Genomic DNA, 119,318 nt, shown 5'->3' with positions numbered 1-119,318 from the left:
AAGGAAGGAAGGAAGGAAGGAAGGAAGGAAGGAAGGAAGGAAGGAAGAATTTTGTTGACCATTCTAGAAGCTGAAAATGATCCCAGAATTCCCTTTATGAGTGATGGATTTATTGCAAGAATGTGGCAAAATTAGAGTCTTTGATTGTTTTCAAATTTCCAGGGAACAGCTTCCATTGGTCATCTTTATTAGAGTTTAGATCTGTTCTGATTAGCTATATGCTTGTCCTAGGGAATTTACTTATTCATTTGTGATCTGAACTTAGGGTTATCCCAGGGACAAAAGAAAACTAAGCTTCTGAAGGCACATCTAAAATATCTAGTTCCCTTTAGAACTTGAAGTGTATGTATGTAGTAGGTGGTGGTCATGTAGACTTAGTTTTTTTTTAATTGAGAAATACTGTTCTATAAGGTCTTCAAATAGTTGAGAATATTTTATTTATTTATTTATTATTAAAGATTTATTTATTCACTTTTAGAGAGACAGAGAATGTGTGAGTCGGGGGGAGGGCCAAAGGGAGAGGGAGAGAATCTCAAGCAGACTCCCCGGTGAATGCAGAGGCCTGTGCGGGGCTGGATCCTACCACCAGAGGCCCTGACCTGAGCCGAAATTGAGTCAGAAGCCTAAGGACTAAGACACCCAGGCATCCCTTTATTTTTATTTTTAATTGAACTATAGTTGATATACAATATTAATATTAGTTTCAGGTATATAACATAGTGATTTGACCATTATATACATTATGAAATGGCCATAGCAATAAATGTAGTTACCATCTGTCACCATACAAAGTTATTACAATATTACTGACTATAATACATTATGCTGTACTTTTCGTCCCTGTGACTGGTTTATTTTGTAACTGGAAGTTCGTAAGTGAAATAAACCAATCACAAAAGAGACAAATATTGTATGATTCTACTTATGTCAGGTACCTAGAGTAGTCAAAATCATAGAGACAGAAAGTAGATTGGTGGTTGCCAGGGGCTGGGGGAAGAGAGAATGGAGAATTTGTGTTTAGTGGGAATAGAGTTTCAGTTTGAGAAGGTGAAAAAGTTGGGCCCACAGATGGTGGTGGTGGTTGCAGGACATTGTGAATGTACTTAATACCACAGAACTCTACAATTAAAAAAGGTTAAATTATAAATTTTATGTTATGTATATTTTACCACAATAAAAACATTAAAAATGATATTGTGTAAAGATGAGCAGAATTAAGAAAACAGTGATTTCTTTACTACATCTGTCACATTGTATATTTTCTAGGTAGACAACTTAGATCTTAATCATATGATTTACTTTTTATTTGTAAAGATTGTTTGCTTCTCATTTAGTTTCAAGAAAGATTACATTTAGGATAATTTCAGGGGAAAATGTCCATGTATATGTACATATGCATGTATGCCAAACAGATTAAAGCTGAATTCTCATTTGACAGGTCCCATTTCCACATGCTAGTAACATTTCTAGCAAAAAAGGTGTACAGTGGAGAGAGACTTGACTGCATTGTTGTTCTCTGAGCTAGGATTGCCTCACACAGGGGTGTTGGAGAGGCACCACAGGTCCTCTTTTCCTTTCTACCAGCCACTCAGATATGCTTGCTTAGGGTGCCCCCTGGTAGTCAGGGATGGAATTACTTTTGGGGTCTGAATTGAATCTGCATAAATGTTTGTGCTTTGCACATCTTAATGAAAGTTCAACAAATATTTGTTGAATATTTATGTCCTTCCTAAAGGTGGCAGCCCAGAGTAACACAGTTATCTTGTCTGTGATCATGTGAGAGCAGAATTTAATAGTGCTTTTCTTTAAGCACCCAAGTTTAAGATGCATTAAAAAACCCCTGTAATTTGACTTTTTTCTTTTAGTTTAAAATTACTAAATTCATTACCTACTTATACAACTTGGCAATGCATAGTACTTTACTTACTTTGTGAAATATACATATCTTTTATAGTATTTTTATAAATTAATTCAACAATTATTTATTAAACTTCTGTTCATATGAGACCATAGGCTGGATGTTGAGGGAGATGAGAACTTTCTTCACCCAAAGATTTCATTGTCTCTGTGCCAGTCTCTGTCCCCTGGAGGAATTTACAATCTGTTTGAATTACAAAGTATTAATTCACAAATAAACACTTGAAACATATTTACTTCATATGAAGGCAATAGTAGTGAATAAAAAAGCATAATAATTTAAAGAGCTTCTGGCACAATTGTAAATGTTCTGTACACATTTCTTAAGAGTGTAATCAGACACATACATGGTGGAGGCAAGTTAAGTGTCCTTTGGGCAATTACGAGCAGGACTCATCTGTGTGGGTCTCTGCTGAATTTCTTAACAACAGAGTTTAATTCCTTGATTTTAGGGCACTTCTGTTTTTGAAAATGGCCCTGCCTTGATTAAGTCAAAAGTTTACAGCCAGTGGCACTTACTTAAATTCTCCCCCAGACCAGTATTTTCCCAAGGGCATTTAGGAGCCCACTGATTGCAGAAACATTACTGTCAATCACCTTGGAGCCCTCTCTCCACTGCTTCCCGAACACTGTGAAGTTACTTGGGAAGTTACAATGTCTGTATTTACTATATAGCATTATTGTTGGTATTTTAATATTTCTTGAGGATTTCTTAAGACAGAGCCAAAATCTTAGCAATTCACAATATATGGGATGAGTGTTTCGAATAAACTCTCATCTTAAGGTTTTCAAACCAGTGTGAAGAGTCATAGTGTTGATCTTTTTCTGCCTTTGGCCTCCACATCCCCCACCTCTCTGCTCTGCAGACCCCAGCTCAGCTGGCTGACTCAGTAACTTCTCGCTGCATGACTGAAGTTGGGGGTGTGGTGGGGGAGAGTCTAGAACTTGCTTTCCTGATAATGGTTTAGAAATCTAGAGTTCCCTTCCCTGGTGAGTACTGCCAGCATAGATTACACTGCAAAAAGGAAGGAGTTTCTGCTTCTGAATTTAGCACTAGACCTGTCTTGGGCCATGAAGTGTCATTCCTCATGATTCCCCTTCAAACCAGATGGCCCAACTTAATGATTCAATAACCTCATGCTCCTGTTTCACTAGGAGATAGTTCTTCAGGTTCCTAAGCATCTGTTTTCTCTTTTAATTCTTGCAAGAGTATGAGAATCTATGAGATAATTTCTTTTTTTTTAAGATTTTATTTATTTATTTGGGAGAGAGAGAGAGAGCACAAGTGGGGGACGGGCAGAGGGAAAGGGAGAAGCAGGTTCCCTGCTGAGCAAAGGGCCCAACACAGGGCTTGATCCCAGGACCCTGGGATAATGACCTGAGCCGAAGGCTTAACCGACTGAGCCACCCAGGAGCCCCAGCATAACACACATTTTAAAGAATCTTTTTCTATTTCCGGCAGAGAGTTAAATCTAATAATTTGAGATTCCATCTCCTGTGGGAGTTTGCTTTTTAACCATAGTGACAATAAGGCAAATAAACTGGACTTGACTACTAATCTTATTACTGAAGCATACAGTTTCATGAATACTTTAAGAATTACATTATTCTTACACAAATGATTATATCCAACTAATAGAAGCATGTAGAGTGTTTTAACTGAATCCTCTTTGGTGAAGTTTGTGTGGTATATGCAGAAATTTTAGATTAATCTGCTGCAAAGTTCATTTGTAGTTGTTCTTTCATTTCTTCTGGTGCATATTTTCTAACTATCTATAATCGCTTGCTTGGCTAGTCAGGATGCAGTAGGGCTGGGAAAACCATGCTGGAAAAAATGCCCAGAAAAGGCAAAAGGAATAACATGCAGTGGAGGAACAGTGGGTCTTGTGGGAGCTGTGCACAAATGTGCATGGAGGAAGAACTAGAAAAAGCAGAACTAAACCCAAAGCTAGTACAAAGAAGGAAATAAAGATTAGAGGAGAGATAAGTGAAATAGAAAATAGAAAAACAATAGAGAAAATCAATGAAACCAAAAATTGAGTGAAAAAATCAATAAAATGACAAACCTTTGTCTCCTTGACTAAGAAAAAAAAAGAGAAGACTAAAATTACTAAAATAAGAAATGAAAGTGGGGCATTACTACCAAATCAACAGAAATAAAAAGGATTTTGAGAGAGTACTATGAACAATGTATGCCAATAAATTGGATAACCTAGATGAGATGGACAAATTCCTAGAAACACAAAATCTACTAAAACGGAATCATGAAGAAAGAAAATCTGAATAAACCTATACATTAAGGAGATTGAAACAGTAATAAAAAATCTAACAAAGAAAAGCTCTGGGGGCGCCTGGGTGGCTCAGTTGTTAAGCGTCTGCCTTCGGCTCGGGTCATGATTCCGGGGTCCTGGGATTGAGCCCCGCATCGGACTCCCTGCTCAGCAGGAAGCCTGCTTCTCCCTCTCCCACTCCCCCTGCTTGTGTTCCCTTTCTCACTGTGTCTCTCTGTGTCAAATAAATAAATAAAATCTTTAAAAAAAAAAAAAAAAGCTCTGGGCCCAATGGTTTCACTGGTGAATTCTACCAAACATTTAAAGAAGAACTAGTACCAATCCTTCTCAAACTTTTCCAAAAAATTGAAGAGGAGAAAACACTTCCTAACTCATTATATAAGGCCAACATTACTCTGATACCAAAGCCAGACAAAGACACTACAAGAAAGGAAAACCATAGACCAATCAATATCTCTTAGGAACACTGATGCAAAAATCATCAACAAAATAGTAGCAAATAGAATTCAGCAGCATATTAAAAGGATTTTACAGCATTGACCAAGTGGGATTAATTCCAGGAATGCAAGGATGGTTCAACATATGCAAGTCAATCAGTGCAATGCACCACATCAAAGAATGAAGGGAAAAAAAAACACATGATCATCTCAATTGATGCAGAAAAATCGTTTCACAAATTCAACACCCTCTCATGATAAAAACATTCAACAAATTAGGAATACAAACTACCTCAACATACTAAAAGTCACATATGAAAAACCCACAGCAAACATCATACTCAATGTTGAAAGACTGAAAGCATTTCCTCTAAGATCAGGAACAAGACAAGGATACCCACTTTCACCACTTTTGCTCAATATAGTACTGAAAGTTCAGGCCAGAGCAATTAGGAAAGAAAAAGAAACAAAGGGTATTCAAATTGTAAAGGAAGAAGTAAAGTTATCTCTGTTTGCAGATGGTGTGGTCTTATGTGAGAAAAATCCTAAGAATTCCATACACTCACACATGCACACAAACTATTAGAACTAATAAATGAATTCAGCAAAATAGCAAGACACAAACTCAACACACAAAAAATAGTTGCTTTTCTATACACAAACAATGAACAATCTGAGAGGAAAATTACAAAAACAATTTAATTTACAGTAGCATCAAAAGAATAAAATACTTAGGAATTAACCAAGGAGGTAAAAGACTTGTACAATGAACACTAGGAAACATTGCTGAAGGATATTAAAGAAGACATAAAAAATATGTGAACACATCCCATGTTCAGAGATTGGAAGACAGTATTATTAAAATGTCCATGCTACCCAAAGCAATATGCAGGTTCACTGCAATCCCTATAAAAAACCCACTGACTTTTTTCAAAAATAGAAAACCACATCCTAAAATTCATATGGAATCTCAAGGCAATCTGAAGAGCCAAAAAGAAAAAAAAAAAAAAAAAACCTTGAAAACGAACAAGACTGGACAAACGCTTCCTAATTTCAACACTTACTACAAAGCCACAGTAATCAAAACAGTGTGGTAGTGGCATAAAGACAGACTTATAGAGCAATGGAATGGAATACAGAGCTCAGAAATAAACCCTCACAGGGGCGCCTGGGTGGCTCAGTCGTTCAGCGTCTGCCTTCGGCTCAGGTCATGGTTCCAGGGTCCTGGGATGGAGCCCGCCATTGGGCTCCCTGCTCAGCGGGGAGCCTGCTTCTCCCTCTCCCTCTCCCCCTGCTTGTGTTCCCTCTCTCGCTGTGTCTCTCTCTGTCAAATAAATAAATAAAATCTTTAAAAAAAAAAGAAAGAAAAAGAAATAAACCCTCACATATATGGTCAAATGATTTTCGATAAGGGTGCCACAACTATTCAATGGGGGAAAGGATAGTCTTAAACAAATGGTGCTGAGAAAACTGTAGATCCACATGCAAAAGAATGAAGTGATACATTTTCGTATAAAAAATAAACTCAAAATTCATGAAAGACCTGAATATAAGAGTTAAAACAATAAAACTCTTAGGAGAAAACATAGGACAGAAAGTACAAGACACTGGATCTGGCAATGATTTCCTGGATATGACACCAAAGGCAAAGGAACAGAAGAAAAATAGACAAATTGGACTTTATGAAAATTTAATAATTTTATGCATCAAAAGACACTATCCACAGAGTAAAAAGACAATCTATAGAATGGGAGAAAATATTTGCAAATTATATAACTGATAAGGGATTAATGTCTAGAATAAGTAGAGAAGACTAAAAATCAATAATTAAAAAACAACCTGATTCAAAAATAGGCAAAGGACTTGAACAGGCGTTTCTCCAATGAAGATATACAAATGGTCAATAAGCACATGAAAAGATGTTCAACATCACCCATCATCAGGGAAATGCAAATCAAAACTACAATGAGGTATCACCTTACACCCATTAGGATGACTACTAACATAAAAACAGGAAATAAAAGTATTGACAAGCATGTGGAGAAATTGGAACCCAGAAACTGGTGGGAATGTGAAAGGGTATAGCCACTGTGGAAAAAAATTAAAAATGGAATTACCATATGATCCAGCAACTCCATTTCTGGGTACATACTCAAAAGAATCGAAAGCAGGGTCTCAAAGAGATATTTGTACCCCTATGTTCATATCAGCATTAGTCACAATAGCTGACACATGGAAGCAACCCAAAGTCCATTGACAGATGAATGGTTAAGCAAACTGTGGTATATTGTATGTATAATGAACTATGATTCAGCCTTAAAAAAGGAAGGAAATTCTGCAACATGCTACAACATGGATGAACTTTGAGGGAATAATGCTAAGGGAAATCAGCCAGTCATAGAAGGGCAAATACTGTATGATCCCACCTATATGAGGTACCTAGAATAGTCAAACTCATAGGGACAGAAAGTGGAATGGGGTGGCCAGGGGTTGGGAAGGGAGAATGGGGAGTTAGTGTTTAATGGAGACAGAGTTTCAGTTTTGCAAGATGAGAAGAATTCTACGGGTGAATAATGGTGATGATTGCACAACAATGTGAATGTGCTTAATGACCCTGAACTGTATATTTGGAAATGGTATTACAACAGTACATTTTATGTGATGTGTATTTTACCACAATTTTTAAAAAGTGAAAAAGACCCCCACACTTTCTCTATGACCCTAAAAACTGTGAATGGAGCGGTTACTGGGGGGGGGCTGTGACGACAGTGATTGAGTTTCATCTTGTCAGGTTGAAGGGAGTTAGCATGATTTCTAAAGCAAGTGGGAAAAAGGCTGATAAACTGTAGACATGCAACTGTTTAAGAGGTCTTGCCTGTTGGGTTCATCAGGTAGCCTTGGTGCTTGATGCACTTCAGAAATAAAGATGCTCGTGGTTGAGAATGGGCTTATCTCTGAAAATAAAAATATAACCATTTACACCTCCTTGTTGCTTGATTTTCCTTGAGCCTCACAACAAAAGTGTGAGAAAAGAAGAGTAGAGATCATTTCCCATTTTACAGAGGAAGAAATGGAGTTGTGGAGGTGAAATGTTTGCAAACATTTTCCACCACTGGTAAGTAGCTTACGAGCCCAAGTTTTTGGATCATAGATCTAGTACTTTTGTTTAACACTTGTGAGACTTCTGAGGTTGACTAGGAATGAACTTAGTCATTTATAAATTAGGAAGAGTCTTGGTAACATCTAGCACTGCATTAGTACTGTTAAGTTGCCAGGTTGTGGTTCTAGGATGATTTTTCCCTGTTTGAAGATTAGGGAAACCAAGACAGAGAAAGGATAAATCACTTTTTAAGAGGACAAAATTCTTCAGTGGAAAATGGATTACATGTTTCAGATCGAAGTCTTAAAGACAGAAGAAACAAGACAGCAATCTGTACAATGAAGGTGAAAACCTTGGAATTAGCCTCAGAAGAGATTTGTTTTTATGGAGTTATATTCTGTTTTGGTTCCTCTGCCCTTCCCGGTTATATCATAAGGGGTATTTCACGCAGTTTGCTCAGGCATGTGCTGCATTTGGTGTGTTTGCCGACATAGCCTCGTTACACATGAACTTGGATGGTTTCTGGCAAACGGGCTGCCCTAGTCAAGGTTCCCTCAGTACTGAGTTTAACATGAGAGGCTTTCAAGGTTGTAATTGGAATGTGGTCTGTCCCCTCCAAACTACTGGGAACCACTTCGGGTGTCATCAAAAGGCATTTCGAGCTAGCCAGTCACCTCTCTCCCCTGGCCACCTGGAAAATGGGATTCCCACCAGCTAAGGCTGCAGCTTTATAGCTGAGACCCCTTTGGAAAAGCCCAAGGGTCATTCACCTTCACCTGCACGTGGGGCTACACTTCCTCCCTGCTAGCATTTCCCCTTGCCCCACTGACCACACCTATATCAAGCCCCTTCCTGAGTGTTTCGTGACCCACTGTACACATGGCCTCCCTAGCTACTTGCCTCTATGAAACCCACTCTCCTGGAGCATAGCTTGCAGCTGAGTCAAGAGGGGGCAGCCACTCCTTTTCCCACGCTTGTGGGTCCCAAGGGTTGGAGCCTACATCAGCATTCCTGCCTGGTCACTTGTCTGAAATCTTTCACTCTATCCCAATTCCTGATGTCCTCTGAGGTGGCTCAGATTTCCTTCAATCTAGGATGATCATCAAAGCACAAAGAAAGATGGCTTTTAGGAGGTATAAGTGTAAGTTCCTCTTTTTTCCTCTTAAAAGATTTCACAGATAATGAATCAAGGCAAATAGCAGCACATGACCATTTGTGTTAATAGGATGGTATTGATGGAAAACGTCTTGTGCCGGCAGAGGTGGACTCACTAAAAGCCAGTATCCAGAAGGAGGAGGTGTGATCTTTCCACTCTCTGCTGTTTGGGCCATATTTCTTTCTTTCCTTTTTTTAAAGACTTTATTTATTTATATATTTATTTGACAGAGAGAGAGACAGCAAGAGAGGGAACACAAGCAGGGGGAGTGGGAGAGGGAGAAACAGGCTTCCCGCTGAGCAGGGAGCCCGAGGTTGGGCTTGATCCCAGGAGCCTGGGATCATGACCTGAGTCGAAGGCAGACGCTTAACGACTGAGCCACCCAGGGGCCCCTGGACCATATTTCAAGGAGTATAGTTAGTTTTGGATACAGTCCAATCAAAAGGTTGTTTAAATGGGACATTGCCCATTTAAAAGGTGGCTGGCCCATTTAAAAAGATGGGGCAGGGACTGAAAACCACAAAGTATGAGGAATAGTTGAAGGGACAAGGGATATTTTGCTAAGAGAAAAGACTCAGAGGAGATTCTTAGTCCATTTGATGAGTACTTGCTATGTGCCAGGCACTGGGCTAAGAAATTTACATATATTAGTTCATTTTTTTTTTTCTAAGAGAGAGAGAGTGCATGCCCAAGCAGGGACAGAGGGAGAGGCAGAGAGAGAATCTTAAGCAGGCTCCATGCTCAGCCCAACGTGGGGCTTGATCTCATGACCCTGAGATCATGACCTGAACCGAAATTAAGATTTGGAAGCTTAATCGACTGAGCCATCCAGATGCCCCTTATATTAGCCTATTTAATCCTCATAGCATGTCCATGGAATGGATGAATGGATAAAGAAAATGTGGCAGGTGCATACACACATAGAGGAATATTATTAAGCCATAAAAAGAATGAATTATCTTCCATTTATGACAATATGGATGGACCTTGAGGCATTGTGCTAAGTGAAATAAATCAGACAGAAAAAGTTAAGTACTACATGATCTCATTTATATGTGGAATCTAAAAAAAGAAAAGAGAAGAAAAGACACATAAAACACTCCCAGAACCCCACCACAGTTCATGCCTGAGGTGGAGGGTGGAGGGTGAGCAAAATGGGTGAAGGGGGTATCCAAAGATACAAATTTCTAGTTATAGAATGAATTAAGCCATGGGGAGATAATGTACAGCATGGTCACTATAGTTAATAATACTGTATTGCATATTTGAAATTAGCTAGGAGAATGGCTCCTGAAAGTTCTTATCACAACAGAAACAGTTTTGTAACTATGTATAGTGATGGATGTTAACTGGATTTATTGTGGTGATCATTTTGCAATATGTACAAATATTGAATCATTACACTGTATAACTGAAACTAATATAATGTAATTTCAATTATACCCCAAAAAAAGAAATCCTCACAGGAACCCAGTGAAGTTCATAGGCTCCCCAGTTTTCCAGTGAAGAAATGGAGGCTCAGAAAGGTTAATTAACTTGCCCAAGGTCACACAGCTAATAAGTGACAAAGCAAGGATATTAATATGAGTCTGCTGGCTCTCAAGCCCTTGCTCTTAAACAGTGGTGTGTATGTGTGTGTGTGTATCCCAGAAAGTTTAGGCTTGTTTTGTGTGTCCTCCAAAGGGACAACTGTGACCTAGGACAAGTTACTGGAGAATGGCTTTTGCTTCAATCCAATGCATATGCCCTGCTAGAGTTGTCAAGAAGCGGCTGACTTCAGGATGTGATGGTGGTAGAGGTAGCTGGAGTGTTTGAGGAGGGGCTATGCCTTTGAAAACCTGGTCAGGGAATGCATCTGTGCAGGGCTGGTGGAAGATAGCCTTCTGTAAGGAAGGGATGAGTTCAGATCTAATTAAGGCAATGTTAGCACACTGTGTCAAAGCATTAAATAAAACCCACTTGCTGACCCAGTTGATTTGGGAAATTTGTCAAAAGAACATCTGAGCAGTCTTGCGTAATGTGTGGGAGGAGGGGAATGGGTGTGTCTTTGAGTCACCCCCTGGGACGCCTGAGGTTCTTGAGACTTGACTCTGTCCAGCAGGTATTGAGTGAGACTGAGACGGAAGAGGGATGGGTGTGTCCTGAACTTCCTGATCCATCTCCTTAAAATAACCTTAGCTCTTAGAGGAAGGACAGACAGCGTGATAACACCATAAAACTTCTGGAACTGAAGGTTGGAGGCGCTGCTCCTCACGGTGTTGCTTAAACAGGTTTTGTTCACGGATGACCTTTTTGATTCCTTTTCTACTCTTCCTTCTTGGCCTCTACTGGCTACATTTTCTTCTCACTTGCCCTTTTGCAATCCTCTCATTTTAATTTTACTTTTGCCTAATGTGTAATTTCCTATTACACCTATTTCCTCATCACTGATTAGTCTCTCCCCACCCCGACTGTGAGGCCTTCTCCCCCACCCCTTGCCAACTGTGTCGGGAATGAGCAGAGATGGTGCTGGGCAAACCTCTCCAGTTAATCCCTGCTGACAAATTCCCTGCCATCAGCCGCAATACACAAGTATATTTTTCAGAATAACTAAGACAATGTCTGAGTTCAAATCACTGGTCTGCCCCTCATCAGCTCTCTAGCACTGGGCATGCTTCACGTGCCCAAATTGGTGCAAATTGGAGATTATCCACATAGGATTGTTTTGAAGATGATTCAAGGTGACCCACCATATGAAAGAGTTGAATACAGTGCTGGTAAATAGTTGCTGCTCAAAAAATGGCACTCATTATTATTACTTGGAAACTTTTGTAGCAATTTGTCATTGCTGTGACATTTGTATTGTAATCTACAAAAGTATCAGTCTTCAAGAGATTAGGAAAAACATAACCTTTCACTACAGATAGTTTGAGAAGCACTGGTCTAGATGTCATATTTCCTCTTCTTTGCAAAAGCTGCTTACTCTGAATAGAGGTGTTTACATAATTAGTGAATTCTTCAAGTGTTGAAAGAATCAACTGCAAAACATAGCCTCATATTTCACTCTGGGCAGAGAATAAACAGGTAGAAATGCAAAAGCCTTGCTTCCGTTAAGAGGATCTGTGTCCCCCTCTTTCTTCCTTTGCCCCTCTGTAAGTCGCATTTTGTTAGTAGGGCAGTTGTTGAAGAATCTGTCTGTGCTCATCTGGCCCAAACTCCACCTCTGTGTATTCAAACTTGAACCCAGACCAGGATTCAGTGACCCCTCACAAGAGGACAAAGGCAATTTTCTGCTTATCCAAGATTTGGTTTATTTGCTATGAATGGACATCGTGTTTATAAATAGTTAGCAGCTACCAAGAGTATAGAAGTGTGTGTCATTTTCTTAACGGATAATATCATTAACCCTCTTGAGAAAAAAAAAATGACATCACTTTTAAAAGATTGACTTGTAACGTCCCCAAGGAAAAGTGTGTTGCCATAAAGGCAAAATGAAAGGGTATGTGTGTGTAGAAATTTCAGAAACAGCGTTCCGTTTACTAAGGCCAGGTCAGGTGTTTGCCAAGGAAAAGAAAGCATAAGACATTTGGTTCTGCTGACAGGTCTTACCTTGCTTTTTCCTCTAAAAGAATGAGGTATGTTAATCTTTTTATTTCTGTCAGAGAGCACAGACCAATCAGGCACCAGATGCTCTCTTGTTTGAAAATTGTTCACTCAGCAAGTGCCCGAGTGCAGGTAGTGCTGTTCTCGGAGTTGTGGGACTTCGGGGAAGCACAATGTGTTTACCAGGTGCCTTGAAGGACTTACAATTCGTCAATTCACCAAACAGCTGGGTCAAAGAGACTGAGCAATGCCTAGAGGTGCCATGGTGAGTGGAGTTGACCACTGCTTTCTCGGAACTTTTTTTTTTTTTAAGATTTAATTATTTATTTTAGAGACAAAGAGAGAGTTAGGGGTAGAGAGAGATGGAGAGAGAGAATCTCAAGCAGACTCTCCGCTGAGCCCAGAGCTCAATGTGGGATCATGACCTGAGCCAAAATCAAGAGTTAAACGTTTAACTGACTGGGCCACCCAGGTGCCCCTTTCTTGGAACTTTTGCAGTCTAATGAGACAATCATTAAATGGGTAAGTATACAAGCAGACATATCCTGTGTTTCATCGAATTGAAAGTACCATTGATTATAAAACATACCATTACTTATGTTATACCAAAATAAAAGCTATGATTATGATGGTAAGATGTCATCAATTGAAAGACACAAACCTCTGTTTCAGAGATGTTAAAATGTGAAAGAACTGGGCGCCTGGGTGGCTCAGTCGGTTAAGCGAGTGCCTTCGGCTCAGGTCATGATCCCAGGGTCCTGGGATCGAGTCCCGCATCGGGCTCCCTGCTCTGCGGGGAGCCTGCTTCTCCCTCTCCCACTCCCCCTGCTTGTGTTCCCTCTCTCACTGTGTCTCTCTCTTTCAAATAAATAAAGTTAAAAAAAAAATGTGAAAGAACTGTTTGTCTTAAGATTTGCATGTATGAGAATTAACTTAGAAATTAATTAACTGCTAATCATGATGAGTGCTTTAGAACGCAAAAAGCACATGGTGTTACAAGAAAGACTAACAGAAAGGCCTACTTTAGATTGGATGACAGTTAAGTTGAGAATCAAGGGATAAGGGATTGTGAGAAGAGTCAGATGCTGTCTTGAGTGGTACAGGAAATGAGTAAAGTAGGAGCGCAGAGGAGAGAGAAATCAATTTGAGTGGGAATAGTCAGGTAGGAGTTGAGCTGGATTTTGAATGATTTGAATCATAGATGGAAAGGAAGGCTAAGACAAGGGACACAAAAGTAGCAAAGGCAAAGAGCAAAAGACATTAAGTAAAAAAAAAAAAAATCCATCCTAAAATTCATATGGAATCTCAAGGAGCTCCAAAAAAAAAAAAAAAAACCAAACAAATTTAAAAGGGAAGGACAAAGTTGGAGGACTCATACTTCCTGATTTCAACACTTACTGAAAAGCTACAGTAATCAAACAATGTGATATTGGCATAAAGACAGGTATGTACAGACCAATGGAATAGATTAGAGAGCCCAGAAATAAATTCTTGCAAATATGGCCAAATCATTTTTGATGCGTGTCAAGACAATTCAGTAAGGAAAGGACAGTTTCTTTAACAAATGGTGCTTGGAAAACTGGATACCTACATGAAAAGAATAAAGTTATATCCTTGCCTAACACCGTATACAAGAATTAACTCAAAAGGCATCAAAGATATAACACAAAACTGTTACTTTTAGAAGAAAACATAGGGCTAAAGCTTCATGACATTGGATTTGGCAGTGTTTCTTGGCTATGACAACAAAGGCACAGGAAACACAGGAAAAAAACAGACAAATTGGAGTTCATGATAATTAAAAACTACTGTGCATCAAAGAACATGACCAACAGAGTGAAAAGGAAACCTACAGAATGGGAGAAAAGATTTGCAAGTCATGTATCTGATAAGGGATTAAATCCAGAATATATAGAGAACTCTTAAAACTCAACAACAAAAAGTGAAACAAATTCGAAGGACTTGAACAGACATTTCTCCATGAAGACATACAAATGGCCAATAAACATATGGAAAGATATTCAACATCACCTGTCAGGGAAATTCAAAAGCAGAAATGAGATACTACCTCCCTCCCCTTAGGATGACTAACAACAACAACAACAACAACAAAAACAGGAAATAACAAGTGCTGGCAAGGATGTGGAGAAATTGGAACCCTAGTGCACTATTGGTGGGAATGTGAAAGGGTATAGCCATTGTGGAAAAAAATTAAAAATGGAATTGCCATATGATCCAGCAATTCCACTTCTGGGTACATACCCAAAAGAATTGAAAGCAGGGTCTCAAAGAGATATTTGCACCCCATGTTCATGTCAGCATTAGTCACAATAGCTGACACATGGAAGCAACTCAATTGTCTGTTGACAGATGAATGGTTAGGCAAACTATGGTATATGTACATACAATGAACTACAATGAATTAACCTTAAAAAGGAAGGAAATTCTGCAATATGCTACAACACGGACGAACTTTGAGAGCGTTATATTAAGTTATATTAAGAAATAAGCCAAAAACAACAACAACAACAACAAAAAAAACCAAAACAAAACAAAAAAGAAATAAGCCAACCACAAAAAGACAAATACTATATGATCCCACTTATATGAGGTATCTAGAATAATTAAATTCATAGAGACAGAAAATAGAATAGTGGTTGCTGGGGGCCGGGGGGGAGCAGATGGAGAGCTGTTTAATGGGGCTGTTTCAGTTTTGTAAGATGAAAAGAGTTCTGGAGATGGATGGTGGTGATTGCTGCACAGCAATATGAATGTACTCAATGTCATTGAACTGTACACTTAAAAATAGTACATGACATGTTGTGTGTATTTTAGCACAATTGATAAAAAAGATAACGGGGCATGTCCACAGGTCCAGGAAGAGATCATTTGGGCTGGTGTGAAGGACTTCACTAAGGAAGCAAGAAAAGATGAGTTTGGAAGCATAGACTGGCATCAGATGCAAAAGGCCCTTGGATGACAAAGCAGCGAGGCAGGACTTTATCTCTCAGGCAACAGGAAATCCGGAAATCCTGGGAGGATCCTCCCCCACTCCCCACCCATGCATGTGGACCCCGAAGTGAAGAGATGGGATTAATTCATCTTCCCAGAAAGAGCCAGGACCAAGAGACTGGTCATTTACGAGAGAGAGACCTGCCAGGAATGAGTAAAAGGACTGCTATACAAAACCAGGTTACACAGAGACTGGCAGTCCCAGGTTGGTCTGAAGGTGACAAGTGAAGTTGTACAATTTTCCCCAGCTGGAACAGGTGTGCAGAGAGAATGCATGGTGAGTCACTTCATTGCTGGGGATCACCATGCTGGGTGTGTCTGAAGGTCAGTGAGTCGAGAGGTTGTGGTCTTAGCGATGGGGTCTGGGTGGTGAGGTGTGAAGCTAGGAAGGGTGGTAGGCAGGGAGACTGGGAGGATCTTGAAGAGAAGATCTAAGTGAATGGCAGTGGTGGAAGCTGAGAGTACCAACTCTTGGACTTTCTTGGGCATCTGCCATGTGACAAAGTTGAACGTGATGGAGTGCTATTAGGAGAGGCTGAAATGGTATGGATTAGACCGTTCAATTCCCAGAGGATACTCTGTGTAAGTTATAACAAGGGAACAGAAGGGTTTGGAGTGTTCTTTCGGCTAATGCTTTACCTCCTGTGCTGAGAAGGGTTGCAGACCTCACACCTGGAATATCTTGGTCAGAGGGTGAAGAATGCTCACCTCTCCAAGCCCCACAGACATGGGGCATGGTAACTAAATGTCAGCACTGTCAGTGATTAGCTGGAGGAGGGGACACACAACTGACTGAATGGTTTCCGTAGCACTTGGCCTCCTGGGTGAGTTGAGGAAGAAATAGTGGGGGCCCTACAGTCCACTTGGCCCTTTAACATTGTTGACAGAGGGTGACACCTTGCCATCAGAGAGCTGAAAAGCCAGGAGGGTCATCTTCTCATTCCCCCTCCCCAACCCATGACAACCACCATTACATTTTCTGTCTCTGTAAATTTGCTATTCTAGGTGCCTCATGTGACTGTTCCTTTTTTTTTTTTAAAGGATTTTATTTATTCATTTATTGAAGGGGGGGATGGGGAGAAGGGCAGAGGAAGAGGGAGAGAATCTCAAGCAGACTCTGTGCTGAGTGTGGAGACTGACGTGGGGCTCATCTCACGACCCTGAGATCATGAACTGAACTGAAACCAAGAGTCCAACGCTTAACCGGTTGACTGAGCCACCCAGGTGAAGTTGGGTAAATAAAGGCAATGGGAAAAATCAAGAGGGTTTTTCAGTGGCCATAAGGGGCATCAGAAGAGAGTGGCTGTGGACTCCAGCTAGGGAACGCTGACCCTGATTCTGGGCAAGGGTATAGGAAGTGAGTGGGTCTCTCAGGGAACTCCTGTGGTTGGCATGTACTGGGCACACAGTTCTTCCTCACCCAGCATCCTTCCAGGCTCCATTCAAAGCACGCCACTGTCAAGCATCCCGAGGCATCCCAGGGAGAGAGTACCACTCCTTCCTTTGTTCTGTGGATATAGATTCAACAGACACTTGGCACTGAATGGAAGGGAAGGGTAGCCTTATGCTTTCCTGAAGTTTTGCTTACTCCTATGTCTATGTTAGGGTTTGGTGAGGGGAACCCCGTGAGCACCCCTCCCAAGTTCAGAACCAAGTAAGAAATAAGACACAGGATAGGCAGATGGAAATAAAAATGCCAGCTTTTTTTTTTTTTTTAAAGATTTTATTTATTTATTTGACAGAGAGAGACACAGCGAGAGAGGGAACATAAGCAGGGGGAGTGGGGGAGGGAGAAGCAGGCTTCCCGCCAAGCAGGGAGCCCGATGTGGGACTTGATCCCAGGATCCTGGGATCATGACCTGAGCCGAAGGCAGATGCTGAAAGACTGAGCCACCCAGGCGCCCAAAATGCCAGCTTTTTAAGGCAGGATAAGATGGCTTTTGATACTTCTTTCTTCTTTCCAAAATGGATAGAATTAGCTACCTGCTCATTGACTGCTGGACTCTTCTGCAGGGGCATAGCCCTCCGGGTCAGCTTACCCCCGGCACAGGGCAGGTGCAGAATGCACTCCTCGGCCTGCAGACAGACCAAATTGGAGTGGCCAGAGGGCACTGAGCTCCATCAGGCCCATTCCATCTTCCCGACTCCCCGGTGAGTTAAGTCTGTCCTCTTATGGAGAGGCATGGATGAGGGGCAGGAGAGGAGAGAGAGGGAGAGAGAGAAAGGGAGAGAACACGTGCAATGCTGTTCAGTCAGGAGCACCCTCATGGAGACAGGAGTGCTGGGATGGAGTCCCACTTGGAGCATGTCTTACACTGTGTGATAGTTGTCCTTCTGGCTTATTTTTTTCAGTTTCAGTGGAAGGCTTGCCAGCAGTACAGGCTGCCTTATTCACCTTTGCACTCCAGCGTTTAAGAGGAGAATCAACACATGTTCATGCTTGGTAGGTGTTGTTTGAGTGAGTGGGATGGGAGGGAGACAGGAACACCTCTTCCCAGAATTGAGGGTTGGGAACTCCTGGATCTCATATTCTCCAATTGCTTGGGCTCGGGCTGAAGCTCCTAAGGTGCCCTGCTGCATCCTGAGGCCACAGCAGTAGCATGGTTGACATGATTTGCTGATATCCCAGAGAATTCGCCCTGGCCTCCTTGTCGGGTCTATTGCTGACCAAGTTCTATGTGGCCTGGACCTTGGTTGTCTCGTTCGCCCCCTAGGCTCAGTGCCTGGTAGCTGGTCTACCTCGGCACGCATTGGCGAGGATTCGTGAATGCATGCCTGTCGTCTGCACAGGGCATAGGGCTTGTGGGCCTGGACACCATCACTGCAGCTTCCCCAGTCACTTCTACACGTAGTTAAAGGCACCAACCTGTTATTATTCCTTCCTCACTGAGGACTTTGCTGCTTCTTCGTTGGTTGTTGAAGATGAAGCCTTCCACCCTTTTAAAATACCCTTCCTAACCCAGTCTTGCCTATTATTGGGATTGACTCAGAAGTAAAAATGCTTGCTGAATCACCACCACTTCCTCTAACACCCTAGCATTTTCATTAATTAAGGCCTCCCTTCCACATGCTGAATCATTCCAGCCTGAGATCTGGAATTAGGGTGTGTCCCAGGTGCAAGGAACCATTTAATGAGCACAACTCGGTCTGCACTTTATTGGGGCTCCAGAGCACAGGGCCCTTCCTGCCGTCGTCCTTCTGCCAACGTGGCTGCCTCCTCCAGACAAGAGGAAGTGAGAGTGTATGGACTGGTACAAGATCAGTTTCCTTCTACTTGTCTTGACATAAATATTTCAGAATTCAAACACAGGTACTCTTGACCCTGTAATGGCGGGGTTTTTGAAAACCTTGTTTCCCTTCCAAACAAGCTTTAGTTAGTCACTGGTGCTACCCCACTTTAAAAACAGGGAATGTACTTATGTTGAGTGTCAGTTGTTGAAATATTAGGGAAGCTTAAAATACAGTTACATAAAAGCTTTCTTGGGCATATATTCAAATTGAATTATACTTTTGAAGGTTACAAAAGGCTAAGGTCTTTCCCACCCCAATGTGGCCCCTTGCTGGCTGTCTTACTTTGAAGCATAGTTTGCTCATCTGTAATGTGGGGGTCCCTCCTGTGTTAATAGCAGTGTAGAGGAAAAATGCGGGCAAGGAAAAGGAGCAACTAGCTCTGTGGAGACCTACTGTGTGCTGGCTACCCTGCCAAGAGCTTTCTTGTATTGATATTTTTTTAAATTAATCTGAATACTTAAAAAGTCAATGCAAATGTTGGTAATTATTAGAAGTTGTATAACCATGGGAGGAGTCTGTTAATCTCTCTGAACTTAATTTCTTTACCTGTGAATCCAGAATAATACCACCAAACTCAAAGGGTGTATAAGACTCAAATAAATTTATAGAAGTAAAGGTGTTAGGTAAAACTTATAAAGCAGCTTACATGTATTAGCTAGTATTACTGATGTTGATGATAAACCTTTAAAAAGCTGCTTGCAAATGACTTTGACAGTCTTCCTGAAGGGGGGTATCTTTCCAATCTGGGTGGTGGTGTAGTCAATGACAGTGTGGCAGAATAGCTATGTATCCTTTTATCCAGCCCAGACTTTAAATACACCCTCTAATTAGATCACACTATCAATTTTAAAAGGGGCTCAGAGCCCAAACCAACACTGCTGGTGGGCCCCTGGGGCTGCCATCCCAAATTTTGGAGGTGGAGCTCTCATTCTCTGCAAATAGGCATGAGGGTTTTTCATGGTTTTTGTGTTTTGTTTTTAGAACGACACATGCTTTGAGATCTTTTAACTTAGGAATCCTAATGGTCATGAAAGAAACTAAGGTAGCTGTTCTTGTACTATTCATTCTACAGTGAATCGTTTGTACCACATGAAGTCAGTTCAAGAAATTTTACATTCCTGCCTAGAGTGTACCAGAGTCTCTGCCCACTTGCTTATTTCTGACTTCTATTGCTCAGGCATGAAAGTTAGTCATGTTTGGGTCTTATTCTCTCTCTCACTCTCCAAATTAATCTGTTGGCAAGTCATGATTATTACTAATAGATTATTTAATATATATGTTTCTTTTTTATTTTTAAGATTTTATTTATTTGAGAGAGAGAGAGCACGAGCGAGGGGAGGGATAGAGGGAGAGGGAGAAGCAGACTCCCCACTGAGCATGGAGCCCGGTGCGGGGCTCGATCCCAGGGCCCCGGGACCATGACCTGAGCCGAAGGCAGACACTTAACTGACTGAGCCAGCCAGGGGCCGCTATTTAATATATATTTCTGTCTCTCTTTCACTAAATTAATTTGGCCACATATTACTATATGTGACTATTCTAGTAGCTTTCCAAACAATGTGCCTGTCTCCCTTCAATCTTTCTTCTACAACCATCTTGGAGTCAGTTATCTTTCTGGAGCCCTGCTTGGATTGCCTGCTTCTCTAGCTCTGCAATACTCAGTGGCTTCCCACTGCCTGGAGCACAAACTCCATTCTCTTTACCTTTCTGCTTACGGGCTCCACAGCCCAGCCCCAGGCCCCTTCCCGCCCTCCTCCAGGACCCTCTACTACACACCCAAGCTTCTCCTTTCCCCTTTGCACCTTTGCTCACATCTTTCCTCTGTGTGAAATGTGCTTCCCCCATTCCCATCTCATCCCACCTCGCAGGGAATGTGACCATTCCTTCTTCCTTTGCTCTCATCTTCCTCTGCAAGGTCTCAGAGCCCAGGACTGAGTTTTACAGGTCTTTAAAACTCCTGCAGAGCCTTGCTGTGACTGAGTTGATGAATCTAGAAGTATTTGGTGTTCTTTCAGTTAGTTCATCCTTGGAGTCAACTGAGTTTTCTCATGAGCCTTCTGGGCTTTCCTGTACTATTCTCTGCACACGCAGAGTGACTCATAAAATCAAATGTGCTGGACATCTGCCAATTCTAGTCTGTGCTCCTCCTTTTTGACAGAACCACATCTTAACTCTGCTCTGACTTTGTTAAATTAACACTTGTTAAATGGAGCACGCCCTGACAGATGGTGAGCTGCATTTCAACCACAGACCACAAGAAAAATTGAGAGAGAAGCTTATTACCCACAGGTCCTGAGGCATGTACACAGCACACCTCGAGGGGCCACACAAGGAAGTCAAGGCCGGGTACAGGCAGAGAGAGAGAGGCAGGACCTGGGGCACATGCCTTTATTAGAGTCCATGAGTAGAGTGTTTTGGGGATCCTGGGCTAAGGTTGGATTGGTCAGTTCAAACCAAAAAGAGCCGGGTTTTGGTAAGCCCCATGGGGGTCTTATGTAGGGCACACAAAATGGGGAGGCCCTGGGAGGCGGGGAGACTGTTGATCACAAGGCTGGGAAGGTCACGTCAGGAACTTACATTTACTTGTGACTCTGCGGCTGCCGTTGGGGGCTTGCGCTTGCATGAGGGGCTAGGGTCAGCTGAAGGCCCCCAAGGCCACTTGGCCAAGCAAAATAGACACTGAGGCAGCAGTACCCTGCAGGAGCTTAGCTAACCCTTGATAATCTCCCAGACCAATAAACAAAACATTCATTACAAAGCCGAAGGAGCCAAAAGGAAATCATTAAAAAAACCAGACAACAACAACAGGTGTTCATTCCCTGTTTTTCATAAAGACATTGACTTTGCTACTTCCTAGACCATTGGAGTATGTTTTTGGAAACCCAAAGGTAGTAAAAGACTCTTTTTTTTTTTTTTTTGAGAGAGGGAGTTGGGGGAGGGGCAGAGGGAGGGGTAGAGAGAGAATCTTAAGCAGGCTCCATGCCCAGTGCAGAGCCTGACTCCAGGCTTGATCTCACGACCCTGAAATCATGACCTGAGCTGAAATCAAGGCTTGGACACTTAACCGACTCTGCCACCCAGGCGCCCCTCAAAGATGGTAAAAGACTCTTAAGAATGAAAATCCTATGAAAAAAACTTCTATTTATGACTTTAAATTTGTTGTACCATTTATACAGCTGGGAGTTTGCTGGCTATTGGGAGCAAATTCTTCCAATCCCCCATATGCTCGTGGATATAAAGGATATGATTATTATTAAAACTTCTGCTTCTGTTTGGGATAGAAATGAAAACTAGACCAGATTACTATAATGAGTTCTAATTCATACCAGCTTCAGGAAATAAGTTGCCAGGGGAATTAACAACAGAGGAACTTAGAGAAATGTGAGCCTTTAAGAGCTGGCCATGGGATGTTCCCCTCACCCCCCACCATTTTTATCACTATTCCTGACAATAATTTTTATTCATAATATTTCACCTGGTATGGGCTACAGAGAGTACTATACATATTTTTGAGACTGGGAAAGGTCACTTCTAGCATGCCACTTGAATTTGAGGCAAAGTAATTTTCTGGTACTTCTTTCCTAAAGGGCTTGATCAAACTTGAACAAGACTGTTTTTTCATAGGGCAGGGAAAGACTCAGCTGTGTGTTCAGACTTGTCCTATTAATGTTTATGGTTAATATATATGGGCTTAGGAATTTATTCTGGTGCATTATAGCACTAATAAAATAGAATAAAGACAATAACAGTGGTTGATGTGTATCTGAGTTCAAAATATTTCTAAATACACTGTGATCACAATCGGTGTCTTTCAATGGATACCATCCATTGTCTCTTGTGTTGAGAAAAGAGATCTTTCTTTTTTCACTTTAAAAAGTTATGGCAAGATATATGTAGCATAAAATTTACCATATTAACCATTTTTAAGTGTACATTTTTAAGCACATTCACATTATCATGCAACCATCACCACTATCCATCTCCAGAACTTTTCATCATCCCAAACTGAACCTATTAAATAATTACTTCCCATTCCCCTCTGCCCCCAGTGCCTGGAAACCACCATACTACTGTTTGTCTCTATGGATATGACTGTTCTAGGTGTCTCATAAAAGTGGAATCATACAGAATTTGCTTTTTTGTGGCTTACTTCACTGAATTTAACGTCCTCAAGTTTCATCCACGTTGTAGCATGTGTCAGAATTTCCTTCCTTTTTAGGTCAAATAATATCTCATTGTATGTATGTGGCATCTTCTTTTTATTCTTCCATCTGCTAATGGACACTTGGGTTGCTCCCACCTATTGACTATTGTGAGTAATACTCCTATGAACATAGGTGTTCAAATATCTATTCAGATTGAGATCTCTTTCTTTTGGAAAAGGCAGGGCAAGTGGGAGAAAGTCATGCTTTCTTGAGTTACTGTGACTCAAAATTGCCCTAAACCCATTTTTTTCAGGTTTTGAAAAGTAGATATCGTGATGAATAAGGAACCTGAAAAATTAGAGTGGATACTTCCTTACAACATAAGGAAGTAAAACCAAATAACCCTGAATCTTTGAAGATTTGCTGCATTAATATTAGATGATGAATTAAAAAAAATTTTTTTAGATAAGAGATTCACCTATTCACATAGATGAGTGTTGAGTAAGAAATAATTTCACCATGGCATTTATGGTCCTAGATGGTAAGATTTCAAAATCCACGTGACAGAATACTTAGAGAAACCGAGGGAAAACCTAAATAAGAAACTTGTGAAAAGCCACTGACTATAACCATGAGATTATAGAAGTCTGCTAAAATTGCTTATTATACTATTTGGGAGAGGAAATAGTATATGTTTATGTGTGAATTTTTTATGGTTGCCCTAACAAAACAACAATGGCTGGATATCTACAAATTGGAAATAAAAACTCAGAGCAATGGAAGCAATGAGGTTTTTATGAAGGGGTAAATGTGGCTGTTTAGGTGTAGGGGATTTTTAAGAAAACTGAAGTTGGGCGGGCGCCCCCGGCCGCCCCCACCCCGCCATCACTGAGGGAAGCCACGCCCTGTAGTTACCCTGGTTGACAGCAGATGGCAGCAGAGAGAAGCTTTCCACATCTCGGGGGGTTCTAGTCTGGACTAAGAGCTTCTGAGAAACTTCGAGTGGTAGAAAAAGTCTTTGATAAGTTATTTAGCTTCTCAAAGAAATGGAAACAGCCAAACTAACCACTAGTCTCAGGTCTTTTCCTGGCAAAAGTCTGCCATCTTTCATGATTTAACTTTTTGTTTCTGTGGGTCCCCAAAAGAAACTTTTTCACACCCTGAACTCTTTCTGTGGTGCTTTGGTGTGCCTGTCACATCCAGCTGGTTCCATACTGTACTGTTTTGTAAAGTAAACACCTCATACACATCTGCCTTCTACACTGTGACCCTTTAAAATCATCTTTGCATTTGCCAGGGGCTTAGAACAATGCTCTGCACATAGGAGAAGCTAATAGATGCATTTTTAAAATGGATAATGAAATGGTAAATATTCTTAAGTATTTTTGTAAGATCCTTCACAAAGTTTGTCATAATATCCTTACTATTAAGATGAAAACTTGTGAATTAGATGCAGCTAAGTACATTTATCCTTAAAACTCCAAACTCAAGTCATGCCGATAAGATGAACTGACATTGAGCTGGAAGGAAATCTTGGGTGGTTGTTCCATATTCAACATTTTTATTGGCTTAAATAACTATAGAGAAAGCAGACTAATTAAACTGACAGATGACATAAAGTTGGAAGGAATTGCCAATGAACTGAATACAGGGCTCAGAAAGATCTGGATGGACTAGAGGGATGAGCCAAAATCAGCAAGATGAAATTTTGACAGGGAAAATGTAGAGGCTTGCATGTAGGTTGGAACGTCACATATACTACAAAGTTTGGTAGGAGGTGAGGGTGGGACAGTGGGAAGGAAAGGGGAAGGGGAGTAGTCTGAAAACTTGGAACCAGCGCGATTGTTCATGAACAAGGTGATGGTTCAACAATTTATGGCCCAGTCGATCTATGGAATAGTGTATTTCTGTTAAAAAGAACAAGTTAGTTCTACACATACTGACCCGGAAAGATTTCCAAGGCATAGTACTAGATGAGAAGCTATCACAGAAAAAAAATATGTAGGAAATGCAAAGTGGTTATGTATGTTGGTGTGTATATGTATATAAGTATCTGCAATGGCATAGAGAAAAGACTGGAAGGATATACATGGAGAGGTTAATACTTCTAAGCAGGATTGTGAAATGAGACGTTCACGTTTGACTTTATATACTTCTGTATTTAATTTTCAATGCAAATATATTTATATATTAATTCTGTAATTACATCAATCACCTTGGTGGTTTTGTAACTGAAGGTGAAGAAAGGTGATGAATGTTCAAAAAGCTCACTTGAGTCAGTGTGTCTAGAAGAGTCACCCCAGCGCTGCGCCATGCTGGAGTGCTGCATCGCCCTCCTGGAGGACCCTGACGTACTGAAGAGTATGCCCCCTGCCCTGAGGGGGAGTCTGCAAACTCCTGGCTCTGGAGTGCTAGCGCCTGACTGCCTGAGGTTAGAAATTGTGTTTTATTTATTTAAGAGAGAGAAAGTGAGAGACAGAGCATGAGTGGAGGGGAGAGGCAGAGGGAGAGAGAGAAGCAGACTCCCACTGAACAGGGAACCCGATGCGGGGCTCCATCCCAGGACACTGGGATCATGATCTGAGCCGAAGGCAGACGCTTAACTGACTGAGCCACCCAGGCGCCCCTGTTTTATTCTTTTTTATTTACTGGTACCTAGTAGGTTGGTACACAGTAGTTACTTAATATTGAATGAACGAATGAGTGACAACTGGGAAATGTGGAGCTGTGGAGCTGTAAAATAAAGTTGGGGTTGAGGTTGGATCTGTTCTCAGTTATTTAAGGTTATTAAGTGGAAAATAGACTTACTTTGGGTCCACCAGAGGGCAGAACAGATGTTATAAACAGGCAGATTTCAGCACAACAATAGGGAATTCTTCTGATGGCCTCCAGCCCCACGCGGTCTGTACTACCCGCCCCTTCTTTGGCCTCTTCCCATTCTCTCCCTGACTCTGGTGTCCGGGACTTTCTCTCTCCCTGGACGACTCTTCCCTGAGATATCCGTTTGGCTTGCTTCTCCATTTACTGTAGGCTCTTAGCAGAGAAGCCTTCCCTGACCACCCTACACTAAACAGCAATTCTCATTGCCCCTGGCCCTTCCTATTTCCGTTATGCACTTTTGTTTTTCGCCGTTGCACTTATCTGCAGCATATATAATCGACAGGGATTTGTTTGTAGTCCTCCTCCTTCAACATGAAGTCAGAGATTTTGTTTTGCTGGCAGTCTCTGTGCCCAGTAGTTCCTGGCACTCAGTTGCTACTCGGTAAATATTGGCTGAGTAAATAAATAAGTCAAGATGCACAGGAATGGAATGGAGTGTCTCAAGTCAGGACTGCTCCTTAACCCTATCAACACTGGGAAGATGGGGAGTCCCTATGGTGTTGGCTACTAGCTTCCGGAATTAAGGGCACTGGGGGGATTCTAGAAGTCCAACCCACCACACTCCTTTGTGTGATAGGACTGTCTGCTATTGGCCTTTGAGTATGATATGTTATCTCCCTGAGGGGCGCCTTCCCCGTCCGTTCAATAGGAAGAGTACTATCTGAAGGCCTATTCTTGCCAGGGCAGCTGTGAGGATTAAATGAGATCATATGCATAAAACACTTGGTCACAGAGACTCTAACTAGATGAATGGAAACTTTAAGGCCCTGTGGACTTTTCTTTCACTAGAGCAACATAGCTGTTATCACTCTTCTTGTGCTGGGACATTCGCACCCAGCCCCTCCTCTCCCATCCTATGTGGCTAGTCTCTCTTCCCTCTGTATTGTGCTTACTTCAGGCTTTGTGTAAATGTGCGTTTTTTCCAGCTTCCAGTTTATCAAGCTTTGCTGGAGTCATTTCTATCTAAAATACCACCGATCATCTTTCCAGCTTGGGATCTATCTAATGGAAAAGGGATGGCAGTATTTTACTTAGCATTTTATGACATAGAAAGCTTTTACGTGAATTACCGTATTTGGTTGCCAGTAAACTTGGGAAGTATTCAGTCAGCCCATTTTAGGATGAAAACACTGAGGTCCAGAGAAATAAGTGCGCTTCTGCCTACCCACCCTAAACCCGTCTCAGCATGTTGCCTGTTGCTCTCTAGTCGACCACTGAGGTCAGTGATAGCAGTGATGGGCAGCTCAGGCCAGACCACCCGGGAGAACACTACCTTTGTCCTCCTGAGTTGGCCCTGATTCACTCATACCAGTTGCAATCCACCTTTTGACGGTTGTATATTTACGGAAGAGTTGAGATCACGAGTGCCCGTTTACTAATAAACCTAGTACCAGGTAGAATTAGCAGCTGGGCTGCACCCACTGCTTCATAAGCTCGCAAGGTCACATACAGTGATGCTCTGTCAATGCTGAGGCCCTCCTGGAGGCTGGCCTGTGTGAGGCCAGAGAGGCTGTGGCCTTGATGCAGTCAACCAGACACAAGGTCCTTTGGCAGAATCGTTAAAAACCAAACAACCAACCAACCAACCAACCAGCAAAGCTTTTTCTTACCTGGCACAAAGGATAAACTTGAGGTATATATTGAGGTTTAAATTCACGTTCGGAGTTCAAGCTCTAATTTTCAGGCATGTGGCCAGACCGCTCTATAAGTTCTTAAAAGTGATCAGCAATAATCTGTAATTACTTTGACCCAGTCTTTTAAAATCTTGAGAGTAATAATATTCATAGCTTTTAAGACTGAACACATCTACTTAAAAAATCATGTGTTGTTTTAACAGGCTGCATGCAGAGCACAGTGGAAAATGGCCAGGGATTATTTCTTATCCCTTTTCTATTACTTGGATGAAAGTTGGCTGTTTTTTGTCTGCTTTTTTTTTTTAAGAGTTATTTATTTTGGGGGCGCCTGGGTGGCTCAGTTGGTTAAGCGACTGCCTTCGGCTCAGGTCATGATCCTGGAGTCCCGGGATCGAGTCCCACATCGGGCTCCCTGCTCGGCAGGGAGTCTGCTTCTCCCTCTGACCCTCCTCCCTCTCATGCTCTCTGTCTCTCATTCTCTCTGTCTCAAATAAATAAATAAAATCTTTAAAAAAAAAAAAAGAGTTATTTATTTTTGAGAGAGAGAGAGTGGAGGGAGGGGCAGAGGGAAAGGGAGAGAGAGAATCTCAAGCAGACCCGCCCTGAGCACAGAGCCTGAAGCGGGGCTCCAGCCCATGACCCTGAGACCATTACCTGAGCTGAAATCAAGAGTCGGGTGCCCAACTGACTGAGCCACCTAAGCACCCCTGTTCTTTTTGTCCTCTTAAATCCATTTTAAAAGTGTATGGTGTATGAGGCGCTTGGGTGGCTCAGTCGGTTAAGCGACTGCCTTCGGCTCAGGTCATGATCTCAGGGTCCTGGGATTGAGTCCCACATCGGGCTCCCCGCTCTGCGGGGAGTCTGCTTCTCCCTCTCCCACTCCCCCTGCTTGTGTTCCCTCTCTCACTGTGTCTCTCTCTGTCAAATAAATAAATGAAATCTTAAAAAAAAAAAGTGTATGGTGTATGGTTCTCAGTAAAAATATTCATAAGTATTAATATGTGTAAAATGCTTTGAGGTCCTTGGGCTGAAGGCTCATTCTACTGAAAGGACGGAAGCATTGTTGGCCGACCGGGGGAGACCACGTGAGGGCCAGGCCGGCCTTCCGGTGGCAGATACTCACACACACAGGGACAGGCTCACCTGTCGGTCTTATTTCCCATAGAAGTGGGCACTAAGGAAGAAAAAGCAGTTTCACAAGACCAGCTTTGATTACATACAAATATACAGAAAGAAAATCTCCTAGAAAAGACACCTTATAGAATTTTTCTAATGGCTCGGCCAAACTTCACCATGAATCACATTTTTAAGTGTCAGCTTCCATGATTCTTCTAGGAGCCAAAGTGGTTACATGAACCCAACTTGGCATTCTCCAGGTTACAAATCCAGTCCACACATCATACTTCACGTGTGTTTGTCAAAAACCAGTTCGAGGTGAGCATGTGGTTGGGCAAAAATAATCTCTCCTTCTCCCTCCCCTGCCAAGTTTTCTAGTAACAGTGACTTTTCTGTAAGTGGGCAGAAGAATCCCAGAATAGTGGACAGATACTCTGGTAACTTACCCATTTGGGGTTTTGAAATAGAAAATATTAACATACAAAACAGGCTATAGATGAAATTAAAATTTGCTCTTCTATTAAAAACTATAATAGATTTTAAATAGCTATTTTATGAATTAATTATATTTTAATATTTTAAATGACATTTGAGACATTACAAAATTATTTTAGTTACAAGCATGTAATTAAAGCTATTATTTATTATTACAAAATGTTTTTACAATGCTATTCTTGGCAACAGGAAAATGTTTACCCTCATTAAGTATGCTGAGTACCATTTTTTGGAAAACATGTCAAGCACAATGATGATATTAGGGTTCAATTTGTCCTACAGAACTGCTAAATATTTATCTAAACTCTAGTTTCTATTTAAAAACAAAGGTCTACCAATTCTATTTTCACTTAAGAAAACTGGATGCTGAAGAGGGAAGCAAACAAACTTTTGAAGTAGATGAAACTTTTTAATCATCAGAATTTAGAGTCTAGTCTTTCCATCTGTTCTTTAAAAATGGTAACTACCGCTCCCCTCATTTTGTTCTGCACCATTAAATTGTACTGTGGCAATAAAATATTCCCAAGCAATCTCTTTCAATCAGTGTTCCTACCATTTACCACAGTAATGGAAAAGGCAAACACTGTAAAGGAAAGAGGCTGTCTTGAGCCAGCCTGTAGTTGGTAGTGGTTGGTGGTCCATCCGGTCCATATTTCTCATGCAAAATTACACCTAAATTTTGGAAATGAGGCCCTTTGCTATTATAAGCCATCACTAAGTTCTTCTAGGTGGTTTCATGTGTGAGAGGCTGGAATGCTTTCATGTGCTACATACCACAATTAATACAGCAAACAGCTTCTCAGGCACTGCAAATTATTCAAAACCGAAGGCCGTATTTTAAATTCAGCGATAGTATCTAATTGCACACATATAATAATCTGAGCCTTTGAAATAGGAGGAACATCTAATGGTTTCAGAACATCTTGCAGATCAAAAGAACATATCCCATTTTAAAGTTTTCACTTAAAAAAAAGCGTGACAGAGTTTGAAGCATTAGATAACCCTGCCCATTGTTAGAGACTAAAACTTCCCAAGCGAATAAAAGAATCAAGAATCTCTATTTCCACCTTTAGTTCAGGGACTATGGCAAAGGGAGCCCTAAGGGGATCAACCCAAACTTCTCAGCGTCCTCTTTAGAACTCGGCATTTCTCTCCTTTCCTCAAAGAAAGAGAAACAAACGCTGATGTCCTTTATTTAAAAATTGAGAGTACCTACACCCATAACCCCTACCAGCACGGGGTTTTACTGGAACTAATTGTAGTAAAAATCAGTATAGGCATAGAATTATGCCTTTGTTTTCAAGCTTTAGGAGAGTAACGCTCTGTTGGAGGCATCTGGAGTTTCACTGAGATCTAGAGCAGTTTCAAATGGTTGCGTTTAAGATAAGAATCTTGATCTTGGGAAATGCTGGTGACCATGCCTTGACAGCAAAGCACCTGTGCCTCATCCTTTTCACCCTATCTTTTATCCACTCGCTGGGTAATGTGTTAAACTGGTTTTTTTGACTTTCCGGAACAATATCTAATTAGCAAATAACACAATTCAGTGACATTTAGCAGTATGCAAATTCCAGACACTGCAATCATGAAAACCGTAAAGACAGTCTTTTCCGTGGGCCTGGAAACAAAGCAGTCCACTGTATTGGGACAAGGCCACGCATTGCATTTCACCAAACGCTGCATGGAGAACCCGTCATACATGATATAGAAGACGTACATGAAGACCGCTTCAAAGATGACCCGGAAGAAGATGCTGCTGGTGTAGGTCCACCACAGTGACCCTTCGATGCGGATCTTCTGGCTTTTGATCTCTTCGATGTCTTTAAATTCACTCTTTATCTCTCCCTTAATGAACTTCCTTTTCTTCTCGTGTCTCCGGTAGGCAACATGCATGGCCACCAAGAGAGCTGGTGTGGACACAAAGATCAGCTGAAGAGCCCAGAGTCGGATGTGAGAGATAGGGAAATAGTGATCATAGCACACATTTTTGCACCCAGGCTGTAGAGTGTTGCAGACAAAATCGGCTTGCTCATCTCCCCACACTTCCTTTGCAGCTACCACAAGGATCATAATGCGAAAAATGAAGAGGACCGTGAGCCAGATTTTCCCGATACTGGTAGAGTGTTTATTGACACCCCCCAGAATAGTCTGTAGTGTGCTCCAATCCATCTTTTCCTCTTGGCGGTCTGGAAAAGACAAAGTGAACACAATACAGGAGTGACTAGTCAGCACAGAATTTGGGAAATTTCTCTGGGTCCCAGGTAAGTCAGCATTCTTAAATCTCTTCTTGAGCAAACACCAACTCTTACACAACCTCACCAAAAAAGGTGAAAACAAAACCAACCTAGTTTGCCGTAGGATTAGATGTATAGTTCCCAAACCACCTGGAACATGTTTGTATGTGTTCTCTAATAAAGAGCAGCTTATTCACCGGAATAATTCACCCAGTGTTTAGCACATAATAAAGGTTTGGGGGGTGGGGGAGGAGCACCACAAGCAAAAGTAGTCACTAACTTAAAGGCATTAATTAGTGCTGACCCAACTCTCTGCACTCTCTGCAGACTCTGCTTGAGTTACTCAGCACTGGATCAGCACTCAGCTGTTGCATCTGCCTGTTAGCCTCAAGTTTTGGATGATGCCAGTGGGACTGATACTAGCTGAGGCCAGCCTTGCCTTAAAGGCCAATGGGACATCTCCCTGCAGAGCCCCTTTCTTTCTTTCTTTCTTTCTTTCTTTCTTTCTTTCTTTTTTTAAGATTTTATTTACTTATCTGACAGAGAGAGAGAGTGCACACAAACAGGGGGAGCGGCAGGCAGAGGGAGAAGGAGGCTCCCCGCTGAGCAGGGAGCCCGATGCGGGGGTCGATCCCAGGACCCTGGATCATGACCTGAGCCGAAGGCAGATACTTAAACCCACTGAGCCACCCAGGTGCCCTTGAGCCACTTTCCTTAAAAATATTTCAGTTCACATTCATGGACTTGGGATGTAGGAGTAAAATGACTGGTACCAATGGTAAAGTTTATATTTAAGGCACTCCCAAGTTAAAATTTCACAAAAGCCTTCATTTCCTTTTTCTACATACAAAGGTGCAGGTTAGAATCAGTCTTTCCATGCAGCAAAGCCACTCTGCATGGATTTTGGCATACTTTTTGTATATGGATTAGTGGTCCTCACTGCCATGCTGGGACTGATTGCTCGGTTAGTACTGAGGGATATCTGTTTGGTAATTGTACTGGTACATTTTTATTTAGGGCTCTGGTTTTAATTTAGAAGCCTTTTAAAGAGGCACACTAAGAAAAATGACAGAAAATTTAACTCAGTGATTCCCCCCATCACTGGTCCTACAGGGTGAGTCACTGCATTGAAGTTTAGAACCAAAGCGTGCTGGGGTATTGTACAACTCATTGAAAAGGGATTTGGAGAAGCCTGTGGATCAATCTTTCATGAGACAGTGGCCTTCTCTTCATCCCAGGATATGAGGTGTCGTCATTTATTCATAGTTACACCCCGTCTGTCTCAATCAACCTCTTTTGTAAACAGGATTTCACCTCTCTAGGATTCTGGTGAGTGATCTGTTTTCCACCCCTTCTAAGCTGATAGTGAATCCTCCTTCTTATGTTAAATTCTCTCCTCATTTTGAGCAAGTTGGGTCCTGTTTCCTGATGGACTTCTTCTTTTTTTTTTTTTTAATTTATTATTTATTTTATTTTATTTTTTTTAAAGATTTTATTTATCTATTTGACAGAGAGATAGAGAGAAAGAGAACAAGTAGGCAGAGAGGCAGGCAGAGGAAGAGGGAGAAGCAGGCTTCCTGCGGAGCAGGGAGCCCGATGCGGGGCTCGATCCCAGGACCCCAGGATCATGACCTGAGCCAAAGGCAGCCGCTTAACCAACTGAGCCACCCAGGCGCCCCAACCCTGATGGACTTCTTAAACAGGCTTGGAACAAACACCTTTCATCACTGCGCCTCATCTTGGGCACTACTGTGGGGCACCAAGGTCTGGTTGAAGCCATCCAATGCCACCTTGGCCAGAGGAGCCAGGAGAGACGTGGAGAAGAGTCCCAGACAGAAAAACTGGGTAAGATTGAAATGTGCTTGGGAAACAGTTAGCCCTACTCAGCTTGACAAAGAGACACATCAACTGGAAGAAACCAGGGTTTAGTCCCGGTTCAGCCCTGACTCTTTCAGACACAGACTGTCTAGGAGGTTCCTAGGTGAGCCAAAAGTCATCTTTTAACCAAACAATTTTATGAAATTAGACAGTCCAGTTCCTCGTTGGCACTTACCAACTGGAAAGCAGAACACTCACTGAAATAAACTGTCCATGGTTTAATTCAATACATCTGGCTACAAATCAAGGGGTGGGGCTTATGCCTTTGCCTCTTCCAGGGTACCAAGGATCTCACGCTCTACCATCAACCAGTCCAATCATCAACAGTTGAGACAAATTCAGTTCAAAGTAAACCCTATATTGTTGTTGTTTTTTAAAGCTTTTGGTTGAGTTGCCACCAAAATGTTTTAAAGGATCTTTAAAACATCCTTCTACCCCGTCTTGAGACAGGGGTAATAGCTCAAGATGGACTAACCAAGCAGGCTGGCATTGTTCTCAATATTCAAATCATCCAGGGAGCTACTCTCCTGCCTTTCTTGACCTGGCAGATGGGTCATGGGCAAGCTCCTATCTGGCCCACACCACCCTGTAATTGTTTGGAGTTCCGCCAGCAGTGAGTTGAGGAGCTGGTTCTGTTCTTTAGGGAAGGCACTGGGTAAATCACCAGGTTGCTGAAAAGGCAAAAGGAATTCTTTACCCCTTAACTTCTTCTCAATCCTTACTTTTTGGACGGCTGACCTCTCCACAGAGCGCCCCCACCCCCTCAGAGGCATCTGTAATTGCGCCTCACTGAGCGCACTAGTTTTGAAAGAGACTCAAAGGGCTAATGAGGACATGGCTGTCACCAAACATCTCAAGACAGGGTCATACCAAGTAAATGGTCACGGTCAGACGGGTCAGGCTGTCAGAAAACTGAAAGACACACACCATTTAGGCTTATTTCCCCCCTCCACTGAGGGAACCTTGAAGGGCTAAAGCAACCGTCCTAAAGAACCCGTTTCTCAGCTGCACACTACCTCATTTGTAAACAAATGTCCTAAAGCTTTCCATCCAGCTGGAAAAGCCCACCTGGAGATAAACGTTCTTGACTGTTAAGGAAAAAGAGAAGCAACCAAAGTCTCAGCTCAGATTTAGGCTGCGGTTTGGGCTCTGGGCTCCCAGCGGGCAGGGAGTTCTAGTTAATCTCTGCCGGACCTCGACCTGAGTGATTTTCTTTGCAAAGGCAGTGCGAGGAGGTAAAGGTCAGTTTCCTCCTGTGAAGGCTTCCTGCTACCAAACGAAATGGATTTTTCTTCAGGAACTAAGCCTTCAGCCCATTAAAAACTTCTAGGGTCTGCAGTTAAAGCAAGCCGGCGGCTGTGCGAGAATTTCCCGGGAGGAATATTATCGACAATCAATCACGCCGAGGTCGAACTGTCTCCGGCTGGCTGGCTTCCCCTCCCCCGCCCTGCGCGCCGAACCCGATCACTGCCTCTGGGCTTCGGTTACCACGTCCCCTTCCCCGGCGCGCCGCTGCAAATCCGGCCTGAACAGCCCGATTCGAATTTCAGAACTTGGCCGAAGGAACTCACTCCCTTTTCCAGAAGTTCGCTCTCGCTCCTTGCCTTCCGCCCCAGGTCCGCTGTCGCCTCTGCCCGGGACAAGGACGGCGCAGTGGACTCAGTGCACGTCGGGTCCAGCTGGGGGGACCCGGGTTCCCCGGCCGCGGTCAGGTCCCCGAGGCCTAGCCGTCCCGGGGTCCCTCCCGGCGCGGGGTCCCCCAGCCCAGGCGGTCCCGGGGCGCTGAGGGTCGGGCGCCGGCGGCGTGGCCTCACCTGTGCGGGAGGGAGCGCTCGGCGAGGTCGCGGGTGGCGGCTGTGCGCTCCCCGGGGTCTGGGCGGGTGCTAGCCGGGGCGGCCTCGGCGCTCGCTGCGGGCTGCGGCGCCGCCGACTGGCTGCGAGTCCGGGAGAGCGGAGCGCGCCGGGCGCGTCGGGTCCTCAACACCTGCCTGCCCCTGCGACGCCTTTTAACCGCACCCCACACTCCGCCTCTTCCCTGAAGCTATTTAGAAGGTTACGGAGGGGGCGGCTCCTCGCTGCCCGGCCGCCCCCGATGCTGCGGGCGGGGCGGGCAGGGCCTCCCCGGTAGCCAGAGCTTCCCCGGGACCCGGATCCCTCGATCGCCCCGCGAGGTACCGGAGATCCTAGGCCCCGTGGTGCCCCCAAGCCCTGGATTCCCCTGGGTCCCCAAGCGCCCCGGGCCCCCCTCGCCACCCCAGCCCCCTCCGCTCCGGGTCAGAGCCAGGGGAGGCTGAGCCTTGTGACCTGAGGAGGATGCAAAGCCCCAGGCCTTGTCTCCCTGCGTTTTGGGGATGGGTGGGGTTAAAGGATAGTTGTTGTTGCTGTTATTATTATTTCTACTTGGACTAGTTCAACAGTACTATTGTATTTAAAGCTCTGCTTCTATATATATATATTTTAATTATTAGAAAAACAGACGTTCCCAACGATTTGAAGATTTAAGTTCAGGCCGTGGAGGTTCCAGTTCCTTGCGAGGCTCTCCGCTGCAGCGCGGTGGCACAGGGTCTGTTCCCTCCTTGGAATTTGGGTTCAGAGTGGGCGAGCAGGTGGGGCCACTAGGGCTGGCCAAGTTCCTGCTTCTTCCTTCCCCCAAAGGCCAACGCCAACTTGACTTCCCTTTCTTTCTTTTTTTTTTTTTAAGATTTTATTTATTTATTTGAGAGAGAGAGAATGAGAGAGAGAGAACACATGAGAGGGGATAGGGTCAGAGGACGGAGCAGACTCCCTGCCGAGCAGGGAGCCCGATGCGGGACTCGATGCGGGACTCGGTGCGGGACTCCAGGATCATGACCTGAGCCGAAGGCAATCGCTTAACCAACTGAGCCACCCGGGCGCCCCTTGACTTCCCTTTCTGATCGACCACTTTCAACAAAATGCCAAAGGTTAGGGTTGGAGGTGGTGGGGGAGACAAGTTTTGTTCTTGCCTAGGATGGCACAGGGCTTCTCCGAGGGCCCTGGATGTGGATGCCCAGCCATCTGCACCACGGCAGAGGGTACTCTACCTGGGCTCTGCCCGCTTCCTCCTCCCTTCACAAGGCAGTTACTCAAATGTGGGGTGGGGGAGACTCTGATTATTCAGAAAGAAAGAAAGAGTATGAATGAAGTCTATGGGCCCCCCTTCCCCTGCACACACACACACACCATGAAAGGGGAGCATGGATAGGCTTTTTGGAGAAGATCCTGGGCTGCTCAGTTCTTCTGGAAGCTTGATCTCGGATTATGAGATCTCATTGTCCACATTTGTTTGGGTATTTTGATGTCTCGAGATGCAGTGGATGGAGAATTAAAACTGCTAGAGCAGGCCAGGCCACGTTGGGGAAGGAGCATCAAGTCTCAGTGGCTGTTACCTGCTCAGGTAACTTGGTCATGATTCCTGCAAAGAACAGCCAATGTGGAAGTGCAGGCATGCTCACTCGCTCTCATGCTCACCTTTCCTTAGGTCAGTTTTATGTGAAGCAAAGATGGTGATTCACCCTGGCAGAGCAGATCTAGCCTCCGAAATGGATTTCCCGTGATTGCCAGCATTAGCGTGAAAGCATTGACTTTTCCTCGTAAAACTGGCGCGCCATTGCCATGGGCCAATTTAGCCCATTCTTGTATGGGCGAACGTGAATTTTTTCCTGCGGTTACTGCTCCACCTTCCCGCTCTAAGTCTTAGTATATGAGGGAGTGTCGTTCATGAAGAGACAAAGCCCCAAGAGCTGCCAAAAGCCTTTACATGGCCCATCTGAGAGACGTGCTGAATCGGCTTTTTAGAAATTACAAAGCAAAGCCGGGTGGAGTAGAGGAACCTCCTGGGTCTGAGCACACGTCAGAGTTGAGGTGGGAGGTGTCTCAGGATGGACGGTGGGGTGCCGGCCGGTAGGCCCCTCCTTTCAGCCCCCCCTCCACTCCTCCCGCTCGGGGCAGCAGGGGCAGCCTGTTTAGAACTCTGTCTGAGGTGGAATGAAGGAAGGCTCTAGAACCATTGTAGGAAGCTTGCTGGTAAAGATGGTTTGGAGATTGAAAGTCGACTCACTTTCCCCCATTGAAAAATTTCATCTTAGGTTTTAGTGTCTGTCTCCTGATTAATGGGTTGCTGTTCAACTTCCTTATCCGTGTTTTCCCAGACTTACTCTCCTGATTTGCATAATTAGTGTGTGGCTAATTGTATATCACAGCTGCTCCTATTTGGGGACTAGCTAGACTTCCTTCAGCTCTTAAGTCTTAACCTGAATTTGTTCTGTTTTGTGTGATTTGTGTTGTTTTTCTGTGTGTTGGTGTTTTCTTCCTTACCAGACTTGGTAAGGAAGAAAATCTTAAATATATGTTTTTGTGTCCTCCAGAGTAGAGAAGGAAGAGAAGAAGAGGTTAAGATGGAAAAGGGTCTTAAATTTGGATATTTGAAGTTATTTCCACATGAGCTTAGACATATATACAATCAGCAGATCATAGCACAAATTAATACTTTTGTAAATCCTGTAATCATTTTGTGAGTAGCATAATCATATTGCTGACTTTTTTCTTCTTGGCTAAAAGCATCATTTTGTTAAAGGTAAACATTGAAAATAAGCCTTAATTTTGTCGCCCTGTTTTCACATGTCTTCATCTTTGAACATACCAGCTCCTAGAGAAAGTTCTGCCCTCTTCCCAGGACCACAGAACATGCTAGGTGCTCAGGTTGAACCTGCTGCTTGATGGGCCTGCATTTGTCTTATTAATTTGTAGGCACTGAGCAATATAGGGACTATTTTTTGACTTGACTTTGTGGAAAAAACTCTGGCGTCTCCTGAATTGGTCTTGAATGAAGCAATTCCCAGGAAAAAATCAGTCTTGAATGAAGCAATTCCCAGGAAAAATTAGTCTTGAAGGAAGCAATTCCCAGGAGTAATTGGTCTTGAATGAAGTAATTCCCAGGAGTAATTCATCTCGAATGAAGCAATTCCCAGGAAAAATCAGGCACTTATCGAGTAGCTATTGATGATTAACTGAGGAGGACCTGTTATAGGCACACCTTGTCACTTCAGAGTGTCCAAGAGACGTATGACTAATATTTTTATGTATGTGCTTCGGAGCAAGCAGGCAAATCCCAGGTGTTTATAATTGAGTTGAACTTTTTTGCAGGTATTTAAAATGGTGCAGTTGTCAGGTTATAAGGTGAATTGCTAATATTTAAAGCTATTTGGTATTTTAATTTGACAGCTGTTTTATAAATAAACCAGAAAGAAAAAAGTTGCTCCTGTGTAAGAAAAATGGTATTTCTTAACATATTTTAATGGATGATTGCTCACCAGCTGCCTAATGGGGCAGCCCCTTGGATGCCCTCTGGGAAGGATGATCTGAATCTACATAAAAATGTCTCAGTTAAATTTCTGACTCACAAATCATATGTAGGAGATAGCAGAAAATATTTCAGGACAAGAAGAGTCTTGTGAGAGAATGGAGTCCCTGTCCTAATCCTTGGCAGTTTTAGAGCAAGTTAGAATCATTGAATGTCTTTTTGCTATTTGTTATTAGAGCCATTAGCTACTGGTCTACACCTATATTCTTGACTTTGCTGTTGAAATATTAATCATATTAATAATTGGCAAAAAATCCAGAAAGTTCAGCCTTCCTCAAAATTGCAGTTGGAAACTGAAGATGTAGTGAACCCTTGGCATATCTGGGTAATTAATAACAACTTACATATAATAATATAATTCAAAAGCAGGAGTGGTCCCAGTGTGAGCTTTTTAAATTTTTGTGAATAGTTATTATAGAACACCATTTCACTATGGTTTCTCTCTGCGTCATTGACTCACGTCCTCATTCATGTATCCTAAAAATTGTTAATGTCAAATCTCTTAGGGAAAAAAATCAGTGGTTACATCCAAAGAGTTAAAAAAAGAGAAAAGATCTCAGACTTCAATAATTTAATTTTTCTTCTCTTCACTTTCAAATTAAAGGCATCTCATAAAAGTTCTAGCTTTTGAGTTGTGACTAAAACTGTTATAAGTCTTTTCATTTTCCTCATTCTATTCTTATATTCACACATAAAATGTTTGGGGGGAAATTCATGTTGTTGGATGTGTCTTAGTGGCAAGGCAGTGGTTTTACTGGACAAGCATGCTCTTATTTGCAAAAACATCAGTGTAGCTCTTTTACGATTATTTAAGCAGACAGTGGAGCAATTACAAAGATACTTCCAAATGTATTTGTATCAAAAGTACATGTTGGTCAGAAATGAATTGAAAGCTAAAACTCCCTAGGCAAACTGGTAGAGAAAAGTTATGTCTAGTGAATATAAAAATTATATTCTGAAAGCTGTGGTGACTTGTCAAAATGAAAATTCTGCCTCATTCCAAAGGAACAAAAGAGATTTCTACATTTTAGTTTGTGTTACAAGAACATTGTGTTCTATATCATCTTAAAGAGCTTTTGGAATAAGTTCAGGTACAGTAAACATCATGAGTTGCTTAGGAAAAAAAAATTACAGGCATAGGTTTGACAAAGGGAATATAGAGAGATTCCCTGCTTATATTGTATTTGATAGGCCACAGCAGTTTTCTGTGAAATGTTAGTCTAGGATGTCCTGAATTTAAATTTGTCACTCTCTGGAAACCACTGATTACATGGTCGGTTTCCTCCTGAGGTGCCAATCAGGTGGATGTTCTCTGACTTGGAAAGCCCCTCTTCTGGAATTGGATATGAAGTCTTTGGTCCTAGAATTCAGAGCTGGGTTTGCATGTTAGCTATTAATCTAAACTTCTTAAACTGTTTCTACTTTGGGGGAAGAAGCACATATTGGTATGTAGAGTTCTCTGATTTAATCTCATGCTTAAAAAAATTTCTGTGCCAGGAAAAAAAAAAAGCACTTGCAATACCCAGAGGGTACAGTAGATGGCACTGGGAAGACTTGCCGGGAAGTTTTTGTAAAATGCACATACTTGGAAGATAGTGGGAGAAAAATGGATAATCTTTTCTTCTAGTCTAGTGTTGCTTTTCCTGGGAAAGAAATTTCTTTCCTCCTCCCCACCCCCCCCAAATTAAATGAAATAGAACAGAATAGAAAACATCAGAATGAATTGCTCTTAGGAAGGGTTAGGTAACATTCTATGAAATGTTTCATGAAATATTTCCTCTGTTTTCATACTCACATAGTCATGTGTGTACTGGACTCAATGTAAAATGTACTTCTTGCTGTAGATCCCTGTCACAACAAGTTGGAAAGTCGCCATTCTATTCCATTTCCAGGACAACAAACAAATCACTGTGGCCTAGGTGAAGTGGTGCTTGTACTGAGAGAAGCATTATCTAGGCCCTAAGAACAGCCTCCTAGCTCGGCTGTGCCTTATTTGAGCTCACAGCCCAGTGATCCCAGAAACTCCAAGCCGACGAGACTTACTGGCGGTTGGGTTGCTTAAGAACTTTAGTTCAGGCTGGTAAATGACCTCCTTCCATTAGACTTGTTTCTCCAGTGCTCTCTTTCCTATCTGAGTATGCTGTGTGAATGCCCCTCTCCAATCTGAGTATGTTGGGTTCATTGGATGGTTGAGAAGCAAGAGCAACATTTGCTTAGGTCCTTTACTAACTTAACAAAATTATTTGTCTAAAAAAAAAGTATATATAATGCTTTAATGTCTAGTATGCTCAAAAGTCATGGATCGGCCTTTGAAAAAAGATTTATTTATTTTAGAGAGAAAGAGACTGCATTAACTGAGGGGGGTGCGTGGAGGGCATGGGAAGGAGTAGAGGGAGAGAGAGAGGGGAACCAGACTCCCTGCTTAGTGGGGAGCCTCATCTCACCACCCTAAGATCATGACCTGAGCCGAAACCAAGAGTCAGATGCTTAACCAACTGAGCCACCAGGTGCCCCATGGATTAGTCTTTTTAATGGATTATGTGTTTAAAGAACCAGATGGAGACTTTTAATGTCAAAAGTACAGATTGAACTATTGTGCTCTGGGAAAGAGGAGGCAATAAATATTATGTCTTTTATGATTCCTTTACTATCTTTGAAATAAATCAGTGATGGTGAGGAATTTAGAGTACTAGGCTCTTCTCTTTAGTGACATGAGGGCTCCTGTGTGTACTGTGTACCATCAGAGGAGATGGTATTGGTCAGTCTGGAGGATCTTGGTATCATCCTCTCAATCACCATGTGATGGGAAACTTTCATTTTTTTTTTTTTATAGGCCATAGGATATTGCATGCTAGGTTATTAGGTGGATAGGCCTTGGAAAGACAGTCATGTATAATTCACCAAAGGAAAAAAATAGACTGTTGCAAATGTAACATATCTGAATGACTAATTTAGAGTGTGTAATTGACACACAAAAACATATAAACATAAATGAAAGAATCTCTGGAAATAATCCAATGCAAAGGTCATTGTGTTAATCATTTATCTAGAACTTGATATCCTGAAGTAAGCCAAATGTTTTGTTTATTTTATTGCATAACTCTTTGAGGAAAGTATTTTTAATCTTGTTCTACAGATGTGAAAACTGAGTCTTAAGAATCAAGACATTTAAAAAACAATGATGTAACCATTTTTACTCATTTCTTTTGTGTCTTTTCAGAATTTATATATATGAAGGTGATATGAATCTATATGTGACTTAAGTCTATATGAATTTAGATGACTTTTCTTCCCTCTTTTATACAAAAGGTAGAGCATTGTACACCCTATTTTATACTTTGCTTTTTTCACTTAATATACCATGGGATTATTATTATACAGATAAATAAAGAGTTTCCTCATTTTTTCACATAGCTTCATAGTATTCCTTATATGATTACATAATAATTTAATTAAAAATCATTTAATAATAGCCATTTGAATTGTTTCCAATATTTTGCTATTGTAAACAGCATTATGACTTCTGCTTCCATTTAAAATATAGAATGTACAATACCATTAATCCTATGGTAACAATAGCAAAAAACCTGCTGAAATGAAAGTCTATGGCAATTGTCAAACAACAGTGGGCAGATGAAACTTTGTTGAACTGACTTATAGGAAGTGATGGTGAGCAGAGAGCTGCAACTGCTTTCATATCTGGAGAAAACCTTCTGGTTTGTGGAGAAACAAGACTCTTATAGATGAAGAGACTTTATAGACTTGAGGAAAAACAGTCAAGACACTAATAACAGTGTGGGTTGTCAGATAGATTGGAATTTAGAAGTGCATCAAATGCAAAAATAAATGGCTTGGCTTAACAATCAACGTCCCCCATCCCCAGCCCCCACCCCTGCCCCCAGTGTTAGTGCAAAAGTGTCAGTGTAGGCAAGGCTGGAAAACAGAGAATTAAACAATTTCAGTGTCTGAATTTCAAAATAAGCCAAGACTATACGATGCCTGTGTCTCAACCTCCTCCTAGCTCAAACAATGACAAGATAGAAGAGACTAACACTCCACAGGGGCTAACTTTTCCACAGGAAACTGAGGCTGGGCTGAATGGCAAAGTGAAATGTCCTTGTTTCTGTCAAATATCAGAGGTACACTCAATTTAATTAACACTAAAGCTCAGTCCCAGATCAATTTGACTCTTGATGAAATCTGAATGGTCAAATCCTCATTCTAGCCACCTGTCAGAGAAAAAGACTTGCACTCACTGGAAAAACAAAAACAAAACACCCCTGGGAATTCTTTTATATGAAAAATCAGCATTGAGTAAAAAATTACAAGGCATGTGAAGAAACAGGGAAATGAGACCCATAATCAGGAGAAAAAGCAACAGTCAATAGAAGCAGACTCACAAGTAGGTTGAATGTTAAAGGTTTGGGAAAAATATATAAACTGCAAACCCAAATTGTAGGGAAGCTAGAGTGACTATACCATGCAATGTATACCTCAAAACAAGGAGATTACCAGAATTAAAGAGACAAATTAAAAAGAAAAATTAAATGGCAAAGGGGTCATTTCATCAAGAAGAAATCAATCCTAAATGTGTATGCACTAAAAAACAGAGCTTTAAAATACATAAGGCAAAATTGAAAGCACCAAAGAGAGAAATGATCAAATCCATATTAATAGAATAACTGAGCAATTGATAGAACATTGTACAAAAATCAGCAAGGATATGGAAGATCAAAACAATACAATCAACCAATTTGACCTCATTTACCTTTATAGAACACTATGTCTAGCAATTGCATAATCTACATTTTCTAAAAGTGCACATGAATGTTTGCTGAGAGAATATTCACTGAGAGAATGTTTGCTGAACTATGCAACATGTCTCAATAAATTTTGAAGAACAGAAATCACACAGAGTATATTTAATGACCTTTGCAGAATTAAATTAGTTATGTATCTGTCTGTCTATCATCTCTATATCTCTATATCTATCTACCTACCTACCTATCCATATTTGATATTTTCTATACCAAATATTTGGAAATTAAACAACACATAAATGGGTAAAAGAAGAAATCATAAGATACCTTTCAAATAAATTAAAAAAAAAGAAAATGAAAAACATCAAAATTCACAGGATGCACCTAAAGCAGTGCTAAGAGATTAATTTTTACTTTAAGTGTATATATTAGAAAAAGAAGAAAAGTTTAAAATTGATTATCTATATTTTTACTTTAAGAAGTTTGAAAAAAAGAAAAAAAGAAACAATGCAAGTAGAGGAAGGAAAAAATAACAAGAATGGATTAGAAAACAAATAATAGAGGGGCACCTTGGTGGCTCAGCTGGTTGGGCATCTGCCTTCAGCTCAGGTTGTGGTCTTGGGGTCCTGGGATGGAGCCCAGAGTCAAACTCTCTGCTTGGTGGGGAGTCTGCTTCTTTCTTTCCTTCTGTGTTCTCTCTCTCTCTCACTCTGTCTTAAGTAAATAAATAAAATCTTAAAAAAAGAAAACAAATAATAGAGTAAAGTCAAAGCTAAAGTTTAGTTTTTTGAAAATATTAATAAAATAGATAAACTCCTTATCTTCATTAGTTTGGGCTGCCATAACATAATACCATAGATTGAGTGGCTTAAAAAACAAAATTTTTTTCCTCACTGTTTTGAAACTATAGAGGCTGAAAGTCCAAGATCAGGGTGCCAGCATGGTTGGGTTTTGGGTTCATAAAAATTACATTAAACATGTTATGTGAAGTGCCTGATGGAGGATTTTTCTCATTGACCAATTCCTAAGACTTTTATTTTTAGAAAATGTGTTGTATCCTCTTTAATTCTTTGTCCTTTATTTTTTTCTTGTGAATTACTTGTTCAAAATTTAAATTAAGGTGTCACAGAGGAGTGGGTGTATGAAGTCAGGGGAAGGAAGTACATGGCGGGGGGAAGCTTCTTGAAACCTAGGTTAGAGTTCAGTACCAATCCCTTCCTCCAGATGTTTTCTAAAACCTTGTAACAAGTAGAAAAATTGGTAGTTTTGAGTTTTATTTCACTTACCATAGAAATATTAAGAAATAATAACATAGAAAAAAGGGAAGAGATAAGGATGTATTTGATAGTCATCTCTTCAGTATTTAGGGAAGACTTTTTAAGAAATTATGTATTTTGAATTAAAGAGATTTGGTAACTGAGGCAAAAGATTTTTCCAGGTGATTTGGACTTCTGGCAACATGTCAGTAGGACCTATTCTAGAAGTTTCCTCTTCCCCCTTCAGATGTAATAATTCTCAACAAAATGTTATTTAAAAAAACTGTGATAAGTAACTAAGTGAAAGAAATGAAGACATAGAGGTTCCAAGGTGCCAGAAATGGAGAGAAGGTTCAAGATCAGCACTGTGAGTAGTAAGTGAACCTGTGGTGGCTGATAGGAAGATAAATCTGAATGCAGAATTTAGAACCTCAGCCTGATGTTAATTCATCTGGAGAGCATTTATTTTTGCTTCTGGAAAGCAGTTATGGTAGGTGCAACCATCAATCCAATCAAAGACTGAACTGATTCAAACTTGGCTTTAGTCTTGGTGAGTTGTCTGATTTGAGGTTGCTCTTACTCTTATTAAGCCCTTTGGAGGTCCAGACTGAAAGGGTGGGATATTTACAAGAGCCTGTCCTCTGGTGGGCCCCCAAATTCAATTTTCATTCTCCCAGCCCCATGAGATTGCCAGAAATTCTGTTCAGCCTCTCAACTTTGATTTTGTTTTGTTTTTTGCAAATTGGCAAATGCCTTGTGGATAAAATGGTTCACTTCCCTGCTCATCTTTTCTGGTCAGGATCTTGGCCCTTCAAGTCTTTGCTACTCTGGTAGCACTCTGGGGTTTTCAAACATGTTTGTTCACATTGTTCAACTCCTCTATGTGTTCTCAGCAGTAAGGTTTGTCTTGGATAAACTAACCCACCATTACTTGAGCCAGAAATATCTTGCTTGATTATTTGAAACTATACAGTAGATAATGTTAAAAATTTTGGATCACACTTTTTTTTTTTTAAAGATTTTATTTTTATTATTTATTTGACAGAGAGACACAGCGAGAGAGGGAACACAAGCAGGCGGAGTGGGAGAGGGAGAAGCAGGCTTCCCGCTGAGCAGGGAGCCCGATGAGGGGCTCGATCCCAGGACCCTGGACCATGACCTGAGCCGAAGGCAGTCGCTTAACCGACTGAGCCACCCAGGCGCCCTGGATCACACTTTTAAAATGTTTTTTCACAAATATCATTTGATAAAATTTTAGAAATTTTTATTACTTCAAATGATCTGTTATGTGAAACCTATTTGTGATAGTCTTCTAAGTTTTTCCTCATTGAAGAGTGTAGGTTTTCTTTTATTGAATCGTGAGCTTTAATAGAAATAATTGCTATTTTGTTAAAATATGTTTGTATATTCTATTTTTAATGATAATGTCTTTTGAGCATTATTTTTGTCCAGTGGTTATATTACTAACAATAAAAAGCCATTGCTGTTGTTTATGTCAAGCCATGCATGTCACTTTCAGTTTTGCTATTGTGCACCTTCTTCCCACCAGGTCTTTGCACCAGGGTGTATAGTGTGTGAGGGCAGATAAGGAGACAGGGTCTTGGAAAATGTCTTCAAGAAGAACTGAGGTTTGGTGTCCACTCTGTCTTCATTTCTCCATCACTCCCAGCAGTGTGATGGGGGAATGGGTCATAGACTCAATTTTGAGTCTGCTTTTTCCTGTATCAACTTCATGGCCTGAGGTGAAATGCCTCAGTCCTCTGAGCCTGTTTCCTCTTCTGTAAGATGGAAGTTTACATCCTATCTTGTACAATGCCCAGCACAGTGCCTGGCTTGCAGTAGACACTTGAGAAATTAGGATCTCCAATTTAAAGAGATTCACTTTGCATCAAGGAGGAAGTAAGAATTGGAAGAAGAAACAACTGGAGCCAGAAGTCTACCTACCTCCATCATTAGAGGGAATATGTGATCTGAGCGACTACCTTCATTGAAATAATTGCACTCTGCCTCAGGTTTGCCTGGTATCTATAGCCAAGGCTGTCTGTAAATCCAGGAGGTACAGCCACTCTGACACAGAGCAAATTGGGACACTGGGCTCTCACCTTGTGATGGGCTTGGCTTCTGACCTTTTGTCTATATCAGAGAAGATAAGGGAGAGCATTTTGAAAGAGAGGAGAAATAAGATAGCCACAGGAAAACAAAGCAAAGGAGCCGGCAGAAAAAGAAGTGAGGCCTGTGGCACCAAAGGAAGCAGAAAGCTAAGTAGGATAAAGACAGAAAGTAGATCCTGAAAAGAATTTATCAGAAGTCTTTAATGTGGTTTTATTTGTGAGGAGAGTGACGGGTGACCACAGGGTGTTTGAGAGAGCTGCCTAGTAGCCTGGAGAACAGACTGACTGACCATGGGGGACACAGTCCACTGAAAGCTGAGGCTCGGAGCTGGGCAGAGCAAGGCAACCACTGACACAGGTGTGACTGTCTGAGCTTCCGCCTTCCCTGTGTGGAACAAGTTGCTGAACAGAGAAACTCATGTTTTGAGTCCATAGGGGCCACAAAGGGGCGAATCAATCTATAGTGTTTATACAATAGTTGTAATCATCCTGTGGCTGAACACAGCATACCTTTTACAGATGCATTTCCCAAGTGGAAATATTTCAAGGAGACACAGCTATTTTCAAAGAGCCTGCTTGAAATGCCATGTGTCTGTGTTTCTGAAGACCAGCATGAGGATAGCCAAAGAAATCTTAGAATGTCGATCCCCCTACTTCCCCAGGCTGACCAAATTAGACTCTGCGGACAAACATTCTAAACAACTTCAGGAAATTCTTAGGCCCACTGACATTTGAAAAGTTTGTCTGCTCCATGGGAACCTGGACTGAGGCTGGCTGTATAAAAAGCAACTCAGAAATTTGTTAGAAATACAGATTCCTGGGCTGTGGTTTGAGGACCCATGGTTTGTAGTCTATGTTAATTTGGTCCTTATGATTTTGTAACTGTACTTAGCACTATTTTGACAGATGTGCTTCAGGGGAAACTTAAGATCTTGACCCTATGAATGCTAGCTCCAACTGATGAGGGTTTATCCATCTTCTGTTTGTGTTAGAACAGTCATGTTTGGGGAGGAGGCACAATATAAAATTGTAAATTAGAGATTGTGGCACATTTTGAATGACGAGCATCTCTTTGATATTAGCACTATAGCTAAATATTAGTTCCTGATGAGTGTTGGGCATCCTCCTTCATGAGCACAATCTAGAAGACCACTCATAGGTCTCTTTTAGGGCTGAAGTTTAACCTGAAATGATTAATTCTTCTCTCAACTTATGCCTTTCATTTTCTGAACACTGAAGATTTAGATACTGATTACCAGTCAAAAGGGACTGTCTCAGTCTTGTATACACTGTCTTGTATCGATATGTTTTGAATAGGAAGCTAATCTCTCAGTTAATAAGAAATGAATAAGAGTAACATGATATACAAAGAAACAATTACTTATAGCTGAGTACTAATTATAATCTAAAATACTGGAGTGCCTGGGTGGCTCAGTCAGTTAAGCGTCTGCCTTCGGCTCAGGTCATTATCCTGGTGTCCTGGGATCCAGCCCCACATTGGGCTCCCCGCTCAGTGGAGTGTCTGCTTCTCCCTCTGCCTCTGCCCCTGCCCCTACTTGTGCCCTCACTCTCTTTCACTCTCAAATGAATAAATAAAAATCTTATAATCTAAAATACCACATTAACCCTGAATCCATAAATTGAAAAATTATGTTAGCAGAAAAGCTAAAAATAAATCATTTTAGTGTCTGTCTAATGAATCATACCTAGAAATAATTTAGGTTAACAAGTATCTTCACATTTCTAAGGTTGGTTAATGTTGGAGTCTCTGAGGTCTTATAGCATTATCTCATTATTTGGCTGTTTTTTCACAATTAATTTAACTTTTCATCTTGGTGAATTTTTTCTCACTGCACTCTGACATCTGAATGATTTCAAAGCATTCTGTTACTTCATCAAATTTTTTCCCTCTTAAAATGACCTGAAAAGGCCTTGGCCAGCCTCACTCCCCTCTTCAATCTGCATTCACCTAAGTACTCTTAGTGGGTGGGAGAAACCATAGCAACAGCAGTTCTGGCAGTTGGGGAAGTTGTTTGCTGGGCTTCAGAAAGCTGCTGTCGGGTCTCACTCAGGACAGCAAGCTAATGAGCCTTCTTTCCTTCTAAACAACTATGCCACAAAGCCCAGAGAAGAGGTATTAGTATTCAAGACCCCAATTAATTCAATACATTCAGTGGCACTCACTATTTGAAGGTACATGTTTTGGGGATAAAGTGAATTGGTTCTCCTCCATCCAGGAGCCCCCACCCAAGAGGGGAAGCAATGAGAACACAGGAGTGCAACACCCACAGGCTGACCCTGGGGGAGGAGGGTGAGGAGGGAGTGGTTCTGCCTGGGATGAGGCAGGGAGAATCTTGGGAATGAAGACTTTGAACTAGTTTAGAAAGAAAGGCTGGAGGAAGGGACAGGCAGGGAGGACATTCTAGGCAGGAGAATGTTGATGCAATGCCCAAAGGTGAGGATAATAAACAGGCCTCAGGAAACAGAGTGGGCACTTGGGCAGTCTGAGGACGGGGAGCACTGAGACATCAGCAAGAGAAACTTGGAAGAATATGCTGATGTCAGCGGATTTGGGATTTCACTTTGTGTTCAGTGGTAACCTTGCCCACTTTCAGGTTCAGGTGTCACTGTTTTCTCCCTGGCAGTTCAGGGGTTAAAAACACTAAATTGCTACTCCCTGCATAAGCTATGTTGCTTCCTACCTGCCTTTCAGAAATATCCATTTCTCCCCTTTCTCTTGCCTAACTTCTAATTATCCTTTAAGATTCACCTTCTTCAGGACATTGCCCAGATGGTTTGGCTGCCCCTCCACCAACAAATCCCAATGACTCCTGGTTTATCACCATCACTATTGTTGTACTGTCCCATTATTTGTTTGTAACTCCTCCACTAGACTGTAGAGAGTCATGATATCTCAGTCATCAGTCTGTCCCCTGACACTCAACACAGGACCTGACTCCTAGGAGCCTCTTGGTTAGTACAAGTGATAGTTTGAAAATATTAGTCAGAATAATCCATTTTGCAACCTGTAATAAATTAAAGGAGTTGGGCAGTGCCCATCAATGGTTGCTGACAGCACCATAAAGAGACAGCCAGACATTATGTGCCTCCTGGTGGGAATATACAACATCAACTATCAAACACTCTTGCAAAATAAAAAAAGTCTGCTAAAGCCTTTAAATCTAACTATCAGTTTATAGAAAATACAAAAGATAAAAGAACATACTAAATACCTCAACTATGCAATCATCAAAGTCCCTTATCATACCAAGAAGATCTCAGACTGACTGAAAAAAATCAATAGATGCAGAAGCCAAGATAACAGAAATGCCAAAATAGCTGATAAAAAATTTTAAAGCATTCATAAAAAAAATACTTCAACAGGCAATAACAAATATGTTTGAAACAAATGAAAAAATAGAAAGCCTCAGCAAGAAATAGAAAGTCTCAGCAAAAAAAAAAAAAAAAGAAAGACATAAAGAAGAACCAAATGGAAAATTTAGAACTAAAAAACACAATAACCAAAATAAAAAGCTTAGTGGGTGAGCTCAACAGCAGAGGGATGGAAAAGGGAAAAGAATCAGTGGGCCAAAATAATAAAAACCACTTGATTAGAACAAGAGAGAGAACAGAGAATGAAAAAAAAAAAAAAGAATGGAGTCTCAGGGACCTGTATCACTATAAGAAAAGCCCTGACATTTGTGTCATTGGAGTTCATAGGAGAGGAGAATGAGGGCAGGACTAAAAAAAAGTGCTCAAAGAAATAATGGCTGAAAACTTTCCAAATTTAGCAAGAGACATAAACCCACAGATTCAAGAAGTTAGCCCTAAACAGGATAAATCCAAAGAAGTCATGGCAGAACACATCATAATTAAACTTCTGAAAACTAAAGACAAAGAAAAAATCTTGAAAGCAGCTGGAGAAAAACAATACCTATTACTATAGGGAAAAACAATCCAAGTTATAGAGGATTTTTTAAAACGATTTAATTAATTTATTTCTCAGAGAGAGAGTGTACATAAGCACAAGCAGGGGGAGTGGAAGGCAGAGGAAGAAGCAGGCTCCCTGCTAAGCAAGAAGCCCAAAGCAGGATTCAATCCCAGGACCCTGGGATCATGACTTGAACTGAAGGCAGCCACTTAACCAACTGAACCACCCAGGCATCCCTATAGAGGATTTATCATCAGAAATCATGGGTGCCAGAATAAAGTGGCACAATATTTTTCCAGTCAACCAAAAATTCTAATCCCAGCAAAAATATTCTTCATGAATAGAGAGGAAATCCAGGCATTCACAGATGAAAGAACATTCATAAAATTTGTCACCAACAGGTGTATCCTAAGAGAATGGCTAAAGAAAGTTCTTTATATAGAAAAGAAATCAAAGAAGGAACTTGAGAACATCAGGAAGAAAGAAAGACTACAGTAAGCAAAAATATGGGTAAATACAATAGGGTTTCCTTCTCTTGAGTTTTCTTTTTCTTTTTTTTAAAGATTTATTTATTTATTTGAGAGAGAGAGAGAGTCCATGTGAGTGGGGGGAGGGGCAGAGGAAGAGAATCCTCAAGCAGACTCCCCACTGAGCACGGAGCCCTCTATGGAGCTTGATCCCATGACCCATGAGATCAAGACCTGAGCCGAAACCTAGAGTCAGACACAACAGACTGAACCGCCCAGGTGCCCCCCCTCTTGAGTTTTCTAAATTTGACAGCTTAAACAAAAACTATTCTAGATGTATGTGATTCTTGATGTATGTAGAGGAAATATTTAAAACAATTATAGATGGAGAAGGGTAAAGAAATGGAAAGGGAGGTAAGGTTTCTATATTTCACTTAAACTGGTAAAATGATGATGCAAGCAGACTGTGATGTTATGTATATGTAAGGTAATACCTAGAGCAGCTATTAAAAAAGCTATACGAAGATGCATGCAAAACCACTAGGTAAATAAATATGGAATTCTAAGAAACATTTTAGCAAACCACAGGAAGGCAGGAAAAAGAAAACCAAAATAAAAAATAGACATAAGAAACAGAAAACAAAAAATAAATGGCTTAAGTGGTGGACTTAAGCTTTAAACTACCGACAATTAAATTAGATGTAAATGGACTAAATACACCAATTTAGACACAGATTGACAGAATGGATTTAATACATAATCCAACCAGATACTGTCTACAAGAAATTCACTTGAAATATAATGACATAGGTAGGTTGAGAATAAAAGGATGGAAAAAGACATATACAAACAACTGAAGGAAAGCAGTAATGGCTTTATTAATATCAGGTACAGTAGGCTTTGGAGCAAAAAAAAGTCACCAGACACAAAAAGGAGCAGCATATCATGATAAAAATGTCAATTGACTAGGAAGACATAGCAATCCTAAATGTATACACTAAACACAGAATGAATAATATATGAAGCTAAAACTGATAGAGCTGAAAGGAGAAATAGACACATCCACAATTAAAGTTGGAGACTTCAACACCTCTCAACAACAGATACAACTAGACAGAAAACTAGCAAGGATATAGAAAAACCCAACACCACCATCAGCCAATAAGATATAATTGACATTTCACTAGGTAAGAGAAAATACATTTTTTTCAAGTGCTCATGGAACATATGCCAAGATAGACCATGTTCTGGATTATTTTTAAATGTATCGAGGATTTGTTTTAATCAGGTAAAGTAAGACATGCAGACTCAGAAATGACTGACATGAAGGAAGAAGTGTTAACTCACAGCTCTCTAGAAGCAGGAGGCACAGCATGCCATGCAGGGCCACAGGGTCATTCAGGAGACAGTGGGGGTGCAAGGAAAACATGGGCAAAACTCTTCATTGTTGTTTCTTACCCATTCATCTATTGATGGACACTTGGGTTGCTTCCATAAACTCTTCTTTACCCATTCATCTATTGATGGACACTTGGGTTGCTTCCGTATCTTGACTACTGTAAATAATGCTACAATAAATACAGGGGTGCATATATTTTTTTCAAGTTTGTGTTTTCAGATTCTTTGGGTAAATACCCAGTAGTGGAATTAAAGAAGGATTGCCTCCTCTTCTACATGACCTCTTCTAGAAAATAAAAGAGGGAAAAACACTTCCCAATTAATTTTGTGATGCTAGTGTTAGCCTGATACCAAAACCAGACAAAGACAATACCAACAAAACAAAACAAAAGAAGCCCCCCCCCCAAAACCCAACAAAACAACAATTCAGTCTTAGGATTGGCTAGTTTGAAAATTTTCAGCCAGTTGTCTGGTATCTGGCCCTGGGGTGATTAAGGCAGGTGGATAGAGGCCCAGAATGTGAGAGCCCTTTGAAATCCTGGTAAAAAGACGTGGCTGGGGTTATGGGTTTTAGACTGGTTTGTTTGATTATGAAACATGAACTCATGGGGAGTTGTTTGCTATCTTTAGGAATTAGCTAGCCATGGGAGGGGCAGTCTTCCCAGAGTTAGTAAGGCCACAGATGGCAAAACCTCAGAATAAAAAGACATTCTTAATAAATGGGCCATAAAACAAACCTCAATGCATTTAAAATAGTTGAAATAAGAAAGAGAATGTTCTCTGATAATATTGGAATCAAAGTAGAAATCAATGACAGAAAGATAACAGGAAAATCACCAAACACTTGGAAACTAAAACACACTTCTAAATAAATGATGGGTTAATACATTGTATTGAATGAAAATAAAAAAATACAGCATATCTTAAATTCCACATATGAGTGAAATTATATGGTACTTGTTTATCTCTGATTTACTTATTATAATCTCTAGATCCATCCATGTTGTTGCAAATGGCAAGATTTCATTATTTTTTTATGGTCTAGTAATATTCTATTGTGCATATATACCACATCTTCTTTACCCATTCATCTATTGATGGACACTTGGGTTGCTTCCGTATCTTGACTACTGTAAATAATGCTACAATAAATACAGGGGTGCATATATTTTTTTCAAGTTTGTGTTTTCAGATTCTTTGGGTAAATACCCAGTAGTGGAATTACTGGATCATATGATAATTCTATTTTTAATTTTTTGAGGAACCTCTATACTGTTTTCTACAGTGGTTGCACCAGTATGCAGTACACCTGAAACTAATATAACACTGTATGTTAATTATACTGAAATTAAAAATTAAAAAAGAGAAGAAAACATCGCAACTTCAAAACAAAAGTATACTCAAAACTCAATAAAAGACAATGTCATTAAAAAATACAACATATCAAAATTTGTGGAACATAGCTAAAGGAGTGATGATAGGGAATAGTACAGCACTGAATGTATATATGAAAAGAAGAAGAGACTCAAATCAATAATCTAAGCTCCCCCTTCAGGAATCTAGAAAAGGAAGTGCAAAATAAACCCAAAGCAAACAGAAGGAAAGAAATAATAAAGATAAGATCAGAAATCAATTAAATTGAAAACAGAAAAAGAATAGAAGAAATTAATTAAACAAAGATCTGGTTCTTTGAAAAGATCAATAAAATTGACAAAAATTCTAGCAAGACTAACAAAGAGGGAAAAAGAGAGAGGACACAAATTACCAATATTAGAATCAAACAGGGTATATCACCTATAGACATCAAAAGGATAAGAAAATACTATGAACATTTCTATACTTATAAATTTTACAATTTAGACAAAATGGATCACTTCCTCAAAAAACACAAACCACTGCAACTCATCCAATATGAAACAGATACTTTGAAAAGCCTTACAACTGTTAAGGAAATTGAATTTGTAAAAAGAAAAAAAAAAAACTCAAGAAATGTCCAGGTCCAGATAATTTCAGTGAGGAAGTCTACCAAACATTTAAAGAAGGATTGCCTCCTCTTCTACATGACCTCTTCTAGAAAATAAAAGAGGGAAAAACACTTCCCAATTAATTTTGTGATGCTAGTATTAGCCTGATACCAAAACCAGACAAAGACAATACCAACAAAACAAAACAAAAGAAGCCCCCCCCCCAAAACCCAACAAAACAACAAAGAACTAACATCCCTGAGAATATAGATGTAAAAATTCTTTTTTTTTCATTTTTTTTGGTTTCAAGTTTTTATTTAAATTCTAGTTAGTTAACATATAGTGTAATATTGGTTTCAGGAGTAGAATTTAGTGATTCATCACTTACATATAACACCCAGGGCTCATCACAATAAGTGCCCTCCTTAATACCCATCACCCATTTAGCCCATCCTCCACCCACCTCCTCTCAAAAACCCTCACTTTGTTCTCTATAGTTAATAGTCTCTTACGGTTTGCCTCCCTCTCTTTTTTTTTCCCCGTCTCCTATGTTCATCCGTTTTGTTTCTTAAATTCCACATATGAGTGAAATCATATGGTATTTGTCTTTCTCTGACTGACTTATTTAGCTTAGAATAATATACTTCATTACCATCTACACCATTGCAAATGGTAAAATTTCATTCTTTTTGATGGTTGAGTAATATTTCATTGTATATATACACATGACATCTTCTTTATCTATTCATCAGTCAATGGACATTTAGGCTCTTTCCATAATTTGGCTATTGTTGAAGCCCAATGGACAGTTAGGCTCTTTCCATAGTTTGGCTATTGTAGCAGCTAATTCTGCTATAAATACTGGGGTGCTTGTGCCCCGTCAAATTTGTATGTTTGTATCCTTTGGGTAAATACCTAATAGTGCAATTGCTGGATCATAAGGTAGTTCTATTTTTAATTTTTTGAGGAAACTCCACACTGTTTTTTGGAGTGGCTGCACCAGTTTGCATTCCCACCAACAGTGTAAGAGGGTTGGCCTTTCTCTGCATCCTTGCCAATATTAGTTGTTTCCTGTCTTGTTAATTTTAGCCATTCTGACAGGTGTGAGGTGAAATCTCATCATAGTTTTGATTTGTATTTCCCTGATGATGAGTGATGTTGAGTTTCTTTCCATGTCTGTTAGCCATCTGGATATCTTCTTTGGAAAAGTGTCTATCCATATCTTCTGCCTATTTCATAAGTGGATTACTTGTCTTTTGGGTTTTGAATTTGATAAGTTCTTTATAAATTCTGGACAATAACTCTTTATCAGATACGTCATTTGCAAATATCTTTTCCCATTTTGCATGTTGCTTTTTAGTTTTGTTGATTGTTTCCTTCACTGTGCAAAAGCTTTTTATCTTGATGAAATCCCAATAGTTCATTTTTGCTTCTGTTTCCCTTGTAGATGTACACATTTTTAATAAAATATTAGCAAATGGAATTAGTAATATATGAAAGGAATTACACATTGCAATGAAGTGAGGTTCATTCCAGGGATGCAAGACTGGTTCCATATTTGAAAATCAGTTAATGTAATCCACCATATTAATTGGCTTAGGAAGAGAAATCACATAATCATATCATTTATTGCAAACTTTTTTTCCACAAAATGTAACACCCACTCATGATAAAAACTCTCAGAAAAATAAAAATAGAGGGAAACTTCCTCAATTTCATAAAGAATATCTATAAAAACCTATAGTTAACATTATACTTAGTGGTAAAATATTGAATTTCCCCCCCTTAAGATTGGGAACAAGATAAGGATTTCTGTTTTTATCATTCATATTCAAAGTAGTATTGGAAGTTCTAGCCAGTGCAGTATGGCAAGAAAAGGAAATAAAAGACACATAGAATAGAAAGGAAGATATAAAATTATCCCTATTTGCAAATGATATGGTTGTCTATGCAGAAAATCCCAAGAAATCTCCTAGAACTAATGAGTTCATCAAGATCACAAAATACAAAAAACAAAATCAAACCCCCAAACCCAAACCATTTATTTCTTTATACTAGCAATGAACAGGCGGACTCTGAAATTAAAATAAAAAATTATTTATTTACAATCAAAGAAAATGAAATACTTAGAAGTAAATCTAACAAAACATTTACATGATTCATGTGCTGAAAACTACACATTTTGATGAAAGAAATCAAAGAAGATATGCATAGAGAGACATAATGTGTATATGGATAGGAAGATTTGACATAGTGAAGATGTCAATTCACCCCAAATTGATATACAGGTTCAATGCCATTTCTACCAAAAACCCAGCAAGATTTTTTGTAAACATAGACATGATGATTCTAAAATTTACATGAACATAACATTTACATAAACAATTTGAAAAGGAAGAATAAAGTGAGAGGAGTCATTCTAGCAGGTTTCAAGAGTTATTTATATAGTATCTGGTATTGGTGGAAGGATAGACATGCAGATCAATGGAACAGAATGGAGAATGCAGAAATAGCTCCACACCAATATACTTAACTGATTTTTGACAAAAATACAAAAACAACTCAATAGAGGAAAGATGACATTTTCATCAAATGGTGCTGGAGCAACTGGACATCTGTCTACAGGCAAAAAAATGAACCTCAACTTAAGTCTCAGACCTTATATAAAACTAAACACATAATGGACCACAAATTTAAATGTAAAGTGTAAAAACTATACAGCTTTTAGAAAAAAAATAGAAAATCTTTGGGATCTTGGATTAGGCAAAGACTTCTTAGAACTTGACACCAAAACCACAATCCATAAAAGAAAAAAATTGATAAATTGACGTCATTAAAATGAAAAACTATTGCTCTGCAAAACACCTTGTTAAGAAGATGAAAAGAAAAGCTAGAGTGGAAAAAAATTTATGAACTACTATCTGTCCAAGGACTAGTATCTAGAATATATAAAGAACTTTCAAAGCTCAACAGTAGAAAAAAACCAATCTAATTAGAAAATGAAAATGATTTAGAGATCGCTAATAATCACATGAAAAGATGTTCAACTTCATTAGCCATTACAGAAATGCAAATTAAACACATCTATCAGAATGGCTAAAATAAAAAATAGTGACAACACCAAATGCTGGCAAGGATGAGGAAGAACTGGATCACCCATACATTGCTGGTGAGAATGTATAATGGTGCAGCTACTCTGAAAACAGTTTGGCAGTTTCTTAAAAAAAATGAGATGTGCAACTACCATATACCCAGGAATTAGACTCTTGAATATTTGTCACAAGAAATGAAAATGTGTTCACAGAAAAACCTGTATATGAAAGTTCATAGTTTTCATATAAGCCCCAGACTGGAAACAGCCCAGATGTCCTTCAGTGAGTGAATGTTTAAACAAATTGTGCACATCCATACCATGGAACATTACTCAGCAGTAAAAAGGAATAGACTATTGGTGCACACAATGACCCGGATGAACTTTCAGAGAATTATGCTGAGGGGAAAAAAATCCAATCTCAAAAGATTGCATACTATATGATTTCTTTTATAATCACATTCTTGAAGTGAGAAAAACTATAGAAATAATGAGCAGATCAGTGGTTTCCAGGAATCAGAAAGGGATGTGGTAGGTGGAGATGGGATAGGAAAGAGTTGGGTGTAGGTATAAAAGGGCCACATGGGGATCCTTGTGGTGATGGAAATGTTCTGTGTCTTTACTGTATCAATGTCAATGCAGTGGTTGAGATCCTGTACTATAGTATAGCAAGGTATTACTATTGAGAGAAACTATGCAAGGTGCACATGGACCTCTGACCTCTGTGTTATTTCTTATGCCTACATGTGATTCTACAATTATCTCAAAATAACAAGAAAAAAAGAGAGGAACATTTACTGGACAATTGGGGAATTATGAACCATGACTGGATTTTGTAATGTGATGGTGGCATTATGTTTCAGTTGTAAAAGATTAGTCTACCCTTACAAGATCCATATTGAAATACCTACTGATGAAATGACGTGTCTGGAATTTGCTTCAGAGCAATCCAGAGTGGGGGATAAGCAGGCCAGAGTCTCCTGGGAAAGTGAAAAAGCATGAATAGATCATTGTTGGAGCTAGGTGAGAAGTGCGTGGGTTTTTTTTTTTAACATCATACATTATACATGGTCATCCAACATGGAACTCTGGGAACTAGTGCAACATGGTGGTTAAGCCACTGCCTTTAGAAACAGTTGGACTTGTTTTGGACCTAGTATCTGCTACATATTACCTCTGTGACTTTGGGCAAGTTATTTAACCTCTGTGTAAAATGGGATACTATCCCAGGGTAATTGTACAGGTAAATAAGATTGCCAAAGATAGGGTGAGAAAAAGAAAGGTATTCTCTCAAGGGGTAAGAGAGGGAGGGAAGTCAATGCAGGAGACAAAGGAGCTGTTGGAGGTGGAGACCCAAGGTTAGGTTGGGCAGTTTCTTGTGACTCGGAATCTAAAAAAAGATCTCAAAAAGAGTTTTAAGAAGATGAAAACTGATAAAGAGCCATCAGATTTGGTGTTCAGCAAGTCATGGTGCTGACAGTGGCTTGGATTCTGTGGTGAGGGTGGGCCCAGATGAAGGTGCTGAGAAGTGGATGGGGAAAGAAAATGTGGCCCACCACTCCTGACCTTGGTGCAGTGGTATGGAGAGACAGCTCCAGAGAGGAGCATAGAGGGGGTTAAAGAGCAGAAAACAACTGGAGAAGAGAAAGAGATGGAAAATAAGAAAGGAGGGACTGGTTAGGTGGTGTTGTCATGAGGGGGACCAGAAATCCCAAGATCATGGTGGGAAGGCAGTTCCTTTCTGATACAGATTGGTATTGCTCCTAAGGCTGTTTTATCTGCCCCTGGTATTTCACCTCATCCTTCATTTGATACTCATTCGAATAGCTATTTAAAAAGAAAGAACATTATAGGACATTGGGAATTATGAGTGCTAACTAGATTTTTTAATGCGATGGTAGGATTGTAGTTTTGTTTTAAAAGATTAGTCTTTGGTTTTTATAGATTGATACTGAGACATTTATGGGTGAAATGATGTGTCTGGAATTTGCTTTGGACTCTGAAGAAAATGAGAATATTTTGTTTTTCTGGAGAGATATTTTGGAATCATGGTGCCATGTTGACATGTGTCAACAAGCTCTTGTGGACACTTATTATTTATTAGGTTTCCTCATGCAGAATATGCCATGGTAATGTTGTCCCTTTACACAGTTGTTTTGTGTGTGTGTGTGTGTGTGTGTCTTACCACTCCAGAGTGACCAGTCTGTGACTGACTCACCAGCACCCATTCTCAAGGCATCTGTGTTCAATCTGGAAATCCCTGGAGAGAAAGGTTTCCTCATCTGTGGGTGTGAAGCTGTGGGTGCTTATCTCAGTCACCATGGTCTGAAGGATTCAGGTAACGAATGAATCCTTTGAGGCAAGCTTCGTCTGAGAGTTGCCCCTGACTTCCTCAACCTCCTCTCTATTAGGGCTGAACTGACCCAGAGGACATTTTCTGTGTCCTAAAGCAGCCAGATCCTCTCCAAGCTATGGACTGGGTGGGTTGCTAAGCTCAGCTTCTGCTCATTTGATGTGAGGATGCAAGAGTCAGGCTTGAACTCCCAGGCACCCCCCACCCCACGCAACCAGCAGCCTGCCCACCAAAAGTAACCCAACCAACTCATCTTACCACATGAGGGATGACCACATGGAGGCCTAGACTGAACAGAAACCCATAATGCAGATGAAGGCATAAGCAATGGGGCTGATCTTTATTGAGGTGAAACATTCAAGTCAGCTGTTCACAATGATTGCAAATTGTCCAGTTTTAAAAAGCTTCCTACTTCCATACAGCTCTGTCTACATTTAGGAAGCAATAAAAATATATTGTACAATGAACAATTTCCACCTTAAGAGTATCATGATAGTTCATAAATTTGTCAATAGAAATTGCAAAACACTATTTACAACAAGATAGACTCTTTGTAAGTTCAAAATTTACATACTTATGGCATAATTCTAAAACTAACCTCATATGTTTTCCCAGGTAAGAAAGACCAGTCATTGTAAAAATACTTTATATAAATTCAAAGTCAGAACTAAAACATTCAATCCTATAAAAATATCTTTTACTAATCAAAGTATCAATTTTCTACATAAATGTTCTTTATCAACACAGTTACACACTTAAATTTTCAGGAAATACCTAGTATGTCAGACAGTCCACTTAAACATGTTAAAGTTACTTCAAGGCACAGTTGTAATCCTGTCTTAGTTTCAGAGATGGACCACATATTTGATTATGTTGCATATTAAGGGAACAAGTGTTCTACAAAAAGTTAACTCAAGTATCTATGTATTATGAAAGCATTTATAAAGACAAAGTCTTCAGCCTATGGAAGGGATTTTTAGGTGGGCACTGCCTTCAGAAGGCACCACTTTTGTTATGAGTCAGCTATGTAGTGCTTTGAAATGTTTAACTTGGAAAGCCTGTGATGGCATTTTGACCACTATCTGAAATCAGCTCATTCATTTCATTTTGCTTACTCTCTTTTAGGGCGTGATTGGGATGATTTCTTTGTGTTTGTGTTCTTTTTGATCTCCTAAAACATACTTTCAGCAGCAGGTAACACAACTCGGCCACATTAAGCAGCATGCAAATCACAGATGCAGAAATCATAAAAATGGTAAACACGGTTTTCTCAGTAGGTCTAGAGATAAAGCAGTCAACAAGGTTGGGGCAAGGGTCAATCCCACATTTCAACACCCAGGGCAGGTGGTACCCATTGTAAAGGAAGTAAAACACATACATAAAGGATGCTTCAAAGATGATTCTGAAAAAGATACTGCTGGTGTACGTCCACCACAGGGATCCCTCTATCCGAACCTTCTGCCTTTTAATGTCTTCTAAGTCTTTGAATTCATTTCTTTTCTCTCCTCGCCTAAATTTGCGGGCGGCCTCGTGTCTGTAGTAGGCGACATGCATCGCTACCAGCAGGGCCGGGGTGGAGACAAAGATGAGTTGCAGGGCCCACAGCCGGATGTGGGACACAGGAAAAAAGTGGTCATAGCACACATTTTTGCATCCCGGTTGCAGAGTGTTGCAGACAAAATCTTCCTGTTCGTCACCCCACACTTCTTGAGCAGCCACTACAAGGATCATGACACGGAAAATGAAGATGACGGTGATCCATACCTTCCCGATGCTGGTGGAGTGTTTGTTTACTCCCCCGATGAAAGTGTGTAGGGTACCCCAGTCCATTGTGTTGGCCTATTCCTAAACAGACAAAAATTAGCAAAGGTTAGTTAATGGAAAGTTCCTTTGATTTTATAAAATAGTATAGTTATATTATAGACCGAAGCAAATTTCTCTTAAAGTATGCTGCGAGGGGCTCTTGGGTGGCTTAGTGGGTTAAGTGGTTAAGCGTCTGCCTTCAACTCAGGTCAGGTCCTTCTCGGCAGGGTGTCTGCTTCTCCCTCTGTCCCCCCACCCGTTCCTGCTCTCTTTCTCTCTCTCTTTCAACTAAATAAATAAAATCTTAAAAAACAATAAAGTATGCTGTGATATTTTATAATTTCAACCTCCTAGGTTGCTAGTAGGTTTTCTGGTAGGGAATGCCCACTCTAAGAACATTCGAACAGTTTTAAACCAGAAATAACCGTTGGGGGTTTCAGATCATCTCGATTCAACTGAACTCAGATTATATATTAGGTTGCTGTTTGACATTAGTGCAGGAACTTAGATAAACAAATACATTTCCCAATTTTCTTTTAACCACCATGCGTGTAAGTACTGTATCAGTTTTGTTTTGCCCAAGGGATCACAGACGTTCCACAGTAGATCTTATTCCATCAAACGGCTTATCAAAGAGAAAAAAATAATCCTTGGAATGACATATGTGGTGTACCCAGCAGACTGGGAAGGGGGAAGAGACCCCAATACTTGCTAGTTTATACAATGTATTTATGTTTATTTCTAGTTTGAATAACATCATTTGCTGAAATCATGTGTTCTTAGGAGACCTGATGTCACACACTACTGAAAGGTCCTCTTCTGAAAGAGAATTACTAGCTTTTACAAAAAGCACTCACTCGCTCTCCAGATAACCGGGGCTGGCACTAGCTTTCCCTCCCCAGTCACCAGGAGCACACCAGGAGCCATGGATGAAGGGAACCAGCAATGCAGAGCCCCTCCCTCTTAATGCACTGATTTAGCATCCTGAGAGAAAACATTCTTGACTTCCACAGGAACTTTTGCTACAATTCAAACAGACACTTTCTTACCCTACATTGCTACAGAAGCCTAGAGAATTAATCAGCATTCGGATAAAAAAAAAAAAAAAGAACTCTGAGAATTTTTTGAAAGAGAAAAACATTCTCTTCAGAAAACAGGCTTACACAAATTGTCAAACCTTTTAGGGGATGAGGGAGCTGCCAAAGTCCTTTCGTCGATCTGTCTGAGGGTGACTTTCTTGTATTTGACTGCACCCCGGGGTCAGGCTTCTCCTCAGGCTGACAACCCCCACCCCCACCACCTTCTTGGCTCCATTTCCTGCCCACAGCTCCGCCCCCTCTGCATCACATCTGTTGCTCTTTGAGACAACTGGGTAAATGGAGGCAGCCTCAGCTCCTTCAGGAATGCTCAGCACTAAGTCTCTGGATGAGGTGTTAATGTGTGCCCCAGAAGCAAGACCCTTTGTTGATGCTAATAAAGTCAGCCAGTCCTATATTATGAAAAGCAGACCTCCACTTTAGTTGGCTTTCTGAGAAATTCATCTTTGCCCTTGGTTTGGTTTTTAGGCACCACCTTTTTCTTAGAAAGACATAGGTCCAAGGAAAAATGCCACCATCCACATTATAGGTCTTTGTGGATTCCTCCTCTGTCTGAACTGCTCAGTGGAAGTAGGGGGCACATGCTGTGGAAGGGGTGGGGAGGGGAGCGCAAGCAGGGCATAGCTAGAAATTTCTATATCATGAGTTTCTCCCCCTGCTTTCTCCTCTTGCCAAAGCATATAGAGCTCAATTATAGACAAACCTCTCCCTGTCACCACATTGCCAAGCCAAGTAAATAACAATCACCAAGACTTCCATAAGTATTTATTGAATGTCTACTGTATAGAGATGTTAACTATTTTTTTTTTTTAAGATTTTATTTATTTATTTGACAGAGAGAGACACAGCGAGAGAGGGAACACAAGCAGGGGGAGTGGGAGAGGGAGAAGCAGGCTTCCTGCTGAGCAGGGAGCCCAATGCGGGGCTCGATCCCAGGACTCTGGGATCATGACCTGAGCTGAAGGCAGCCGCTTAACTGACTGAGCCACCCAGGCGCCCCGAGATGTTAACTATTTCATCTTTGCATCCCAAGGCACAGTCCAGTTCCCAGCACTGAGTAGGTTCTGAACAAAGCTGAGAGCAAATAGGGGATGCAGGAGGGTCATGGCTAGAAGCACTGGGGAGAGCTTCCTATCCAATGATGCATTCCTATCCTAGGAAATTGAAGGTGTTAGATCACAACTCTGCAAGGAGGGAGCACATAATATCTTAAGAAAAAAATGGGGAGGAGGTAACGGGACTGCACTTCAGCACGTATATTTTCACTTGATTAATGAAGTCACCAGAAGACAGGATAATTGAAGTGATCATGGACTTTCACAGATGCTTATTCTTTCCTTGAATAACCCATAAGAAGGAATCAAAAAACAGCACTTAACAAATCAGCACCCTCAGAATATTCAGGGCTCCCAGATGCTGCAAGCCGGCACCAAAGCCAAGGAGGTGGAGCCAGGAATAAGGAACCGGAGAAATCGTTTTGAAGGGCTTAGCGCATACCAGCCTGTTCCAACTCCACTGGCCAGAAAGAAGTAAAGGACTTTGAAATGTTCATAGATCTTAAAACTTGTTCAAATGCCATGGATATGAAAAGTTTTAACACAGAATATGATAAGAACATTTGAATTCTTAAGTCCAAACTAAAATTGAGCCAAAAGCTTACATTGTGGCAGAAATGGGAAAATGCAAATTATCATTTTAACTTAGCCTAGACTTTACTAATTTTTTCAATGAAAACGAAAAGACAGGTGGAATTCCACAGCTGAAGACTTGAAAAGGGGTGTTGGCAGTGGGGGTCGGGGGGGGAAGACAAGAGCTCTTGAGTGTGTCCCACAGTTCTGAGGGAGTCGGCTAAGGGAGGGAGAAACTTCCAGCAGCATTGAGGGGCTCAGATTTTCAGGCAACAATAAGATGGAAGACAACCCAGATCACGATACACAAGTGGAGGAGTCCAGACTTGTAACAACAATGTCAAAAAATTTAATCACTAACTGAGCAAAAAAAAAGGAAAATAAAAATCATGAAAAAGAAAGAAAAATAAGATACTTGAGCCAAAAGAAAAGAAAGGGGTGGGCACAATAGAGCACAAGGCATAATTTTACCTGTTAACAGAGAAAAGGCAGAAACTCTTCTCCTATTTTATCAAAGAGAAATTATTTAAAAAATTATTTCTAAAAGCATGATACAAGAGAGGTGTGGAGCTAGTGCCCACCTTCTGAGAAAGAGATTTTCAATGTCCACAGTACATGTATCTTTGATTTTAAAGACTCATCTTGGGGGGCACCTGGGTGGCACAGTAGGTTAAGTGACCGACTCTCAGTTTTGGCTCAGGTCTAAACTCAGGGTCGTGAGATCGAGCTCAGCGCAGTCTTCTTGAGTTTCTCTCTTCCTCTTCCTCTGTCCCCCCACCCCCCGACTCTCTGTCTCTCAAATAAATAAATAAATCTTTAAAAAATTAAAAAAATAAAAACTCATCTTGGATAACATGAATTATAAAATTAATTTTTAGTTTATAATGAAAGTCGTTATAATAAATTTTCCTAATTGTTGCTAATTGTTTTCTATCCTTGAAGCATTTCAGGAGGTAGAAACACATACATCTTGATGTTTAAACATATTTTACACAGCTGTTCACCTAGGGGACAGTCCTATTTGTTAATAAAATGAAGATGTTCTCTAATTAACCAATAAACATCCCCCATTGCAATTTGGTTTAATTAAGTGCCCAATCAACAAATTTTTGATTTATCAAATAAAAGTTCACATTTTCTTAAACCCTCCAAAGTGCAGAGAATTTAAAAAGAAGGCTGTTTTTCCCTGAGTTCTTTATCAACAGGCTTCCTGAACACTGGCACCTGCGGTCACCTATTACCTGCCCTTCTAGCAAGCAAACCGATTAAGGTGCTAAAGGACAACTCAGTCTGAATGAATTTGGAGAGGCTGAAGCTGTGGGAGAGGTCATGAGGTCAGAATTTCCACACAAGAATATGGTTCTGGCTTTCTAGAAGCAGGATCCTTGGCACCCATGCCTTAGGGCTTCTCCTTCTTAAAAAAAAAAAAATAGGAACAATTATTATGGCAGTGGTTTTATTTCTTTTGGCTTTTCTGGGTGCCCAAATCACACATTCTGAAGTTCTATCCAAGTAGCAGAGCTGAACAGAAAATAATCTATTTTACAATACTTTTGACTTCCACTAAATATCAGTAATTTCCCCCCGTGCCTTTAAAGGGAGAAAAAGAGATGCGTAGGTCACTAAGAAAAATGAGTGATTAAACCCAAATACAAGTGTGTCCAGCCTACTGGTCACTCAAGACAATCAGGCTCAAGACAAACCACCTGATCTGCAGTATCTTCCTGCAGGAGCAACAAAAGCCCTATTACTTCTCACAGTAGGAATGACAGGAAGCGCTGCCCTCCATATTCTCGGTCCCTCCCTTGCCCTAAGTGCGCCCAGGAAAACCATTCAGTGAATGTGACGCCATGTTTCCTACAGTGAGAGCTTCTCTTTCAATTCTTCTGTATAGTCCACATCATTCCTGAGGGACGGTCTTACGTATATGGGACCCGGGTATCATTGTCCGTGTGCTAAGAGCAGAAGGACAGCTTGCCTCACAACTGTCAGAGCCAGTCAGGGAAAGGGACTGCCCCCAGCTTCCTGACACTTTGCTGCAGGCACCCTAATGCCTGGCTGCCCCCAGGACACCCTTCCCGCGGGAGGAGCCCGGAAAGGAGGGAGCTGACAGAGAGCAGAAGATTCACCTCCACTTTTCCTCCTGACCCGAACTTTCCCTGGGTTGAAGCCACTTCTGCCTTGGAGGGGAAGAGACTGCCCACTGGGCCCAACCCTCTCCTGCCTCTTCCTGTAAAAACATAACTCCTGGGGGAGCTTTCCACCAACATCTTGGTTGTAGGAGATTTGAAGGCTGAATGCTCTTTGAAAATTACTTTCCGAAACAACTGCATCCGTTGGCACCCTTTGCAATTAGTATTAGTAAACAAAATACCTCCTTCCTTTCATGCTTTAGACAGACTGCAGCCAATGGGAGGAGCCTTTTCAATAAAAAGTAAAATATTAACTCTTTGTGAACAGAGAGGTTTATCTTAACTGGCGCCTCTCTGGCTCTCTCTCTTTTTTTTTTTTTTAAAGATTTTATTTATTTATTTGACAGAGACAGACACAGCGAGAGCAGGAACGTAAGCAGGGGGAGTGGGAGAGGGAGAAGCAGGCTTCCTGCAGAGCAGGGAGCCCGATGCGGGGCTCGATCCCAGGACCCTGGGATCATGACCTGAGCCGAAGGCAGACGCTTAACGTCTGAGCCACCCAGGTGCCCCATCTCTGGCTCTCTTTTAAGGAAAGAATACATCTGTCTAACTTCTGTAGTCTTGTCTCCGTCCAAGAATGTGGTTACACTTCGTGGCGCCTGGGTGGCTCAGTGGGTTAAGTGCCCAACTGGATTTTGGCTCAGGTCATGATCTCAGGCTCATGATCTCAAGAGTGTGAGATGGAGCCCCGCCTTCCGTCCCCGCGTCTGGCTCCTCACTGCTGAGCCCAGAGCCTGCTTAAGATGTTCTCTCTCCCTCTCCTTCTGCCCCTCCCCTGCTTGTGTGCTCTCTCTCAAAAAACAAAAACAAAAACAAAAAAAATGGTTACACTTCAAGTTACAAGGGTAAACTGTCTTTGGTTTTGTGGTATATTTAACCATGGTGAATAACTCCATATTGCATTCTTGATACTAAAGCTCCAGTCTGGAATACTTACCTCTAAGAATAAGTAAACCATTGATCTTACTTCTGATGATACACACAGTATTATGAAGATAGATTGTTCTTCCCTTTTACAATTAAAATAATTTAAGTAATAAAATTTCTTGATTGTTTTAAAACTTAAGAATTTAATCATAACTAGTTTGCTTAACAATGTCATTTTAGTTTCACTGATGACAGAACCAAACTAAAGCTTTAAAATTATAGTCTTACCCCTTAGCAGACACCAAGAGGTGGAAAGTGTCTTTCTAGAAAGTTCTATCTCCCTTTGGATGACCCTTTCAAAGTTATTCATTGAATATTTGATATACCCGAGAACAGAACACATTCTTCATGATTTCCACATTAGCTCTGGGGAGTCGAGGAGTTTTATATTGATAAAAAACAACGTCAAAGCAAAACAAACACATACGGGCCTTACTTCCAAGGACTCACAGCTAATTGGCCTGGAGAAGAATTAGGCAAGTTTCCCTCCTCAAGGGCTTCAGGCTTTCTTCTACACCATTTGATTGCCTAAAAGCTGATGTTGCACAGTAATGACATGAATATAAATCTTTGTGCAGTTTCAGTTCAGTGATGATGTCACCTGTTGAGGGAAAAAACACAGATGTGGCCATATTTCTTTAACTACTTCCCACGTGTCTATTGCATGACCTTTGTGGGTAGTTTTTCTTTATCCCCAGAACTGTCATGAGGGAAGTCTAGAGACTGCCAATTTCCTGATGCTTCATACTTTGAATACCAATAAAATAAAAATAAAATCTTTAGTGTAGATTCTTTTCCTTATCAAAATAATAATAATACCCAACCCCAAACCTCAACCCCATTCCTTGAGCAATTGAGAAAAAGAGTAAGGGTGTTTGAGAAACTGGATATACTCCTTTATCCCCCAAATCAGGAGTTTAAAAAAAAAATCTCAAATTCTCTCTTTAATCAAGAAGAATCTATATCTGTTGTCTCTAGAAAGCTCAGGTCATCCAAGGGACAACCTTATCTCTGATTTTTAAATTTAATGACTCAAAATTTCATCAACTGTCCTTTATGAGTAACAGCTAGTGATAAAATGGATTTAGGATCTATGTACTTCTTCAAAATTAACTCAATAAAATTGAGAGAACTTTTTCTGTGTATGGAGTCTAAATATAAACATGGACAATTCATAAAACTACATGTGTTTCTTAACCCATTTGGGAAGTCAAAGAGTTAAAACATTTTCCATTAAGCAGTCTCTGTTCATTCAAGCAAACCTGTGTCCTTCCCAAAGATTTAAGTCTAACTTGAGTTGAATGACCATGAAAATAAAAAAGGAAAAGCCGCTCCACGGACCCAGTTCTATTCTCATGGCTCAAGCAAGTAAAACAGAAATCTTAATAAATCATAATGCAGCCACTGGAAGGATTATGTCCTCATGGCCAAGAAACTTGTGTTAAAAGTTATTTTCCCACAATTTTATTCTATTTAACATTTTAACTAACATCTACAAACCACTCATAATTCCTGGAATATTCAGAGTGAATCAAAGATGCACGGTGAGGGTTTGCAAGTAAGAATTTTCCTTTCACCCTACTCAGTTGTTTAGTCAGATCTTCTGCAGTTCTTTTCTTTCTTAAAGCTGTTATAATTCAGAAGATAAAAAGTAAGAAAAAGAAAATGAAGTCACTCTCACCAATACCAGATTTGGTTTTAAAATAAAAACACAAGTGAAGTAGCTGGACTGATTAGTGTCCTGCCAGTTTGGGTCACTGTGGGGATGGTGATGGGGGACGCTGCACCCCCAGCCCCCACCCCAGTTATGTCACAGCCTAGAGAGTGTTGATGTTCATAACTTCCTTCTCCCCTCCTTGGCAGGGTTCGAACAATACCCCCAAAGACTCCACCTGATCCAAACAACAGACAAAGCTCTCCACAGGAGCAGTTTGGAGCAGCATCCTGCAATTCTAAGGAAACTGCATTGGGGCAGGACATTTTCTTCTAGAACATTGGTTAGATTTTACTAGAACTGGGGCAAGAAAATACTTCTATGGCATACAGTCTACTGAAGGGAAAGAACAAAAATACATGGTAACATTCAGTCAGCCACTCCGCTGACAGTGAGATTCCACCTAGGGGACCCTGCGGTCGCTGCTGGACCAGGTATCCCTGCAATGGCTGCATGTTTCTACCCCCTACAAGCGTCCATAACTGCATGCAGACCACACTCACCTGAGGTTCAGTCCTGCTCTCCAGAAAGGGAGGCCAGCCCAGTCAAAACACCCGATGCCAGGTAACACCTGGGACTGCTCTCCTTCTCTAGACGGGAAGTACCTTCTGGTGCCTCCACCTTTTAACTGACGTGTGTCACCAATGACACTTAATTATTGTTGTCCAGTAATTGTCCAGTAATTGCATTATTGTCATCTGAGTTTCCCAAGTTCCTTGGGCATACATCATGCAGCCAAACGGGTCAGTTCTACCTGGGACTTGTCCAATAGCCCGGTTAAACCGGCTTTCCTTTTCCCCAGACCCAAGCAAGACTTCGTCAAGGTTGCATAAAAGCAAAGAAAATCCAAAATGCAGCAAAGGAAGTGGGGGAAAGGGGCACGGGTACACACTCTGGCCACTGACACACACGATGTGGTATATTTATAAAACCTGTTGTGCAGGTCGAAGGGGGACCATCTAGGGTTAAAAGTCAAACCCGTCCATCCTCGTTCCTCCGGGTGCGCAGAGGACTCCCGGCAGTGCCGGGCAGAATCGGCCCGGGCCCCAGCGGACACTGGAGGATGCGGATCCGCAGCAGATAAGGTTGCCCTGGGCAACCCCAACACGTGGACACCCACCGCTGCCAGCCGCCCAGCGATCGGAGGGTGACCATGCCCTGCGGCCACTGGGTCCACCTTGGAGCGGTCGCCAGCAGGGGCGACAAGGGGGAGAGAGGCGACAGGCTGCCTGCCTCACCTGCTCGGGGTTCTCGGATGGCGCAGCGCGCCCGCCGCCTCCCTCACCGCGCCCCCCAGCCCGCTGCCAGCATTCGGGGGCGCCGTGCCTGGCGCCCGCTTACCTGCTCGGCGGGACTGCGGCCGGGGCCCTCCGCTGCAACCCGCCAGCAGGTCGGGCTGGGGCGCCGCGGACTCCTGGGCCGGTGTCGGGAGTGTGCAGTCGACGCTCCCTCTCGGCTTCGGGTACAGGCCCGGCTCCCCCCTGCAGCGCCTTTTAACCGCGCCCCACCCAGCCTCTGCCCTGACGCTTCCCGGCGGGCTGCGAGACGCAAGAGCGCCGAGTTCCGACGCGCGCCCGCCGGGGGGCGCGGGGTGTAAGGCAGGCCCTCCCTCGGGGGCGAGGAGAGCGACGGTTGGCCGCGGGGAGCGGGGGGTGTAGGAGTGGCCCTCCTTCGAGGGTGCGGGGAGCTGGGGCCACGGGTTGCAGGACTGGCCGTCCCTCGGGGGCGCCGGGCGCCGGGCGCTGGGGGCTTGCCCGACCTGGTCCTGAAAGGGTGGGGCGGCCCGCGTCTCCTGGCCGCTCCGGGTGGGGAGGGGTTCGCTGGCAGAGCCCGCGCTCGGGGTGGGAGGCCACTCGGCCCGAGAACCGGGGTGTACTGGCCAGGCGCCCTAGGGAAAGGGACTGGGCGAGTGGGTCCGCAGCCCTTAGCGAGGCTTTCGAAGCGGGGGGGACTCGTTGGAATCAGTGTTAAGGACAGGTTGTGTTTTTGCCAGGACACATCCTCCTTTTTGTTCGGACACTGCCACCCTCTTATAGCCCTCCGGGTACCCGTGCACGGCCTTCTCCTAGAGAGCAGCCTGGAGGCACAGTGACTGTTGTTTTTTATTAATTAATGACCGTTTAGAGGAGTCAAAGAGGTTATTTTTATTAGTTACCTCCATCCTTTGACACCTCCTGCAGGGGAAGCAGAGCCGGCCTCCCTCTGCTAGCCTAGCGCGCCACGTAAGGACAAAGCTGGTGCCCTTCTTTCAGACAGGTCTCAGAATGCCCGGGGTAGGAGAGGGCCTGGTGCAGGGGCTGGTGGGTGGAAATGGTGGGAGCTGTTTAGGAACCCGGCTTCACAGGTTCAAACCTGTTCTACATCAGACAAGAGATGTATGACTTGCTTGTTTCACGAAATTGGTTGGTGATTAAATGTCTGCACCTAAACCATGCACTAGCTGTTGGGCCATCTTCTCTCATGCAACAGGACTAGTGGTGGTTCTTAAGGTGCCTCTTTAAGGTCCTAAAAAATGAACCTGGACTATAAAGCTCTACCTCCCGAAATATTTTGAGGAGAACAAGATTCTCAGAGAATTGCCCTGCCTCAGATAAGTTTAAAACACTTTGGGGTGGGCCCTGGAATGTCCTTGAACGTAAGGTTGGAGACACACAAAAACCTGTTTTAGGCTTTTTCGTTAGACAGACTGGCTGTCTTAATGTATCCTGTGCCTTGAATGTTCCCTCAGCCTTAAGGGTTTGGCTATCCTGCCCTCCTTTCTAGTCTCTCCATCTTTCCCCCCCCAAACAAATGCACCAGCCAGGCACATCTGTTTGCATAGTAACATAACTCAATTATAAAAGCAAGTTGTAAACCTCTTTGGGAATTATAAACAGTTTAAGCCTTTTTTTGCATTCCCATCACACTAGGTAAAGTACTTTGCACATAGTAGATGCTGCTCGGTGAGTATATGCATATTGATTGGCAAAGCCTGAGCAACATAGCAGATAATCCTGGAAATGGCTTTTGTTCCTAAAGAATGACTACCCACATTCCCACTCCTTACAGCTGCTCTGTGCAACATTGTGTTTGAACACTTATATTCTGGACCAAGGGAAGTTGTACCAGGACCCTTCCAGGAAAGAACTTTTGAACTCAAGTAGTTACAAAGAATGTGTCACATTTGCTCAGGTGCCCAAAAAGAGAACTATCTCAATTCTGTGCAAAAATACCTCTTTTCCTATTCGGGTTATCTATGGCTTTTCACTTTGCCTCTTAATATTTAATCCCACCCAATTTTCACTTATCCTGTTGCAGAAGAAATTTAATATGGATTATATAAATGTACAGACTTGTTGAGATGTTCATTGAAAACTGAAAGTTAAAGATTTTATGCTAATGAGAACCAAAGGCACCTAGAGTGTTGACTGGGTTGTTGACCTGTGTGACAAACATGGAAAAACTTTCTGAGCTGATTACAACCCTACTGTCCACTTAACAGTAGCACACAATTCTGAAAGCAAGGTTTTGCAGTTCTGGTTGTAATCAGTGACATGAAACTCATTTGATTAATATCTTCCCTCTGCATCTTAATGATGATTTCTAGAGGCCATAAATTTAATCCGCACAGAATGTGTAGAGTGTGGATCTTCCTTTGCAATACCAGGAGGTTTGAAAAGATGATGGTGAAGCACTCTTTTGAAAATCTATAAATTCTCTGGGTGAGTTCTCCTGCCTCTGCTTAGAGAACAAAGGCGACTCCAGCCCCCACTCCCCCATAATGGCCCCCCTCCCATACTCCTCCCTGTTGGCCGCTGGTGCAGACTAACAGTCTAAGGTGGAAATACAGCACGGGGACTCTTCCTTATAACTGACATAGTCCCAGACACCTGGAAGGGAGAGAACAGTGTGCTCCCTTTAAATGAAAACCAACATCTGTCTATTCATTCAACAAAAAAGCCTGTATCGAGTAGGCCTATATAAGGCTGAGGACATAGAGGAGACACTTCCCATCTCAAGAGTTTTCTAGTTTGATTTTTTTCAACCCTGTGTGCAAAGATCATGTGAGATGCTGTTGAAAGGATAATACAATACTATACAGGTTTCTGGGAATCAACTTTTGTGGGCCTTGGGTGAGCCCAGGAACTTTCATTTTTATCAATTATCTTGAGTATTGCTGATATAGGTGGTCTGAGAGCCATACTCGGAATCATGCTAGTTATGGATATTCTTTGCCTTTTGATATTTTAAAAGATAAGTGTTTTTATTTTTTCCCATGTATTTCTTTTTATTTCATTTCATTTCAATTCCAGTATAGTTAATATACAGTGTTAAATTAGTTTCAGGTGTGCAATATAGTGATTCAGCACTTCCATACATCAAACCTAGAAACAGACTCTTTCTTTAAAAAAATTATTTATTTATTTGAGAGAGAGAGAATGCAAGCAGGGGTGAAGGAGAGGAACAAGCAGTCTCCTTGCTGAGCTTGGAGCCTGCTATGGGTCTAGACACGGGGCTCAATCCCATGACCCTGAGATCATGGCCCTTAATGGACCCTTAATGGACTGAGCCGCCCAGGCACCCCTAGAAACAGACTCTTAACTACAGAGAATAAACTGATGGTTACCAGAGGGGAGGAGGGTAGGGGGATGGGTGAAATCGGGGATGGGATTAAGGAATGCGCTTGTGATTTTTAATTATGGTAAAATACATATAAACTCACCATTTTAACCATTTAAATTGTACAATGCATGGAGACATTTAGTTCATTCACAGTGTTGTGCAACCATCGCCACTGTTTAGTTCTATAACATTTACATCACCCAAAAGGAAACCCAGTACCCATTAAACAGTCACTCCCCATTTCCCAGCCCCTGGTTAACTACTAATCTACTTTCTTCTGTCTCTATGGATTTGCCTGTTCTGGATATTTCATATAAAGGGGGTCGTACAATATATGGCTTTTTGTGTCTGGCTTCCTTCATTTACGTTAATGTTTTCAAAGTCCATCCGTGTGTCAGTACTTCATTCCTTTTAATGGGTGTAGATACCACTTTTTATTTATCCATTCATCTGTTGGCAGACACTTCAGTTGTTTATACCTTATGGTTATTGCGAATAAACCTGCTATGAACATTCATGTGCAAGTTTTTGCGTGAACACTTGCTTTCAATTCTTTTGACTATAAACCAAAAAAGGAGAGGGACCTCCGGGTCATGTGGTCATTCTATGTTTAACTTGTTGAGGAACCACCCACTTCCCATTGTAGGAGCACCATCTTACAATCCCACCACCAATGTCTGAGGGTGTCACTTTCTCCACATCCTCACCAACACTTTTTATTTTCCTTTTTCTTTTTTTAAGTTACAGCCAGGATATGGATGTTATGGGATTATCTCATTGTGGTTTTGCCTTCCTTTTCCCTGATGTCTAATGACACCGAGCATCCTTTCATATGCTTGTTGGCCATTTGTTTTTTTGTTTGTTTGTTTGTTTTTTTAAAGATTTTATTTATTTGACAGAGAGAGACACAGTGAGAGAGGGAACACAAGCAGGGGCAGAGGGAGAGGGAGAACAGGCTTCCCGCGGAGCAGGGAGCCCGATGCGGGGCTCGATCCCAGGACTCTGGGATCATGACCTGAGCCGAAGGCAGACGCTTAACGACTGAGCCACCCAGGCGCCCCGCTTGTTGGCCATTTGTATATCACTGGAGAAATGTCTGTTCGATTATGAATATTTTAATGTGGCAAAGGGATTTACAAATACTATCTCAACAAATACAGAGTTCCGACAATGTGCAAAATGTAGGTTGCTGCCCAACTCTGGCAGTTCTGTGTTCCCTGTGGATCTTGCTGTGATGAGGCAAGGACTTCTTTTTGGAGGATGAAATGTATGCCTGTGATGGCTAGTGAAATTGGGAAGGGGTGCAGCAATGGTCTCACCATGAAGCAATCATCAAAAACCATGCCTACCTGTCCTTACTCTTTCTGGCTGTCGGCATCAGAAGCACTGTGGCTTGCCTGAGATACTGGTTCCTACTCTGCAGTTGTTCTCTAATATTCCATGTTGCCCTTCAGATAGATGAATTGAAAGGGCTCCTTGTGGTTTTGGTCCTTTTATTTTTTTTATAATAAACTTTTTATTTTAACACAGTTTTGGATTTACAGAAAAATTGCAAAGAGAGTACAGAGTTACCACCTACCCGGCACTGAGTTTCCCCTAATATTAAAGTCTGACAGTCTTATGATACATTTGTTACAATTAGTGAACAAATATCAATACATTATTACTCATGAAAGTCCATACTTTATTCGGGTTTCCTTAGTTTTTACCTAATGTCATTTTTCTACTCCAGGATGTAGGAAGGCATATTACTTTAGTCATCATGTCTCCTTAGGCTTCTCTTGGCTGTGACAGTTTCTCTGACTTTCCTTGTTTTTGATGACCTTGCTGATTTGGAAGAATACTGGTCAGGTATTTAGCAGAATGTCCCTCAACTGAAGTTTGTCTGATATTTTCTCATGATTAGATGGGGGTTATTAGTTTTGGGGAGGAAGACCACAGAGGGGATTGCCATTTTCATTATGTCATATCAAAGGCACATGTTCTAATCAACATGATTTATCACTTGGGATGTTAAGCTTGATCGTCTGGGTGGGGTAGTGTTTGTCAGGTTTTGCCACTGCAAAATTACTGCCCCCTTCCATACTGTACTCCTTGGAAGGAATCACTGCACAGCTCACACTTAATGGGTGGGGACTTATGCTCTACCTCTTTGAAGCTGGAGTAGCTATATAATTATCTCTTATTCTTCTGTATGGAAAATTTGTCCCTTCTTCCCAATTTACTCATTTGGTCAACGTTTGTTTATATTACCATGGATTCATGGATATTTATTTTATACTTTGGATTATAATCCATAAATACTACCTTGTTTATTTTGTTGTTCAAATCATTTCAGCTTTGTTCATTAGGATCTCTTTCATTTGGTTCCTGTTTCTCTTCTGATATATACTCATCATTGTGGGGTTTTTTTTAAAATGCTTTCTTTCTGGCACTGCAAGATGCTGTTATTGTATATTCTCTGGCCCATCCCTAGGATCAACCATTTCTCCAAGGAGCCCTGCTTCTGTTAACTGGAGAGCTCAGTGTCTGTGATCATGCTTGCTTGTTTGTTCTGTCTCTTCTCCTCAGTTGTGGGCTCCCTGAGGGCAGGAGCTTGGCTGTGTTGTTCATCAGTTTGTGTACCTGTAAAGCACTAGTGCTGTGCCTGATATATTCTGGAGGCTCAGCAAGCATTTGTTAAATAAATGAATAAGTTCAAGGAGTATTTGTTGGGTAGATTAATTGAAAATACTAGGAGAAGAGTCTGGTGGGTGAAAATTTGAGGAAAAAAGTAGTCCCAACATATGATCAGTGAGGTACCTGTGTACTTGATAGAGTGGAAGCTCTGCAGGAAGAATGGGACATTGTGCTGACCCTCAAAACAGTTAGAATCTAACAGGGAGCTGTGACACTTGCTGTTAGAGGGAAAGGGGCCTATTGTTCCCCCAGCCAGGGGTGATAGGCATCCTCAGTGCAGTACATCTCCAGAGTGCAGCATCGGGGTCTTCGCTCTACAGAACCAGAAACCATGTTGTGAGGTTATCAGACTTGGAAGAGATGGATTCAAAGGCCACAGTCCAATGTAACTATTTTCTGGTGGAGTGCCAAGGGGTACTCGGTGGGAAGGTTCCCCTGGGAGACCCATCCATTCCCACACACCACCTTCTGGTACCCTGCAATTAGGACCAGAACAGGTGGATCCTTTAAGGATTATTTCCATCAAGTAGTGGAAGCCTGATAAATCGACCTCCGTAAAGTATCTGGCCTGCCATCTAGAGACAGGATCATTTCCCAAAGAAGTGCTGGATTCTTGGTCTTTGACTTTTTGCTTTCTAAACTTCTGCAGAATATACTTCTTATTTAAGCACCTCTTTACTTCTCATGTCGTATAAAAATATACCTAGTGGGGATATAATTTTCTTCGAATACACATACCCAGACTGTTTTCCTTCTTTTATCTTCTTTTCTGTTGTTGTTATTTGCTTTTAACAAACTTTAGTATTTCCAGGTTTTCTTTAGCAACTTATTAGTAATTTCTTAGATTGAGATATTTCTGTGACAGATCAGTACTAATTTTGGGTTGACATGTTCATGACCTTAAATGCGCATCCTGGGTGACTTATTATAACCCTCTTAGTTCTGGCCACAAAAAAATATATATTGGAACTACGTATAATAACTATCACATATAATGTAATGTCACACAGAATATTATTTCACAATGTAAGACATACAACGTATACAGAAGCCAAATTCTGTTCTTCAGGGGATCAGAATGGGGAGAGCTCAGTGAGGGTGAAAAGCTTTGGGCAGAGCTTCATGGCCTGGGCAGGGGGGCACAGAGCACTTGGGACAGTCTGCGGGCAAGCATGTGTGTGTGGCAGCAGGGATGAATGTGGTGTGTTCATGTGATGGCAGGTGGGGGCAGGGCCTGGCTGGCCTGGCTGGAGTGGAGTGCTTGTGTTGGGAATATGTGGACATAGTGGTCAGGCAGGGCCAAAGTGCACGCCAGGGGTTATCAGTCAGGAAGAAGAATTTAAACTAGCTCTGAAATGAGGAAGAAGGAGCACAATGCCACTTGATGTGAACTGAATCTGGCAATTTTAATGAAGTGCACGTTTATGAGTTGGTGTGATGTGAAATAATTGCAAGAAAGGTCAAAGAGGTGCATATGGTGTGATTGTAATTTGGGGCACCATCAATATGAGTTTGGTGTTTCAGTGAGGGGGATGCTTCTTCCCTCTTTTCTAAGCTGCTGATCTCACCCAGTGGGAGCTGACACATTTCTTTACAGGAGACATTTACAAACTGTAAACAGAATGAGCAGGCAGTGGGTTTTTATCAGGGGAGAAGTCAACCAGAGGCCAAATGACTCTTAGCCAGGTGCTGTCTGGATGGGGGACAGACTGAAGGTCTGCTAAGTGGAGAAACACTGGTAACATAATCACCATTGGGGAGGGAAAAAGCTGAGTCCAGAGGGTCAGTTTTGAACTTGAGTGATCTAGAGAATCATATTTCTCTTCCATTGACAAAAAGAGATGTTGGCAAAGGAAGCTGCCTTGGGAGTGAGTGATGTCTGGTGATGCTGACTGTGGGGTGTTGGTGAAACGTTATAGGTAAAGTGTGGCTGAATGTCAGGAGTGAAACCCTAGATCTGGGAATTCAGTCTTGTTTTGGACTCCCTGTTTACTGTTCACTCTGTCTATTCAGTATTTTCCAAACCGTCCTGCACTTTTTCCAGCTGAGGTCAAAATCCTATCCATCTTTCATGGACTTGCTTTTCCACAATTGTTCTTTGAACCTTGTTTCCCCCCATTTACTCCTGGAGAGGGATCTTCCCTCATGTACTCTCCCCAGTCCCTCAGCCCTGCTCCTATGCTCCATGTGCAGCCCTCCCTCTGTTACAGTTGCATATGCACCTCTTTGACCTCTCTTGCAATTATTTCCTTAATTGTTAACACATTTCAGGACAGAACCCAGGCCTTAACTTATCTTTGTATCATTGCCCCTTCTCCACCCTTAGTACCACCCACCTAATGCACAAACCATGCCTGCTTCTTCTGTATAATTGTTGGAGTAAATCAATCAAGTTAAAGTGGAATTGAGTCAGTATATGGTCGCAGCTTGAAAGAGGGAATTCTTTAAAAGAAGGAGTTGGATGGGAGAAAAGGTGGAGGTGTAAACGCTGAGAGTGCAGGAAAGTGGAATGGGAGCCAGTAACAGGAGAGAAAATATGGAAATGGAGAGACAGAAGGCTAGCCCAAGAAGGGGAAGAGTGTAGTAGTGTGGCTGACTGGGTGGGGATAGAGTATTCAGGAGGTGTTGTATTAATCAGTATTCTCCAAGGAAACAGAACCAATAGTGTGTGTGTGTGTGTATACACACACACACACACACACACACATATATATATATACATAAGTTTATTTTAGGAATTGGTTCACATGATTATGGGGGCTGGCAAGTCCAAAATCTTCAAGGCAGTCCAGCAGGCTGGAGACCCACGGGAGAGTTGATATTGCAGCTTGAGTCTGAAGGCAATCTGGAGACAGATTTCTCTCTTCTTTGGGGGACACCAGTCTTTTCGAGAAGACCTTCAACTGATTGGATTAGGAGACCCACTGACATTATGGAGGGTAATCTGCTTTACTCAGTCTATGATTTAACTGTTAAACACATCTAAATAATATGTTAACAGAACATTTATATTCATGTTTGGGGGACCTGGGTGGCTCAGTCAGTTAAGCATCTGACTTCGGCTCAGGTCATGATCTCAGGGTTCTGGGATCGAGCCCTGTGTCAGGAATCCCCATTCAGCAGGGAATCTGCTTGTCCCTCTGCCCCTCCCCCTGCTTGTGCTCTCTCTCTCTTTCAAATAAATAAATAAAATCTTAAAAAGCAAAAACAAAAAACCATTTAGATTCATGTTTGCCCAAACACCTAGGCCCTGTAGTCTAGCCCAGCTGATGGATAAAATTAACTATCACAGGTGGTTCAGTCTTCTTCCCAGCAGATGAATCCTACCAAAGGGAGCAAAGCTTTAGGGCCACCACAGTAGACAAGGTCACTTCTCATTCAAGGGCTAACAGTGGAGCTGAGGAGCCCGCCAGTGGACAGGCAAGTGCAGTACAGCACTGCAGGCTGTGATAAGAGTGGTCAAAGGCAACAAGCACCATAAACAGGCCAAGAACATGGGAACAAAGCAGAGGCTTCTGAATACAGAGGAGACTTGTTAAGACCCTAATTTAATGTGTGCTATAAAGTCAAAAGAAACCACCACAAAAAGTTAACAATTATTTGTTATCCTGTCTGAGGTGATTTTACAAGTAATCTTACCCCCCTCCCCATGAATATGTGATATATTGATTGCAAGAAAAATAAAGATTAAAAAATAAACTAGAAGAGACTAGGGATATTGGAAGGTATGCCTTTCTTCCTTCTTTCTGTAAAAATAATGAAGACTATGTTGGAGACATTTTTCTAGGAGCGTGCTCTTTGGGAAAGAAGAAATCGCCTGCTGATAAGGTGTTGAATTAACTACAAATGCATCCTTCTGGAGCAATGAACTTCTTATATGGAGTTTTGTTTGTTTACTTCTTTTCCATGACCATTCTGCAAAATGTAAGTCTCCTGACATGACATAACCGTTGCAGTCCAGGTGTGTTACCAGGTGAAGGTTTCTGGGCCAGGGCCTGAGGTGAATGTAGTGTAATGCCAGTTTTTTGAGTTGAGGGCATGGAGATAGGAGTTAAGGAATTTGCCATGGGATATTAGAAAGCAACACGAGTAAATTCACATTAACTGTGACAGTGAAATAAAAGCAGACAATTTATTTTAAGTCTACTCCCAACTCTCCCTAGTAGTTTCCAAGTGGGCTTTTTCAATAATCTCAAGCTTTTTGTAGTGTGGTTTGTCCACACAGGTTCCATCACTTGGGGACAGGAGTACCTGGCTCTGGGGTTCCTAACTCAGCTTGCAGCAAATTGGAACACATTTTCAGCTGAGCTTGGGTATTGCTTCAGAGAAAACACTCTGAGTGCTGGGTGGGATGAGAGGAAATGCAAGAGGATGGAAAAGAAGGCCCCACGAAGAGTGAAGAGGAGCCTCCGGATCTCTCAGCTTTCCTGCTTCCTAAAAGTTCCAGCAATAGCAATGCGGTCCCTCTCTGCTTCCCAGCCAAATCCAGCCATACTCCACGGATTATAATATAATAATAATGTTTTTATCACTTGTTAATAAATATCATGGAACAGGCATCATCCCTACCTTCCAACAGTCCCACAAAGCAGGTAATACTGTCCCTAGGGAGACACTTGTGACTTAAGAGGTCTCCCAGCTAGGTGCCAGAGCTAAGATTCAGACTGAGTATCATTCAGTCTCCAACTTCATAATTGTTCCCTACAGGCTGCTACCTTTGAATGCGCCCTCCTGGAAGCTCCCATTAGCCTCCACTCATCTGCTCTCTCTTGCCTCTAATTGAACCTCTCCCTCAACGCTGTATTTCACCACTTCTCCAATGGTGATTTTCACTTCCCTTCAGCTTTTCTGCGCATGGCTGTGGCGTGAGCTGTCAGCTGGCTAGTCAGGCTTCTGAGTTGCTCTCTATGCTATCCTGGCTTTGGAAGACCTAACTACAGCCACAGCCCCAGCTTTTACTTGTTAATGAATCCTGGACAAGTGAACTTGCCATCTTAAAAATGTGAAGATGAAATGTGGTAACAGGTGAAAGTTCCTGACAGGACCTGGCACCTGGGCAGGTGCTCAGTGAAAGCTGATTTCTCCCCTTCCCTCTCTTTGTCCTTCTCCATTTTATTCTCTTACTCTTTCCTCTTCAGTAAAGTGGGGATGTTTTAGCATCTCAGTATTGTTGGGATCTTAAATGAGACCATGTGTATGAAAGGACAAGCACAGTGCCTGGAATGTAGTAACTTCTCAATCTTTGCCCCATGCCTTTTTTTTATTTTAATTTTTTTTATTATGTTATGTTAATCACCATACATTACATCATTAGTTTTTGATGTAGTGTTCCATGATTCATTATTTGCGTATAACACCCGCCCCATGCCATTTTGATACGACATTTCTCCCTCAACAAAAAAATGTCAACAGTTGACAATCTACTTTGGTGTCACATTCCCCTGCCCTTGCCTGGTTCTCTCTCGTCTTGCCAGGTTGTAATCTGATGGTGTTGTTGCAATGTGAATTTGGGGCAACAGCAGCTAATCTCAGCTGGGATGGTGCTTGTTTGAGGTTTGGCGGCCCCATTTGTTTCTGGGCTCCCTGTTGTGTCAGTCAGTACCTGGGCTCTTTGGAACTGGCTTTCTGGAGTGCTCCCACCTCCTGTTCTCAGAAGTGTCCAGGTTTTCTGTTTGAGCTTGAAGACATTGCAGGGAGACTTTAGAATGTCCTGAGGAACATTTGAGGAGAAGCTGGGGAAAAAACTTGTGGCTCAAAGCTGCTGCATGGGTTTATTTTGCCCTTGTTTATTGAAACATATTTCTCAGAATCTCTTTATTCCTTCTATTTCATTTAGATTTGGCTGATTTAAAACAGCGTATCTGTCACCTTTAAGATTTAGGTGGTTTAATAGTCTGGAGAACTTCTCCTGTCACAGTTAATCCTGCCTAGCTCATCCTGTTTTGTTCCTAGTTACTTCTACTACTTAGGATGAAATAATTCAATTTGAGAAATGAAATGTGGAAAGAATAAAGCAGCTTTTAGGGAAATAAAGAATAAAGGGGCAGCTCCTATGTGGAAGTAAGGTAGAAAGTTGGCCCATTCTTACTTGGTTGGGTCTTTATTGTATCACTTTATTTATTTAGCAGTATTATAAATTATTATAAATGACCCTATTTCCTAATGTAAATATACAGAAAAGCCTTATCAGTTTGGCCTAATCCTTCTTCTTTCTTCCCATTCTGAATTAGTGGGAAGTTTCTAAAGTACTTAGAAAGAGATACAGCCATTGCTTTTAAGAATATATTGAAAAATAGGACTAAACAAAAATGTATTGCCTAACAGAAGTTCTTAGGAAATTGATGTAAACATTTCTATCACCATCGTTTTTATGCACATAGATGCTTTTATAAGATTTTAGGTTTGTTCTCCAGTTTAGTACTTCTCCAAAGAGAAGTTTTATACTGTTAATTTGATAGCAAATTTTTTTCTCTAAAGTAGTGAAAAAGTAAAATTTTAATTTATTTTGAAGTTCTATGAGTTAAATTATTTTGAATTAGTGCAAAGTTTCACCCCCACAGCATTGTGTTCCCTCTCTGTACTGGATGACCCATGGTTTTGTATTCTATTCTAATATGTATGCTCTTCTATTCATGCTAATTACTGAAAGGTGACAATACTTTTGTGCCCGATATTGGGCAGCATTGAACTGCTTTTGCAACCCAGGCCATGGGACTACACCTCTTCTTGGATCCGGTCAGCAGCTCATCCCTTTCTTCTCGGATGCAACTACCAGGAAAGAAAATCTTCTAATTGACTTGATACTAGAATATTAAAAGAAGTACAGACTCACACGATGTTTCAGCTCTCTTTTTCTCTGTGGGAAAGTTGGGGAGAACAAACTTTGGGAAGATACAAGGAAACTGGAAAAGGTTTATTGTTGCATAGCCAGTTTACCATATTCTATGTTCCATAACTAGGAACAAAACGGGATGAGCTAGGCGGCCATGAGGTTGGCTATAATTTTATGAAAGGATTAGGCTAAAACTCTAAGTAGGGTTGATTCTCTTCCTCACTAAAAGCTCTTCCTTCGTCTGTTTTCTCCTTTCCTACTAATCCCACGTGCATGGTCTCTAGAAATTGGAGGTCTCACATGGGCAAATCTCCTGGGTGTCCAGAAGAGGCTGGACATTTGGGTATGGGGTGCAGGTTGGCTATACTATCTCACCCAGTAGTGCTTCATAAATGTTCACTGAATCTATGAAATATATAAAAGGTTCAATGAAAGTCCTTTGGAGACTTCTGGTTTCTGGTCCAACATGTAGAGATCTTGGAAGTCATCACTCTTATTCTGACAACAAGAGAAAAGTTAAACAAACTAAAAATCAACAACTCCTCTTAGATCCATCAGAGAGTTGAGGTCACAGAGAAACTGCTGTTCCCAAACTGGAGAGGGAAGCAGACAGAGAATCATAGCTTTCCAAGAGCAGAAGTTTGCTGCTAGAGCCAATACTGTTCCTTTTATCCAATACATCATGGCTGGTTTTCAACAAAAAATTGTAAGATATGCTAAAAGGCACAAAAGACAGTATGAGATTCAAAGCAACTATCAGAACCAGACTCAGATATGGCAGAGATTTGGAATTATCAGACTAAGAATTTAAAATAACTGATTAATATGCTAAGGGTTCTGCTGGAAAGTGGACAACATGCAAAAACAGATGGGCAATGTGAGCAGAGAAATGGAAACTCTAAGAAAGAAATAAAATACAATTCTAGAGATCAAAAGCACTGCAAGTGAAACAGAGAATGCCTTTGATGGGTGCATAATTAGATTGGTCATGGCTCATGAAGGAATCAGGAAGCTTAAAGATATGTCAGTAGAAACTTCCCAAACAAAAAAAAAAAAAAAAAAGGAGAAAAAAAAAAAAGAAAATTAAAGGAAAGAGCAGAATATGCAAGAACTATAGAATAATTATAAAAATTGTACCATATGTGTAACAGGAATACTAGAAGGAGAAGAAAGAGAAAGGAAAAGAAGAAATATTTGAAGTAATAATGACTGAGAATTTCTCAAAATTAATGATAGAGATTAAATCACAGATGCAGGAAGCTTAGAGAATACAAAGCAGGATACGTATTTAAAAATCTACATCTAGGCATATTGTATTCAAATTGCAGAAAATCAATGAAAAGGGAAAATCTTTATTGAAGCCAGAGGAAATATACCCACCTCATTTATAGAGGAATGAAGATAAGAATTACATCAGATATCTCTTGTGAAACAATGCAGGTAATAAGAGGGTAGAGTGAAATAAAGTGTTAAAAAAAAAAACAAAACACCTTACCAACCTGGGATTCTCTATCAGCTAAATTCTTCAAAAGCAAAGGAAAAATACAAATACTTCCTGATTCCATTTTATGAGGCACCTAGAGTAGTCAGATTAATAGAGATAGAAAGTGGAATGGTGGTTGCCAGGAGGTGGGTGGAGGAAGACTGGGGAGTTATTGTTTAATGGGTATGGAGTTTCAGTTTGGGAAGATGAAACAATTTATGAATATGGATGGGGGAGAAGAGAATGACTGAGCTACCATATGAATATACTGAATGCCACTGAAATGTACACTTTAAAATGTTTAAATTATAAATTTTATATCATGTATTTTATCACAATGAAAAATAAAAATATTTTAAAGTGGAGGGAAAAAGAACAAAACAAAGTAAAAGAAATAAAGACTTCCTCAAACAAAAATTGAGAGAATTTGTCAACAGATCTTCTTTGCAAGAAATGTTAAAAGAAATTCTTCACAGAGAAGGAAGATGATATAGACCAGAACCCTGGATCTACATAAAGAATGGAAGAGCATTACAGAAGACATAAATGAGGGTAAAAGGCAAAAATGAGGGTAAAATATGATCTTTTATTTTTATTATTCTTAATTGATCTAACAGAAAAGAGTTTGATCAAAACAATAATTGCAACAATTGTTCAGTTATGTATAAGTGAAATGTGTAACAACTCTTGTAATACTCTGATATGATGATCTGATGATAATGTGTAATACTCTGATATGAGGTATGTAAACTATCCATGAAGTGGATATTTGAAATGGTCATTTGAAAGTTTACTTATATTAGTTGAAATTGTATTTGCACACCTAAGAGCAATCACTAAAAAAAAGCAAAAAAAAAAAAAGTAGTATAGTTGATATGCTGAAGAGAAAAGGTGTAATCATATAAAATGCTCAATTAAAGCCAGAGAAGACAGATAATCCAGTTCATGCTGGAGCCTGGGGAAGGAAGCATCCCTGTTGGATCAGGCCTCTCTGCAGGACTCTGAGGAAAAGCTACCACCAGGTAGACACCGTCTGTCACCATGGGTAAAGGAGACCCCAACGAGCCATGGGGCAAGATGTCCTCATACTCCTTCTTCGTGCAGACCTGCCAAGAGCACAAAAAGAAACACCCAGACTCTTCCGTCAATTTCGCTGAATTCTCCAAGAAATGTTCAGAGAGATGGAAGACGATGTTTGCAAAGGAAAAGTCGAAATTTGAAGATATGGCAAAAAGTGACAAAGCTTGCTATGACAGGGAGATGAAAAATTATGTTCCTCCCAAAGGTGACAGGAAGGGAAAGAAAAAAGATCCCAATGCTCCTAAAAGGCGTCCATCTGCTTTCTTCCTGTTTTGCTCTGAACATCACCCGAAGATAAAAAGTGAACACCCTGGTTTATCCATTGGGGATGCTGCAAAGAAAATTGGGTGAGATATGGTCTGAACAGTTAGCGGAAGATAAACAACCATATGAACAGAAAGCAGCTAAGCTAAAGGAGAAATATGAAAAGGATATTGCTGCATTATCACACCAAGGGCAAAAGTGAAGCGGGAAAGAAGGGTCCTGGCAGGCCAACAGGTTCAAAGAAAAGAATGAACCAGAGGATAAGCAGGAAGAGGAAGAGGAGGAAGAAGATGAAGATGATGAGGAAGAGGAGGAGAAGAATAAATGGCTATCCTGTAATGATATGTGTGGAGTGTGCATGTGTGCTCAGGCAATTATTTTGCTAAGAATGTGAATTCAAGTGCAGCTCAATATTAGGTTCAATAAAAAACTGTATAGATTTTTGTGTAGCTGATAAGATCCTTTGTAGAGAAAATACTTTTTTTAAAAATGCAGGTTGTAGCTTTTTGAGGGGCTACTACATAACAGTTAGATTTTAAACCTTCTGATGTTGAATGTTTCTAAATATTTAATGGTTCCCTTAATTTCTTGACTTGTGTATTGTAGCACAGCAAACTTGTAGGAATTAGTATCAATAGTAAATTTTGGGTTTTTTAGAATGTTGTATTTTGTTTTTTAAAAAAAATTGGGGGAGGAGCAGGATGGCAGAGGAGTAGGAGACCTAAATTTCATCTGGTCCCAGGAATTCAGCTGGATAGGGATCAAACCATTCTGAACACCTACGAACTCAACAGGAGGTCAAAGAAAAGAATAGCAGCAACTCTCTGAACAGAAAAGCGACCACTTTCTGGAAGGTAGGACATGCGGAGAAGTGAATCCGAGGTGATATTCTGGAGGATAGACAGTGGGGGAGGGGGCCTCCGTCAGCCGCTACCCACAAGTGATAGAGCCGCGGAGCACAAAATCGGAACTTTTAGAAGTTGGCTCCGCTGAGGGACGTCACTCCAGTGGCTAAGCGGGGGGTGGAACCCTTGCTGGGACAGTGTGGTCTCATGACCCTCGGGGTCACAGAAAGACTGGGCGTGCCTGAGTGCGGCAGAGCTCCCAGGTATCGGAGCAGGGAAGCCGGCTGCAGAGATGGAGCCGAGGTGCAGGCTCTCAGGTCGGGGTTGCCATAAACCGTGATCTGCGGCACAGTCAGGCCACTGCTCCTCCAGCAGGGACCCAACAAGTGGCAGATCCAGGGAGACTCTCCTTCTTCCCCTGGGGAGGAGTGGCGCGGGAGTGCACCACAGGGATCTGCTGGGTTTGGAGACTCCACACTGAGTTGGGTGCCAGAGACAGAAATGCTGGGTCATAGGCCGGGTGAGCATGGAGAGTGGCCAGAGACTGGGGAGATGGGAGTGATTGCTTTTCTCTGGGGGCTCACTGAGGAGCGGGCCCCGAGTTCTCGGCTCCTCCGGGGTGGAGATTGGGAGGCCGCCATTTTCACTCTTGGCCTCCAAAGCTGAACGGAAAGCTTGCAGGGAACAAAAGCTCCCGAGAGCAAACCTGAGCAGATTACTTAGCCCGGACCGGCAAGGGCGGGGCAATTCCACCTCCAGCAAAGACATTTGGGAACCATGGCAACAGGCCCCTCCCCCAGAAAATCAGCAAGAACAGCCAGCCAAGACCAAGTTTACCCATCAATGAGAACGGCAGAACTCCAGAGCTAGGGGAATACTGCACATAGAATTCATGGCTTTTTTCCCATGATTCTTAAGTCTTTCAAAGTTAATTTTTTTAATTTTCTTTTTTTTCTTCTTCTATTTTTTTTAATTTTTCTTTTTCCCTTTTTCAACCAATATCTTATCAAACCCTTTTTTTAAAAACCTTTTTTATTTTTCATTTTTAGAGTCATATTCTATCCCTTCATTGTAGTTAACCCTATTTTTGGTATATATATAAGTTGTTCTCTCTTTAAAATTTTGGGATATAGTTTCTTCTAACAGACCAAAATATACTCTAAATCTCTAGTGTATGGCTTTGTTCTAGTCTCCTGCCTGATCACATTCTCTCCCCCTCCTTTTTTAAAATTTCTCCTCTTTATTTTTTCAACCAACTTCTTATCAATTCCTTTTATAAAATCTTATTATTGTCATCTTTACAATCATATTCTATCCCTTCATTGTATTTACCCTTATTTTAGTACATATATAAGTTTTTCTTTCTTTAAAATTTTGGGAGGCACTTTCTTCTAACAGACCAAAATACGCCCAAAATCTAGTGCGTGGCACTGATCTATTCACCAGCCTGATCATATTTGATCATATTCTTTTTTTTTTCTTTTTCTTTGTCTTTTCTTTCTTTTGTTTTTGTTTTTTTCTTTTTTCTTTCTTTCCCTTTCTTTTTCCCTGGTTTCAGGTCTCTTCTGATTTGTTTAGTGTATATTTTTCTGGGGTTGTTGTTACCCTGTTAGCATTTTGTTCTCTCATTCATCTGTTCTCCTCTGGACAAAATGACAAGAGGGAAAAACTCACCTCAGAAAAAAAAACAAGAGGCAGTACTGACTGCCAGGGACCTAATCAATACGGACATTAGTAACTTGTCGGAACTAGAGTCCAGAATGACAATTTTAAAGATACTAGCTGGGCTTGAAAAAAGCATGGAAGATATTAGAGAAACCCTTTCTGGAGAAATAAAAGAACTAAAATCTAAACAAGTCGAAATCAAAAAGGCTATTAATGAGGTGCAATAAAAAATGGAGGCTCTAACTGCTAGGATAAATGAGGCAGAAGAGACAATTAGTGATATAGAAGACCAAACGATGGAGAATAAAGAAGCTGAGAAAAAAGAGATAAACAACTACTGGATCACGAGGGCAGAATTTGAGAGATAAGTGATACCATAAGATGAAACAATATGAAATAATTGGGATCCCAGAAGAAGAAGAAGAAAGAGAGAGAGGTAGAAGGTATATTGGAGCAAATTATAGCAGAGAACTTCCCTAATTTGGGGAAGGAGACAGGCATCAAAATCCAGGAGGCACAGAGAACCCCCCTCAAAATCAATAAAAATAGATCTAATAGTATCTAATATCTAATAGTAAAACTTACAAGTCTCAGAGACAGAGAAAATCCTGAAAGCAGCTTGGGACAAGAGGTCTGTAACCTACAATGGTAGAAACATTAGATTGGCAAAAGACCTATCCAAAGAGACCCGGCAGGCCAGAGAGGACTGGCATGATATATTTAGAGCACTAAATGAGAAAAGTATGCAGCCAAGAATACTATATCCAGCCAGGCTGTCACTGAAAATAGAAGGACAGATAAAAAGCTTCCAGGACAAACAAAAACTAAAAGAATTTGCAAACACGAAACCAACCCTACAGGAAATATTGAAAGGGGTCCTCTAAGCAAAGAGAGAGCCTAAAAGTAACACAGACCAGAAAGGAACACAGACAATATACAGTAACAATCACCTTACAGGCTATACAATGGCACTAAATTCCTATCTTTCAATAGTTATCCTGAATGTAAATGGGTTAAATGCCCCAATCAAAAGACACAGGCTATCAGATTGGATAAAAAAACAAGACCCATAGGTATGCTGTCTGCAAGAGACTCATTTTAGACCCAAAGACACCTCGAGATTGAAAGAGAGGGGGTGGAAAACCATTTACCATGCTAACGAACACCAAAAGAAAGCTGGGGTGGCAATCCTTATATCAGACAAATTAGATTTTAAACAAAAACTATAATAAGAGATGAGGAAGGACACTATATCCTACTTAAAGGGTCTATCCAACAAGATCTAACAGTTGTAAATATCTATGCCCCTAACATGGGAGCAGCCAATTATATAAGCCAATTAATAACAAAATCAAAGAAACACATTGACAACAATACAATAATAGTGGGGGACTTTAACACCCCCCTCACTGAAAAGAACAGATCATCTAAGCAAAAAATCAACAAGGAAATAAAGACTTTAAATGACACACTGGACCAAATGGACTTCACAGGTATATTCAGAACATTCCATTGCAAAGCAACAGAATACACATTCTTCTCTAGTGCCCATGGAACATTCTCCAGAATAGATCAAATCCTAGGTCACAAATCAGGTCTCAACCGGTACCAAAAGATTGGGATCATTCCCTGCATATTTTTGGACCATAGTGCTTTGAAACTAGAACTCAATCACAAGAGGAAAGTCGGAAAGAACTCAAATACATGGAGGTTAAAGAGCATCCTACTAAAGAATGAATGGGTCAACCAGGAATTTAAAGAAGAATTAAAAAAATTCATGGAAACAAATGAAAATGAAAACACAACTGTTCAAAGTCTTTGGGATGCAGCAAAGGCAGTCCTAAGAGGAAAGTATATAGCAATACAAGCCTTTCTCAAGAAACAAGAAAGGTCTCAAATACACAACCTAACCCTACACCTAAAGGAGCTGGAGAAAGAACAGCAAATAAAGCCTAAACCCAGCAGGAGAAGAGAAATAATAAAGATCAGAGCAGAAATCAATGAAATAGAAACCAAAAGAACAGAAGAGATCAACGAAACTAGGAGCTTGTTTTTTGAAAGAATTAATAAGATTGGACTGTGTCCCCGCCTCACCAGGAAACTACTAAAGTTCCTGTGGAAGTAAAGTAGAATTTCATAAGAACATAATGGATGGAGAAGAGAAAACCTATGGTGGCTGTGAAGGCCCTGATGCCATGTATGTCAAATTGATATCTTCGGATGGTCATGAATTTATTGTAAAAAGAGAACATGCACTAACATCTGGAACAATAAAAGCCATGTTGAGTGGCCCAGGTCAGTTTGCAAAGAACGAAACTAATGAAGTCAATTTTAGAGAGATTCCTTCACATGTGCTATCAAAAGTATGCATGTATTTTACCTACAAGGTTTGCTACACTAACAGCTCCACAGAGATTCCTGAATTCCCAATTGCACCTGAAATTGCACTGGAACTGCTGATGGCTGCGAACTTCCTAGATTGTTAAATAAAATAAATTATAATAAACTGTTAACTTTTTTCAGTATTTAATACCTGTAGTTGAGTTAGTAAATTTTTATATATAGCATGTTGCCTGTGTGCAGTTGAACTTTAAAGTTCACTGCAAAGCAGATTATCTTCTGTTCTTTTGCATAGCAATCAGAGTTGAAATTTGTTTGCTACATCAACAAATTAAGGATATTTTCACAAATTGAGAAATAAACAAATACACCAATTCGTAGGTGGTTTTGCCTTATCCTTTGGATGGGATTTTTAAAATTAGAGCAGTGGTGATATAGTAAATACTGAAATTTAAGCATAAATGAACACATTCTACAGGTAAATAATGGGGCTATGTATTTTTGTGTGTTCAGTATTTTTTTTTAAACCTATTCTGATCTTATAGCCGTTGTTAGCATTACTAGAGTTATGCAAATAATTGCATTATAAACTTGTTTATAACTTAGCCAAAACATTGATTTTTATAACTGTCAAAGACATAAGAGGTGACATTTCTTATGTGTCTTTTGATAAACTGCAGTATTGTTTAAGTGTAAAAAAAAAAAAGAATTAATAAGATTGATAAACCCCTGGCCAGATTTATCAAAAAGAAAAGAGAAATGACCCAAATAAATAAAATCATGAATGAGAGAGGAGAGATCACAACCAACACCAAAGAAATACAAACAATTATAGAACATATTATTAGTAACTATATGCCAGCAAATTAGATAATCTGGAAGAAATGGATGCATTCCTAGAGATGTATAAACTACCAAAACTGAACCAGGAAGAAATAGAAAACCTGAGCAGACCTATAACCACTAAGGAAATTGAAGCAGTCATCAAAAATCTCACAACAAACAAAAGCCCAGGCCAGATGGCTTCCCAGGGGAATTCTACCAAAAATTTAAAGAAGAATTAATACCTATTCTGAAACTGTTCCAAAAAATAGAAATGGAAGGAAAACTTCCAAACTCGTTTTATGAGGCCAGCATTACCTTGATCCCAAAATCAGACAAAGACCCCATCAAAAAGGAGAATTACAGACTAATATCCCTGATGAATATGGACTTAAAAATTCTCAACAAAATACTAGCCAATAGGATCTAACAGTACATTAAAAGGATTATTCACCACGACCAAGTGGGATTTATTCCTGGGCTGCAAATTTGGTTCAACATCTGCAAATCAATCAATGTGATACAATACATTAATAAAAGAAAGAACAAGAACCACACGATCCTCTTAATAGATGCAGAAAAAGCATTTGACAAAGTACAGCATCCTTTCTTGATCAAAACTCTTCAGAGTATAGGGATAGAGGGTACATATCTCAATATCATAAAAGCCATCTATGAAAAATCCACAGTGAGTATCATTCTCAATGGGGAAAAATTGAAAGCTTTCCCCCTAAGGTCAGGAACACGGCAGGGATGTCCACTCTCACCACTGCTATTCAACATAGTACTAGAAGTCCTAGCCACAGCAATCAGACAACAAAAAGAAATAAAAGGCATCAGAATTGGCAAAGAAGAAGTCAAACTCTCACTCTTTGCAGATGATATGATACTTTATGTGGAAAACCCAAAAGACCACCCCAAAACTGCTAGAACTCATACAGGAATTCAGTCAAGTGACAGGATATAAAATCAATGCACAGAAATCAGTTGCATTTCTATACACCAACAACAAGACAGAAGAAAGAGAAATTAAGGAGTCGATCCCATTTACAATTACACCCAAAACCATAAGATACCTAGGACTAAATCTAACCAAAGAGGCAAAGAATCTGTCCTCAGAAAACTATAAAATACTTATGAAAGAAATTGAAGAAGACACAAAGAAATGGAAAAACGTTCCATGCTCATGGATTGGAAGAACAAATATTGTGAAGAGGTCAATGTTACCTAGAACAATCTACACATTCAATGCAATCCCTATCAAAATACCATCCACTTTTTTCAAAGAAATGGAACAAATAATCCTAAAATTTAAATGGAACCATAAAAGACCCTGAATAGCCAGAGGAATGTTGAAAAAGAAAAGCAAAGCTGGTGGCAGCACAATTCTGGACTTCAATCTCTATTACAAAGCTGTCATCATCAAGACAGTATGGTACTGGCACAAAAACACACATAGATCAATGGAACAGAATAGAGAGCCCAGAAATGAACCCTCAACTCTATGGTCAACTAATCTTCGACAAAGCAGGAAAGAATGTCCAATGGAAAAAAGACAGTCTCTTCAACAAATGGTGTTGGGAAAATTGGACAGCCACATGCAGAAGAATGAAACTGGACCATTTCCTTACATCACACACAAAAATAAACTCAAAATGGGTGAAATACCTAAATGTGAGACAGGAGTCCATCAAAATCCTAGAGGAGAACACAGGCAGCAACCTCTTCAACCTCAGCCACAGCAACTTCTTCCTGGAAACATTGCCAAAGGCAAGGGAAGCAAGGGCAAAAATGAACTATTGGGACTTCATCAAGGTAAAAGCTTTTGCACAGCAAAGGAAATAGTCAACAAAACCAAAAGACAACCGACAGAATTGGAGAAGATATTTGCAAATGAAATATCAGATAAAGGGCTAGTATCCAAAATCTATAAAGAACTTATCAAACTCAACATCCAAAGAACAAATGATCCAATCAAGAAATGGGCAGAAGACATGAACAGACATTTTTCCAAAGAAGACATCCAACTGGCCAACAGACACATGAAAAAGTGCTCAACATCGCTCGGCATCAGGGAAATCCAAATCAAAACCTCAGTGAGATACCACCTCACACCAGTCAGAATGGCTAAAATTAACAAGTCAGGAAACGACAGATGTTGGTGAGGATGCAGAGGAAAGGGAACCCTCCTACACTGTTGGTGGGAATGCAAGCTGGTGCAGCCACTCTGGAAAACAGTGTGGAGATTCTCAAAAAGTTAAAAATAGAGCTACCCTATGACCCAGCAATTGCACTACTGGGCATTTACCCCAAAGATACAAATGTAGTGATCCGAAGGGGTACGTGCACTCCGATGTTTATAGCAGGAACGTCCACAATAGCCAAACTATGGAAAGAGCCAAGATGTCCATCAACAGACGAATGGATAAAGAAGATGTGGTATATATATACAATGGAATATTATGCAGCCATCAAAAAAACACGAAGTCTTGCCATTTGCAATGACGTGGATGGAACTAGAGGGTATTATGCTAAGCGAAACAAGTCAATCAGAGAAAGACATGTATCATATGATCTCACTGATATGAGGAATTTTTAATCTCAGGAAACAAACTGAGGGTTGCTGGAGTGGTGGGATGGATGGGTGGCTGGGTGATAGGCACTGGGGAGGGTATATGCTATGGTGAGCGCTGTGAATTGTGTAAGACTGATGAATCACAGACCTGTACCTCTGAAACAGATAATACATTATATGTTAAAAAAAAAAAAGATAGTAGGAAGGGAAAAATGAAGGGGGGGGAAGTCAGAGGGGGAGATGAACCATGAGAGACTATGGACTCTGAGAAAAAAAACTGAGGGTTCTAGAGGGGAGGGGGTGGGGGGATGGGTTAGCCTGGTGATGGATATTAAAGAGGGCACGTATTGAATGGAGCACTGGGTGTTATATGCAAACAATGAATCATGGAACACTACATCAAAAACTAATGATGTAATGTATGGTGATTAACATAACATAATAAAATAGAATTAAAAAAATTTTTGTAATAAAATTATGTATATTTAAAAAAATAAAATAAAACCAGAGAAGACAGGAAAAGAGTGGAAGATCAAAAATAAAAACAAAAAGCAACAAATAGAAAATAGTTACAAATATTAGATATTAAATCCACTATACCAATACCAACTTAAATGTGTATGGTCTAAATAGACCAATTAAAAGGCAGAGATTATCAGAGTGGATAAAAAAATACAAAACCTACTTTTGGGGGTGCCTGGCTAGCTCAGTTGGTGCAGCATGTGACTCTTGATCTTGGGATTGTGAGTTTGGGACCCACATTGGGTGTAGAGATTAATTAAAATAATAAGATAGTGTAGGAGATTATCTAGAGGAAATCTTAGGTTTGATGATGACTTTTTAGATACAACACCAAAAGCACAATCCATAAAAGAAAAAATTGGTAAGTTGAACTTCATTAAAATAAAAAAGTGAATGAAAGACAAACCACAGATTGGGAGAAAATATTTGCAAAGCACATATTTGATAAAGGACTGTATGCACAGTCTCTTAAAATATGCACAGTCTCTTAAAACTCAACAATAAGAAAACAAACAACTCAGTTTTTTAAATGGGCAAAAGATCTGAACAAGACACCTCACCAAAGAAGATATATACATGGCAAATAAGCATACAAAGCAATGCTCCACATCATATGTCATCAGGAAATGCAAATTAAAACAACAATGAGATACCACTACACACTTATTAGAACGGCTAAAATACACAATAATGAAAGGACCAAACACTGGCAAGGATATGGGGCAACAGGAACTCTCACTCCTCGCTGATGGGAATGCAAAATGGTGTAGCCACTTTGGAAGACAGTTTGACAGGTCCTCACAGAACTAAACATTGTCTTACCATACAGTCTAGCAATTGCACTCTTGGTATTTACCAAAAAGAGCTAAAAACTTATGCCCACAAAAAAACCTATGCACAGATGTTAATAGCATTTTTATTGATAACTGTCAAAATTTGGAAGCAACCAAGATGTCCTTCAGTAGGTGAATGAATAAACAAACATGGTGTCTCCAGACAAGGGAATATTATTTAGTGCTAAAATAGATGAAAAGTCATGAAAAGACATGGAGGAAACTTAAATGCATATTACAAAGTGAAAGAAGCCAATTTGAAAAGGCTATATACTGTATGATTCTAAACTATATGACATTTTGGAAAAGGCAAAACTATGGAGACAGTTAAAATGTCAGTGATTGCCAAGTGTTTGGGGAGGGGAAAGGGCAAATAGGTAAAGCATAGGGGATTTTTAGGGCAGTGAAACTATTCTATATGATACTATAATGGTGGACACATGTCATTAAACGTTTGTCAAGACCCACCCAATGTACAATAATACCAAGAGTGAGCCCTAATGTGAACTATGGACTTCGGGTGATAATGACATGTTAGTTTAGGTTCTCTGATTTTAATCAACATACCATACTAAAGCAAGGTGTTAATAATAGGAGAAACTATATATAGGGCGCTGGGGGGAGCATATGGGAATTCTACTTTCTGCTCAATTTTTCTGCAAACCTAAAACTGCCCTAAAAAATGGTCTGTTAATTTTTTTAAAAAGCCCTTTGGTTCTTTAGCTTAAGATCTAACATTAATTCACAGAATCATATCCTATAATTAATAGCATTTACTTACAAACAAAACATTAAAATATTTAAATATTATCTTCATAAATGTGTTCTTTATTACATTGCTTCTTGTAGTAATTTTGTTTTTCATTCATTCAACAAATACATGAACACTCACGGTGTTCCAGACCTGACATGGTACCTGGGCCATAGTGCATGAATAAGTAAGTGAGTGAGTGAGTGAATGAATGAGACCAGCCTTCCTGGAACACATTAAACTATAGCTCTTTGACTTTCAATCTCCCTCATCTTTCTTTGATCTACCTCTTCTCACCCTAACTTTATGTCAAAAGCTGCTCTGGCTTCCACAAACAGGGTTACTCACTTATAATTTCTATGTTGTGGTCAGGTAGAAGGTTTAGAGGGGTTTCACATTTTTTGAAGATTTTATTTATTTATTTATTTATTTATTTATTTGACAGAGAGAGAGAGAACAAGCAGGGGGAGCTGTAGGCAGGAGGAGAAGCAGGCTCCCCGCTGAGCAGTAAGCCTGATGCGGGGCTCCATCCCAGGACCCTGGGATCATGACCTCAGCTGAAGGCAGACGCTTAAGCAACTGAGCCACCCAGGTGTCCTAGGGTTTCATATTTTTATGGCAAATCAACAAAGAATAGGAAGCAAGTGGACCCTGAGAGAGTTCATTTTAGAACTTCTCTCTCAGCTCTTATTCTCCACATCTGCATGTCTAGGTTTCTCAAAGCATTATTTTTATAAGGACCAAAGAGGACTTGGACACAGTTATTCATCTACTAAACAGTTATACCCTTATTCAAGAAAAGAGCTGAGAGCCAAGCCATGTTATTTGTAGAATCGACCTACCTTCGGCCTTTGGTTCAATAGACTGGCCCTATCTGTGTCCAGTGGTCAAACTTTGACCCAAAGTCTAAGCTATTTTATCTTCCTAGGCACCTCTGTCGAATCTCCATAGCTAATTATCCAGGTAGATGGAATCCTCTATCTTAATTGATGAAACAAGATAGTGTCCCACTATTTAATATTTAACAAGAAACTTTGCACAGTTACCAGAATCAATCACATAATCTTACTTACACGACTGGAAGGATCAACATCCATCTTAGTCTTAAGGGAGGTGACATGGATTATGTCTTTGACCTGTGTCTGTCCCAGCTGGTGTTAGAAAAGCAGCTTAGCATCAATCACCCATAACTAACACACTTGTCTTTGGCTGGCATCAAACTATAATATCCTTTCTAACAGGTCATTACAAATTTGGAAGCCATCATTTGCCTATTTGAACAGGGGAAATAATATCCTGTGACAAATGGATAACAAACGGTTTGACTGTCTGTCCCTCATGTGCTAGTTTTCCAGTAAAGTAGGGAATAAGGAAGTATTATTTATGATGCTAAATTTCATTACATAGCAAAGAAAGGGGGAGGGGAGAAAGGAAAAAGCATGGTGATGAGTAAATATTGTAAGAAATGTTGTTTGAGAATTGCCCCCAACTCACCCTTCCTTTTGAGTTCTCTGTCTCAAGTAATGGCCCAGACAATCTTCCAGTCTCTGACTTGAAACCTCATTATCCTTAGGCAGACCTCCCAACCCTCATCAGCCATTACCTTGATTCTTTCTTCTGATCTCTCTCCTATCTCTGTTCTCTGTCTTTTCAATGCCTTTATTCAGGCCCTTGTCACGTTTTCATTGGATGACTCATTCATTGCATTCACTCAACAAGCTTTTGTTGAGTATCCATAGGTGTGCGAGGCTCTGGAGACATGCCAGACGTGGCTGCCATAGGACCTGCATGGGACCCTGGCAGAGAAGAGAGACATTGAACACACAATCACAAGGAAGATCCGGGTGCTCTGAAAGCCGGTGAACAGCAAGTAAACCAGGCTGCAGGGTTCAAGGACCGCACTGAGGCTGTGATGTTTAAGTGAAACCTGCAAGGGAGGGCTTTGAAGGGTGAAGATACTCGGTCAGGAAGCAGACTGGAGTTCCAACTTAGCTCCTCCATGTTCCTCCACTCCTGACATTCCACAGTGCTTCTGCTGTCAATAGAACACTCCACACCTCTTAGCGTGTTACTCAAACTGTAAACTCACTTTCTACCTTTACTTCCCACACATTCTGATACAGAGTTTATGTTATTATCACACACTGTTCCACTAGCACAAGGTGCCCTTTTATATCCCCAAGTGTTTGTGGATGCTGTTCCTTTGATTTGGGTTTTGTTTTCTTCATCTAGAAAATTCATTCTTGTTCTCAGGGCTCAGCTAAGAGGTAGCTTTTCTTGATTCTCATTAATAATAGTGATTTTCCCTCACTGTTCTGTGTTATTCATACAATTACTTTTTATCAAGATCATTCTGTCATATGTCATAATGATAGATTATTGCATGTTTTTAGGGTAAAAGATTCTTGAATATAGAAACATCACTGTTGCCTTTTCCAGTACCCAGCACCAGTACCAGTACCTAGCACCCAGCACCAGCACCTGGCACTTAGTACAGCACCAGCACCCACTACCTAGCAGCAGCACCCAGCGCCAGCACCCCAAACTCGGGAAAGTGCCATGTACACAGCCAGTTTTCAGTAAATTTTTGTTAATTTGGGTGGGCACTCATTTCCCTAACCCAATTAATGATTTGAAAGAAGGCTTTTCTTTAGTAAGAAATCATCTCTGCAAAATTACAACTTTATGGGCGTGATGTTGCTGTAAAATTTTTTTGCATGTAATTGAAAATTGATATCCTATAATAGGTAATACCTAAGTCCATGTAATTTAGTGTGGTGTAAGGAGTGACACTGAGATATTTTCTAAACTTGTGCTGAGTGAACAAGGTTAAGCCTTGCAGAGGTATCACAGATGTAATTTGGAAGATGGAGTTGAAACATAAACCTACTCAAGTTTCATGTACTCGGTAGGCAAAAATAGCAATAAGGCAAAGAATCCATTTCTATTAAGACCAAATCTCCACTGTGCTTGTGAATGATAGTAGCATTAGCTCCTTCCCACCAGAGAACTATGTGGGTTGTTAGTCTCAAGACCTGTCTCAAGATGCACCTTTCTCATATTACTCAATAATGAAAGGAGGCAGTTCAGAATGCCTTTATACTATTAATTGTTCAGTGCTCTACGGTTTATGAAAAGCTTTCACATGCATTATCTCATTTGAAAACAATTTTCCAAAGTAGATGAGGTAGATATTTTCATTTTACGGAGGAAGGAGCTGAGGGCTAAGAAAGGCTCATTCATTTCTTCGTTTAACAAGTATTTATTGGATGTGGTTCTGCCAGACACATAATGTAAGGTGCTTGCCCAGGCGGATCTTCTGATTTCTCACCCAGGCTCTTTCCACCACCTCATGTGACTAAAATGAAACATCAGCAGAAATGAAATGTAGGGAGAGGGCCAGAATGACTCAATTCTGCAATTTTTAGGTGTTGGAGATGACATATCTTGGGATATGTTTCACACCTGGCTTCTCCACTTGGATTGAATGTTGAGCCTTAAATAAAGAGGCTGACTCTTCTGTATTCTTTGAAGCTCCTGGAACACGTTGAATCTTCAGCATGATCCCATGGAATATTTGAGCGGAATTTTTTTTGTACATTCACGCCTAGACACCTATTTGAGCTACTTGAGAGCTTAGTTGCTTAGATGTTTTTGATCTGCGTTCACTGGACAGTTGCTTTTAAAATGGGTAGACAACTTGGAAACCACCAATGGTGTCTATGTGAATTCCTGTTTGGTATAAACTGGATAGTTTAATGCCTCAATACAACACCACCAGGGTGTCTTCGTGGAGCCAAATAAACACTCAGATTCTCAAAGCATTAGCCTACTCAGAAGTGCATTGTTCAGAAAATAGAGGTTGCTGGCTGGCAGTGTCAGACCTCTCTCGGTGGGCGTCTAGAGGTCTGCCCAGTGGCCATAAGGAGCTAGTCTCTCTGCCCCAGGTAATGACTCAGGTGCAAAGAGACAAACCTCATTGGCAGGTGTGGGGGTGCCCTGACTCTGGAGCCTCATTCTTCATAGGAGCCATTCATGTAGCTTTGTGGGCTCCCACAAAGGCATGCACCAGCAAGATCACTGCACTGACAGAAGCCTAAGGACGTGGCTTCCTGTCAGGTGTTCACATATTCCTGGTTCTGATGCAGTTATCAATCAGGTTTTTTCTACCATCAGTAATGCTGCTTGTGATAGCTACATATTCTATCTTTTTTTTTTTTTTTAAGTAGACTCTACATCCAGCATGGAGCCCAACATAGGGCTTGAACTCATGACCCTGAGATCAAGACCATGGCCGAGATCAAGAGGTAGATGCTTAACTGACTGAGCCACCCAGTCACTCCACATATTTTATCTTTATCTATTTCCAAGACAACAGAGCCCAGAAGTTAACCACAGGTCAAATTCTTATACAGAAGAGAAAGATTTTGTTAATCCTTTGCTCACATTCCCATCCAACCCTGCATATTATCATTTACCTTTTCTTCATATGTCTCCAATATCACAAAGACATATAAAGGCACTTGAAACATTTCAAAGGAAAGTTCAGGACATTGCTATGATTTTTACCATCCAGTTATTGTTTAAGTTAGAGTTAGGGTGTACTGCCCATGTCGCCAAGGTAAAATCTGTTTTCTTCAGATTGATGTAAGTAAAAGTGCTTGATGACACAGAGGTGCCATGTCCTGCCCGGACTCTCTGCCGTGTTTTTATGGACAGAGCTGTCCATCAGTCCTGAGCTACAGCTGCTGCTATAGGCCTGCACACCTGTCTTGCAAGAGCACACAGGGAGTTCTACAGAGTCGACAGTGCGTTGCTGATCAGTTTGATGATGGCATGCCTGTGTCAGAGGGGCACACCCAGAAACACAGCCACTGGGCCTGACCCATCCTGTAAAAGATGCTGCTTGCCTGCCCTTACTCAAGTTTAGCACTCAGGTACAAATTGCAAACTCTGGTTGGGTTTGCCCTGGTCTTTACTCTTCAGCACTGCCTTATTATAACTCAAGTCTGTATAAGGATCAGTGAGAAGAATGGAACCGTGTGGTTATCAGACAACTACGTGCAGCATAAACAAACACTGTAAGTTATAACTAATGAACAGGCACAATTGTGATTCTGTCATTGCCCCTTCTTCTCAGTAGGGTAGTGGTGGGGGTCTTCATTAGAAGTGGCTGGGAGAGTGGATCAGTGCATTTGGCTACGATCTATTTCATCTAATGTCCTGTTTGGGACCCCTGATCACTCTTATCCACTTCTAATGCTTGGTAACAAGCATATTTAGTTTTGTAAGAAACCACCAAATGGGGGTGCCTGGGTGGCTCAGTCGTTAAGCTTCTGCCTTTGAGTCCTGGTCGAGGGTCCCAGGGTCCTGGGATCAAGTCCCGCATCCGGCTCCCTGCCCCGTGGGAAGCCTGCTTCTCCCTCTCCCATTCCCCTGCTTGTGTTCCCTCTCTCACTGTGTCTCTCTCTGTCAAATCAATAAATAAAATCTCAAAAAAAAAAAAAAAAAAAAAAACCCCCAAATTTTTTCCAAAGTGACTGTACCATTTTGCATTCCCAATGGCAATAAATGAGATTTCCTGTTTGTCCTACATCCTTGCCAGCATACGGTGTTGTCAGTGGTCCAGATTTTGACAGTTCTAATAGATGTGTAGTGGTATCTCATTTTGTTTTAATTTTTATCTCCCCGATGACATACAATGTGGAGACCTTTTTATATATTTATTTGCACCTGTATATCTTCTTTGGTGAGGTGTCACGGTCTTTGGCTCATTTTTAAATTGGGTTATATATTTTCTTATTGTTGAGTTTTAAGAGTTCTTTGCATGGTATATTTTTTTCTGTCCATTTACTTTCAGCCTATTTGTGCCTTTGTATTTAAGGTAAATTTTCTGTAAACAGAATATGGTTGGATCTTGCTTTTCCCCCCCAGTCTGCTAATCTTTGCCTTTAATTGAAGCTTCTAGTTCACCTACACTTAATGAAATTATTGATATTGTTGGATTAATTTCGTCATTTTGCTATTTGTCTCCTATTTCTCCTCCTTGCTCTCTGTTTTTCCTCCTCTATTCCTCCTCTTTTGCTTTCTGTAGAGTAAATTATTTTTTAGTATTCTATTTTCATTATTCTATTTATTCTATTCTACTTACTCTATTCTATTAATTATCCTATGTCACTATGTCTTTTTGCATTATTTTTTAATGGTAGCTCTAGAAAAGTGATTCTCAAACTTCACATCCACCTGAATCATTTGGAGGGCTTGTTAAAACACAGATCGCTGGGCCCCACCCCAGAATTTCTGGTTCAGTGGGTGGGGGTGGGGTCCTTGAAAGTGCATTTCTAATAAGTTCCTAAGTAATGCCAGTGCTTCCGGTCAGGGGACCACCCTTCCAGAATACTGTTCTAGGAATTAAAATCTGCACCTTTAACATTTTACATTCTACTTCTTAGTAGAATTAATATTGTACTACATCATGTGAAACATAAAAGATAGGAAACCTGCAGCAGTATAGTTTCAGCTACCTATCACCCTAATCCTTTGTGCTGTTGTCATAGATCTTCTATCTACATATTTTAGAAAACCTACAATACATTCCTTTTCTTTTTGCACTAAATAGTCTTATGCTTTTTAATAAAGTCATTTGCTTTTTAATGAAATTAAGAGAAGAAAAGAAAATACAGAGTCTCTTATATTTACCACATATTTACCATTTCCAGTGATGTTTGTCCTTCCTGGAGGCCCTATTTATCATCTGGAGTCATTTCCTTTCAGCCTGAAGAATTTGCCTTAGTGTTTCTTGAAAACCATGTTTATTTATAATGAATTCTCTCAGTTTTTGTTTACCTGAAAATATTTTTACTCTGCTTTCATTTTTAGAAGATATTTAAAAGATACTTCTGGGTTGATGAGTTTTTCTTTTTTTCTGGGTTTGGGACTCAGAAATCTTCATTTTTCACAACACCCAGGTCATTATTATTATGTAGAATGGTGTTGGCCATAGTTTAGGAAAACTATAATAAACACTTCATTAATATTACCTATATAATGAGGAGATAACTTGTGGCTTTGGGATGGAGTAGTGGGGATGAAGTGGTTTGAGGAGCAAATGAGAAGGTATAAACAGGGAGTGTAGACAGTGTTACACTTATTAATCTTCTTTCCTCTTAAAACAAATTAGATTAAATTTGGGTTGTAGTCTGTTGATCTACATTTTTGGCACCAATGTGATAGAACCTTGATTTCATAGACCTATTTAAACTGTAAATTTCTTCTGCCTATGCTTCAACTAATTTGTGTGATCTTTTAACTATCCCCATTTATTCTGTTCTCTGAAAGATGGCTTGAAATGGGCCTAAAGTTCCAGGCACTGTGGCCTCATTGCTAGGGCCAGTGATGTTCAGGATGAACCCAGCTCTGGGCCCGGTAAAATCTGATGGCTGCTAGGTGCATAGTTGCTGCTTGGACCGAGAGGCAGTGCATTCCAGGACTCATTCTTTTAAGCAGATGGAGGGCCTGCACGCCATCTTTCCGTTTCCTCACACCTCTGGGGAAGCATTGTGCTCTGAATGGGTGTTGTCGAGGGAAGAATCATGTTGGGGAGAAAAGAGTAGGAGAGAAGAGAAGGCCCATGATCATAATATGATGCACAGAATGAAAAATGCCAAAAGGGAGATACAGACAAAACACTAGGGCAGAGTATAGGAAGGACACGCTATTTTCAAGCAGGCCTACTAGCAGAGTGAAACAGAAGGAAGCAAGAAATGAGGACTGCTTTGAGATTATCCAACCATAGGTGATTTTGTGGACATGGAAACTAGTCTGAATGGATCCCCATGGGTAAGAGGCTGACCAGGCTCCTTTCTCATGTCACATTAGTTTTACCAGTTTAGTAGCTTTAGGAACATGTAATTTATTGTATTGTGATTTTGACCTCTTTATGGCAATTTAGGTTGTTTATTCTGGTGCTGATACCTTATGACCTCAGTGTGATTCAGGTCTTTAGGCTTTTTAAGATGGGAATAGCCAATTGTACTGGAGTAGCTTCTTACATAACTTAAAATTGTAACACTTGGAGATAAAGATCCCACAAGTACCTGGAGTTGTCTATGGAGGCAGTCTGCCACTGCCACTGGACACAATGCTTAGGGGTATGTATTAAAGATTAGACATGGTTTCCACCCTCAAGAGTATTACATTTTAATTTGGGAAGCCAGGGATATCAAAACAATCAACGTATGCGTCAGCAAAAGTCATTAGATGGAATGTAATGACACTTCGCAGTGGGAGGATATGGGGTAAATAGTCAGTTATGGCTTCCTGAAGCAGATGAAATACACAAAAAGCAAAAATGTGATGCAGTGAATTGGAGGTGAGAGAGGGCATTTATAGGGGATGGAGGAAAGAACACAGGGATATCAAATATATGTCTATTTGCCATTGTGCAAAAGTCCTTATGAAAGATCCCAGCTATGGGCTTATCCATTTTTTCCAGTTTTTTGTTTTGTTTTGTTTTGTTCGCAAAATCAGGTTATCTTTGGCACCTCTTTTGTGGGTACAGCTTATGAATAACAGTTTCATTTCACTCTTGCAGTCAAGAGTCACCTGAAGGACAGCAGGGCCACCTACTTACTTTTTCTTTCTGTCCTTTACAACCATCCCAGCAGAACTGGGGGGAGTCGCTGCTGGAGTGGTCCCTGGAGCCTGATTCTCCCAGGTATTACCATCTCTGTTTGATTTACTTATAGATGTGATGGACTGTGATTAAAAGTGACTGATAGAGGGCGCCTGGGTGGCTCAGTCGTTAACGTCTGCCTTCAGCTCAGGTCATGATCCTGGGGTCCTGGGATCGAGTCCCACATCGGGCTCCCTGCTCGGCAGGAAGCCTGCTTCTCCCTCTCCCACTCCCTCTGCTTGTGTTCCTGCTCTAGCTATCTCTCTCTCTGTCAAATAAATAAATAAAATCTTTAAAAAAAAAAAGTGACTGATAGAAATACTGTCTATACTCCTTTAGCTACACTCAATGCTTTCTTAGGACTCAGGACAATGCTTTCTTAGCCATTCTTTTTGCACTTTTTGTGCAAAAATAATGTGCTACCAAGTGTTTCTTCTCAATTTGATTTTAAGCTTCACAACAATCCTTGAAATATAAGAGTTGTGATCCCCATACTGAGGGTGACCGAAGCACATGGGTTAAGTGGTGTGTCCAAGACACACAGCTAGTAAATGGCAGTTAGTTAGGATTTGAATTCCCATATCCTGGTCTGAGGGCCAGGACCCCCATCATCATGGAATCCATCATGGAATCCACAGTCTACCAGCAAGGATGGGCAACCCTTTCCAGTTTAATCTGAAACGTTGTGTCAGGTTCCATTTATTATGTCACTAATTCTGCCTAGACAACTGACTTCCATGACACTGATTATAAAATGTTTCTAATTATGATCCTTTTTTTTCCCTCTGTCATCTGTGATATAGTGTGGACTCAGACACAGATGAAGAGAGCATAAAGTTTGAGAATAAGGACTGTAATCATAAAGGTTGCACCACTTGGGGTATTTTTGTATTTGGAAATAGTAGTTCCTCTACTGGGAAAGTTGACACTTTATTATACTTCAAATATACTATGTGCAATAAGAAAACACCCTCTCTCTCTGCAGCATCCCTCACTCACAGCTGCCCTTCTTGTGTTGTTCATAGGAAACCAGCTTTGTCTTGCCCCTGTCTGGGCAATGAGTGCTTGAAAACTATCCTGAAATTCCATGGCACAAGTATAATTGCTCTAGGGTTTCATCAGCTGATGATGTCTGGGGGCTGATTGCTTGAGATGTGTGGAAAACACAAGGTGGGTGGCCAACTGTGGAAGAGTGACCGTATCATAGAAAGTCTGAGGATGACTTAAGGCAGAGGAATGACAGAACCAAGGTGCTTACCTTTCCTAAGCCAGGTTGTAATCCAGGCAGGATGAGTGGCAGCCCAGGACAGAGCAAAGGGCAAATGGCATCTAGGCACAATAGGTCACCAGCTGCTTTGGGGTTGAGACAGTCTAGTTCAAATCTCCAGAGCTATTCTCTCTCCTTTTCTGTAGTAAATATACTACAGACTGTTTCAATGGATAATATGAATATTTAAAGGGAGAAATAGAAAAGAGTAAAAATCTGAGTTTGCATTTATAAGAAGTCAAGTGTTTGTGGAACTTGGGGAAAGGATTGGGAAAAGTGAATTCAGCTAGTAGATCTAATTAATCCCTGATGCCCTGTAGGTTATCAGCTGTTAGTTCCCTTCCCTTCCGTCTTTCCACCTCTAAGAAAAAACTGATTTGTTAGCATAAACCCAAAGGCACACTGAGACACTCAATGATGACTGTCCTCTGCAGAGCCACCCATGTAGAAGGTAAAGTTTTGCTAATGAAAGATTCCAAGGTGTATGCCCGGAGCAGCCATAGGGTCAGTTCTCCTGCATTCTATTGATCCAAGAAAGTCCCGAGGATGGCCTGCATTCAAGCAGAGGGGACATGGCCTCATCGCTAGTCGAGGCCCATTGTCTATTTTCAGAAGATGTGCTAATGCTTGCTTACAGTTTATAAAGCATGTTTACAAATTATCTGACATGATCTGCAGAGCCCTTACAGCCTTCACACCTAAGAAAACCACATCTCAAAGTAAGAAAGGGACTTGCCCTATGTCCCATTAGTAGTGAGAGGTGGAGCCAGAACATGTCTCCTGACCCCCGGGCTCCATGTGCTATGGATGCATCTCTTCAACAAAGCTTCATCCAGCTGAAGTGGACTTGATTTTTGGAAACATTTGAAAGTCATTCTGTATTAGGGTTGGCTTACTGTTTTGGTCGAGTGTAAAAGGAGACCATGTTACTTATTTTCTTGCATGATTCATAAGTGGCTCCAGAGTATATATGAGGTACGAGTGTGAGTGTGGTCTTCACAGGGGATGTCCAACGGGGATGTTCAGGTCCCTCCATCTGATGTATGTCACCCCTCATGAGTACAATGTGTCTGGAGGTTTGCACTGGTGGGTTTCTGGGGTTGTTGGGCTGGCCAACCAGCTTGGCTGATGTGTCTCTGAATGTAATTTCCAGCTCTGCGTTGGTAGACTCTGTGGCCACTGTATTGATTTGCTTCCTTTTCAAACTCAACTTCAGAAGAATGCGGGGAAAGAGGGAAGCTTTGAAATTAAAGCCTTTTATCTTTTAAATTTTTCTCCCTAAACAAGTCTTACCAGTTTTTCTTTCATTTCTGTCTTGCCCCTTGGTGCCTGGCTCTCCTAAATTACCCTCTGTCATCTCCACAACAGAAGCAAAGCATTTCCTTATATGTGATCCATTTATTAATAATTTCCATTTCCATGGCTTTCACAGGGTTGCAGCACTGTTTTCTCCCAGTGTAGTCATTATTTTCCTTCCTTTTATTTCATGCACAGAGTTGTACAGTCATTTTTGTGATAACAATTCTTTCATGAGGCCAATTTCAGCCCCTCACTTTTATAGGATCAGTTATTTTAAAACATTTCCTAGGAGTCTCAAAATATTCTCTGCATTTTTCACAGCATAGAAGTTATATGATTAAGGACTTTGTCATTTGTTACTGTGAATATTTTTTTTAAATTGAGGTATAACTGACATATAACACTAGTTTCAGTTGTACAACATGATTTGATATTTGTATAAACTGCAAGATGATCACCAGCGAATTTTTTACTAAGTGTGATGACCAATTATTCATTTACTCAGCAAAGATTTATCAAGTTTCTCCTGTGTCCTAAGCACTGGGGTTATAGTGTTGACAAGCTAGATGAGTCCCATGGAACTTAGTGGTTTGTATTCTGAAATGGCAAGTAGCCACTGCCTGAAATCTTGTGGTTTCTCAGAGTTTTCTGACAATAGTGAAGACGTGGTCAAAAGTTGCTTTGTCAAATGATGAAACCAAAACAATTTAGTAATGACTTTGATGTTCTTTATTCAAAGGAAAACAGTGCCTCACAAACAGTGGAGAACTCTACAATCTTCCTGTGAGGTTTTGAGCAAGAATGAGTTTAGAAGAGGCAATGTGGATGATGGCATAGTTGGCTAGGAGGTTGGGGGTTTCCTTAGAAGGCGAGCAGGTCCTATTTTCTAGTGTAAGGTAGATAGTTAAACTGAGTTGGAAGATTGTGTTGATGTGATTGGTGACAGGTGTTTCCCAAGCTCAGGCTGTCTTAGGTTTAGATTTGTGACTTCGGGCTGGCCACTGGGGTGGTCTCCATTTTGTGGGTTCCGATTTACATGTCAGTGTTATCAACTCTAAGGTGGGGTTGGGAGCCACAACCAGGAATGACACAATTTTAGACAACTAAATGCAACAAATTGTTGGGAATGTCAGGAATAGGGAAGTTAATGAAGGGCCAGTGGGCTTAAGATTCAGCAGCTTAGTTAAATAATGGTGTTTTAAGTGGGCATGCAAAGAATTCCTTATCATGACCTCCACTTCAACTTAAGACATTCTCTCCTCTTTTTTTTTTTTTTTAATTTTTTAGAAAGGGAGAGAACTGAGGGGAGAGGCAGAAGGAGAGGGAGAGAAAGACTCTTAAGCAGGCCCCATGTCCAGTGGGGAGCCCAACGTGGGGCTCAATCTCACAACCCAGAGATCATGACCGGAGCTGAAATCAAAAGTCCAACATTTGACCAACAGAGCTACCCAGGCACCCTCTCTTCTAACTGTACAACAGATCGATGACATGGTGACAGCAGGTGATGGAACAGCAAGGGGACAATCAGCACCAACAGGGTGTTGAAGTCTTTACCCCATATTGGGATGAGCTGCTGGTAGGGGCTTGAATTTCTCATAGGCATTTATCTCAAACTGTCCATTCTGTGGTGGCTTTGTACTTTCACATATCCTTAGTTTGATTATAAGTTCTTTAGAGACAAGAATTCTTTCTTCTACATATTTCTCCACTCAGTGCCTGTAACCATGCCTAATATGTGGGTTCCACTAGACCCAGGATTTCATCAGTCCTTAGGAAATGTATTATGGAATTGTCTTAGACAACAAAATCACCCATAAGGAAGGTCCTTTTGGGATCTTCATAATAGCCACATGCTCTTGGGTGGGGTTCAAAGTCTTAAATCTTATTCAATTCTATATGAGTATGGATCAGGATTCTAAGATGTTAATAATCCTAGAGAAGTTGATTATCTCAATTTTTATAAACAAAGAGAACTTAGTACAGAAACCTTTCTGACTTTCCCAAAGCCATATGTTTTATAAGTGCATGTAAAAGGGAAAAGTGAGCAAATGCCTTGGATCACTTTAGACAGCTTATTTATGTATTTCAAGTCATAAAGCTTTCCTTCCTCTTAAGTTTTGTTAAATTCTTCTGTATCATGAAAACTTAACAGCTAAGTTTTTAAGTCTTCAGAGGTCTTGCATTTTAAACCCATTATTAAGTATCCAGGGTCAACAGGTGCCATAAGATGCTATCAGCAGGAATAACACTTTTCTAGGATCGTTGTAGGTGATATCCATGGGTCTTTTCAGCTTGCAGGTTCTGTTTACCAGTTCTGTCTCACTGAGGATCAAATACTTGCTGATCATACTGGTAAAATCACATTCCACTATTTAAATTCGTAAAATACAGGTTTTAATTGTATTCTTTCTTGCAACTTATTTTAATTAAATTCAATTAGTTAACATATAGTGTATCATTAGTTTCAGAGGTAGAGTTTAGTAATTCATCAGTTGCATATAACACCTAGTGTTCATCACATCACGTGCCCTCCTTAATGCCCATCACCCAGTTACCCCACCCCCCCACCCACTTCCCCTCCAGCAACGCTTAGTTTGTTCCCTATAGTTAAGAGTCTCTTATGGTTTGTCTCCCTCTCTGATTTTGTCTTATTTTATTTTTCCCTCCCTTCCCCTAGGATCCTCTGTTTTGTTTCTTAAATTCCACATATGAGTGAAACCATATGATAATTGTCTTTCTCTGATTGACTTATTTTGCTCAGCAGCATAATACCCTCCAGTTCCATCCACATCTATGTAAATGATAAGATTTCACCCTTTTCGATGGTTGAGTAATATTCCATTGTGTATACACACACACATATGTAAACACATAAAAATTACATATATATACATACATATATACATACGTATATATTGCATTATATGTATGCATGTATATATTCCATTATATATACATGTATATATTCCATTATATATATACATAAATATACCTCTATCTATCATCTATCTATCTATCTATCTATACACCACATCTTCTTTATCCATTCATCTATCAATGGACATCTGGACTCTTTCCATAGTTTGGCTATTATGCACATTGCTGCTATAAACATTGGGGTACAGGTGCCCCTTTGGATCACAAGTTTGTATCCTTTGGATAAATACCTAGTAGTACAATTGCTGGGTCATAGGGTAGCTCTATTTTGAACTTCTTGAGGAACCTCCATACTGTTTTCCAGAGTGGCTATACCAACTTGCATTCCCACCAACAGTGTAAGAGGGTTCCCCTTTCTTCGCATCCTCACCAGCATTTGTTGTTTCCTGACTTGTTAATTTTAGGCATTCTGACTGGTGTGATTGTGGTTTTGATTTGTATTTCCCTGATGTCAAGTGATGTGGAGCATTTTTCATGTGTCTGTTAGCCATTTGTATGTCTTCTTTGGAGAAATGTCTGTTCATGTCTTCTGTCAATTTCTTGACTGGAGTTTTTGTTTTTTGGGTGTTGAGTTTGATAAGTTCTTTTGTTTTATGTTTTTTGGGTTTTTTTTTTTTTAAGTTTGATAAGTTCTTTATAGTTCGTGGATACTAGCCCTTTTTCTGAGAAGACATTTTCAAATATCTTCTCCCAATCTGTAGGTTGTCTTTTGGTTTTGTCAACTCTTTCCTTTGCTGTGCAAAAGCTTTTATCTTGATGAAGTCCCAGGAGTTCATTTTTGCTTTTTGTTTCCCTTGCCTTCGGGGACGTGTCTAGCAAGAAGTTGCTGAGGCCGAGGTTGAAGAGGTTGCTGCCTGTGTTCTCTTCTAGGATTTTGATGGATTCCTGTCTCACATTTAGGTCTTTCATCCATTTTGAGTTTATTTTTGTGTGTGGTGTAAGAAAATGGTCCAGGTTCATTCTTATGCATGTGGCTGTCCAATTTTCCCAACACCATCTGTTGAAGAGACCGTCCTTTATTCTGTTGGATATTCTTTCCTGCTTTGTTGAAGATTACTTGACCACAGAGTTGAGGGTTCATTTATGGGTTCTCTATTCTGTTCCATTGATCTATGTGTCTGTTTTTGTGCCAGTACCATACATACTGTCCTGATGATTACAGTTTTGTAATAGAGATTGAAGTCTGGCATTGTGATGCCACCAGCTTTAGTTTTCTTGTTCAACATAGCCCTGCTGATTCGGGGTCTTTTCTGGTTCCATACAAATTTTAGGAATGTTTGTTCCAGCTCTGTGAAAACTGTCGATGGTATTTTGATAGGGATTGCATTGAATGTGTAGATTGCTCTGCATAGCATAGCTATTTTAATAATATTTGTTCTTCCCATCCATGAGCATGGAATGTTTTTCCATTTCTTTGTGTCTTCCTCAATTTCTGTAGTTTTTAGAGTACAGGTCCTTTACCTCTTTGGTTAAGTTTATTCCTAGGTATCTTATGGTTTTGGGTACAATTGTGACTGGGATCGATTCTTTAATTTCTCTTTCTTCTGTCTCATTGCTAGTATATAGAAATGCAACTAATTTCTGTGCATTGATTTTTCTATCCTGTCACGTTGCTGAATTCCTGTATGAGATCTAGCAATTTGGAGGTGGAGTCTTTTGGGTTTTCCACCTAAAGTATCACGTCATCTGCAAAGAGTGAGGGTTCAACTTCTTCTTTGGCAATTTGAATGCCTTTTATTTCTTTTTGTTGTCCGATTGCTAAGGCTAGGACTTCTAGTACTATGTGAACAACAATGGTGAGAGTGGACATCCCTGTCCTGTTCCGGACCTTAGGGGGAAAGCTCTCAGTTTTTCCCCATCGAGAATGATATTCGCTATGGGCTTTTCATAGATGGCTTTTATGATATTGAGTTCTGTTCCCTCTATCCCTATATTTTGAAGAGTTTTAATCAGGAAAGGATGCTGTATTTTGTCAGAAGCTTTTTCTGCATCAATTGAGATGATCATATGGTTCTTGTCCCTTCTTTTATTGATGTGATGTATCACGCTGATTGATTCACGAATGTTGAACCACCCTTGCATCCCAGGAATAAATCCCACTTGGTTGTGGTGAATAATTCTTTTAATGTACTGTTGGATCCTACTGCCTAGTATCTTGGTGAGAATTTTGGCATCCATGTTCATCAGGGATATTGGTCTGTAATTCTCCTTTTTGTTGGGGTCTTTGTCTTGTTTTGGGATCAAGGTAATGCTGGCCTCGTAGAATGCGTTTGGAAGTTTTCTTTCCATTTCTATTTTTTGAAACAGCTTCCGAAGAATAGGTGGTTTTAATTGTATTCTAATAAATGTACACAGCTTAATAATTCAAATAGAACCAAAAGGCTTTCAAAGAAATATTTCACTACACTGCCCAGCCTCTGTACTTAGGCCAGTACTTTGCCACAGGGGCAACCAGTGCCTTTTTTTTCTTGTAAGCGCTTCTGATATTTATCTCTAAATTTCTAAACAGTGTGCTTATTATGCTATTTACTGATTGATGGATATTAGACCTGTTGACTTTTTTTTTTTTAAAGATTTTATTTATTTGTTTGACAGAGAGACACAGCGAGAGAGGAAACACAAGCAGGGGGAGTGGGAGAGGAAGAAGCAGGTTTCCTGCTGAGCAGAGAGCCCGATGCGGGGCTCGATCCCAGGTCCCTGGGACCATGACCTGAGCCGAAGGCAGACGCTTAACGACTGAGCCACCCAGGCGCCCCTGACCTGTTGACTTTTTATTATGGCATTTGATGGGTTAGCTCTTACATCATCCCCACCATTCCTACCAAACATACAACCTCATAACAGAGTCATAGCTCTAGTAGGTTCCTAAGAAAGGGAACATGGAGAATACAATTTTGTGTCCTTCTGTATTAAAAAATGTCTTCATATTTGTCTGGTCATGATGTCTTCATAAATTTGATCTGCCATCCTCCCCGCCCTCTCCTTTCCCTTCCCATTTCTTTGTTCTTATAAGTTTATATCTTTTTTTCTTCCATCATTTAATTGGCATTTAAGATGGGAGTAGAGATGCAAATACATGTTTAGGCTCATATTAAGCAGATGTCTCCTAACATGTGTGTGTGTTTAATCAACTCATTATTTTGATGCCAGTTCCTACTGGTTCTTATTGAGTATTTGTGCAGGGTCCTGCCAAGTCTGCCAAGTGATCCCATCTCTGTGCCAGGCTGGCCCTTTTAGATTGGCACTACAGTGAACCTCTGAGAGCCAATGAAATGGAAATTCATGTAAGTTAAGAAACTTTCCCAAGGCCACACAGTGTTATTTGGAGGATTAAATAATATATTATATGCAAATGTTCATTTTGTTAACTTTAAAGCACTTAATAAGTATAAAATATTATTCTGATCAGCCTAGAAGGATTAAAGGCAAGAACTGAGATTTGAAACCAAATCTGAATCAAAGACTTTTCCCTTTCAGCCCATCTGCACTGATAACCAAAGCCCCAGAGACAAGGGCAGCACATAGCCCCATACGGATTCGCATTGTAAAATGACATGGCTGCCAGGGTGACTGGGATGGGCATTGAGGAAGAGGGGAAGAATGGTGGGATGGCAAAGAGAAATGGGAAGTGTAGTTCCAGGCAGAGTCATGGAGGCAGGTGGATGGTGCCGGCAGCACTGGGGAACAGCAGGTAACACTTCTGTGGCAGATCCAACTACAAGATGAAGGGAGACAGGGTGAGAGTCTGAAGCCTGGGTGTAGGCAAGCTCCACCCCTGTTCCCCACACTGACTTTAGGCAAGTTACTTCTCTAAGAATATCCTTCATTTGGAAGTGGGGATGATAACAGTTTCTTCGAAGCGCTGTTTGGAGGATTAAATAATATATGCAAAAGTTCAGTTTGTTAATTTTAAAGCACTTGGTAAATATTAAAAATTATTCTGACCAGCTTAGAAGGATCAGTTATGATTATAAAAGACCTGAAATGCCAGTCTGAGGAATTCCTCTCATTTTCAAGGCAAAGGTGAAACAGAAAATAATTCTTATGGGGGAGTGGCAGACTAATGGATAAAAGCAAACCTCTGCTCGCTAAGGTCTAAGCTTCCAGTGTGGGGTGTAGCTGGCACTTGGTTCTGCAGAGTGGCGCGCGGGGAAGCCGGGAAATGCACTGGTACGGCACACTCTCCACTGAGCGGTGTTTGTTCTCCGGAGGGAGCCCAGTGGAAAATTTTGAGCTGCAGTTAGGAACCCTGTGTATGGTCTTGGAAACTGAAGATGTTCCTTTAAAAGAAAAATCACAGTGCTTTTTAAACTCAAATGACAGCATTGACCATTATCTGCTTTTCTCTCTTGCCAGCTCTCGGAGTTTTCTTGGGATCTTATCAGGGCAAGTATCAGAACAATGCCCACTTCTGTTTTGTTTTTAACCTGAATTACAAATTACCAATCGGCAGATGTAGGCCAAGCAAGGAAGCTTCTTCTGAATGCTGGACTTTTGCAAAAATGTAGAGGCGCAGTGGGGGCTGTTGTTCTTTCTTTCCCTCTCTTCTTTTCCCCAGTGAAGGTACTTTTTGTGTTCTGTTTTTGAGGGCTCCTGAAGACTGCTGGAGAACTTGACTTCTGTGGCAGACTCACACAGACATTTTTTGTTGCCAACCGTTATTTACTATTCCAAGAAAATCAAACAAGCAAAAAACTACCCCTCCAAAACAAACTCCAAAACCAAAACAAAACACACAAACAAACCCACAATTTTTATGGTTGCTTCCGAGAAGAAGATGCTTTTGGTTACCACTAAATTCTATTTAAAATTTCAAGTTTCAACAGTATAGTAAATATAGCATGTGTCTGATTATTTCTGCTATTGATACATGTTTTCTTTCTGAAAGAGGGATTCAAATTAAAATGAACATTTTTGGGGTCCCCTTATCTAGTCCACTTTTCAGGGGTCGGAGGGGTATGTCAGACGTGCTGTTTCCCCGAGCGTAGTGTGTGATTTGTCCACTCACCTTCTCTTTTGCTTTCAGAATATCTTGCTCTTGACATATTATTGTGCTTATTGGTGATTTAGATCGTCTGTTTTCCATTAACCAGTGGGCTGCTTGGGGGCAGGGTCGTGTTCTTCAGCTTCCTAGCCTAGTGCCAAGCAAGGATTGACGCCCAGCGGGAGGCTGGAGTCAATTTAAAATGAGGCCAGCATCAGCGGGACAAAGGCCATCCTTCTGGTAGTCCAGGAATAATGTGCTGCAATCAACATTCTGGGAAGAGAAGATAAGAATGGAGAAGTTACTCGCACTGGGAGCCCTAGGGAGCTTTGGGTCCCACTCCAACACCAGGAGCTCATTTGTTGCACAACACGGAGATCAGAAGCTGATTTTTATTCTGGTTATGTGTGTACGAATTCTACTTATCTCTTTCCCTAATCAGATTGTGATTTCCTGAAGGGCAGGGTCTATGTCCTATCAACTTTTTATCTCTACATCTAGCATCCAGAACTCTGTGAGCACTCAGTGGTGATTCAGATGAAGAGAGGAGGGAAGGAAAAAGGCAGGGACAGGAAAAGGGTTGGAGGGCTTAAGAGTCTCTGCTTTGCTTCAGGGACTTGTTCTGGGGGGTTCTGGGTTTTCAGTCCTCAGGGGTAGGATTCAAGCTCTCACTGGCCCTCAGTGGTTCTTTCCAGGTTCCCAGCCACAGTCAGCAGCACAGGGTCCTAGTGAATGGTTCTTGGAAAGGAGTCACAGAGGGAAACTGCGCTCGGATCACCCAGGGCATTGAAAACCCAGCTCATCACAGTGGTGGAAGATGGCAAAACGTTTCATTTCACTTTGTTGAGAAGCAAGTTGTTCCTTTTTTTGACTTTTACATCCCAAGGCTAAGAAATGGTATGAAACAACTTTTAAAAATCTATCTCAATGTTCTCCATTGTTCACAAGAAGTGGATCATAAAGGGTGCAAGATAACTGAAGACACTACCGCTCATGTGAATCACTCATGGAGCGCATTGGGAGGGCCCTTTCAAAAGGCTTTATTTAGGAAGCAAGAAATTGCTAAAACCGGATGGCACTAATAAAAATTAGATTTAAAATTTTCATTAAAGTTGCATAGTTGGATGTAATTTTACTTATGATCTCCCCTCTATATTCCCTGCCTACAGCATTCAAAATAGGTAAGGCCATGTGAACGTGTGTGTATCTATATATGCACATATATTTTTAAATTGCCAAGTCCAGATGAGAGTTTTTCTTATGAAATACAGATGTACAGTGCTCGCTTCGGCAGCACATATACTAAAATTGGAATGATACAGAGAAGATTAGCATGGCCCTTGCGCAAGTATGACACGCAAATTCGTGAAGCATTCCATATTTTTTCCTGAGATGGAGCCCAGCATTGGGCTCTCTGCTCCGCGGGAAGCCTGCTTCTCCCTCTCCCACTCCCCCTATTTGTGTTCCCTCTCTCGCTGTCTCTCTCTGTCAAATAAATAAATAAAATCTTAAAAAAAAAAAGAAATACAGATGTACGACAATGTATCCTAAGATATGTTAATTCACTTTGATGACCAATCTATCTCTTCCCACCATAATCATCACACAGTAGTTCCAACAGGGAAAACCTAAGCATAAACACTGACTTAGTCACTAGACAACAAGTTTGGAAAAATAAATAAACAAATAAATAAATAAATAAATAAACAAATAAATAACAAGTTTGGGGTTTAGTATTTTAGTAGGTAAAAGTTCAGTTTTTGGTATTAGTCTTAAAAGAGAGTACATACATAGAATTTAATCTATTTCTGGAAGGTAAAGACCGACAAATCTTCAAAAGCCTTGGCATTTAGGACAATGTTAATGCTTTATCCATAAATTTACTCCTTAAACTATGTGATTCTTCGCCTTGTCTCCTGAACAATGGCCTATGTCTTAAATATGCAGAGACTCTTCCAGAGCACAAAGAATGTGGCTAAAACATCATGAATGGACAACTGGAAGTATTAGCAAGGTTTGTTTAGCCCTCTCTGAGTATCAAAATGAAGAATATCAGTGTATGATTCACACATGGAAAAAACCTCTGGACCTCTCTACATGATTACTAGTCTTCACTTTATGGAGGAGTAAAACAAAATAATAATAGTTACCATTTATTTACTTACTCATGAATGCTTACCATGTGAGGGCTAAAGCCTTGTTAATCATTATCTTATCTAGTCCTCACAACAGTCCTGTGAAGTAGGTACTATCATTATCCATTTTACAATAAACAAACTGAGGATTAGAGAAGTTAATTAACTTGCCCAAGGTCAGACGACTAAATAAGTTTGTGAGGCATTATTTAAGTAAAATTCTAACAAAGTCTACATTTTAAACTATTATACAGTCTTCCTGGTAAGACACACATCTGTGGGTTCCTGTTATTCATAGTATTCATGTCATGTATAACTTGATGAAGAAAGGTATCATTCTCATTGCTTACACATAAAAACTTCAAAATGATTCTTTTCTTTTTTTAAAGATTTTATTTACTTATTTGTCAGAGAGAGAGAGCACAAGCAGGGGGAGCAGCAGGCAGAGCAAGAAGCAGATTCCCTGCTGAGCAAGGAGCCGGATATGGGACTGGATCCCAGGACCCTGGGATTATGACCTGAACCAAAGGCAGACGCTTAACCAACTGAGCCACCCAAGCCACCCAATTCTTTAGGAGGGTGTGTGGTTCCTTTTAGTTGTTAATAAATATAGTCCTGTCTTAGTATTTAAAATGGATCTTTTTTTCTCTTTTACCCTTTTCTGAACTTTTTGAGAGACTGTTTGACTTGGAAGAGCTTTGAATCAGCAACATTTCTAATGAACTGCAAAACGAATCTCTTGTTTAGGTGGAAACCAGGAAGTCACAGGCTTCTGTTGCACATCTGAGTTTGTGGGTCTCCATCAGTATTGATGAGGAAACCAAGTTTCATGAGCTGCTGCGGGAAATAGTCATATTTCCTAGCTGAACAAAAAATTCTTTTGATCTACTAGATCTGTTCTAATTCGTTAGCCACTTGCACATGTGACTATTTAAATTTAAATTTTAATTAATTAAAATTAAATAAAATTAAAAATCCAGTCCCTAGTCACCCTCGCCACATTGCAAGTGCCCAATACCCGCGAGTGGCTAGTGGCTACACAGATATGGAACATTTCCATCTGTGCAGAAAATTGTACTGGACAGAGCTGTCAAGATTATTTAGACTATCAAGCACCAAGTTCCACAGTTAGAAAAGACAACTATTTTTTCATCATTAAAAAAAAATTTAAGTATAGTTACACACAAGGTTACATTAGTTTCAGGTGTACAACACAGTGATTGGACAGGTCTTTATGTTATGCTGTGCTCACCACAAGTGTAGTTCCCACCTGTCACCATACGCCATTACAATATCCTTGACTATATTCCCTATGCTGCACATTTCATCCCAGTGATTTATTTACTCCATAACTTGAAGCCTGTTTCTCCTGCTCTCCTTCACGCATTTTGCCCTTCCCCCCTACTCGCTTCCCCCCCCCCCCCCCCCCCCCCCCCCCCCCCCCAACACCCCCGAGGTGTGCAGGGGGAGTGCCCGGGGCGCGCGGTTA

The 119,318-nt window shown here is 40.8% G+C and overlaps 3 protein-coding genes, 1 non-coding gene and 1 pseudogene across 9 annotated transcripts; 3 read left to right on the top strand and 2 right to left on the bottom strand.

Annotated features, from left to right (window-relative positions):
• Positions 1 to 29,186: 29,186 nt before the first annotated feature.
• GJB2 (gap junction protein beta 2) lies at positions 29,187 to 35,174 on the bottom strand. Of its 2 annotated transcripts, none has more exons than XM_044913232.1 (2): positions 34,978 to 35,174; positions 29,187 to 31,242 (listed from the first exon to the last, which is right to left on the bottom strand). In XM_044913232.1, the coding sequence occupies exon 2, from the start codon at positions 31,223 to 31,225 to the stop codon at positions 30,545 to 30,547; it is 681 nt and encodes a 226-aa protein (XP_044769167.1). In that variant the 5' UTR covers positions 31,226 to 31,242; positions 34,978 to 35,174; the 3' UTR covers positions 29,187 to 30,544. The 2 variants fall into 2 exon arrangements, with proteins under 2 accessions (XP_044769167.1, XP_021533888.1); XM_021678213.1 differs by having other exon boundaries at positions 34,983 to 35,174.
• A 25,020-nt stretch (positions 35,175 to 60,194) lies between these two features.
• GJB6 (gap junction protein beta 6) lies at positions 60,195 to 70,731 on the bottom strand. 5 transcript variants are annotated; one of them, XM_021678215.2, is made up of 3 exons: positions 70,582 to 70,730; positions 67,977 to 68,127; positions 60,195 to 61,724 (listed from the first exon to the last, which is right to left on the bottom strand). In XM_021678215.2, exon 3 carries the CDS (start codon positions 61,707 to 61,709, stop codon positions 60,924 to 60,926), a length of 786 nt encoding a protein of 261 aa, XP_021533890.1. In that variant the 5' UTR covers positions 61,710 to 61,724; positions 67,977 to 68,127; positions 70,582 to 70,730; the 3' UTR covers positions 60,195 to 60,923. The 5 variants fall into 5 exon arrangements, with proteins under 5 accessions (XP_021533890.1, XP_021533891.1, XP_021533892.1 ...); XM_021678216.1 differs by lacking the exon at positions 70,582 to 70,730 and adding an exon at positions 69,744 to 69,852 and having other exon boundaries at positions 67,954 to 68,127; XM_021678217.1 differs by lacking the exon at positions 70,582 to 70,730 and adding an exon at positions 69,744 to 69,852 and having other exon boundaries at positions 67,963 to 68,127.
• Positions 70,732 to 85,877: 15,146 nt separating this feature from the next.
• On the top strand, positions 85,878 to 86,574 carry LOC110570199 (annotated as a pseudogene).
• Positions 86,575 to 90,793: 4,219 nt separating this feature from the next.
• On the top strand, positions 90,794 to 91,220 carry LOC110570235 (elongin-C-like). The gene has a single exon (XM_044913229.1). It carries the CDS (start codon positions 90,838 to 90,840, stop codon positions 91,174 to 91,176), a length of 339 nt encoding a protein of 112 aa, XP_044769164.1. The 5' UTR covers positions 90,794 to 90,837; the 3' UTR covers positions 91,177 to 91,220.
• Positions 91,221 to 116,972: 25,752 nt separating this feature from the next.
• On the top strand, positions 116,973 to 117,079 carry LOC123324379. Its single transcript, XR_006539760.1, has one exon. It is a non-coding gene; the product is annotated as a U6 spliceosomal RNA (small nuclear RNA).
• The last annotated feature ends 2,239 nt before the right edge of the window (positions 117,080 to 119,318 follow it).

This window comes from Neomonachus schauinslandi, chromosome 3 (genome assembly GCF_002201575.2).
Source record: "Neomonachus schauinslandi chromosome 3, ASM220157v2, whole genome shotgun sequence".
In the NCBI taxonomy this organism is placed as follows: domain Eukaryota; kingdom Metazoa; phylum Chordata; class Mammalia; order Carnivora; family Phocidae; genus Neomonachus; species Neomonachus schauinslandi.
Note: the sequence above shows the minus strand (reverse complement) of the source record. Positions and strands in the feature narration are given on the sequence as shown.

Bases quoted from the DNA above. Each gene is read 5' to 3' on its own strand.
- GJB2 (XM_044913232.1), bottom strand. From the start codon at position 31,225: ATGGATTGGAGCACACTACAGACTATTCTGGGGGGTGTCAATAAACAC.
- GJB6 (XM_044913231.1), bottom strand. From the start codon at position 61,709: ATGGACTGGGGTACCCTACACACTTTCATCGGGGGAGTAAACAAACAC.
- LOC110570235 (XM_044913229.1), top strand. From the start codon at position 90,838: ATGGATGGAGAAGAGAAAACCTATGGTGGCTGTGAAGGCCCTGATGCC.